This window comes from Bufo gargarizans, chromosome 2 (assembly GCF_014858855.1).
Source record: "Bufo gargarizans isolate SCDJY-AF-19 chromosome 2, ASM1485885v1, whole genome shotgun sequence".
NCBI lineage: Eukaryota > Metazoa > Chordata > Amphibia > Anura > Bufonidae > Bufo > Bufo gargarizans.
Window position 1 is genome coordinate 709,857,153 of NC_058081.1, and position 133,141 is coordinate 709,990,293.

At 45.5% G+C, this 133,141-nt stretch overlaps 1 protein-coding gene across 1 annotated transcript; it reads left to right on the forward strand.

The window, feature by feature from the left end:
* Positions 1-52,986: 52,986 nt before the first annotated feature.
* On the forward strand, positions 52,987-115,670 carry HPN (hepsin). The gene is made up of 15 exons (XM_044282569.1): positions 52,987-53,118; positions 54,470-54,575; positions 91,614-91,687; positions 93,511-93,597; positions 94,016-94,114; positions 94,402-94,443; positions 106,128-106,257; positions 106,535-106,657; positions 107,323-107,363; positions 109,442-109,607; positions 109,691-109,881; positions 111,274-111,369; positions 111,459-111,601; positions 111,910-112,074; positions 112,584-115,670. Exons 4-15 carry the CDS (start codon positions 93,582-93,584, stop codon positions 112,620-112,622), a joined length of 1,251 nt encoding a protein of 416 aa, XP_044138504.1. The 5' UTR covers positions 52,987-53,118; positions 54,470-54,575; positions 91,614-91,687; positions 93,511-93,581; the 3' UTR covers positions 112,623-115,670.
* The last annotated feature ends 17,471 nt before the right edge of the window (positions 115,671-133,141 follow it).

Here is a 133,141-nt window from a genome sequence, read left to right on the forward strand (position 1 = left end):
CATTCTCTCGATGAGCTTCAAGAGGTAGTCACCTGAAATGGTTTTCACTTCACAGGTGTGCCCTGTCAGGTTTATAAGTGGGATTTCTTGCCTTATAAATGGGGTTGGGACCATCAGTTGCGTTGTGGAGAAGTCAAGTGGATACACAGCTGATAGTCCTACTGAATAGACTGTTAGAATTTGTATTATGGCAAGAAAAAAGCAGCTAAGTAAAGAAAAACGAGTGGCCATCATTACTTTAAGAAATGAAGGTCAGTCAGTCCGAAAAATTGGGAAAACTTTGAAAGTTTCCCCAAGTGCAGTCACAAAAACCATCAAGCTCTACAAAGAAACTGGCTCACATGCAGACATGGAAAGGAAGACCAAGAGTCACCTCTGCTGCGGAGGATAAGTTCATCCGAGTCACCAGCCTCGGAAATCGCAGGTTAACAGCAGCTCAGATTAGAGACCAGGTCAATGCCACACAGAGTTCTAGCAGCAGACACATCTCTAGAACAACAGTAAGGGGAGGCCTTCGTGGTAGAATATCTGCTAGGAAACCACTGCTAAGGACAGGCAACAAGCAGAAGAGACTTGTTTGGGCTAAAGAACACAAGGAATGGACATTAGACCAGTGGAAATCTGTGCTTTGGTCTAATGAGTCCAAATTTGAGATCTTTGGTTCCAACCACCGTGTCTTTGTGCGACGCAGAAAAGGTGAACGGATGGACTCTACATGCCTGGTTCCCACCGTGAAGCATGGAGGAGGTGTGATGGTGTGGGGGTGCTTTGCTGGTGACACTGTTGGGTATTTATTCAAAATTGAAGGCATACTGAACCAGCATGGCTACCACAGAATCTTGCAGAGGCATGCTATTCCATCCGGTTTGCGTTTAGTTGGACCATCATTTATTTTTCAACAGGACAATGACCCCAAACACACCTCCAGGCTGTGTAAGGGCTATTTGACCATGAAGGAGAGTGATGGGGTGCTGCGCCAGATGACCTTGCCTCCACAGTCACCGGACCTGAACCCAATCGAGATGGTTTGGGGTGAGCTGGACCGCAGAGTGAAGGCAAAAGGGCCAACAAGTGCTAAGCATCTCTGGGAACTCCTTCAAGACTGTTGGAAGACCATTTCAGGTGACTACCTCTTGAAGCTCATCAAGAGAATGCCAAGAGTGTGCAAAGCAGTAATCAAAGCAAAAGGTGGCTACTTTGAAGAACCTAGAATATGACATATTTTCAGTTGTTTCATACTTTTTTGATAAGTATATAATTCCACATTTGTTAATTCATAGTTTTGATGCCTTCAGTGTGAATCTACAATTTTTATAGTCATGAATGAGAAGGTGTGTCCAAACTTTTGGTCTGTACTGTACTTTTAGTCTCCAAGTACGGTAAAACCTCTGGAGTTCTTGTTCCAGGGTAAATGTGTTTTAAGCTTGGTGTTGGGCAGAAGATAGTCCTTTCTGTAGATTGCAAGTCTGTGCTGGAGATAGGTTGGTGGAGGAGATACTCCAGATAACTCCAGCATAGCCCTGTAGCCAGATATCTTATGGACACACTTTGTTTCATTTGAGGGTTCAGGGCTAGAGTTGAGCGGACACCTGGATGTTCGGGTTCGACGGGTTCGGCCGAACTTCAAAAAAAAGTTCAAGTTTGGGACCCGGACTTGACTCCGAACCCGAACCCCATTGAAGTCAATAGGGACCTGAACTTTTGAGCACTAAATGGCTCTAAAAATGTCTCTGCAAATAAATGTGGATAGGGAAATGACTTCAAATAACATAAAATACGTTAAAAAAAATAATAATAATCTTGATCTAGGAGGACGAGGTCCATATGGAGTATGAGGTTGAGGAGGCAGTGGATGAGGTGGTGTAGGTGGAAGTGGCGGTGGAGGAGGTAGCCTACACTGGTTTTTTGTTTTACATTTTATTTTTTAAATTAGGGTACACCCCAAAACATTGGGAAATATAACCTGTGATAACCCCCTCCAGCCGTGCTAAACAAACGTTCAGACAATACACTAGCTGCAGGGCAGGTCAGCACCTCCAAGGCGTAAAGGGCAAGCTCAGGCCATGTGACCAATTTGGAGACCCAGAAGTTGCAGGGGGCAGAACCATCACTCAGTTTGTGTAGGCATGTGCACACATACTGCCCCACCATGTCGCACGTCCCCATGATGTTCACGATCCAATTTGATATCTGCTTTCGATGTTCTTTTCTGCGCCTACCATGTTGATCACGGTTATTGGCGAATCAGGGTTCCACGCCTGAGAGGGAGCGTGAGAAAAGGATAACACATCCAAGGGAGATCAATGCATGAAATTTAATTGTGATTGAGTGGAAATGTGGGAGAAGTTATTAAAACGGAAGAATCGAAGGAAAGGAGGGGGAGCGCGGCAATTACCCACCTCCGACTCGGGGAGGTAGTGACGATAAAGAACAATACAGGACTCTTAAGATGCCCTGTTATTGGAATATTTAATAAAAAATAGGGAATGTCACTAGGGTATTTAGCATTTGGAAATGTTAGACAGGAGAGGCCCTGCTGCCGCGTTGTTGACTCTAGACAACTTCTGCCTAATCGCATTTCACCATGACATCCACGATATATTTGGATATCTTCTCTATCAACTTTCAAAGTTCTTTAATGAGCCTACCATGTTGATCACGGTTATCGGTGAATCAGGGTTCCACGCCGGAGAGGGAGCATGAGAAAGAGAGACCTCATCCAAGGGAGGTTAATTTTTTTAAATTAAATATGATCGAGCGGAAAAGTGGGACAAATTATTGAAGCGCAAATGTGGGACAAGTTATTAAAGTTTAGGCATTGAATGAAAGGAGGGGGCGCGCATCAATTAAAGATTTTGTTAAATTTATGTCCCTATCACCTATGCAGAGCAGGGGTTTAATCATGGCCAAAATGGTCAAATTTCACCCAAGAATGTAACAGACAAATATATGAAATTTGTTTACCTGTCTACTAGGTACAGCAGGGGTATATCACACCCAAAAATTGGTGAATTTCACCCGAATATATAACAGACAAATTAGTGAAAAGTTACCTGTCTACTAGATAGAGCAGTGGTATATCACACCCAAAAATTGGTGAATTTCACCTGAAAATGTAACAGACAAATTAGTGAAATGTTTTTACCTGTCTACTAGGTACAGCCTGGGTATATCACACCCAAAAATTAATGAATTTCACCCGAATATATAACAGACAAATTAATGAAATGTTACCTGTCTACTAGGTAGAGCAGGGGTATATCACACCCAAAAATGTGTTAATTTCACCAGAAACTGTAACAGACAATTTAGTGAAATGTTTTTACCTGTCTACTAGGTACAGCCGGGGTATATCACAACCAAAAATTTGTGAATTTCACCCGAATATGTAACAGACAAATTTGTGATTTTTTTTTTTACCAGTCTACTAGGTAGAGCAGGGGCATATCACACCCAGAAATTGGTAAATTTCACCTGAAAAAGTAACAGACAAATTAGTGAAATGACAAAATAAAATACGTACAAATAAAAAAAATTACATTTATTTATGAGGTGGATGTCCATATGAAGTAGGAGTTTGAGTAGGTGGTGGACGTAGCGGTGTAGGTGAAGCGGCGGTGGAGGTGGACGAGGTAGCCAACACTGGTTTCTGGTTTTAATTTTATTTATTTTTTTAAATTAGCGTACACTCCAAAAGAGTGTGAAATATCCAAAATACAAGAATGAGCAATTGCGCTGCAGTATAACAATGGCTAATTAGTGCCGGTATACATGTCTATTCTGCACAAGGTACGGACAAGTCCTGAGCGATCCATGCCTGCTTCATTTTAATGAACGTGAGCTTGTCCACATTGGCTGTCGATAGGCGGCTACGCTTGTCTGTTATAACGCCCCTTGCAGTTCTAAACACACGTTCAGACAATACACTGGCTGCAGGGCAGGCCAGCACCTCCAAGGCGTAAAGGGCAAGCTCAGGCCATGTGCCCAATTTGGAGACCCAGAAGTTGAAGAGGGCAGACCCGTCATTCAGTACGTGTAGGTGTGTGCAAACATACTGCTCCACCATGTTGGTGAAATGCTGCCTCCTGCTAAGACGTTCCATATCAGCTGGTGGTGCTGGTTGTTGTGGCGTGCTGACAAAGCTATTCCACATTTTGGCCATGCTAACCATGCATTCGGAGGTGCTGGTGGTGCCCCAGCTGCGTTGGCGACCTCTTCCTCCTCCTCTGCCTTCGCTTTGTGCTTCCTTCGCCTTGTAATTCCACTGGAATTAAGGACGGTACGTTGTCCTTGTAACGGGGATCCAGCAGCGTGGCCACCCAGTAATCAGCACAAGTTAGAATGTGGGCAACTCGGCAGTCGTTGCGGAGACACTGCAGCATGTAATCGCTCATGTGTGCCAGGCTGCACAGAGGCAACGAAAAGCTGTCCTCTGTGGGAGGTGTATCATCTGTGTCCTCTGTATCCCCCCAGCCACGCACCAGTGATGGCCATGAGCTGGTTTGGGTGCCACCCTGCTGTGAACACGGTTCCTCCTTTTCCATCTCCTCCTCCTCATCCTCGTCCTCCTACAGAACTGTGCCCTGGCTGGACAATTGTGTACCTGGCGTTTGTGGGTGCAGGAACCCACCCTCGGAGACACTTGTGAATGACTGGCCGGAAACCCTATGAAATGATCCCTCTTCCTCCTCCTGTGCCACATCCTCTTCCATCATCGCCAGCAGGCTTTTTTTTTAAAGAAGCATATAAGTGGGATAGTAACGCTGAGAACTGTGTTATCGGCACTGGCCATGTTGGTGGAGTACTCGAAACAGCGCAACAAGGAACAGTCATTGGTGGTGAAGTGGTGCTGTTCCGCAGAGCGACTCACCCGTGCGTCCTGCAGCTGAAACTCCACTATCGCCTGCTGCTGCTCGCACAGTCTGGCCAGCATGTGCAAGGTAGAGTTCCACCTTGTGGGCACGTCGCATATGAGGCGGTGGGTGGGAAGGCCGAAGTTACGCTGCAGTGCTGACAGGCGAGCAGCAGCAGGGTGGGAATGCCGAAAACGCACACAGACAGCCTGCACTTTATATCGGGGTCATTTTTAAGGAACCTCTGCACCACCAAATTCAGCACATGTGCCAAGAAAGGGATGTGCGTCAAACTGGCTAGTCCCAGAGCTGCTATGAGTTTTCGCTCATTATCGCACACCACCAGGCCGGGCTTGAGGCTCACTGGCACCAACCACTCATCGATCTGTTGTTCAAGGCCCGTCCACAGCTCCTGCGTGGTGTGGGGTTTGTCCCCCAAACAGATAAGTTTTAAAACTGCCTGCTGTCGTTTACCCCTGGCTGTGCTGAAGTTTGTGGTGAAGGTGTTACGCTGACCGGATGAGGAGCTGGTAGAGGATGAGGAAGCGGAGGAGGAAGCAACAGGAGGCAAACTGAAGCGCCCTGCAATCCTCGGTGGTGGAAGGACATGCGTCAAACTGCTATCCGCCTCAGGCCCAGCCGCCACTGCATTTACCCAGTGTGCTGTTATGGAGATATAACGTCCCTGCCCATGCTTACTGGTCCACGTATCCGTAGTTATTTGGACCTTGCCACAGATGGCATTGCGCAATGCACACCTGATTTTGTCCCCCACTTGGTTGTGCAGGGAAGGGATGGCACGTCTGGAAAAGTAGTGGCGGCTGGGCACGACGTACTGTGGGACAGCCACCGCCATAAGGCTTTTAAAACTCTCCGTCTCCACCAGACGGAATGACAGCATTTCAAAGGACAGTAATTTTGAAATGCTGGCATTCAGAGCCAGGGATCGTGGGTAGGTAGGGGGGTACTTCCTCTTCCGCTCCAGTCTTTGGGAGATGGAGAGCTGAACGCTTCCGTGGGACATTGTGGAGATGCTTGGTTTGCGGGGTGGCAGGTGGCACTGTCACTCCAGAGGTGGATGAAGAGGCCGAGACGGCAGCAGAAGAGGAAGCAGGAGGAGCCAGAGACCTTTCTTGTTTTTTGAGGTGTCTACTCCACTGCAGCTCGTGCTTTGCACTTAGATGCCTGGTCATACAGGTTGTGCTCAGGTTGAGAACGTTTATGCCTCGCTTCAGGCTCTGATTGCACAGCGTGCAAACCACTCGTGTCTTGTCGTCAGAACATTGTCTGAAGAACTGCCACACCAGGGAACTCCTTGGAGCTGGCTTTGGTGTGCTCGGTCCCTTGCTGCGGTGGGCAGTAGGAGGCGTACTGTCTAGGGGACGGCCGCTCCGTTTTTTCACCCTCTTCTGCTGTGCTGGTGGCTCTGTGCGACCACCGCTTCTTTCTCCGAACTACACAGGTAACTCGCATGACCATGATTCCATGTGGGGTCGAGGACCTTATCGTCCTCCACATCATCTTCCACCCAGTCTTCACCCCTGCCCTCCTAGTCGGTCTACACACTGCAGAAAGTCACATCACAGTGTTTCGTCATCATCCAAGACGTGCTGTGGTGGTCCTCCCATGTACTCATCTTGAAACATAAGTGGTTGGGCATCAGTGAACTCAATTTCTTCCACTTTTGGGGCACGGCTAGGTGGATAGCCCTGGAAAAACCCTGCTAGCAGAGTCATCAGAAAGCAGAAGAGACTGCTGCATGACTTGGGGCTCAGACTGCTTGGCTGATTTGCAAGGGGGTGAGGTGAAAGACTGATGGACATCGGCTGCAGGTGCCAACTCTGACCTTTCAGCAGGAGACTGGGTGGGAGAAAATGTGAAGGAACTGGATACGCTGTCAGCAACCCAATCTACTATCGCCTGTACTTGTTCTGGCCTCACAATTCGTAGAGCCGCATTAGGCCCGACCAAATACCGCTGAGTGTTCTGTCGCCTACTCGCACCTAAGGAAGGTGTTTCACTTGTGCGTGTAGCTGGCACAGATCGACCACATCCTCTCCCTGCAACAGGAGCTCCACCAGCAGCACCACGACCGGGGCCACGTCCCTTATTTGACACGCTCCTCATATATTTCAAATTTAGGATCTTGCCCAAAATGGTTTTTTAATAACAGAATATAACAACAGTATCTAAAGCGTGTATCTCACAATGACAGATGCAGCAAAGGCTTCAAAATTAAGATTTTTGCCCTAAATGTTTTTTTTTATAGCAGAATAGAACAACAGTATCTAAAGCGTGTATCTCACACGTACAGAGGCAGACAAGGCTGCAAATAAGATTTTTGCCCAAAATGGGTGTTTTTTAAATAGCAGAATAGCACAGCAGTATCTAAAGCGTGTATCTCACATGTAAAGATGTAGACAAGGCGCAAATTAAGTATTTTGCCGAAAAAGGGTGTTTTTTAAACCCAGAAAATTATAGCTGTATTTCCAGCTTAAATTGCACACTAACTAATGCGGCAGAGGCCCAAGATGGAGGGTATTGCCAAAAATGGGTGTTTTTTAAAACCCATAAATTTTTGAAGCATTTCAAGCTTGTTTTTAACAATCACAGATGTAGCAAGGGCTGCAATATTAAGTACTTTGCCCAAAATGGGTGTTTATTTACTAACAGAATATGACAGCAGTATCTAAAGCGTGTATCTCACACGAACAAATGCAGCAAGGGCTGTAAAATTGAGTATTTTGCCCAAAAAGGGTGTTTTTTAAAACCCAGAAAATTATTGCTGTTTTTCTAGCTTAAATTGCACACTGACAAATGCTGTAAAGGCACCAGATGTAAGATATTGCCAAAAATTTGTGTTTTTTTAAACCCAGATTATTATTGCAGTATTTCAAGCTTGGATTTGAATGTCACAAAAGCACAGATGCAGTGCTGGTGCACAAAATGGTGCATAAAATGGCCGCCGCCGCCAACCTAATAGATGGATAAAAGTTTTTTTTTTCTGTCACTGGGCTCAGGGCAGGATAAAAGGATTGTGCACTGCACCGACACAACTAAATCTATGTAGATTGCAGAGTTAACAAGTTCTGATTAAAGATTCTCTCCTATTCTCTCCCTCACAGCAGCAGCATCCTTCCCCTACACTAGTAACAGCAGAGTGACGTGCGGCGCTACGTGACTCCAGCTTATATAGAGGCTGGGTCACATGCTGCACTGGCCAATCACAGCCATACCATTAGTAGGCATGGCTGTGATGGCTTCTAAGGGCACAGAGTTAAACGCTTGTTGATTGGCTGCTCTGCAGACTTTCAAAAAGCGCCAATAAATTGCCAAACACCGAAACCGAGCCCGAACTTTTACTGAAATGTTCGGGTCCGGGGTCCAAAAATCCTAAAGTTTGGTACGAACCCGAACTTTACAGTTTGGGTTCACTCAACCCTAACCTTGTTCCCCCAAAAAAATTGAATAACAGTGATCAAAAAGTCGTACATACCACAAAAATGGTACCAATAAAAACTACAGTTGGTTACGCAAAACAAAAGCCCTCATACCACTGTGTAGACCAAAATATAAAAAAAGTTATGGCTGTCAGAATATGGCGAAGCAAAGAAAATTTTTATTTTTTTAAAGGTTTTTATTTCTTAAAAGTAATTAAATTAAATAAAAACTATACAAGTTTGGTATCGCTGTGATCCTATTGAGTTGCAGAATAACGGGGGCATGTCGCATCAATACGAGACATGGTTAATGAAATGGTGACATTGAAAAAAGCATCTTGTCCCACAAAAAATAGGTCCTCATATAGCTATGTGAACACAAAGAAGCAAAAATGAAAATAGGCCCGGTCTTTAACCACTTCCCATCTGGGCCATTTGCCCCCTTCCTGACCAGGCCTAATTTTGCAAAACTGACATGTCTCACTTTATGTGGTAATAACTTTGGAACGCCTTTATTTATCCAAGTCATTCAGAGATTGTTTTCTCGTGACACATTGTACTTCATGATAGTCATAAATTTGAGTCAAAATATTTCACCTTTATTTATGAAAAAATCCCAAATTTACCCCAAAATTAGAAAAATTCGCAATTTTCTAAATTTCTATTTCTCTGCTTTTAAAACAGAAAGTGATACCTCATAAAATATTTATTACTTAACATTCCCCATATGTCTACTTTATGTTGGCATCATTTTAGAAATGTCATTTTATTTTTTTAGGACGTTAGAAGACTTAGAAGTTTAGAAGAAATTCTTAAAATGTTTAAGAAAATTGCCAAAACCCACTTTATAAGGATCAGTTCAGGTCTGAAGTCACTTTGTGGGGCTTACATAGTGGATACCCCCATAAATGACCCCATTGTAGAAACTACACCCCTCAAGGTATTCAAAACAGATTTTACAAACTTTGTTAACCCTTTAGGCGTTCCACAAGAATTAAAGGAAAATGGAGATCAAATTTTTAAATTTCACTTTTTTGGCAGATTTTCTATTTTAATCCAATTTTTTCTTTAACACATCGATGGTTAACAGCCAAACAAAACTCAATATTTATTACCCAGATTCTGCGGTTTACAGAAACACCCCACATGTGGTCATAAACTGCTGTATGGGCACACGGCAGGGCGCAGAAGAAAAGGAACTCCACATGGTTTTTAGATGCCATGTTCCATTTGAATCCCCCTGATGCACCCTTACAGTAGAAACTCCCAAGAAGTGACCCCATTTTGGAAACTAGGGATAAGGTGCCAGTTTTATTAGTACTATTTTTGGGTACATATGATTTTTTGATCATTCATTATAACACTTTATGGGGCAAGGTGACCAAAAAATTGGTTGTTTTAGCACAGTTTCTATTTATTTATTTTTACAGCGTTCACCTCAGGGGTTCAGTCAAGTGACATTTTTATAGAGCAGATTGTTACGGACGTGGCGATACCTAATATGTATACTTTTTCTCATTTATTAAAGTTTTACACAATAATAGCATTTTTGAAACAAAAAAATTATGTTTTAATGTGTCCATGTTCTGAGAGCTATAGTATTATTTTTTTTTTGAGAGATTTTCTTATGTAGGGGCTCATTTTTTGCGGGATGAGGTGACGGTTTTATTGGTACCATTTTGTGGGACATACGCGTTTTTGATCACTTGGTGTTGCACCTTTTGTGATGCAAGGTGACAAAAATTGCTTGTTTTGACACTGTTTTTTTTTGTTTTTTTTTACGGTGTTAATTTTAGGGGTTAGCTCATGTGATATTTTTATAGAGCTGGTTTTTACGGACGCGGCAATACCTAATATGTATACTTTTTTTTATTTGTTTCACTTTAACACAATAATAGCATTTTTGAAACCAAAAAATTATGTTTTAGTGTCTCCATGTTCTAAGAGCTATAGTTTTTTTATTTTTTGAGAGATTTTCTTATGTAGGGGCTCATTTTTTGTGGGATGAGGTGACGGTTTTATTGGTACCATTTTGTGGGACATACGCGTTTTTGATCACTTGGTGTTGCACCTTTTGTGATGCAAGGTGACAAAAATTGCTTGTTTTGACACAGTTTTTTTTTTTTTTTTTTACGGTGTTCATCTGAGGGGTTAGCTCATGTGATATTTTTATAGAGCTGGTTTTTACGGACGCGGCATCACCAAATATGTCTATTTTATTTTATTTTTTCTATTTTTAAATTTATATTTATTCCTTACTTGGGGACCTTTTTTTTTTTACATGTGAAACTTTTTTTTATTTTATTTTTTCAACCCTTTATTTTTTTTTATTTTATTTTACACTTTTCGTCCCCCATAAGGTCATACAAGACCTCTTGGGGACATTTGCTTCACTTTTTCTTTTTTTTTTCACTGTTGATTTCTCCTGTAACTGGGGCTGACATAGTCGCCCCAGTTACAGAAGAAATGCACCCCCAGAGAGGCTGTACAGCGTGATTCTGCGCTGTACAGCCTCAGAGCAGGGCTGATCGAGGTCTGTGAGAGACCTCACAGAGCTCCTGCACTCTCCGGTCCCGGCGGTCACATGACCGCCGGGCCGGAACAGGAAGCGCATAGCGCTTCCTGCTCTGCATACACAGCGCTCGGCGAGCGCTGTGTCTGCAGCGATCTAGAAGGCAGGGACACCTGGGAACTGTCCCTGCCTTATCTCTGGGTTGCCCTGCTGTCACTGACAGCGGGCAACCCGATCAGCAGCTGCACGATTAGCGTGCAGCTGCTATTTCTGAAAGGACGTTTTAAAACGTGCTTTCAGAAATAGAGGTCCACCCATAGGACGTTTATATCCTATGGGCGGACGTAAAGTGGTTAACCGCCTCCGGACCGCCTAATGCAGGATCGCGTTCCGGATGCGGCTCATTCAGGCACAGTCATGCATTTATGCGTCATCTCACGAGACGCAAAATTTCCTGTGAACGCGGGCACACAGGCGCGCGCGTTCGCAGGAACTGCAGGTAAGCGAGTGGATCTACAGCCTGCCAGTGGCGATCGTTCGCTGGCAGGCTGGAGATGCGATTTTTTTAACCCCTAACAGGTACAGTCATGTGAAAAAATTAGGACACCCTTTGAAAGCATGTGGTTTTTTGTAACATTTTTAATAAAAGGTTATTTCATCTCCGTTTCAACAATACAGAGAGATTAACGTAATCCAACTAAACAAAGAAAACTGAAGAAAAGTCTTTTCAAGATCTTCTGTAAATGTCATTCTACAAAAATGCCTATTCTAACTGAGGAAAAAGATAGGACACCCTCACATGTATTCCCTCTTAAATTGGCTCAGATCTCACACAGGTATATCACACCAGGTGCACATAATTAGTAGATCGTTACTCTGCATGTTGAATGAGGCTTGCCCTATTTAAACCTCAGACATTTAGTTTGGTGTGCTCCTGACTGTTGAAGTGAGAGTGAGCACCATGGTGAGAGCAAAAGAGCTGTCAGAGGACTTCAGAAAAAATATTGTAGCAGCCTATGAGTCTGGGAAGGGATTTAAAAAGATCTCAAAAGATTTTGAAATCAGCCATTCCACTGTCCGGAAGATAGTCTACAAGTGGAGGGCTTTCAAAACAACTGCCAACATGCCCAGGACTGGTCGCCCCAGCAAGTTCACCCCAAGAGCAGACCGCAAGATGCTAAAAGAGGTCTCCAAAAACCCTAAAGTGTCATCTCGAGAACTACAGCAGGCTCTGGCTACTGTTGATGTAGAAGTACATGCCTCTACAATCAGAAAGAGACTGTACAAGTTTAACTTGCATGGGAGGTGTGCAAGGAGGAAACCTTTGCTTTCCAAGAGAAACATCGAGGCCAGACTGACATTTGCCAAAGATAAAGTTGACAAAGACCAGGACTTCTGGAATAATGTTCTTTGGACAGATGAGTCCAAAATTGAATTATTTGGACACAACAGCAGAGGACATGTTTGGCGTAAACCAAACACAGCATTCCAAGAAAAGAACCTCATACCAACTGTGAAGCATGGAGGTGGAAGTGTCATGGTTTGGGGCTGCTTTGCTGCAGCAGGACCTGGTCAGCTCACCATCATAGAATCCACAATGAATTCTACTGTGTATCAGAAGGTGCTTGAAGAACATGTGAGACCATCAGTTAGAAAATTAAAGCTGAAGCGGAACTGGACCATGCAACATGACAATGACCCAAAACATACTAGTAAATCAACCAAAGATTGGCTGAAAAAGAAGAAATGGAGAGTCCTGGAATGGCCAAGTCAAAGTCCAGATTTGAATCCCATTGAGATGCTGTGGGGTGACTTGAAAAGGGCTGTACGTGCAAGAAACCCCTCAAACATCTCACAGCTGAAAAAGTTCTGCATTGAGGAGTGGGGTAAAATTTCCTCCTTTGGCAGTTATTTCAGCCAAAGGAGGTAACACTCGCTATTAGGGGCAAGGGTGTCCTATCTTTTTCCTCAGTTAGAATAGGCATTTTTGTAGAATGACATTTACAGAAGATCTTGAAAAGACTTTTCTTCAGTTTTCTTTGTTTAGTCGGATTACTTTAATCTCTCTGTATTGTTGAAACGGAGATGAAATAACCTTTTATTAAAAATGTTACAAAAAACCACATGCTTTCAAAGGGTGTCCTAATTTTTTCACATGACTGTATATTAGACGCTGTTTTGATAACAGCGTCTAATATACCTGCTACCTGGTCCTCTGGTGGTCCCTTTTGCTTGGATCGACCACCAGAGCACACAGGCAGCTCTGTAATAAGTAGCACCACACTACACTACACCCCCCATGTCACTTATTAACCCCTTATTAACCCATGATCACCCCATATAGACTCCCTGATCACCCCCCTGTCATTGATCACCCCCCTGTCATTGATCAACCCCCTGTAAGGCTCCATTCAGACGTTCGTATGTGTTTTACGGATCCACGGATCCATGGATCGGATCCGCAAAACACATACGGACATCTGAATGGAGCCTTACAGGGGGGTGATCAATGACAGGAGGGTGATCACCCATATAGACTCCCTGATCACCCCCCTGTCATTGATCACCCCCCTGTCATTGATCACCCCCCTGTAAGGCTCCATTCAGACGTCAGTATGTGTTTTACGGATCCACGGATCCATAGATCGGATCCGCAAAACACATATGGACCTCTGAATGGAGCCTTACAGGGGGGGTGATCACCCCATATAGACTCCCTGATCACCCCCCTGTCATTGATCACCATACGGATGTCTGGTTCCATTCAGACATCCGTATGTGTTTTGCGGATCCGATCTATGGATCCGTGGATCCGCAAAACACATACGGACCTCTGAATGGAGCCTTACAGGGGGGTGATCAGGGAGTCTATATGGGTAGATTACCCCCCTGTCATTGATCACCCCCCTGTAAGGCTCCATTCAGACGTCCGTATGTGTTTTGCGAATCCGCGGATCCGTGGATCCGCAAAACACGGACACTGCGGATCCGCAAAACACATACGGACGTCTGAATGGAGCTTTACAGGGGGGTGATCACCCCATATAGACTCCCTGATCACCCCCCTGTCATTGATCACCCCCCTGTCTCCATTCAGACATTCTTTTGGCACAAGTTAGCGGAAATTGTTTTTTTTTTTTTTTTTTTCTTACAAAGTCTCATATTCCACTAACTTGGGCATTTTTTACACATTTTGATTTCAAACTACTTCTCACGCATTAGGGCCCCTAAAATGCCAGGGCAGTATAACTACCCCACAAGTGACCCCATTTTGGAAAGAAGACACCCCAAGGTATTTCGTGATGAGGATAGTGAGTTCATGGAAGTTTTTATTTTTTGTCACAAGTTAGTGGAATATGAGACTTTGTAAGAAAAAAATAATCATCATTTTCCGCTAACTTGTGACAAAAAATAAAAAGTTCTATGAACTCACTATGCCCATCAGCGAATACCTTAGGGTGTCTACTTTCCGAAATGGGATAATTTGTGGGGTTTTTCTACTGTCTGGGCATTGTAGAACCTCAGGAAACATGACAGGTACTCAGAAAGTCAGAGCTGCTTCAAAAAGCGGAAATTCACATTTTTGTACCATAGTTTGTAAACGCTATGGGCCAGATTTATCACGACTCTGACAGCTCACTCCACTTTAACATATGGCTAAAGTCAGTTTTAGCCAAGTCAGATTTATGATCGGCCCTTTAAGACTGTAATAAATGTGGTTTGACGGTAGCAGTTTATCCGTCAGTAAGCAGCTTTACAAAAGTCGCAAATCTTTACAAAAAATTAGCACTTTTTTATGAAAAAGTCGCATGTTCTATTAAAAAGTCTCATAAGATAAGCATGGTCCTCACTGGAGTGAAATTGCGACTTTTTTGCGACTTTTTAAATAGTCCCAATAGTAAATCTGTCTAGAGATTCATTTACATAAGAAAACACGCCCACTTTCAGAAAACTGGCGAGCATAGTGCAGAGCAGAAAAAAAGTCACAAATTTTTGCGCAGTTTAAGCGATTGCGCAAAAATTTGCGACTTTTTCACTCCATTATTCTGACTTGAGCTAATGATAAATCTGGCCCTAAAACTTTTACCCAAACCAATAAATATACACTTATTTTTATTTTTTTATCAAAGACATGTAGAACAATAAATTTAGAGAAAAATTTATATAGAAATGTAGTTTTATTTGAAAAATTTTACAACTGAAAGTGAAAAATGTAATTTTTTGGCAAAAATTTCTGGAAATTTCGATTAATAACAAAAAAAGTAAAAATGCCAGCAGCAATGAAATACCACCAAATGAAAGCTCTATTAGTGAGAAGAAAAGGAGGTAAAATTCATTTGGGTGGTAAGTTGCATGACCGAGCGATAAACGGTGAAAGTAGTGTAGTGCAGAAGTGTAAAAAGTGGCCTGGTCATTAAGGGTGTTTAAGCTAGGGGGGCTAAAGTGGTTAAGACCCCTTTCACAATAGTGAGTTTTCTGTGCGGATGCGATGCGTGAAGGGAACACATAGCACCCACACTGAATCCTGAGCTTGACTCATTCATTTCAATAGGTCGGTGTACAAGAGCGTTTTTTTTCACGCTTCAGTTCTGCGTTGCGCGAGAATCGCAGCATGTTCTATATTTTGGGTTTTTCACGCAGCCCTGGCCCCATAGAAGTGAATGGGACTTTGGTGAAAAACACATTGCATCCAGAAGCAAGTGCGGAAGCGATGCGTTTTTCACTGATGGTTGCTAAGAGATGTTTGTAAACCTTTAGTTTTTTATCACGCGCGTGAAAAATGCATCAAAATGCATTGCACTCGCACGGAAAAAAATGAACGCAATCGCAGACAAAACTGACTGAACTTGCTTGCTAAATGGTGCGAGTTTCATTGAACGCATCCGGAGCCAATCCGTCAAGCTCGCGTGAAAGAGGCCTAAGGGTTTAGCTAAGCCATCTCCCTTCTTGCCTCTGTGTCAGCCATTGCTGCAGGCATCACTGACATTGTTCTTTTGGGGATGGGGGTGCTCTGCTTGTGTCGGAGTGACAGCCGAAGGTACATTACAAAACCACGACACCGAAATCTGAATATCCATAAAGATTTCACAATTAAAGGGAACATGCCACATAAAAAGGGCAGTGCTATCTGCAGGCAGCAGGTAACAGAATGTATAGTTTTGTGGGAAAATATTCAGTATAACTGGTGTTGTATTCCTTGGAAACAAACAAACTGTTTTAGTGTCATCGGACAACTCCTTTAAGTAATTCCTTAAAGGGGTTGTCTACCCTCATCATGTCCCATTTATCATGTGAATAACGTAGTCGCGCTTGCGTATTACAGTCAGTAACACAGACGGCCTTTCTGGTGGCCGGGAATCATGGGAGCGAGCGCGCATAGGGGCAGGCTCGTGCGTATTATCTCCTGTCCCCAGCCACCTCGTATTTCTTCCTGCCACGGGAGCGCCCACGCCTGTGCAGTCAAACAAAGGAAGAGGCGCCGCCCTCGCCAGCTCTGAAAAAGTGCCCAGAGACCAGCAGGTAATCGATCAAAAGGGGAATGTGAGACAACCACTTTAAGGTCCTTTCACAGTAACCCATAGTCAGGCCAACTACCAGGGATGAGCATTTGTATAATGCTCCTGATAATTCATCTGTATATAAGGTGCCATCAACCACTCGAAGAACGAGCAAACACTCGCGTTGTTCTGCCTGCACCAAAAATCATAGTTCCTGTGCCATTTAAAAAGTTCGCCAGGAATGATTTAAAATGGCCACAGGACTGGTTCTCACCACTTGCAGAGCTGCCTAGGAGAGAAAGAGGGTTGAGAGGGCAGGGCCTTACTACAGATTACACTCTGCCACTTGGTGAATTTTCCTGTCAGGCCTCTCATCCATGATGGCATATCGTAGGCAGGATGGCATCATCACCGTCTATTGCAGAGCAGTGTAGAGTGAAGTGCAGGCTCCGTCCCCTCAACCCCCCAGGGACGCAACCAGTCCTGCTTACATTCTATCACAGGTTGCCAGGGGGCCATTTTAAATCATTTCCGGAGAACACCTTTAGACATGGATCTACTGTCCAGGCAGGAACAATAATTTTCTATGGGGACAAGCGATCGCGGTAACATGGCCGGCCCTTGTACGGTGAATGCTGCATCTATGATAAATGACACAAAGCTATTCTAAAGAAAAAAAATTAAAAAACAACTCTCGTGCTACAATACTAACATAAAAAAATACACAAACAGTCCGTATCATTACAGAATACATGCCAACTCATAAAACTGATTGAAAAATATCAATAAAAATAGACAAATGGTCTCACCAGGTATGTGGTATGTCTGGTCAGACGGACACGCTCCCCTGACTTCTTGCCCCACCCCCCAACATCCAACATATAATCGGTCATTCAACCAATCAACATTGTAAAACTACACACCATTCAGGAAGGAGACTTTTGATTGGATGTAATTTATCTTCCTCCCACTGTGTGCTGTGCTTTCGGTGTCTGCTGTTTTTTTTTTTAGCTATTTTTAGCTATTTTTGCAGCCATTTTAATATCTTTCATAGTTACGCGGTACTTTTAAGACACACCCTACGGGTGAGAGAACTGATGGAAATTGTCCTTGGTGAACACTTAGTTTGTCCGGCAGCTTTCTATGAAATAAAAATATATAATAGAATTAACTAAAAAAAATCCTTAAAGCTCCAGGGTCTCTAGAAGCTTGGTGACCACACCGAATGTAATGGCGGTCATTGGTGGTTTCCCATGAGATCCAGTACATCACCCCTTTGCGCCTGTATGAGGTCACCAAGCCACTGAGTAAGCCTAGTATCAGAGGCTATACAGGGTGGAGCACTTACCTATACTGCCAGCGCCGCTGCGTCAGGAAGACTGACACTGAAGAAGAGTGCTAGTTGAAGTAGAAGAAAGCAGCTCGGAGGACAAGTCCTTGAATACCTACAAGTGTTCTCATTCTACCAGTAGTACCAGTCCTTCAACTGCAACGCCATCTCGGTTATTTCACAATGAATTTTATCCTGCTCACTTAAAGGAAAACTGTCACCAGGATAATCACTACTGAAGCAAAGCCATGGCCTGATAGCACTTAGTACTTTATTTCCAGATGTGCCTTTGTTTCAGCAATAGATGTTTTCTATCTTCTGAAATCCAGTTTATTTGGTATGAAAATGAGCCGGTAAGGTGCCCAGAGGGGGCGCTATTCTTGCAGGAAGGAGCCAAGGCATGCCTCCTACTAGTGCCCAAGCCCGCTCCCTGCTACAATGTGTCTATAAGTGCTATTAGGCTATGGCTTTACTTCCATAGCGATTATCCAGGTGACCGATTTTCTTTAAGAAAATACTGTGCACACTTCTGCAGTATATAAAAGCTAGACAGAAGATTGAGAAGATGGGAATCAGGGTCTTTTTGTGAAATCAAGCATTATACAGCACCGACTGAATCAAAGGTCTTATACTGGATGTTCTCCAGATCATGAATCAGGGACCACATCTTTCAAAAGGTCCTCTAATGCAGAAAAAACCCTTCAAACCTAATCTCACCTTGTGTACACAACATTTCCATATGAAGAACAGAGAGGCTTCGTGAATACAGTGCTTCACCTGTTCATAAACGTCACCAAGGACTGTTGGGCTCTTACCTATAAGATCTTCATCAGTCCTTCAAGAATTTGGAGGCAAAAACATCTTCAATGTGAAATCATTATGATTCAAGTCCATCCCCTCAACCCCACCACTTATAGTCCACTGTAAAGGCCATGTTGAGTAGATCCAGGTCATGGCTTTCATTCCAGATGCTAGAAGCTAATAGACAAAAAGCAGTAAGAAAGAAAATAAAATCTCCAAATCAATTGAGCTCCTACAAATGGAATCCACTCCAGCTGTCAAAAATCTTATTCAACTTGATTTGAACATTCAAAATCTAAACAGTTAGAAACTGTTCGCAATGGTATGCTCCACCAGAAGAAAGTTCTGCAGAAGACAAGCGTTAATGTGCTGGAGGTTTATACTATACCACATTTCCGCTTACTCATTTCTAAACTTCTAAACTTCCTGCTAAGCCTTGCGTGTTATTTCCTCTCAAGTTTCTGTCATGAGAAATAACGTTATGTAGCTGACTGACATTAGCGATGTGCTAATATTACATAACAGTGTGCTTTATAACTCCCTGCCTGCCACCGTTCTCTTAAAATAAAGGCTAATGAGCCACTAGGTGCTACTGGGGCGCTGCTTCAGCACCTAGAGGCTCGGTCTCCTCACCCTTTGGCACACCGTTGATTGTCGAATTCTCCTCATCATCACGTAAATCCCCCGCCTGCGTCGTCCCGTTTAGTATTCGGCGCAGGCGCAGTGAATGAAGGACGTGCCCCGCTGCCAGCTTCCTCACTCCGCCTGCGCTGAAGGAAGGAAGCCGGCATCGGAGTGCGTCCTTCAGGTGGTTGAGACAAAATGTCGTCCTATATCTTGCCAGGTTAAAGTGTGTAAATATGACTTTATATTGGCCCGGTATAGGCCAAGTATGAGCCAAGCGAACCAATGGATGTTCTGGTACAATGGGTTCGGGTAGCTGAACTTGACCCAGAACCCGAACCCCATAGAACTCAATGGGGACCCGAACTTTGGGGCTGTAAAATGACTGTAAAATAGTTGCAGTTAGGGCTAGAGGGCTGCAAAAAGAAGCAAAATGTAGTGCAGGACAATTGCTCTGCAAACAAATGTGGATAGGGAAATGACTTAAAATAACATAGAATAGAAAAAAAAAAAAAAAGTTTTGAACCAGGAGGTGGAGGTCCAAGTGGAGTAGGAGGTTGAGGAGGTGGTGGACGTGGTGGTGTAGATGGAAGAGGTGGAGGAGGAGATAGCCAACACATTTATTTTTATTTTTTTTGTATTTATTATATATTCTTTTTTATTTAGGGAGGCCCCAAAACATTGGGAAATGGCAAACAGAACTAACAAACTGCGCTGGAGTATAACAATGGCTGGGTGTGGCCAGTATACTTTTCTACTAAGCCAAAGGTACGGACAAGTTCTGTGGGATCCATGCCTGGTTCATTTTAATGAACGTGAACTTGTCCACGTTGGCTGTGGACAGGCGGATACGCCTGTCCGTGATCACCCCCACTGCTGTTCTAAACACACGTTCAGACAATACACTTGCTGCAGGGCAGGCCAGCACCTCCAAGGCGTAAAGGGCAAGCACAGGCCATGTGACCAATTTGGAAACCCAGAAGTTAAACGGGGCTGACCCAAAAGTCAGTAGGTGCAGACATGTGGACACATTCTGCTCTACCATGTTGCTGAAAAGCTGCCCCCCGCTAAGACGGTCCGTATCAGATGGTGGTGCTGGATGTCATGGCTTGCTGACGAAGGTTTTTCACATTTCGGCCATGCTAACCCTGCCTTCTAAGGTGCTGATGGTGCCCCTGCTGCATTGGTGACTTCTTCCTCCTCCTTCGCCTCATTTTTCTACTGAACCCCCGCTGTCAGGTGGGAATGCCATCAGTAGTGTGTCTACCAGCGTGCGCTTGTACTCACGTATCTTCTGATCACACTCCAGTGACAGAAGTAAGGATGGCACGTTTTCCTTGTAGCGGGGATCCAGCAGGGTGGCCACCCAGTAATCAGCACTGGTAACAATCAGGGCAACTCGGCGGACATTGCGCATGCACTGCAGCATGTATTCGCTCATGTGTGCCAGGTAGTGTTGATCGCAAATATTCTAATTGCGAATATCGTCACTTAGAGAATTCACAAAGATGTAGAATATAGTAACATAGTACATAAGGCCGAAAAAACACATCTGGCCATCCAGTTCGGCCTGTCATCCTGCAAGTTAATTCAGAGGAAGGCAAAAAAAAAAACTGTGAGGTAGAAGCCAATTTTCCCCACTTAAGGAGGGAAAAATTCCTTCCTGACTCCAATCAGGCATCAGAATAACTCCCTGGATCAACAACCCCTCTCTAGTAGCTATAGCCTGTAATATTATTACACTCCAGAAATACATCCAGGCCCCTCCTGAATTCCATTATTGTACTCCCCATCACCACCTCCTCAGGCAGAGAGCTCCATAGTCTCACTGCTCTTACCGTAAAGAATCCTCTTCTATGTTTGTGTACAAACCTTCTTTCCTCCAGACGCAGAGGATGTCCCCTCGTCACAGTCACAGTCCTGGGGATAAATAGATGATGGGAGAGATCCCTGTACTGACCCCTGATATATTTATACATAGTTATCAGATCTCCTCTATAGTGCTATATATTCGTAATCGTGAATATTCTAGATTTTTTTCTCCATCAGTAACCTCCCTTCTTGCTTGTGGGCCAATGAGAAGGCTGCAATGTCTGTGTCTGAGCTTGGTAACATCCCTAGCAAAGAATAGGAAAGTTGCCGACCCCTTACTATATAAGAACCTCCCCAGCAGCCATTTTTGCAGTTTTTTTTGCAGTTCTGAGACAGAGAGCAGTGACATTACTGAGCTCTGTGCTTTCATCTGGATCCTTTTCCTTATCCAATTACATCAGATAGTTAGTTAGCTGATATATATGTATACTTGTAGAGAGTTCAGGGCAGCACACCCAGTAACGCAGCTGTGTAGCAATGGGTGCCAGCGGTATTGCACTTTACCAAAGTGATAATCAATAAAAATAAATGAATACACTGCAGCACTTCCAGTAGGTGAAAAACAGTGGGATCCTTTATTTACCCATGCAACGTTTCGATCCGCTTGCTGGGATCATTTTCAAGCTTGAAAATGGTCCCAGCAAGCGGATCGAAACGTTGCATGGGTGAATAAAGGATCGCACTGTTTTTCACCTACTGGAAGTGCTGCAGTGTATTCATTTTATTATATATATATATATATATATATATATATATATGCACAGTACAGACCAAAAGTTTGGACACACCTTCTCATTCTAAGAGTTTTCTTTATTTTCATGACTATGAAAATTGTAGATTCACACTGAAGGCATCAAAACTATGAATTAACACATGTGGAATTATATACATAACAAAAAAGTGTGAAACAACTGAAAATATGTCATATTCTAGGTTCTTCAATGTAGCCACCTTTTGCCTTGATTACTGCTTTGCACACTCTTGGCATTCTCTTGATGAGCTTCAAGAGGTAGTCACCTGAAATGGTTTTCACTTCACAGGTGTGCCCTGTCAGGTTTAATAAGTGGGATTTTTTGCCTTATAAATGGGGTTGGGACCGTCAGTTGCGTTGTGGAGAAGTCAGGTGGATACACAGCTGATAGTCCTACTGAATAGACTGTTAGAATTTGTATTATGGCAGGAAAAAAGCAGCTAAGTAAAGAAAAACGAGTGGCCATCATTACTTTAAGAAATGAAGGTCAGTCAGTCCGAAAAATTGGGAAAACTTTGAAAGTAATGGCTATTTAACCATGAAGGAGAGTGATGGGGTGCTGCGCCAGATGACCTGGCCTCCACAGTCACCGGACCTGAACCCAATCGAGATGGTTTGGGGTGAGCTGGACCGCAGAGTGAAGGCAAAAGGGCCAACAAGTGCTGAGCATCTCTGGGAACTCCTTCAAGACTGTTGGAAGACCATTTCAGGTGACTACCTCTTGAAGCTCATGAAGAGAATGCCAAGAGTGTGCAAAGCAGTAATCAAAGCAAAAGGTGGCTACTTTGAAGAACCTAGAATATGACATATTTTCAGTTGTTTCACACTTTTTTGTTATGTATATAATTCCACATGTGTTAATTCATAGTTTTGATGCCTTCAGTGTGAATCTACAATTTTCATAGTCATGAAAATAAAGAAAACTCTTTGAATGAGAAGGTGTGTCCAAACTTTTGGTCTGTACTGTATATATTACAGATAGTTAGTGGGAGATAGTCAGTGTAGGTCAGATAGTGATATAGTGTAGCTGATAGGTTCCAGTGCAGGGTGTTAGGTAGTGTGATAGGGATTACTGTTTCTCTGCTGTCCATACATACTGTACATGCTACAGACATAGTGCTGTGATGTTACAACAATACTTAGTGCACCCATCAGTATTATACACTCAGACCTGATAAAATGTGAAGTTGCATGTATTGCACAACAAATATGGGCATAATTAGTAACGATTTCCGCAATTGCAAAAATAATGACTGGAGATCACGAATTCTAGAATTTATTGTGAATATTATGTGAAATATTGCTAAAAAAAATAATGCCTATGCCGCTCATCACTAGTGCTAGGCTTCTCAGAGGCAACAACAAGCTGTCCTTGGTCGGAGGTGTATTGTCTATGTCCTCTGTATCCCCCCAGCCATGCTCCAGTGATGCCCATGAGCTGATTTGGGTGCCACCCGGCTGTAAACAAGGTTTCTCCTCCTTATCATCACCCTCCAAAACTGTGCCCTGGCTGGACAGTTGTGTACCTGGCAGCTGTTGGTGCAGGAACCCACCCTCCGAGCCACGTGTGGACGACTGGCCAAATAACCGTGTGAATGATCACCGTTACTTCTCCTCTTCCTTCTATGCTCCACTTCATCCTTCATTGCATGAAGCGTTTTTTCAAGGAGGCATAGAAGTGGGATAGTAGGCATCACCAGCTGCTGCTCACACCGTCTCTCCAGCACATGTGTTCTGCCCAGCAGGGTTAGAAAATCATTGTAGTCTACTTCTGCCACTGTCAGGGTATTCCAGAATGTTCAGTGTGGTTATAGCACCATCTAGCGGTGTTAAATTGTATTACACTTTGTTTTCTTGTTACAAAGACTACTGAATAGTGGGTAATGCAATGCATTGTGGGTTATTGCATGGCATTATAGGAAAGAGAAGTCTCCAGTCTCCAGGATCTCAGAGCTGTCCTTTTCATGTCTCCTTTTCAAACTCCACTATCCTTGCAAAAGCATATCTGGTAAGAGATCTACCTCTGTTATGCAGAGCTGTTCAGTCAGTTGTAATTGTTACTCAGGGAGTTGTTATTACTGTTAGCTAGGCATACAATTCTATGTATAGGCAGCCATTTTACCATGTGCCTTTACTGTTAATGTAATGTTATAGTGCATGCTATCTTATATTTAATACTTATACATGTTATTTGTATTCTTGTAGTTTTTACCAATCAATCGTATACAATGACATATTTATTTACAACCTGTTGACCAATAAACAAGTTAGACTACAAAGAACAGTCCTCTTATTTGGAAGACAGGAATGGTTTATGCTGTATGTCAGACTGCACACTGTGTGAACGTGTGAGAAGACAGAACAGTAAAACATATGCTAGTCACCAGCCATAGTGGATCTGACTATACGGATATGAAACTATATGACTATGAAACCAATGACACTGTTCATGAGTCCTTACAAGCAGGGCAATAGTCCTCAGATACACCCTAGCAAGCTTATATTACCGCAGATAAAGTGCTAGAAGATATACACCTCAGTGATATAATCCGATATACACCTCAGTGTTAGCGCAGGCTATTATAGTCTGAGTGCTTTACAGTGTGTGGACTCTGTTGAGTAGTGTGCCCCACTTACTAGCACCCCAACAAGATGAACAGCGCCATCTATTGGTTTTATAGTCTTATGACAAGAGTAATAGTCTTGTCATAAGACTATGAAACCAATAGATGGTGCTGTTCATGAGTAGTGTAGATCGCGAATATTCTAATTGCAAATTTTTATCGCAAGTTTTCCATGCAAAAGGCTACACTAATAGTCTTGTCATAAGACTATGAAACCAATAGATGGCGCTCTTCATGACTCATGAACAGCGCCATCTATTGGTTTCATAGTCTTATGACAAGACAATGAAACCAATAGTTGGTGCTGTTCATGAGTAGTGTAGATCGCAAATTTTCCATGCAAATGTATTTCCCATATGCCCATGTTTATCCAAATGAGTTTTTACACCACAAAACTGTATAGAAAGGTTATTGAATATTATGTTAGAACAATCAGAAAACTTTTTGTCTCCCTAATGATATTATTCTAGGTGCGCAGGTCCACCCAAGCCATCCAACAGACCTGAAGAAACTTTGAGGCTTACTGGCTCTTAGTCAGATGAGCGCTGGTTTGGAATGTCTCATAGTGCACAAGGCTGCCATTGTAAGGTATGCTGACTAAGCCTGTCATCTGTCTCATTGATAGATTGATGGCTTGCATATACGCAGCTTTTGGCATATAGCCTTTGTGTGGTTGTCTATTGTATGTCGTAGATACAAACCATTTTGATGGGGTTTCCACCAATTTCTAACCTTTTTTTGTGAACCAGACACCCTCTTATCTTCAGAGCAGGGGGTGCATGGTTTGATGCTCGCGTCTCCCATTGACTTTCATTGTATTCAATTCTACTCGAGCACCCGGATGTGCCAAGCATAGCGATGCTCGAGCCGAACAGCAGTTTAGCCTAGCATGCTCGCTCAACACTAGTGAGTCAATGGGAATTACACTAAGTTCCTATGGAGGACTGAGGCTGCTGCACACTACATCCATCTCCCATAATCCTCACTAGGGGAGCCGGTGCACAGCCGGGAACGTGCACTCCCTTTTTTCAACCTCACAGATGCCATGTTCACATTTGAGCCACAGCATCTGAGGGGTTAAATGTCTCAGATCAATGTCATTGTCGATGGCATACATTAGCCCCGGGTGCCTGCTTTTTAAAACAGCAAGCACTTGGTGGCTATGGTACTCGCTGCCCTTACGAGTGGGCACCACATTTAAAGTCCTGATCTCTGACACATATATTTGTAAGGTAATCGGGAACAGGTTAATATGTTGATGCCTTGTAATGTACCAGAAAATCTCTGTATGGATCAGTTGGGGTTAATAATCCTGACGCTCCCCCTGTAGGAAGTTAGACACATGTGCTCCATTCCTTAAAGGGGTTCTGCACTTTGTTTAAACAGATGATCTATCCTCTGGATAGATCATCAGCATCTGATCGGCGGGGGTCCGACACCCAGGACTCCCATGATCAGCTGTTTGAGAAGGCACCGGCACTCCAGCAGCGCCGCGGCCTTCTCACTGTTTACCGCCGGCCCAGTGACATCACGACTAGTATCAACTTGCCTGAGCGGGGCTAAGCTCTGTTCACTTGAATGCCGCCCAGGCATGTTGATACTAGTCGTGATGTCACTAGGCCGGCGGTAAACAGTGAGAAGGCCACGCCGCTGCTCCCTGCCAATCAGATGCTGATGATCTATCCAGAGGATAGATCATCAGTATAAACAAAGTGCAGAACCCTTTTAAAGGACTAAGCCAAAGTTCCAAAGAATCACTTTCTCTGAGAAATGTAACATCTCAACTTCACTGCACTCCAGGAAAAGAGAGAGAAAGAGCTAGAAGGTCCAGAATCTGGAGGGCTGAGCACTGGAGTCAGTCAGTAAGGTATTTGCTGTTTAAGGCTGATAGGGACGTTACTCCAGTGAGAGGGACATTGCTAATCTAATGCACCCTTTACACTTGGACACAGTCTGGCCCACCGTATCTTAAAAGGGTTTTGTCCCATGAAAAATAGTCTACAGTTTTCAAATAAACAGTGGCGGATTGACCATAGACCTTACAGGGAAATTTCCCAATGGGCCGATGCCCTGGGGCCCACCCACGTCCTCCTCACTGTGGATGCCCTCTCAGCAGTAATTAACGCTGTGAGAATCAGGGACTCATGTACCCGGATAGTGACCACACATGCCCTCCTGAATTCAACCGCTCTGGCCCACATGTCACCTCACCTTAAGCCTCCTGCTCCATATCTTAATCAGAGACAAGAGGATAGAAATTGCAGCTACTGGTGGCCACCATAGAGGGACAACATTTGGGGCAGTATATATACTGTAGTATATGGATATGATGAGATGGTATTTTGCGTTACGGTATTGCTAACCCCACCCAGTGGCGTAGTGTGGGGGGGCCATTGCCCAGGGCACAAAATTGCAGGGGGCGCCAGCAGGACCGCACCGCCAATTAGATGAAGTAAGGCGATTGCCTCAGGCGGCGCAGCCCTGGTAACAAGTAGGAGGCGGCGGCAGGGCACAGGGAGATTAGCTTATCCTATAGTCATCTGTATCACCGTCCTCAGGACAGTGAAACAAACGGATGCTGCGGGGCAGGAGAGAGGCATCTCCCTTCCCTGTTCCTCTGATAGGCCTGCTGCCTATCAGAGGTCGGGGCAGGCGTCATCCCACCACCTGAGCCAGACATCGCAGGGAATAGGCCTGCATCGCATCGCTGCCAGCCTGATGGAGGTAAGTATAAGTGTTTATTTTTTTTTATATGGTACAATACAGGAGAGGAGCGCTTTCTTACTGGCACATGATGGGGGGCACTTCTTACTGGCACATGATTGGGGGGGGCATATCTTACAGGCACATTATTGGGGGCATCTATGGGGGCACTTTTTACTGGAACATTATTGGTTGGCACTAGGGGGCACTTTTTACCGGCACATTATTGCCACAAAGAAGGGGTATTTTATATTGGGGCCACTATGGGGGAAGGGGGGAGAGGAACACTATGGGGGCTTCTACTGAGTCCACAAAAAAAGGGCTATTTTATATGGGGGCTCTGTATAGCGGCATTTTATACTGGGACACATTATGGTGGGTACTATGGGGAAGGGGGGAGAGGAGTACTATGGGGTCATCTACGGGGGCACTAAGAAGGGGTATTTTATACTGGCAAATTATGGGGGACACTGAGGGCCTCTACTAGGGAACTATATATGGGGCATTTTATACTGGTACATTATGGGGGCACTAGGAGGAAGGGGCAGAGGAGCACTATGGGGGCATTTACTGGAGGCACTATATGGGGTATTTAATACTGGCACATTATGGGGGCACTATGGGGACATGAGCTCAACTGGGGGCATTAAAAAGGGGTATTTTTGCACTGGCACACATTATAAGGTGGCGTTTTTTGTACTGTCACATTATAAGGAGAATTATTACTGCTGGGGGGCATTATGGTGGGCTTTATTACTACTGGGGGTCTATGGGGAACATGATTACTAGTATGGGCACTATGGGAACATTATTACTTCTTGGGCACAGTGGGGGCATGTTGGGGGCACTGTAGGCGCACTATTACCACCATGTGTGCTCTAGCAGAGAATTATTACTATTGATGGGACTTTTGGGAGCACTATTACTGTGGGGGCGCCTTGGCACAGTATCAGCTTACCACAATTATTTTTGGGGGATGTTATGTTTACACTATTAGTGTTAGGGGCACTATTTACTGGGCGCAGTTATTTTAGGGCAGTGTGCCAATAATTATTTGCGGGGGCGCTATCTGTGTGGTACTAGTATTATCGGGGGTTTATCTGTTCCTGCAGTATAGTATTGGGGAGCACAGCGGCACCGTATTGGGGGTGGTAGGATGATTTGTCCAGAAGATAAGAGGATGATGGAAAAGTAGTAAACTAAGATTTTCTTTTGTCAAACTGCAGAGACGAGAAATGGCTGAAAAATGGTGGTCTGGTCTGAAAGGAGAAGATGAGGAAAGAGAACATTTACATCAAAGGATAGGTCACTGGATGTAAGAGGCAGGGGCATTGCTAGGTCAAAACATTCTTGGCCTGGGCCCCTGATGTTTTGTCCAAGGCACCAAATGTCCTGCCTGCCTGTTAGATATGACTGTATTGCCGTCCTCAGGACAGCGATACAATTTAATCTAATGCACTGCAAGAGCTGAAGGACCTATGATGACATCATAGCTCATGTGATCAGCTCTAAATGCAGTAGCTGAAAAGGACCTGATGCAGCCAGCCAGTCGCAGGGGTGTAGTGTCCCACTAGGTAAATGTGGGCACTACACAAGGGTCTATTGGGCCACGTTGTTCTACACCTCCTGTGGAACAGTGGCATTGTATTTTACAGTCCATTTTAATGTATTTTATATGTTTTTTATGTGCATTTCCCCTGTTATCTGTGTATCAGGCCTGTTAGGGTGTAGTTCCTCCTCCTAGACACTAGAGGGAGCTAGGGAACCCCTAATACATATAGTTAGGCCCAGACAGGGAGGAGACAGTCTGTGTGCAGAGTCTGAAGCAAGAAGACACTTTAGCCAGAGAGGAGCTGAGGTGTAGGCTCTGACATGCAGTTAGATAGCCCAGGCTTTGTAGTGTCCCACTAGGTAGGAGTGGGCACTACACAAGGGTCAATTGGGTAACGTGTTACTCCTGCTCACAAGGGACAGTGATATTATATTGATCTATGCATTGTAATGTATTTTCTGTGTGTTTTTACATTTGTATGTTTCCACTGTAATGCTTAGCAGGCCTAGTTGGGTGTAATTAGACATCCCAGACACTAGGGGGAGATAGGGAGCCCCTAGTATAAATGTCCAGGCCCAGACAGGGAGGGGTTAGGTCATAGTCAGGAGTCTGTGGAGACAGAAGTGAGAAGGCACCAGCCAGAGAAATGCTGAGGGCCTCCTCCTGACATGCAGCTAGATAGTCCTGGTTTCTAGTTGCACCAGGAGGCTAGAAGGAGTACAGCCTGCCTGGAGACCAGTAATCCAGCAAACACAGATGAGACACCCCAGTAGTAGGAGCGGACCTCCTGGGAGAAACCTGCAGCCACCTTCCAACCCAGCAGAGAAGTAAGCTGAGAGGCAGAGGTACTGTAATATATAAAGCAAGTGTCAATACTGGAGGAGGATTGATATACCAAGGATTCAAGCCAGCAATTAGGCATCCGGGCCTTGGGATCCAGCCAGCTAGAATAGCTGTGGGGATAGAGCAGCATTGTACTGCAAAGCATTAACTGTTTACCCTCCAAGTATCTTGCAAGATTTAAACCTGCCGTATTGTAAAGTGAACCTGCTGTGCGTTTGTGCTCTAAAGAACATCACCATCATCTACTGTAAATGCCTGTACAAAGTTGGACTGTTTCCCAAAGTAAAGCAACGTTTGGTTTACCATCTGTGTACTCTCATAATCCTCCTGCAAATCGGTGTGCCACCGTTACAGGCACTGGCGTCACGATTCTTAAAGGGACTTTGCCTCAGGCACTCAAAATACCTGCAACATCCAGGGCACCTCATCCACCATCAGGCCTGGTCCCTATTTACAGAGTGTGCCCCAGAGGAACTCGTGTCTACCTCTCCTTCACTGCCGCATGCCTGCCCAGGGTTCTCCTCAGAAAAGTGAGTAACCCTCGATTGCCCATAACCGTGACCTCACTATCGCAATACCCTGCAGGTCTGGCGTGCTGCATTCTAATTTCCACCAGGAGAAGGGTTTGCCTCCTGAGAAACCAAGTTCCCGTAACAAAGCAGAGCAGAGCCAGTATCCCAGCCAGACAAGAGAGCTGAAGGGCAGAAGGATTATTTGGAAAAGCAAGGATATATACCTGAGGAAGTTTTCTACCAAGGATAAAGCCAGCATTTGGGCATACGGGCCTTGGGATTAAGACAGACAGGAGTTCTGAGGAATAGTGCACAGGATTTCTGAGGAAGAGTGCAACCTGTTCTGTAAGTGTTTTTACCCTCTGAGTATCTTGCAAGAACATTGTGCCTGCCATTTGTGAAAGCCTGCTTATAATTGCTATTGCCATCTGGAACTGAACCTAGACTGTACAAAGTTAACTGTTTCCAGTAAAGGAGGTTTTGGTTCACCACATCAACGTGTTCCTCAATTATTCCTATCATTCCAAATCGGTGTGCCACCGTTACAGGCACTGGCGTCACGAATCTTAAAGGGACCTTGCCCCCGGCACATTAAACACCTGCAACATCCAGGGCACCTCATCTACCATCAGGCCTGGTCCCTATACACAGAGAGTGCCCCAGAGGTCCCCTGTGCCAGCCTCTCCATCACTGCTATACACCTGCCCAGGGTCTTCCAAGAAACAGTGAGTAACCCAGAGCAACCCTCATTTGCCTAAGTAACCGTGACCTCACCATCGCAATACCCTGCAGGGCTGCGTACTGCAGGGGCAACATGTGAGGTGCACGGTGGACCGATGAGGGGCTAAATCATATAACACGCAGTTCATCAGTTTACTCACGGTTAGCAGATAGCCTCCCTGGGCTGGCAGCACAGTGTAGAGGTGGACAGCACAAAATCCTCCGGGGCACGCTCTGTGGTAGGAAGCATCAGCCAAGATGGTGGTTGAGGTGCCCTTGATGTTAGGGGTGCTTAGGGTGCTTTTTTCGGCTGAGTCCCTTGATAGTTTTTGTTGTGATGCCAGTACCGTTAATGGTGGTACAACCATAGGTAGTAATAATGAGGTAGACAGTGGTAAGATGCAACTCACAACTTTTACTTTGGATGTCTCTTAGTTGCAGTAGTACAAATATGCAGTCTCTAGATGGTACAGAGTTAATTCTGCAAATCCACCTTGTCAGGTTTCTTTTTTTTTTTTTTGGAGCAGTGGGTTAGGTGTACCTGGTTCCCTTAGATGCTTTGGATCCTATTCCTTGTCTTTCCCTACAAGCTGAATATCTTGGACAGGAAAACTCAACTGTCTCTTAGAAGTTTGGTGTGGCTGCCAGAAGCTATAAAACCTCCAAGGTGTCTGTGGCCCTCAAATATGTCTCTTATCACTGATGAATTCCTAGGAATGCTTGTTTCTTTTCCAGGGAGGCAAACTCTTCTCTTACTGGTCAGGGATGCAAGTCTATAGTCCGGCCACAGAAGGAAAACGCTCTTCTGCGCCTAACATCTGAGTATCACCTCCTAGAAAAGTTGGCTCCACTCACTAATCTGTGTTGCGAAGTCTTCACTCTATCTTTTCTCCCACTAATCTGATCTCACTACCTCAGATCTGCTCTCTTCTGAACTACATCTTTCCAACTGACTAACTAGGCCTGACCTAGGTATATATATAGGACCTGAACTTTCTAGTGGTGGGATGTATGAATTTTACCTAATCTGCCTGGTAACAGGGATTTTGCAGATATACAAATGCAAAGTTATACATTACAACCTAGTGCTTTTAATAATGTAAAAAGTGCTTTTAAGCAGTGCCCACACACATGTAGTGGGACGCTACACTGGGACAATGTCACCATCATGTGACCAGTGCAGGAGAGGACGGCTCATCAGTGAAGAGGAAGTCCTGGGAAGAGGCTGAGGTGAGATCTGCTAGATGAAGAGAGGTAAGATTACTTTCACACTTGCGGCAGAGGATTCTGGCAGGCAGTTCCAATGAGAGTCTGGATTCTGGTTGAAGGTATTTTGGACCATTCCTCTTTACAAAACATCTTTAGTTCATTCAGGTTTGATGGCTTCCGAGCATGGACAGCTCTCTTTAAGTCACACCACAGATTTTCAATTATATTCAGGTCTGGGGACTGAGATGGCCATTCCAGAACGTTGTACTTGTTCCAATGCATAAATGCCTTAGTGGATTTTGAGCAGTGTTTAGGGTCGTTGTCTTGTTGAAAGATCCAGCCCCGGCGCAGCTTCAGCTTTGTCACTGATTCCTGGACATTGGTCTCCAGAATCTGCTGATACTGAGTGGAATCCATGCGTCCCTCAACTTTGACAAGATTCCCAGTCCCTGCACTGGCCACACAGCCCCACAGCATGATGGAACCACCACCATATTTTACTGTAGGTAGCAGGTGTTTTTCTTGGAATGCTGTGTTCTTTTTCCTCCATGCATAACGCCCCTTGTTATGGCCAAATAACTCAATTTTAGTTTCATCAGTCCACAGCACCTTATTCCAAAATGAAGCTGGCTTGTCCAAATGTGCTTTAGCCGACCTCAAGCGGCACTTTTTGTGCTGTGGGCGGAGAAAAGGCTCCTCTGCATCACTCTCGCATACAGCATCTCCTTGTGTAAAGTGCGCCGAATGGTTGAACGATGCACAGTGACTCCATCTGCAGCAAGATGATGATGTAGGTCTTTGGTGCTGTTCTGTGGGTTGACTCTGACTGTTCTCACTCTTTGTCGCTTCTGTCTATCCGAGATTTTTCTTGGTCTGCCACTTCGAGCCTTAACTTGAACTGAGCCTGTGGTCTTCCATTTCCTCAATATGTTCCCAACTGTGGAAACAGCTGAAATCTCTGAGACAGCTTTCTGTATCCTTCCCCGAAACCATGATGGTGAACAATCTTTGTCTTCAGGTCATTTGAGAGTTGTTTTGAGACCCCCATGTTGCTACTCTTCAGAGACAATTAAAAGACGAGGGAAACTTACAATTGACCCCCTTAAATACTCTTTATCATAATTGGATTCACCTGTGTATGTAGGTCAGGGGTCACTGAGCTTACCAAGCCAATTTGAGTTCCAATATTTAGTTCTAAAGGTTTTGGAATCAATAAAATGACAACAACAGGGCCCAAATGTATGCACCTGCCTAATTTTGTTTAAAGAGGACCTTTCACTTGTATAAACTATGTGAACTGAGTATGCTGCCATATAGAGCGGCGCCCGGGGATCTCACTGCACTTACTATTATCCCCGGGCGCCGCTCCGTTCTCCCGTTATAGGCTCCGGTACCTTTGCTCCTTAAGTTATAGTAGGCGGGTCTTCCCTTGTCCTGTGGGCGTCTCCTTCTCCTAGGCTGCAGCGCTGGGCAATCGCAGCGCACAGCTCACAGCCTGGGAGAAAAAACCTCCCAGGCTGTGAGCTGTGCGCTGCGATTGGCCAGCGCTGCAGCCTAGGAGAAGGAGACGCCCACAGGACAAGGGAAGACCCACCTACTGTGTGTGTCTCCTATATGATATATTTAACTGACATTTTTTATCATAACAACCAACGATTTATACAGGAAAATCATGACGATTAACAAGGTTGCACAAACTTTCGCATCCCACTGTAGATATATATGGAGTCAGAGCAGGGACTCACACTAGGGGATTTCTTCACTGTACAGTGATCCTGTGCATAGACCTCAGTGGGACCCGGCACCCTCCCCTCTTCAGAGCAGGGGGTGTCTGGTTTAATGCTTAGGTTCTCCCATTGACTTCCATTGTGCTCGGGTGCTCTGTAGAGCACCCGAGCATCCCAAAGTGTCCTACCAGAGCACCCGAGCACTTTAGTGCTCGATCAACACTACACTGTAAGTGTTCTGAATTCTGGAGGCATCTACTACATTAGCTGTACTCAGAGAGTTATCACTATGTTATCTGTTGTGTTACGTATGACTGCAAGTGATATCTACTACATTATCTGTAAAAAAGAGGCGTGGCCGCAGGTTGGGGGGGCGCAATACTTGGCTTGCCCCGGGTACTGGCTACCCATGCTACGCCACTGACCCAACCTATCTGTGTTGTTCATGCTTTCTGTCAATTTGGACACGCCTATAATATGGGGCACTTTTAGTATTTTTTTTTTCAGGGTCACTTTAAGGTCCCAGTCTGATATTAATCTAGCAGAGCAATTAATGGGGCGATCTCTGGATCCATATATATCAATTCTGTAAGCACATGGTAATTATAGGCCATACATACAGCCACCACTAGATGGGGGCTGATGTCGCCCTCTCATTGTAGAGCCAGTTTGAGGGCTTATGCACATTTTGTGTGGATTGGATGCAAACCCGTTTACTTCAATGGGGCTGCAAACGATGCGGGCAGCACACGGTAAGTCCGTTCTGTTGCACCCGCAAAAAAATGGAACATATCTTTTTCTTTTCCATTTTACGGACCAGGATAGGACTGAGGGCATGACGTTCCCTTCCTCAATTTGCGGACTGCAAAACATTCCAAAGGTCGTATGCATGAGGTCTAAGTCAGTCAGTCTAAGGGCTCATTCACACGACGGTCGTATGCATGAGGTCTAAGTCAGTCAGTCTAAGGGCTCATTCACACGACGGTCGTATGCATGAGGTCTACGTCAGTCAGTCTAAGGGCTCATTCACACGACGGTCGTATGCATGAGGTCTACGTCAGTCAGTCTAAGGGCTCATTCACACGACGGTCGTATGCATGAGGTCTAAGTCAGTCAGTCTAAGGGCTCATTCACACGACGGTCGTATGCATGAGGTCTAAGTCAGTCAGTCTAAGGGCTCATTCACACGACGGTCGTATGCATGAGGTCTAAGTCAGTCAGTCTAAGGGCTCATTCACACGACGGTCGTATGCATGAGGTCTAAGTCAGTCAGTCTAAGGGCTCATTCACATGACGGTCGTATGCATGAGGTCTAAGTCAGTCAGTCTAAGGGCTCATTCACACGACGGTCGTATGCATGAGGTCTAAGTCAGTCATTCTAAGGGCTCATTCACACGACCGTATGAATGGGTTTGCATTTGTTCTGCCATCTTGAGTAACGGCTGCTGACCTATTCATTTCAATGGGTCCACAAAAGATACATACAGAATACCGTGTGCTGTCCACATCCATAGTTCCGTTCCACGGCCCCGCAAAAACGATAGAGCATGTCCTATTCTTGTTCACAATTGCGGACAAGAATATGCATTTTCTATCACAGTGATGGCCATGTGCAGCACATAAATTGTGGAACGCACACTGGCCGGTATCCATATTTTGCTGACTGCAAAACACTACGGTCATCTGAATAAGCCCTAAACCATTCTATTCCAGTGAGAGAGTCTAAGTCTAGCCTTGGACCAAAGAATGGAAGCACAAAGTTGTGAGGCTGCTAGACCAGCTCTTCCTGGACCTGGATCCACCCAGGATGGAGCCATAACATGCCAGAAAGCGATCCAGATGCAAGAGAAGTCTAGAGAAAAACCTGTAGAGGTGAACAGCCTAAAAGGGACATATTTGATTTTATGGCACTGGTGTTCAGGAGAAGCTTCCGGTGCCTGAGCACACACCACACAGTTTGGCGCCGCTGTATGCACCTCCACATCCTACTGTGAAAAAGTGGATTAGCAACCTGTCAAAGAATGTAGCATAGGAGTTTGCCTACCCCGTTTGGTTGTAAGATTTTGGTTAAAGTGAAGTATAACACCCCACATCTGGAAGCTAAGGTACAAGTCAGTAAAGTGCAGAGTAAGGAAGATTGCTTAAACCATCTAAGAGACATCTCTTGGTCTATGGTTATCTGTCCAGCTGTGAGGCCTGTAACATCTGAGGAGACTGCAGGTGTGCATAACATCAGCCGGTCCATAGCAAGTAAGACCTTGTCATGGCCTTTGCTGTGTGCGCCGTGACACTTGTGCCATGCTTGCGATTGCCGGTGGCAACGTGTTGCTGTTATGGCATGTGGTGGCAGTGTCTTGGCTTTGACTGTGTGCGCCGTGACATGATTGCCACGCATGCTGTTTCCAGTGGCAACCTGGTGGCTGGTGTATGCACTTCCCCTTTAAGTTGTAGCCAAAAGTTTTAACTCTTGCACTGCTGACGCTCGGTATGGCTTCAGGTGACACGTTCTTAGTACATGGCGACATGGTCTGCTGATGTACGGGGATCATTTTCACATCAGTTTCCTGAGACTTCTCATAATCCTGTCATGCAACAGTGATGGATGTCCAAGCACATGGTTGTCTACTTTCTGGCATTGGCCACGGATTCTAGTGTATTCCCCTTTTGCACCAAACAATGTGTTCTGTCTTCATACACGTTCACACAGTGTGCAGCCTGACATTCAGCATAAACCATTCCTGTCTTCCAAATTTCCAAAACTTGTTTATTGGTCAACAGGATTGTGAATTGGTAAAACTGCAAGAATACAAATGGCTTGTATAAGTAAAACATATAGAATGGCATGTACAGTAATACATTAACAGAGAAAGCAAATGTCCAAAATGGCTGCCTATACATGGATTGCATGTCTAACAACTGTTACAACCTCTTCCCTGAGTAACACTACAACTACTTGGACAGTCTGCATAACACAATGTCCCTGAAACAAAGGTAGATGTCTTACCAGATATGCTTGCAAAAAGATGGTGGAGTTTAACCCCTTAGGCCCTTTCACACGGGCGAGATTTCCGTGCGGGTGCGATGCGTGAGGTGAACGCATTGCACCCGCACTGAATCCTGACCCATTCATTTCTATGGGGCTGTGCACATGAGAAGTGATTTTCACGCATCACTTGTGCGTTGAGTGAAAATCGCAGCATGCTCTATATCAAGGGTGAACAACCTTTTCTGGTTGGGGGCCACCTCGTCAGCCTGAACCATTTCCAAGGGCCGAAAATAAAACTTAAAGTGGTATTACCAACTGAAATACTATGTTTACAGCATATTGAACACACAGTATATATCAGAAATGTCTACTTACACTTCCAGGATTCCCATCTGATGGAAGAATACATGAAAGATACATGTGAGCAGCCACAAGACCTAGACATACATTTCTGTTACCAGAGGGTTGAGGGCCGCACACCATGTTATCGGGGGCCGCATGTGGCCCCAGGGCCGCAGGTTGTGCACTCCTGCTCTATATTGTGTGATTTTCACGTGACGCAGGCCCCATAGAAGTGAATGGGGTGCGTTAAAATCGCATAGCATCCGCAAGCAAGTGCGGATGTGGTGCGATTTTCACGCACGGTTGCTAGGAGAATATCAGGATGGAGACCCGATCATTATTATTTTCCCTTATAACATGGTTATAAGGGAAAATAATAGCATTCTGAATACAGAATGCATAGTAAAACAGCGCTGGAGGGGTTAAAAAATAATTTAACTCACCTTAGTCCACTTGATCGCGAAGCCCGGCATCTCCTTCTGTATCCTTTGTTGAGCAGGACCTGGGGTGAGCATTAAATACAGGTAAAGGACCTTTGATGACGTCAGATCACATGCTCCATCACCATGGTGATGGACCATGTGATTGGAGCATGTGATCTGACGTTACCACAGGTCATTTAGCCCACAGCTCATCATTCAAGAAGTAAAGAGACCGGGAACTACGCGATCAAGAGGAGAAGGTGAGTTAACTTTTTTTTTTTTTTTTTTTTAACCCCTCCAGCCCTATTGTACTATGCATTTTGTATTCAGAATGCTATTATTTTCCCTTATAACCATGTTATAAGGGAAAATAATACAATCTTCAGAACATCAATCCCAAGCCCGAACTTCTGTGAAGAAGTTCGGGTTTGGGTACCAAACATGCACGATTTTTCTCACACGAGTGCAAAACGCATTACAATGTTTTGCACTCGCGCGGAAAAATCGCGCATTTTCCCGCAACGCACCCGCCTCTTATCCGGGCAAAAAAACTGACGCCCGTGTGAAAGAAGCCTTAAGGACTTATGACGTACCGTTACGGCATGTTTCCCGAGTCCTTAAGGACCCATGACGTACCACTACGTCATAACTTTAAAGGAATTCTGTCATCAGAATTTAGGCCTATAAGCTAAACATATGGCGAGGTCCCTACTAATACACAGAATCCTAAAGTGACCATATCAAATGCGCCTGTGGCTCTATAATGATATAAAACAGGTTTATATCACCTGTCACTCACGTCAGAAATGTGTCCAAGGGGACGTCTCATGATGCAGGGTGCCCGGCTGCAGCCATCTCCTTTCGGTGCCCAGCACCGCCCTCTGAATTGAAATCGCCGTCCTCCCTTTGTGCATGTGCGCACTTCGCATAACGAGGCCGCTGCCAGGAGTCCCCGCGCGTGCGCACTAGGTAGAACCTGATGCGCCCATGCGATCTGGCTGAGGGGGCGGCTCTAATGAAAGGGAGGGCGGCGATTTCAATTCAGAGGGCGGCGCTGAGCACCAAAAGGAGATGGCTGCAGCCGGGCACCCTGCATCATGAGACGTCCCCTTGGACACATTTCTGACGTGAGTGACAGGTTATATAAACATGTTTTATATAATTATAGAGCCACAGGCGCATTTGATAAGGTCACTTTAGGATTCTGTGTATTAGTAGGGACCTCGCCATATGTTTAGCTTATAGGCCTAAATTCTGATGACAGAATCCCTTTAAAACTAGATTGCTGCGCGGCGGGGGTTAATAGGAACAGGATGTCCTCTGAAATCATTCAGCGGGCATCCTGTCACAACGCCGGGGGGGGCATGTGACCCCCCGTATCGGCAATCGCCGCAAACCGCAGGTCAATTCAGACCTGCGGTTTGCGGCTTTACCTGAGGTTTGCGGCGGCTGGCGGCGGTGCCATCGGGTAACCATGAGGCTGTAGAGGGGACCCGATGGCATGGAAGGCAGCGCGATGCCTTCCTGAGGCATCGCCGCTGCCTTCCTGTGACGTGCATGTGAGATCCAGCCCCCTGGATCTCACAGGCCGGAAGCTGTATGAGTAATACACACAGTATTACTCATACAGCCAATGTATTCCAATACAGAAGTAATGGAATGCATTGTAAAGGGGATTAGACCCCCAAAAGTTCAAGTCCCAAAGTGGGACAAAAAATAAAGTGAAAAAAAGTTGAAAAAATAACGTTTTCCCCAAATTTTTTTAAAGTTTTAAGTAAAAATAAAATATAATTCCCAAAATGATCCAAACATGAAGTAGACATATGGGGAATGTAAAGTAATAACTATTTTTGGAGGTATTACTATGTATTATAGAAGTAGAGAAATTGAAACTTGGAAATTTGCAATTTTTTACAAATTTTTGGTAAATTTGGTATTTTTTTATAAATAAAAATTAATTTTTATGACTTCATTTTACCAGTGTCATGAAGTACAATATGTGATGAAAAAACAACCTCAGAATGGCCTGGATAAGTCAAAGCGTTTTAAAGTTATCACCACATAAAGTGACACTGGTCAGATTTGCAAAAAATGGCCAAGTCCTTAAGGTGAAATAGGGCTGAATCCTCAAGAGGTTAAGAAGAAGATATGCAGAAGCACAGCTCTGCTGGTGTGTCCTTGATGACTGTAGACTGGAGACTGGGCTTCTCTTTCCTAGAATGCATTATACTCCCACAATACAATAATCTTTATTAACAGAAAACAAAGTTTAGTACATTTTTAACACTGCTAGATGGCGCTGTAACCTCACTAATAACTATTGAAATACAAGAACTGCAGCAGAATGAGTTAGAAATGAAATAGACGTGATCTGAAATGAATCTCCCTGAGCTGGGGCAGAACACCGTCTATACTGCTTTTTGTTGGAACTGGAAGGGGCAGAAATTGCATTTCTGCGAATGACTCTACCTGTACATCGGCCCCCTCTATCACAGTTCTTTGTTGAATTGAATACGGCATGTTGGATGCACTCAAGCACAGCACAACAAGCCTCCATAAAACAGACCGACCACCCGACTGAAAGGGAGGGATACCATAATATGAAAGCTGAGCTCTGATTGGTTGTTAGGAAAGCTGAGCTGTGATTGGTTGCTATGGGCATTAAGACAGGTTGCTATGGACATTAAGACAGTTTTGATATTGAGGCCCGATGAGTATAATCCTGTACAAACCTCACAAGAGGAACGTGGCTCTATGTTCTGTGGTCCACCTTGGACTTTCCCCCCATCCTTACTAGTGTTGATCACGAATATTCGAATTTTGAATTTTTATTGCTAATATAGGTACTTCGAAAATTCGCGAAAATTTCGAATATAGTTATATATATCCGTAATTTTGAATATTCAATTTTTTTTCCTTTTTTTAAAATTTTTTAATTCGATTTTTTTTAAATCAGTACACATGATCCCTCCCTGCTTCTAGCTTGTGGGCCAATAAGAAGGCTGCAATATACTTGACTTTAGGAGTAGTAGTGTTTGCAAATTTTGCTCTATATTCGTTTTTTTGAATATTCGCTATATTGCTATATATTCTTGTTTTAGAATATTACGAATATTCGAAAAAACTAAGTTATAGCGAATATTCGAAAAAAATGAATATAGAGCAATTTAGCTAATATAGTGCTATAATCTTTTTTTTATAGTTGTAATTTTTTTCCAATCTGAGCTTCAGATGAGAAAAAAATTACAACTATTAGACAAAGAAGATTATATTCGCTATATTGCTATATATTCCTGTTTTAGAATATTACGAATATTCGAAAAAACTAAGTTATAGCAATATAGTGAATATTCGAAAAAAATAACGAATATAGAGCAATTTAGCCAATATAGTGCTATAATCTTCTTTGTCTAATAATTGTAATTTTTTTCTGATCTGAAGTTCAGATTGGAAAAAAATTACAACTATAAAAAAAAACATTATAGCACTATATTAGCTAAATTGCTCTATATTAGTTTTTTCGAATATTCGCTATATTGCTATATATTCTTGTTTGAGAATATTACGACTATTCGAAAAAACTAAGTTATAGCAATATACAGTGCTCCAGACTAAAAAAAATACCTAGTAGCCATTGGCTCCTGAACTGAAAAATTTAGGAGCCAAATCAAATTTTTAGTCGCCAAATCGAAACCGAATCAAAATTTTGGTATCGTGACAACGCTACGCCGATCAGATCGGCATAGGGTTGTTTTGATACCCAAATTTTGATTCGCTTTCGTCACCATAAAAAAGTATTGCGGGGCGTGGCTTGGCCGCTGAGAGGAATGGCCGCTTGATCTCTCGGCTCCTGCACCTCAGCGATTACAGAGGAGCTTCCCAGCGCTTCGGTTACCGCCATCTCCACGCTCTTACCAGCGACAGGACGGGATACCTCCCAGGACACTATGGGAAAGTCTAAAAGGCAGCTTCCGAGGCTGCAGAGCGGTAGTTTGGACGGCTTCTTTGAGCGGGGCCCGGCTAAAGATGGCGCAGGTTCCCGCGGCGCACTTACCTCGTCTCCTGTGGGCAGCGCATCGCCGAACAGCGTCTCCAGGTCTCCGTCACCTCCACCGGGGCCTGACGCCTTCTCATTGACAGAAGCTGAATTCCCCTCACTCCCGCCGACCCCAAGTGATCTGGGGACCCCGGACAACGCGGCTACACAAAATGGCGTTGCAGCTAGCCGCGCTGCGATCTCGCCTTCCGGCAGCCCTCAGAAGCAGAGGCCGCGCCTGGAGCCGTCATGTTCTCCTGAGGTTAGTGAGGGGCCATGGAAGCAGACGGTGGAGAACCCCGCAGTTATCCCTATAATTGCATACCAGACCTCTGATAAGCCTCTGTGTGAGGACTCCATTAAAAACATGCTCCTGGCTTTACACCAGTCCTTGCGTTCGGACATGGAGGGGCTCATTAACCCTTTAGCGGCCAAGGTTAAAGAATCTGCAGAAAAGATTCAACATGTGGAGAGTAAGATGGCTGATTTTGCTGTTTCACAGAATAACATTATTGATGCCCACAATGACATGGCGGACGAAATGGAGGCCATGAAGAGCAAATTGGCAGATCTGGAGGATCGCTCCAGAAGGAACAATGTTAAATTCAGAGGTATTCCAGAAGACGTAGCACCTCGTGATTTACAGCCCTATCTTAAGGGCCTCATTAAAGCGCTGCTTCCGAAAATCCCTGTCCCGGACATGATAATTGACAGGGCTCATAGGATCCCGAAACCGCCGCATCTCGGGGCGGATGTCCCAAGAGACACGCTAGCCAGGATCCATTTCTTCCATACTAAAGAGGCCTTAATGATGGCGGCTAGGAACTGCGACAAACTTCCTGCTCCTTTCCAGACAGTCAGGCTTTTTGCGGATCTTTCTATGGCGACGCTGAGACAAAGGAGGGAATTACAGCCAATCACCCTTGCACTTAGGGATAATGATATCCAGTATAAATGGGGCTATCCGCAGAAACTGCTGATCCGGAAAGATGGGAAAACTCATGTGGTGAAAGCGGTTGATGAGGGAAAGGAGCTGCTACGGTCTTGGGACATCTCTCTTCAGCTGGAGAGGAGAGGGACTCGCAATTGAGACACTTGATTGTCTGCGGGGTAGCGCAGAATTGCTGATCTTCTTTTGGGTCCGATGCAGACTCAGATTCCACCTACAGGAACTATTTGCCATTCCTGCCCTGGATTATCTGCGGCTAGGAAGAGTGGAGCTACCTCTTGCACTGTTCATATGGGATCTGATTACTAATCCTTTCTGTTTAGGTGCTGTCTAGCTGTTTGCGCACTTAACATAGTTCAAAAACCTCTCAGCCTCACCAGTGGACTTACGCCGCCTATATTGCACGGACGGATTGACCGTCTGGAGTTGAGTTATTTATCCCCTCCCGGTTGTTTTTATTACCCCTTTGGACTCCTCACTGACTCGCTGCTCAGAGTATATGCTTGCGGCCACTTTACATCTTGCTTACTTTCAGGCGATTGTTCTTTGTTGTTGTAGTTGATTTGATAATACTTATTAGTCTGTCTGGTCGCACAAGACTTGGTTCCTCTCCTCACTCACATGGGCCTCAAAATCCTATCACTTAATGCTAAGGGACTTAACTGTCCACAGAAAAGATCCTATGTTTGGAGAGAGGCAACCAATGCTGGAGCGGACCTTGTTTGCATCCAGGAGACCCACCTACTGCAGGAAGATGCTAAACGTATTCATAATCGATTTTTCCCTCATATATTGCATTCTCATTTTAGTAGGAAATCCAGGGGAGTGTTCATAGCTGTCAAGAGTTCAGTGGCCTTTACTACCATTTCCTCGAAAGTGGACTCCAATGGCCGTTACATCATTCTGGTATGTTCTATTAATAACATCACATATACCATAGTCAATGTTTATGCACCTAATGATCGCCAGACATCCTTCCTGCGAAAACTGCTGAAACAGTTGAATTCCGTGAAACGAGGGAAGGTAATTGTCTGTGGAGATTTTAATTTGGTGATGGATCGGTCGTTGGACTCCACTAGCTTGACCCGGCGTTCAGGGAGCGATGTTGCCTCTCTGTTGCACACGGAAGGCCTCATTGATGCGTGGAGGGCTCAGCATAGTATGGAGAGGGATTACACCTTCTTTTCCGCTCCTCACCTCTCTTACTCACGCATTGATATGTTTTTTGTAGATCAAGCTACCTTAATGCATACCATATCTACGGATATTAGACTTATCCGGTGGTCGGACCATGCCCCCATAACTTTGACTCTGGAGGACTTGTTCCAATTCCCGAGCGCTCCCATATGGCGTAATGACACGTTTCTATTCTCTAATCCAGAAACTATTAAGGAGCTGTCTGATGAACTGCGAGAGTTTTTCTCCATCAATGACGGTTCTGTTACGGATAAATACATTCTGTGGCAGACGCATAAGGCGTTCATTAGGGGCTCCTTGATTAGACTGAAATGCAAGCTGAGGAAAATTAAGGAGAAGGAAATTTCTCAGCTGCTCCAATCAGTCGCAGAGCTAGAGAGCCGGAATAAGGCATCCCCTACGGCCCATATAACTTCCCTACTGAAGATAGAGAGGGATAAACTGTGTAGTTTGATGTCATGTGATTATTCGAGATCTCTGCTTAGACTGAAGTCGAGATATTATGCCCAGGGAAACAGAGCTGGCAAGCTGTTGGCGAATCAACTTAAGGCTCAGCAAACTAAGTCAAAAATCCCGTTTCTTATCCACCCATGCTCTAAAGCAAAATTATTGGATCCTAGAGATATTGCGGAACAGTTTCGCTCTTACTACCATAGCCTATACAATCTCAGAGATACGGTTGTCTTGCCTGACAGTTACCCAGAGTTGGTGGATAGTTTCCTAACTCAGTCTGAATTGCCTACCCTCTCCCCTGACCAGCTTCACTCATTGAATGCCCCTCTTACATCCATAGAACTCCAGAAGATTATAGGGAATCTCCCATTAGGCAAGTCCCCTGGCCCGGATGGCTTGTCGAATGAATACTACAAGCATTTCCTCCCTGTGCTGTCCCCTCATTTCCTCGATATTTTTAACCGTGCTCTTGAAGGGACCCCGTTCCCGTCAGAGATGCTTACAGCCCTTATAGTCACACTGCCAAAGCCTGGGAAATCCCCTGATATCCCTCAAAACTTTAGACCGATTTCGCTATTGAATTCGGACATCAAAATCTTCGCCAAGTTGATAGCCAGCAGATTGTCAGCCATACTCCCTTCCCTGATTAGGGATGACCAAACAGGGTTTGTTAAGGGCCGTATATCTTCGGACAACACTAGAAGGTTGATTAACCTATTTGATTATGCTGAACAAAATACCCTTCCAATGGTGGCGGTGACTCTAGACGCTGAGAAGGCGTTCGACCGGCTACATTGGTCGTTCGCATTCTCGGTTCTTGGTAAAATGGGTTTTCAAGGTAGCATATTGAACGCTTTCTACAGTTTATACGCATCCCCAATGGCTAAGGTGTGGGTTAATGGGGTGCTGTCTGCCCCTTTCAAGATTACCAATGGGTCGCGCCAGGGATGCCCTTTATCACCCCTCCTGTTCATCTTGGCTTTGGAACCCTTAGCTCAACACATTAGGAAATCTACCCTCATTAGTGGCATGGATGTTGGAGGAAGAGATCATAGAATTTCGCTATATGCTGATGACATTATCCTCACCCTGTCAAGTCCCCTTCAGTCACTAAGCTCAGCCTTTGACATAATAGCACATTTTGGCACACTCTCTTACTATAAGATTAATAATTCTAAGTCCCAAGCCCTGTTACTCAATATCCCCCAACGGGAGGCTGTGGTGTTAAAGTCCCGATTTCCCCTGGACTGGCAGGAGGTGGAACTTCCGTACTTGGGAATCAAGCTGACATACCCCTGCTCTCATTTACTTAAGCGGAACTATGAGCCCCTCCTTGATACTATGTCGTCTGATTTCTCTCAATATTCCATGAAGGAGGTATCATGGGTCGGTAGGGTGGCTGCTTTTCAGATGATGACACTGCCTAAATTGATCTATGTATTCAGAGCCCTCCCGATTCCGGTCCCCGATGCATTCTTTCGAAAGGCACAGGCAATAGTGTCCAAATACATTTGGAAGTCGTCCAAACCCAGAATTGCCCAAAAACAGCTTTTCTTACGGAAAAAGGCCGGGGGGTTGGGACTGCCGTGCATTAGGGATTACCATAGCGCTATCAGTCTGTCACTTGCTAGGGAATGGTGGGACAAACAATGTAGTAAAGCTTGGCACCAAATTGAGTCTCACTCACTCAAAAAGGGTTCTTTGAGAGACCTGTTGATCGGCATATTGTGGAATGGGAAGGTTCCTGAAGCCTCTTTACAGACGGTGTGACATGTAGGAAGGGTCTGGTCACACTTTCACACTGTGAACGCTGACTCTACTGATGCCCTCCTCCCTCACTTGGACATTCATTCCTTGGAATGGATTTTGGGAGATATTAGTCTCCGTGGTTGGCATGCTCAAGGGATTGAGAGGGTATCTCAGCTCCTAGGTTCTGGAAAGGTTCTCCCGTTCACCTCTATCCAACAAATGTTCCAACTTCCGGCTAGGAAGGTCTTCAATTTTCTCAGGGCTAAACATTTATTAGCATCCATCATCGCGAAGCCCCCTCCCACTCATACGGGGATCCTACAACTTTATTGCTCCCGGGGTTTGCTGAAAAAAGGGGCAACAGGACGTATATATGAGTATATGGGGGAAAAGTCAACATTTGTAAAATCCAATCCATTCCAGAAATGGGAGCGAGAGTTGGGCACCACATACTCTGGAGAAGATTGGTCCTCTGCACTGGGATTCTTGACTTCTAATTTTAGATGTGTCACCCATTATGAGGCTGGCGTTAAAACTTTATTGAACTGGTACTTCACACCCCAAAGGTTGCATATCATATATCCTACATCCTCTCCCTTGTGTTGGAGGGGTTGTGGAAATGTGGGTTCTCTGTTACATGTTCTGTGGGCATGCCCGGTTATCAATGACTTCTGGAAGCAGGTATTTGCATTGCTGGGGGAAATATCGGGTCAAGACGTCCTCCCCTCCCCGGAACTTGCTCTTTTGTTCATGGGCATTCGGCGCTTGTGCCCGACGTATAGACCCATAGTGGGGCACATCTTACTCAGCGCTAAACTGGTTATAACCCGCCATTGGAAGAAAGTGAGTCCTCCAGATATCCTGGAGGTGGTGACTGAGCTGAACACTACATGCCGGTATGAGAGGATGATTCCATCTTCGATGCTCTCCCCTGTGAAGTTCAAACATACCTGGAGCCCCTGGATGGCTCACTCGAGGTTCTCTAGGTAATTGGCCCTCAAACCTGTGGCCCTTGAGTGGGGAATGGTCATAATTAAATACAATGCCTTTGGTCAGGTCCCTCCTGCAGTTGAGCCTTCTGAGCAGACAGACGTGTGTTCAATATCTGTTATTTTTGCTTTGTATGTTCTATTGCTGATTTAAACTTAATGTAAGATACGTGTATTCCATAATAATGGAAACTTTCTTTATGGCACTATCAATGTCTCTGGTGGCTGCGTCCACCTCGAATGGTTTATGCAATGACGTGTACTGCTGACCATATTTTGAAAAATTTCTCAATAAAAATGTTGAACTTTAAAAAAGTATTGCGATACTCAATACCGCGCAAATAAACAAAAAAAAAACAACACACACACACCAAAAAAAGCTGCGTGCATTTCGCATTTTATGAAACATTCGGTCCATAATAGAACAGTCCTATGCTATTTTTTGGGGTGACAAGGTGACTAAAAGATGGCGAATTCTCACCGCATAGGAGATATTTTTTTATAATTTAATAGTTTGGACAGCGCTATGTAATGTTTATTTATTGTTTATATATTTTATATGTAAAATTGGGAAAGGGGGGATTTAATCTTAATATTTTAGGGTACTTTCACACTAGCGTTTTTCTTTTCCGGCATAGAGTTCCGTCACATGGTTATAAGGGAAAATAATAGCATTCTTTAATACAGAATGTATAGTAGAAGGTCAATATAATAAACAGTGCAGTGCGCCCCCCCAACACCCCAGTATGATAAACATTGGTGGCGCAGTGTGCCCCCCAATATAATAAACATTGGTGGTGTAGTGCGCCCCCCAACACCCCAGTATAATAAACATTGGTGGCGCAGTGTGCCCCCCCAATATAATAAACATTGGTGGAGTAGTGCGCCCCCCCAACACCCCAGTATGATAAACATTGGTGGCGCAGTGCACCCCCCAATATAAGAAACATTGGTGGCGCAGTGCGCCCCCAACACCCCAGTATAATAAACATTGGTGGTACAGTGCGCACCCCCCAACACCCTAGTATAATAAACATTGGTGGGGCAGTGTGCCCCCCCTCAATATAATAAACATTGGTGGCGCAGTGTGTCCCCCCTCAATATAATAGACATTGGTGGCGCAGTGCGCCCCCCCTCAATATAATAAATATATTGGTGGTGCAGTGGGCAGTGCCAATGAGGGTTAAAAAATAAAATTTACTCACCTCCTCCAATTGATCATCTCCTGTTCTTTCTTCAGGACCTGTCAAAGGACCTGTGATGACATCACTGTGCTCATCACATGATTCATCACCATGGTAATGGACCATGTGATGAACTCAGTGACGTCACCACAGGTCCTGAAGAAAAAACAGGAGACCAGCAGCTACGTGATCAACTGGAGGAGGTGAGTTAATTTTTTACAATTATTTTTTAACCCTCATTGGCACTTCCCACTGAGCCACCAATGTTTCTTATACTGGGGTGTTGGGGGGGGGGGGCACACTGTGCCACCAATGTTTCTTATACTGGGGTGTTGGGGGGGGCACACTGTGCCACCAATGTTTCTTATACTGGGGTGTTGGGGGGGCACACTGTACAGGGAGTCTAAGAAAGAATCGAATGAGTCTCTAACTAAGGCCCCATGCACACGGCCGTGTTTCACAGCCGTGTGCGGGCCGTGGAACCGCGGCCTGGATCCCTCCTGAGAGCAGGAGCGCACAGCGTCACTGGTTGCTATGACGCCGCGCGCTCCCTGCTGCCGCCGCAATACGGTAATACACTGGTATGATCTATACCAGTGTATTACTGTACTGTGGAAAATTTCAGCCCGCACAACCCCTAGCAGGTGCAGATTGCTATGGCGAAATAGAAATATAAATGTAAAAACACAAAATGCAATCGCACACTGCAACCAGCACTCTGCCTTGCCTTTATGCTGGATGTTGAATAAGGCATTGGTGTACATTTTGGCCAAAGCGTAATAAGCCACTCACCGCGTCAAGGTTGCCTTCATGAGTGGTCCCTAACACTAGTTCCTACCTTATTATGGGCCATGACAGCCACATAAAGTCCAGGGAGCGCAGGTACAGCATGCATGCCAAGCACAATCTGCTTTTAACCCCGTCCGGTGCCATTACAGCTTTCATCGGATCCAGGGATGCAAGTACTCACATGCATGCTGAGCCCACTTTATACTTCTCCTGGAACCTAATGGTTACTGGTAGGTGCTGTATAAGCAGACTCAGTTTTATACTGACTTTAAAACCAGCCTCCAGGGGGCAGATTCTGGACAGGTGTGCTTGACTGCTTGGAGATCGCCACGCCTCCAATACGTACTACAAAGAGAAAAATATGGAAAATTTCAGCCCGCACAACCCCTAGCAGGTGCAGATTGCTATGGCGAAATAGAAATATAAATGTAAAAACACAAAATGCAATCGCACACTGCAACCAGCACTCTGCCTTGCCTTTATGCTGGATGTTGAATAAGGCATTGGTGTACATTTTGGCCAAAGCGTAATAAGCCACTCACCGCGTCAAGGTTGCCTTCATGAGTGGTCCCTAACACTAGTTCCTACCTTTTTATGGGCCATGACAGCCACATAAAGTCCAGAGAGCGCAGGTACAGCATGCATGCCAAGCACAATCTGCTTTTAACCCCGTCCGGTGCCATTACAGCTTTCATCGGATCCAGGGATGCAAGTACTCACATGCATGCTGAGCCCACTATATACTTCTCCTGGAACCTAATGGTTACTGGTAGGTGCTGTATAAGCAGACTCAGTTTTATACTGACTTTAAAACCAGCCTCCAGGGGGCAGATTCTGGACAGGTGTGCTTGACTGCTTGGAGATCGCCACGCCTCCAATACGTACTACAAAGAGAAAAATATGGAAAATTTCAGCCCGCACAACCCCTAGCAGGTGCAGATTGCTATGGCGAAATAGAAATATAAATGTAAAAACACAAAATGCAATCGCACACTGCAACCAGCACTCTGCCCTGCCTTTATGCTGGATGTTGAATAAGGCATTGGTGTACATTTTGGCCAAAGCGTAATAAGCCACTCACCGCGTCAAGGTTGCCTTCATGAGTGGTCCCTAACACTAGTTCCTACCTTTTTATGGGCCATGACAGCCACATAAAGTCCAGGAACCCATAAGCAGACTCAGTTTTATACTGACTTTAAAACCAGCCTCCAGGGGGCAGATTCTGGACAGGTGTGCTTGACTGCTTGGAGATCGCCACGCCTCCAATACGTACTACAATACGGTTTTAAAGTCAGTATAAAACTGAGTCTGCTTATACAGCACCTACCAGTAACCATTAGGTTCCAGGAGAAGTATAAAGTGGGCTCAGCATGCATGTGAGTACTTGCATCCCTGGATCCGATGAAAGCTGTAATGGCACCGGACGGGGTTAAAAGCAGATTGTGCTTGGCATGCATGCTGTACCTGCGCTCCCTGGACTTTATGTGGCTGTCATGGCCCATAAAAAGGTAGGAACTAGTGTTAGGGACCACTCATGAAGGCAACCTTGACGCGGTGAGTGGCTTATTACGCTTTGGCCAAAATGTACACCAATGCCTTATTCAACATCCAGCATAAAGGCAAGGCAGAGTGCTGGTTGCAGTGTGCGATTGCATTTTGTGTTTTTACATTTATATTACTGTACTGTGCCGGCAGCAGGGAGCGCACGGCGTCATAGCAACCAATGATGCCATACGCTTGTGCACTCAGCAGGACTGCATGCCTGGTTTTCATGGACCATGGTCCATGAAAAGTCACGTATATGTGTGAATGAGGTCTAAGAGAAAGTTCAAGCCCCCATAAATATCTCTTATGTATATAAAAATGAGTTTTTGTCTGTCTGGACATCTGTCTGTCTGTTCTTTATGCACAACCAAACGACTGGACCGATCTTCCCCAAATTAGGTTTCCGGGAAGGTTTTAGATTGGTTTGCAGCTCTCTAGGACGTAATGTTCCTGAGATATTCCCCAAAAAATGACCTGCATTAGACAATACAAGGCCCCAACTGCCATGCACATGGTCACGTGTCCCTTATCAGCCAATAGAAGCTCGCAAGCTTTTAGTCTTCACATACACACAGTATTACTCCAGGTTTCCATAACAACCCAGCCATTTTTTTTTCCACTTCTATAAGTCAGCTTTAGGCTAGGGCTACACGACGACAAGCACATCCCAGCAGACAGTATCACACAATAGACTTAGATACACAGCTGACAGTATCAGACTTGATAGGATTAGATACATAGCTCAGCAGGCGGTATCACACAGGATAGGATTAGATACACAGCTCAACAGACCGTATCACAAATGACATGATTAGATACACAGCTCAGCAGGCGGTATCACACAGGATAGGATTAGATACACAGCTCAGCAGACAGTATCACCCAGTATACGATTAGATACACAGCTCAGCAAGGATTAGATACACAGCTCAGCAGGCAGTATCACACAGCATAGGATTAGATACACAGCTCAGCAGACAGTATCACACATGATAGGATTAGATACACAGCTCAGCAGGCAGTATCACACAGGATAGGATTAGATACACAGCTCAGCAGGCAGTATCACACAGGATGGGATTAGATACACAGCTCAGCAGGCAGTATCACACAGGATAGGATAAGATACATAGCTCATAAGACAGTATCACACAGGATAGGATTAGATACACAGCTCAGCAGGCAGTATCACACAGGATAGGATTAGATACACAGCTCAGCAGGCAGTATCACACAGGATAGGATTAGATACACAGCTCTGCAGACAGTATCACACAGGACAGGATTAGATACACAGCTCAGCAGGCAGTATCACACATGATAGGATTAGATACACAGCTCAGCAGACAGTGGGGCGGGGTTCTGTAGAGGTCACAGTTATGGGGGATACTGTCAATATCTTTTAACGACACACAGAAACATTAAATGAAATAGATGAAATATACCCGTACGAAGCCGGGTCCTTCTGCTAGTATATATATATATATAAAAATGAATTTCTGTCTGTCTGTCTATATGTCTGTCTGTCTGTCTAAACGTTCTTTGTGCGCGACCAAACGACTGGACCGATCTTCACCAAATTTAGCACACAGGTACATCAGGTGTCCGGGAAGATTTTAGACCGGGTCTCAGCTCTCTAGGACGTACCGTTCCTGAGATATTCCCCAAAAATGACCCACATTAGCCAATACAAGCCTGCAAGTCTTTCTCTTCAAATCCCAACTGCCATAAACACAGTTTTATTTTAGGTTTCCATAACAACCCAGCCATTTCTCTTTACTGCTTAAAGGGGCTGGCACAGTAGAAGTCACTGTAAAAGTCACTGTTAAAGGGGCGGTCACTGTGAAAGTCACTGTTGAAGGGGTAGTCACTGTGAAAGTCACTGTTAAAGGGGCGGCCACTGTGAAAGTCACTGTTAAAGGGGTGGTGATTGTTAAAGGGGCGGTCACTGTGAAAGTCACAGTTAATGGGGGGCACTGTGAAAGTCACTGTCAAAGGGTGCGGTCACTGTGAAAGTCACAGTTAAAGGGGCGGTCACTGTTAAAGGGGCAGTCACTGTGAAAGTCACTGTAAAAGGGGCTCTCACTGTAAAAAGTCACTGTTAAAGGGGCGGTCACTGTGAAAGTCACTGTTAAAGGGGCGGGCACTGTGGAGCTCTCTGTAGTGCTCCCAGTATAAAACATGGCCTTTCCCTGTAGTGCCCCTAGTATTCACCTATAATCCCTCTTTGTTGTGCCCCTAGTATTTTGCATGGCCTCTCTCTGTAGTGCCCCCAGTATTAAGCATAGCCCCTCTCTGTAGAGCCCTCAGTATATAGCATGGTCTCCTCTGTAGTGCACTTGATAGTTATCATGGCCCCCCACTTTAGTGCACCCTGTTTATCATAGCCCCTCTCATTAGTGTCCCCAGTAGTGCTGTGAAAAAAAAAAATACTCACCTGACTCCAGCTTCATGCCGCTGTCTGCAATGCAAGCCACAGGCCTCTTCTGGCCTGCAGCCTTAGTTGCCTGTATCACAGTGCAGGTCGTGGTCAGAATGCAGGCAGACACAATTGTGTCATCGCACCTCCTCAGACCCGCCACAGTCAGTACAACAGAGACAAATTACATTATATTTAAAAACATTACCACTCAAAATATCAACTTTTTTCCTTAAAGGCATCTCTTTGAAGTTTTCCATGCAGGTTACATGATCCTTTAAAGGTTAGCCATAAAATCAGGAGGAACACAGAACACTAACTGTACCTCTGGCTGGTTAATTAGTGACAGAGTCCAGTTGAAGGGTCATTTTTCATTTCCCTTCTGATACACGGAGCCCTCTCATAAGGGGAAGAATAGCTGCGTACTATTTGCCCGAATATTCCTGATCCACCCTACGGCTGGCTAGATTGACTGAAGAAAAGCACGGTAAGTGGTAGTAATTGAAATTTTGGCTTTTTGATATGTAGACTGATAATATTGATCAGTCGACGCAAAGATTGCTGAGTTGGGTATATGTGACGTCATAGATTTTGAAGGCATTAGAGATCTTATCGCCATAAACGATCAGAGGGGGCTGTTTATGTCTCGAATTGTCTCATGAATCGTATATGGGCATGAAATATTTGATAATTTATTGATTTATGTTTCTCTGAGTGCTCGTTGAGTCGCTTTTTTTGCACTGGATGATACTATTATGTTTATAGAACTATTAGATGTTGACCTACTGTACATGTGGAACAATGCAAAAAAAAGTGTTAGATCCAGATGGTAACTAGAAGGTCCAATGCAAGAAACTGTTCATTTCTAAGACCCGTGATCTAATTTTTACCATTGGTTGTAATTATGACGCCTTTACCAGTCCCTTCCACCCAGAATCAGCTCTTGGTTAACCCACCCACTCACAGTGTAAGAGTCATGTATGAAAAAAGTCAGATAAACCAGTCCAGGTGACAATTTGTCTTAATGGTTAGGTTATAGTAACTCAGGGACCATGATAGAAAACAACCCAAAAACTTAGACAGTAGATGTAAATCTCTAAATACATTGGCTACTTGGCATCTCAAATCTGTCCATCTCTGACTACACTGCTTGGGGAGGGGGACAGAAGACTGTGGTAAGTGGATTTGACTGAGCTTTGATTTGGTCTATAACTTTCTCAGAAGATGCTCAAAAGATTTTTAGTGCCATAAAACACGTGTTGACCATGGAGCAATGAGAGTCTCCCCCGAAGCACACTGGACCAAATTTAAGCTATCCTCAACCATGTTTACCCCACTGTCAAAGCCGCCATTACATAACTATCTATGTTAATGCTTTTTACAGCAGTGTCTAAATTCTGAATTTCTTTGGTATCCATAGATAGTCATTCTCGTCAAGAAGATCAGGACATATAGGCGCTTTTGGGATGAAGATGTTGACAATGAAATATTTGTGCATGCTATTTGGATTGGTGGGAAATCTTCACATCTATAGTCAGTTATATTTTAGGAAGCTCATAGGAAAGTGATGTTGAGACTAAGATCAAAAATATTCCAAAATTACTGGGTCTTGTAGTTTTCAACTAGATTCCCCAACATGTTGGCTGGAACTATGTTCTGCCTATAGTCTTCTTCCAGGTCCAAATCTGAAAAGCAGACCATGATTTAATGTTTTGAAGTGCTGGAAAGGTAGCATCACTTAGAATGTAGACCACATTTGAATACATTCAGCGCCGATATTTTGTCGGTACTTATGGCATTTTGGTTCTCTACCTCACTGAAGACCCTTTTTCACACAGACCATTGACAATCCTGGAGCCAAAGTACATAGAAGTGATCTGAAATGAAGCAGTGTGGTGCAAGATGACATTGGGCCCTCTGGATTTCATCAACACCAGATCCCAGGTAGGACATGACTTAGAAATAGAGAACTTTACACAGGACTTTATTTATGGCAATTATCAACAGAGATAAGTCCGTTAATATGGCGTCCTTGCCTGACACTCTCTGGCATACAGCAGGTATAGTTGGGGATAAACGCAACCAAACAGACATTTCACCTTGAGCCATGCCATGGACTATTACATGGTGGCCATTAAGATGAATAGCCATCAATGTAATACATGAATGGTAGGGATCAGCAAATCTTAGAAAATTTGTTTCAGTTCTGATTCGATCAGTTTGGCTGTTGGATTCGATTTGACCTGGTTCAACCAGAAAGTTCCCTAATTGCCCTGAAAAGTCATGTATGACACTCGGAAGTCTCTTAGGACTGTGTCCAACCCTTTTCAAGCTCTTTGGTGCCAAGACAGCATTAGTTAATGTCAGAGTGACATACATGGCTATGGGTAAACGCATGGTCTGTTTAACCACCTCAGCCCCGCTAGGTGAAACCCCCTTCATGACCAGAGCACTTTTTACACTTCGGCACTACACTCCTTTCACCGTTTATCGCTCGGTCATGCAACTTACCACCCAAATGAATTTTACCTCCTTTTCTTCTCACTAATGGAGCTTTCATTTGGTGGTATTTTATTGCTGCTGACATTTTTACTTTTTTTGTTATTAATCAAAATGTAACGATTTTTTTGCAAAAAAATGACATTTTTCACTTTCAGCTGTAAAATTTTGCAAAAAAAACGACATCCATATATAAATTTTTCGCCAAATTTATTGTTCTACATGTCTTTGATAAAAAAAAAAATGTTTGGGCAAAAAAAAAAAATGGTTTGGGTAAAAGTTATAGCGTTTACAAACTATGGTACAAAAATGTGAATTTCCGCTTTTTGAAACAGCTCTGACTTTCTGAGCACCTGTCATGATTCCTGAGGTTCTACAATGCCCAGACAGTAGAAAAACCCCACAAATGACCCCATTTCGGAAAGTAGACACCCTAAGGTATTCGCTGATGGGCATAGTGAGTTCATAGAACTTTTTATTTTTTGTCACAAGTTAGCGGAAAATGATGATGATTTTTTATTTTATTTTTTCTTACAAAGTCTCATATTCCACTAACTTGCGACAAAAAATAAAAAATTCTAGGAACTCACCATGCCCCTCACAGAATACCTTGGGGTGTCTTCTTTCCAAAATGGGGTCACTTGTGGGGTAGTTATACTGCCCTGGCAATTTAGGGGCCCAAATGTGTGAGAAGAACTTTGCAATCAAAATGTGTAAAAAATGACCGGTGAAATCCGAAAGGTGCACTTTGGAATATGTGCCCCTTTGCCCACCTTGGCATCAAAAAAGTGTCACACATCTGGTATCGCCGTACTCAGGAGAAGTTGGGGAATGTGTTTTGGGGTGTCATTTTACATATACCCATGCTGGGTGAGAGAAATATCCTGGCAAAAGACAACTTTTCCAATTTTTTTATACAAAGTTGGCATTTGATCAAGATGTTTATCTCACCCAGCATGGGTATATGTAAAATGACACCCCAAAACACATTGCCCAACTTCTCCTGAGTACGGCGATACCAGATGTGTGACACTTTTTTGCAGCCTAGATGCGCAAAGGTGCCCAAATTCCTTTTAGGAGGGCATTTTTAGACATTTGGATCCCAGACTTCTTCTCATGCTTTAGGGCCCCTAAAAAACCAGGGCAGTATAAATACCCCACATGTGACCCCACTTTGGAAAGAAGACACCCCGAGGTATCCAATGAGGGGCCTGGCAAGTTCATCGAAATTATTTTTTTTTGCATAAGTTAGCGGAAATTGATTTTTTTTTTGTTTTTTCTCACAAAGTCTCACTTTCCGCTAACTTAGGACAAAAATTTAAATCTTTCATGGACTCAATATGCCCCTCAGCAAATACCTTGGGGTGTCTTCTTTCCAAAATGGGGTCAGTTGTGGGGTGTTTGTACTGCCCTGGCATTTGAGGGTCTCCGCAATCATTACATGTATGGCCAGCATTAGGAGTTTCTGCTATTCTCCTTATATTGAGCATACAGGTAATGAGATTTTTTTTTCCGTTCAGCCTCTGGGCTGAAAGAAAAAAATGAACGGCACAGATTTCTTCATTCGCATCGATCAATGTGGATGAAAAAATCTCTGCCAAAAAAAAAAAAAAAAAGGAGGGGAAAGGCGTCTGCCAGGACATAGGAGCTCCGCCCTACATCCATACCCACTTAGCTCGTATGCCCTGGCAAACCAGATTTCTCCATTCACATCAATCGATGTGGATGAATAAATCATTGCCGGGATTATTTTATTTTTTTTTATATATATATACAAAGTGTTTGCCAAAGCATAGGAACGCCGCCTCCTCCTCAGCTCGTATGCCTTGGCAAACGTATCTGTTACTGCAGAGGAGAAAATCCCGTCTTGCAGCGCCGCATACACCGACTTGCGTGTAATCTGACAGCAGCGCAATGCTTCTGTCAGAATGCACATCGGTGCTGCAGCTGGTCAATCGGTTGGTCCACCTGGAAGGTAAAAAAAAAAAAAGAAAAAACCAGGCCGCAACGCAATAATTTTATTAACTTTGCAACAGAACATATAAACTTTTACTTTTTTAACTGAACATTAACGTGTTTGCTTACTGGTGTTTTTTTTTTTTTTTTTTTGTTTTTTTACCTTTATAGAACAAACCTCTCCTTCCCCATGGGTCAATGTGCAAAGCGCAAATCGCCCAAAGATGTGGCGAAGTGCGTTATGCACTTTGTCCCATGTGAAAGGAGACGTTTGCAGCAGCAGTGAGTGAATGGGCCCTAATAGCCCTGTGTGCCTGTCCTGGTGAGATGATCCCTATGCTAATAGTGTACCTGTGAGTGGTACTTCCGGAAACACTCTCCAAAGCATAGGGAAGGGTGGTCAGGACAGTCAGGACAGAAATAGCGGGTGTCACGCCTTATTCCACTCCTGCTACAGACACAACATCTTTTTCGGGGTGACTGTTGGGTTGAGGTACCAGGAACGACATTGGGGAAATGTCGCTCGTATAGACGACTAACTACACTGGTGGTTGGGGCCACGGAACCTCCTGGATACAGGAGGTTCTCGATGATCTCTTCCTGAAATTTGAGGAAGGATGCAGTTCTCCCAGCCTTACTGTAGAGAACAAAACTATTGTACAGAGCCAATTGAATTAAATATACAGACACCTTCTTATACCAGCGTCTGGTGCGTCGGGAAACTAAATACGGAGACAACATCTGGTCATTGAAGTCCACCCCTCCCATGAGCAAATTATAGTCGTGGACTGAGAGGGGCTTTTCAATGACACGGGTTGCTCGCTCAATTTGTATTGTCGTGTCTGCGTGAATGGAGGAGAGCATGTAAACGTCACGCTTGTCTCTCCATTTCACCGCGAGCAGTTCTTCGTTACACAGTGCGGCCCTCTGCCCCCTTGCAAGACGGGTGGTAACGAGCCGTTGGGGGAAGCCCGCGCGACTAGTTCGCGCGGTACCACAGGCGCCAATCCGTTCTAGAAACAAATGCCTAAAGAGGGCCACACTTGTGTAGAAATTGTCCACATAAAGATGGTACCCCTTGCCGAATAAGGGTGACACCAAGTCCCAAACTGTCTTCCCACTGCTCCCCAGGTAGTCAGGGCAACCGACCGGCTCCAGGGTCTGATCTTTTCCCTCATAGACACGAAATTTGTGGGTATAGCCTGTGGCCCTTTCACAGAGCTTATACAATTTGACCCCATACCGGGCGCGCTTGCTTGGGATGTATTGTTTGAAGCCAAGGCGCCCGGTAAAATGTATCAGGGACTCGTCTATGCAGATGTTTTGCTCTGGGGTATAAATATCTGCAAATTTCTGGTTGAAATGGTCTATGAGGGGCCGAATTTTGTGGAGCCGGTCAAAAGCAGGGTGGCCCCTGGGACGGGAGGCGGTGTTGTCACTAAAGTGCAGGAACCGCAGGATGGCCTCAAAGCGTGCCCTGGACATGGCAGCAGAGAACATGGGCATGTGATGAATCGGGTTCGTGGACCAATATGACCGCAATTCATGCTTTTTTGTCAGGCCCATGTTGAGGAGGAGGCCCAGAAAAGTTTTAAGTTCGGAAACTTGGACTGGTTTCCACCGGAAAGGCTGGGCATAAAAGCTTCCCGGGTTAGCGGTGATAAATTGTGTGGCATACCTGTTTGTTTCGGCCACAACTATGTCTAAAAGCTCCGCAGTCAAGAACAGCTCAAAAAATCCCAGGGCCGAACCGATCTGAGCTGTCTCAACCCGAACTCCAGACTGGGCGGTGAAAGGGGAAACTACAGGTGCGGCTGAAGTTGGGGACTGCCAATCAGGGTTTGCCAGCACCTCAGGGATTCTAGGGGCTCTACGGGCACGTCTTTGCGGTGGCTGCGACGGGGTCACTACTGCACGTGCCACCGTACCAGCTTCAACTGCCCTTCTGGTGCTCGCTACTTCACCAGGTTGTACGGCAGTGCTGGTACTAGGTCCAGGGAGGGCTGGGCTGCTGGTGTATGCCTCACCACGTAATCCGACAGCACCAGCCCCACTCTGCTGCTCTTGAAGCGGATCCTGCGCAACCTGTGGTCTAGCGACACGGGGCCGGGTACGCCTGGTGCTATCAGGGACCTCAGCCTCCTCGTCCGAACTTTGGTTCAGAGAGCCACTGCTTTCTACAGGTTCGTATTCTGACCCGCTAGATTCATCAGATGAGGGTTCCCACTCCTCATCCGACTGGGTCAGAAGTCTGTAGGCCTCTTCAGAGGAATACCCCCTGTTAGACATGTGGGCAACTAAATTTAGGGGTATTCCCTGAGACTACCCAAGAAAAAAAAAGCAAGCCTGTCTTACAAATGGGAGGCTAGCGAAGTACCGGAGGCCGCTGCGGTTGATAAAAAATATCAAAACTGATTTTTTTATCGCCGCAGTGCGTGTAAAGTGAATGTGCAGTGATCAAAATTACTATTATAGATCTGACCGTGATCAGTTCTGATCACTTACAGATACTATAAAAGTACAAATGCTGATTAGCGATACGCTAATCAGCGAATAACGGACTGCGGTGCGGTGGGCTGGGCGCTAACCGATCCCTAAACTACCTAACCAAGGGGCCTAAACTATGCCTAAAACCTAACGGTCAATACCAGTGAAAAAAAAAAGTGACAGTTTGCACTGATCACTTTTTTCTTTTCACTTGTGATTGACAGGGGTGATCAAAGGGGTGATCAAAGGGTTAATTGGGGTTCAGGGGGGTGATCAGGGGCTAAAGTGTAGTGTTTGGTGCTACTCACTGTGAAGCCTGCTCCTCTGCTGGATCCAACCGACGAAAAGAACCAGCAGAGGAGCAGGCAGCCATATAATCAGATCATATTTACTAATATGATCTGATATATGGCTCTGTGATTGGCTTTTTTAAAAATCAGCAACCTGCCAGCCACGATCATTGGCTGGCAGGTTGCTGACGAAATGGTCCTGAACGAAATGCCGGCGCGAACTGCGCACGCGCGGGCGCATACTCGCGTCATCTCGCGTCTCGCGAGATGACGCGTATATGCGTGACTGTGCGCAGCGCTGCCACCTCCGGACCGCACATCTGCGTTAGGCGGTCCGGAGGTGGTTAATAACACACTGTCTTAAAACAACAAAGAATTATCTCTTTGTGGTGGCCAAAAATTAACCCTTTGTGATTAACCAAATTTGTTTAATAAACTTTGAAATTCTTAAAAAAACAAAGATCAGTTGGACAGGTTCCACCACAATATATGATTTGGTGACACACACCAATGCATCAGGCAGGACACTATTAGCACCACAATTAAGATTGAGAAAGATTTGCAGTGATTGTGAATTATGTAATGAAGATTGGGGTGATTCACATTGATAAGCAAAAGCAGTCTAGCGAATGGTTGCCATTACCTGGTTATCATTACCAAAGAGGTGTGAATAAGGCACTTAAAGGGGTATTCCTATATTAAAAAAACATTGCCGCAGGGCTCTCTCCAGGCTTCTTCATCCCAATTTGGGGACACTGGGAGGCCGGAGAAAGCCAAAGCGGAAGAGTTATGCAATTTGGTAACCCCCATTGACTTGACTTGGAGTTGCGCAAATGGCGTAGCCCCGGACACTATGCTGTTTACATAACTCTCAACGGTCTCCTGGCATCCCCAGGTTGGAACGAAGAGGCCAGTTAGAGCCCTGCAGCAATGTTTTTCAAAATGGGAATACCCCTTTAAGTGCCCCGGCCCAACGCCTCTCTCGGCTCTGCTATATCACCCTCTCCCTTCATGGTTGATAGACAGAGCTCTCCGAGCACTGCTGAAAACCTGTGCGTGCACCATCAGTAACTGAGAGATACAGCTTACTAGTCAGTGACTGTGCGCAGTAAGAGCGGGTCTCTCTGTCACTGACGGCGCATGCGCAGGTTTTCAGCAGGGCTCAGAGAGCGGAGAGAGGCAGTGCCTTAGTCAAGCCTCTTTGACCCTTCACAGTGACAATAAAAAGCATTTTTTTAGAAGGTTGAGCCATTGACATAGTATAATAAAGGAATGGAGAGACTCACTGCTTCATGTCGCCATGTCACCAGTTTTGTACGTCTTTTCGAGGTGAAAGTTTCCCTTTAAATTCCTGTAAGTAAATATGCAATAACTGGAAAACTTTGTAATGCTTTTAATAACAAGAAATCTATGAATTTGTCCTCAGAAAAACCATTGCCTAAGGGCTCATTCAGACAGCCGTATGATTTTTGCGGTCTGCAAAAGTGTGGCTCAGTTTTTTTTGCAGTCAGTTCAGCATGTCCGCAAAAATAAAAATGGATTGCATTCCGTATTTTTTCTGACCCATAGACTTCAATGGGGCCACAAGTATAGGACATGTTTTATTTGTTTTGAGGGGCCGTGGAACGGAAAAAAAAATGCAGAAAGCACATGGAGTGTTGTCCGCATCTTTTGGGACCCGATAGAAGTGAATGGGGCTGCATTTAATCCGCTAAATTGCGGATCAGGTGCAGAAGGCAAAATACCTATGGCATTAGATTCTATTCACACGTTCGCAAGTTTGGTCCGGATCCATTCCGCAATTTTGCGGAACCGGTGCGGACCCATTCATTTTCAATGGGGCCGGAAAAGATGATGTCCGCATCCGCACTTCCATCCCCGCAAAAAAGATAGGGCATGTCCTATTCTTGCCTGCAATTGCTGACAAGAATAGGCATTTCTATCATGGTGCCGGCCATGTGCGGTCCGCAAAATGCGGAATGCACATGTCCGGTGTCCGTGTTTTGCGGATCCGCAAAACACTTGCGGACGTGTGAATGGACCCTAAGTCAGATCCTCCTTCATGGATGCCCTGAGAGCTGAGAACAACTGCTCCTTTGGTGGCAAAGCAGTGACCACACGGGCAACATCTCTGACAATACAATAAGGGCCTTATTTGGAAAGAACATAAATATATTTTATTATTAACATTTCTAAATTTCCTAAGAAAGTTAAATTAATTATACAATATTAATAAGATTTTTTTCCGACTCCGGCAAAAATAGCTCAGACTCCAACTCCACAGCCCTGCTCCTCACTGCGAGGGAACCTCTCTGACCCTAGCTGTATTCTGTGTTTTAAGATCTCTTCATCTAACAGACATCCTATACAAGCCCAGAAAAACATGGCTGGGATCTTACGTAGTGCATAGGACACCTCCACTGACACCGTAGCTATAGTCCCTCATGACTGGCTGAGAATGACTGCAAGGAACTATGGGAAAGCCCACCTTGAAGGGGTCGTGTGATCCTCCTTTTTCATCTTCTTGTTCAAACAAATTGTATTGAATTTGCACAATACAGTAAACATCTCCACCATAGACACTGGTGTTATAGAATCATTGCAAAGAACATGTCATGTACACGTAACAATGGGATTTGCAGTGAAAATAAAACAATAACTACTGAGGGTGCACTGGCTGAACTAGAAATGACTGGGCCCCACAGCAAATTTTTGAACGGGGCCCCACCACAGCAATTTCTTCGCAACCCCCTCCTCCCCTGCAACGCCCACTCCTGTGGCTAGTCAAGATGACTCTCCATCCATTTTCTACAGTGTCTCTGTATATAATGTAATTTTATAATACTGTTGAGTGGACCCTGACAATAAAATCTTTTAGTCCTCCTCCTGCGTGGGCCATTTCTGAGTTTGGGCCTCAAAGCAGACGCTACCCTTGTTTCTCCTATAGCTACGCACCTGTGTTGGTGTTATGCCCTAATGGACAGAGGCAGACTTGTAATTTCTAGGGCCACAAGCAAAGTTATGGTTATGCCCGGCGGCTCTAATCAGGAAAGCTATTCCCGACAGCAGTTCCCTTTCTGTCCACAACTGTATCTGTGTCCTTAGGATGCAGATACAGTTGAACGTTTTGGCTTAGGCAAATTCTACCTCTTCCGTACTGCCTGATTTGAAAACCGAAATGGCTCGCCCACCTCATTACCAAATTCTCAATCTAACCCATACACAGTGTCGGACTAGGGTGCCTAGGGCCCACCAATAAAATTAATTCTGGGGGCCCACTGTACAGCTACATGCAAATGCCACCTGTTCACACAGCGGTAAGCAGCAGCAACATGCTCAAAATGATTGATTATTGGTGTCCCTGCTGCGATTTTGAGAAGGCAAGTCAAGGAGAAAAAGTATACTGGCTGACCAGCCTCTGTGCCTAGAAGTCAGTGCTTCTACTGTGCCTCTTGTGTAGGGGTGGGGGACTAGGGGCTCACCTTGCACAAGGGCCCACCGAGGGTTTCACCTGGTCCCCTGTGGGCTAGTCCGAGCCTGCCCATACCCCCAGCCTTGCTGCTAATGGCATATTTGAATTTGTCCCCCAGCAGTGCCCTTTTTATTTATAGTGCTCCCTGTATTTTTATAACAGCCCCCCAGTAGTGTCCCCTGTGTTTTTATAATGACCCCCAGTAGGTGCCCCTATATTATTATAATGCCCCTCCAGTAGTTCCCCTGTATTTTTATAATGCAGCAGTGCCCCCTTTATGCCCTCCCCTTCTGTACTGCGAACAGTATATGGTAGAATAAAAAAGTACTTACCGCATTCTCGTCCATGTTACGGCACAGGCAGCTCAATGATGTTGTCATGGCCACCTGCGTCGAGATGCAGGAGGACATGACAACATAGTTGTGCCACCTAAAGACTGAAAGTCATGTTGATTGCAACCGCCTGCGCCGTTGTACTTCCCCATAGGCTTCAGAAGCAAAATGTGGTGCTGTCTGACTCGACTGAAAGAGGGCACGGGGGCCAATGCAATTGCATGGTACAGTATGTGTAGTGTGGGACTCAATTCCTCCAGCCATGAAGGCAGAAAAGCTGGTTTGCTCATGGTAATCAGGCCTAAGAGGACTTAATTATACAAGTGCACAATTTTCCTAGATTGTTTCGATTTTGCTACAATGATCAAAATCTGTAAGGCTTCTCTGAGATGCACAGCACATCAGAAATTCAGAGAACATATGTTTGAAGTCTTGTTAATCAAGGAAGGACTGTGAGAAATGGGGAAGCCATTGGTCAAAAAGGATCTTGAGGAGATCTGGAGTGGTTGGTGGGATTTTGTGTATTATGCGCTATTTGAGGGCTACCCATAGGTAAAGCTTCTGCTTGAGCAAATGGGGAATAGGACTGATGGGCATACATGGCGATGGGCCCCGTAAGATACTGGAGATACTTTGCCAGACCTCACAGATACTTCCCAATAACGGACTAAAAGATGTGTCTTTTATATACTTTCGGGTTAGGGAACCACAGATCATGTACATATGTAGGTCCTAGTTCCATCTCCATCAGCCCAGTCCAGTATTATTGGAGTGTGAAGAAATTAAGTTGAGTCATCTCTTGAAATGAATTGCTCTATAATACTGAGCCATATCTGGCAAACCCTAACCCTCCAAGCAACTTATTTTTGATAAATGTGATATGAGGGAGTGGGGTCCTATTTCACTTCTACATGAATCTGCTGAAAGCTTGTCTGAGGGATTCAAAAAAGGAAGGTAGAAGTGCAATTGGGACCATCTGAAGTACATCAATTGGTTTTGGAACAATATATGTTTTTAAGCGTTTTTCCTTCCACGAGGTTTCCCATCCACGAGGTTTTCCCTAACCTTTCCCATCCACAAGGTTAGTGGGATATCCTGAGATAATAGTTTTTGAATTTCCCCTAAAAGTGGTTTGAATTTAGGGTTGAAGAGCTCTGAACTACGACATAATAGATATGTACCATATGTACATAAATATTTTAAAGAGGATTTATCCCAGGTGAAAGGAGTTACTTTTTCAACTCTGTGATTTCTGACTCAGGTAGTGTGACAGACAGGATTTCTGATTTACCTATATTTACTTTAAAGTTGGCCAATACCCCATATTGATTTAATAAGTCTGTTAACCGTTGCAAACTCTCTCCAGGCTTTGTGACTAAAATCAGAGGATCATCTGAAAAGACAACTGCCTGGCGCTCCATTGAACCCACTTTGAGGCCTCGAATACCCTCTTTGTGTCTAATCTTTTGAAGCAATGTTTCCTACACTTATATAAATAGGATGGGCTAGAGTCATTCTTGTTTTGAATGGAAGTGAAAGGATCCCATTGACTTCTATTTTAGTGTAGGGTTTAGAATATAAAAAAAAATTACAATAATGACTATGGGGGGAGTCCAAATTTTGCAAGAGTGAGCCTCATATACAAGCAATGAACTCGATCGAAGACCTTCTAGGCATCTAAGCAGAGAAGGACCAAAGGTTGTTTTTTGGTTGGTTGCCAGATGAATAGAATATAGAAGAGTAGAGGAGTTGTCTCTACCTTCTCTGCCCATTATGAACCCTGATTGTTCTGGATTGATAAGTGTGGGGATATGAGGTTTCAATCTTGATACGAAGGCTGGATTTTAAATTAGACACATAGGGACACTGCCTAGCATGGGTAAGAGGATAATCTGGTCACCGGAGGGGGAGTAGTGGGGTTGCTGTGGCTCTCTTCTAATAGCTGAGAACACTCCAGACACAACAGCAGTGACTAGGGACCAGAACCTGGTCTGTATCTACTACACTACACTACAAGAGCTGAAGGACCTGTGATGATATCACTGTCATATAATCAGTGCAGGAGGAGGCAGAGATCAGCCGTTGACAGAAGTGGTGGTGAAGGACCTGTGATGACATCAAGTGACATGAGGAGAAGAAAGTTTAGAAGAGATGGATCAATGTTAGAGCCAGATAAATGCTGGGAATTCTAGTTCTCTCTGATTATACCCCCTTCTTGCCAGGAGTGAGGGGAGTAATGGTTTTTACATAGGACTGTATGTTGGAGGGGGCTAAAGGGAGAGATTTTATTTACCTGGGACTATATGTTGGAAGCGGCTGACGGGAGGGGAAGAGATGTTATTTACATGGGACTTACTGTATTTTAGATGGGGCTGAAGAGAGCGGGGTGATGTTTCATGCATAGGACTGTATGAATTATGTTATTCACATGGGTCTGTATGTTGGAAGGGCTGGGGCCCTAAAATTTCTAGGGGGACTACAGGGAGGATTATAACTACAGGGGCACTGCAGGGCAGGTACATGGCTAAATGATCAAGGGCCCTGGTGCAAGAGTTCTGCTTGGGCCCCCTTTCCTCAGTGCTTTGTGGCCAGGGGCAGGGAAGCACATAGCCTTCATGCTGCCTGATGTAAAAATGAAAAAGCACCCCCACCATGCCAAATTCTTAACCTAACCCCTTCCCTCCAGCCAGAACTTGACCTGCATGCACTTTCTATAATACCAGTGTCTATGCGGCACAAGGGTCTTTGGGCCCCCTCAAGCTCTTGGGCCTGGTAGCGACTGCTACCTCTGCACCCTCTATAGCTACGCCCCCTGCTGAAGGGTGTATTATATATACTGGAGGCACCACAGGGGGGCATCATAAACACTGGAGGCAATACGGAGGGAGCATTATAATAGTAGAGGGCATTATAAATACTGAGGACACTTCAAGGTGCATTATAAATACTGGGGGCACTACGGGGGGTATAACTACTAGGGCTAATACAGGGAGCATTATAAATACTATGGGATAAAGGTGTGCCTTATAAAGGGACCTTATAACTGCTGAGAGCACTATAGGAGGATGCTATAGGGAGCCTTACTACCACTGGGGGCATTATGGGGGCATCGCCTTATTTCTACTGGGGGTTCTTTGGGGGAATTATTACTACTGGGTATACTGTGGGGGCATTATTATTATTGGGCACAATATGGGAGGCACTCTTGGAGAGCATTATAACTATTGGGGACAGTGTAGGGGGCTATATTACTAATGAATGCACTCTGAGAGGAAATTACTATTGGTGGGACTGGAATGGAGAAGATGAGGAAAGAGAATGTAAGTTTATTGGTGGCGGAGCAGTGAGCGTGATCTACTACTCCACCTATCAGTTCGGTCATACTCAGTGGCAGACACCAGCACCGCCAAGGAGGAATCGGGAGAGGAAATGCAAAGTGCCTCTCTCTGTGAAGTAGTTCTATAGGTTCAACAGAGGCGTAATGTTGTCTAATGAGGGATAATACTGTTGAAAAGTTTGAGCTATAGGTCTGGTGGGGGTTGAAGTGGACCTAGTCTCTGTTTTATATTAGAGATGAGTAAAGTTTTCAAAAAATGTATTTGGTCACTTTGACTACTTTTCCAAAGAGATTAGCTTATGTTGAAGAGCGAGTCAACCATTCCAGTACAGCTGGATTGTTGGTCAAACCACGACCGCTGGATGACTGTGGCAGCTCTGGCCTGTTGTTGCGGCTGCTGCTACCACCACCCCTTCTTCTGTTGTGCCTGCTACAGCAACATTTTTGCCACTGCTTAGTCCGTTTAAAGGCCCAGTCAACTAACTGTCTGTTGGCCAAAGTGTACAGTAACTGAATCAGTAATGTAACAGATGAAGTATGAATGGCGCAGATAGACTAGAAAAACGCACCTATGTAATGAGTCTGATGCCCAGTAACTCTAACTGGACAGTTTAAGTATTAATGGTTCAGCAGATTAACTAGGTACACGAGCCTATATATTAGACCGGCTGTTAAGACTAATTCTGACACACTGTAAGTCTGTGTATAACAGAACAGAATAAAAATGAATGGCACGAGATGCACAGGGCGATTACACTGTACCTGCAGTCTCCCTATGCTCTCCCTACAGTGTCTGAACACTCTCCCTACAATCTACCTACACTGTCCCTATCCAAGATTCTACAATTAAAGCTTTGTTACACACTGTCCCTAGCTCTTGGCACATCTCTCCTTATGCTCAGTTCACCATAAATGGGCGGAGACCGGGCAGGATTAGGATTTTTATAGGGCTGTGACATCAGAGGGGATGGCTATATACTAATTGGCTGGCTGGGTCATATGGCATTCCCGGGCTTCGTACTTTCACTTTGTTACATATGTAGCTGCCATTTTAGGAGAAAAGACAATTCGTTACTACAAAGCGAGAGGAAATTCAGATTTGTGGCAAATCAACGTTTTCCTGAAATTCGGATTGAAGTCAATTAGTTTCACTTTGATTCACTCAACACTACCTGTGATGTGTGTTCTTTCTTTAAATTTTTTGATATGATGAAACATTAGCTCACCATCTTTGTTACCATAAAAGCTTATGTTAGTAATGTAGATAATCTTTAGACGCTTTAGCATTCAGTTTCTACAAAAGTTGCTCTCTCATGATGACCAATGCGTCCTGAATCTGAACTGAATGAAAGTATCTTCTAGAGCGTTCTAGAGAGAAGGTTTTCATTGACAAAGTAGCAATATCTCTTTGTCTTTTTTTCTTAACTCTTGTACCTAGCACAACAAGGATTCCCCATATATATATATATATATATATATATATATGCTTTAAGTACAGGGGAGTCTTCAACACTGGTGTCGAAAATTTTAAGATCTTATTGAACATGTCCACAATTTGCGACCTGATCCAACGCTTCAAATTTCATTCTTTATGTTGCAATATGGAGAATATGATATTTGCCGTGATGGAGGCATGGTCACAAACAGTGATGCTACCTATGCTATTGGATTTGACACCAGAAAGTAGATTGTTTGATATCAGAATCTAATTTAACCGTCGGTTGGAATGATTTGTCAGTGAATTAGAGGTACTGTCTTTTATTTCTGGGTTCTGTAGCATCCAAAGGTCTAATAAATGAAGCTCCTGCAATTTATGGTGGGTTTATCTTAATATTCCCTGAGAAAACTCCAATTTCTCAGAAGAGGAATCGAGAAGCTGGTTTAGCGTAAGATTTTAATCTCCATCCAATATGACTAAACCTTCTGAAAACACTTTTAGTTCCTCCAGTACTCCTAGGAACCATGTGTGCTGTTGGGTGTTGGGTTCATAGATGTTTATGAAGGTAAACCTTGAAGACGTAATGGTTCCTTTAAGGAAAAGCACCCTTCCTTCTGCATCTATTGAAGAACTCGAAAGGCAGAGATTTATGAATTGCTGCAGGAACCCATGGGTGAAAATATGTCTCTTTCTCGATTTAGTGAGTGTAGATATGAGGGGTGCCCTCAAGGACAAGTAATGTCCTCAGACTGTGCAATGACTTGAAAAAAAAAGTTCCACTCATATTTGGTGCCATAATTAAGATAAATTTTCTGATTGAAACGCGTTGAAATTGAATGCTCTCCATGGAGATGTATTTTTATTGATTTATGAAATAAAGTTCCCAAGGTTTTATCCTCTTTGTGCTGGACAATTTCTACATCCAGGCCAAAGGGATATAGCCATACGTATTGCAGGTTGTGCACCCGTAGAGTCTCTAGGAGCGGTTTAAGAATTCTGCACTTAGCCAGAGTTGATGTTGCAATGTCATGTAGAAATGAAAGTTCTGCTCCCTCCTACTGAACTGTTCCCCGTTCTTTGTCAGCTTTAGGGCTCTTGCACACGACCGTATGTATTTTGTGGTCCACAATCAACAAAATACAGATACTGGCCTTATGCATCCCACAATTTCCGTGGGCCCCATGGTCAAAAATGCTATTCTTGTCCACAAAAAGGACATGAATTGGACATGTTCCTTTTTTTTTTCTGGACGGACATGCTGGCATAAACAAAATTGAAATAAATGGATACGCATCCAATATGCAAAAAAATGTGGCTCAAATGAGGAAAAAAATTTCAGTCATATGCATGAGGCCTTTAAGGATGTGTGTGGTGTCAACAAAGGAGAGGATGCCTCATATTGCATCTCTGGGCTGTTCAGCTGGTTTGGGCTTAGGACGCAGAGTCCTGTGATGGCATCTGCCTGTTCTTGGCCTCAGTAGAGGCAAAATTGGTGATAGACCTTACAGAAATTTCTCGGCGACAAATGTGTCTGGAAGAAAAACGGGAAAAGAGGGCTAACGGATCGAGAAATTGAAGGGACTGTCAAGGTCGGTGGAGCAAGCCTGATGATATGGGGTTGTTTCACAGGCAAAGGCATTGGATACTTGACCAGGATCGATGGTGGTCTCAATGCTGAGCTATATGTGAGTATCCTGCAAGACGGGTTACTTCGTACTCTCAAGTATTATGGGTATGAAAAGGATGACATAGTATTCCAGCAGGACAACGACCCGAAGCATACGTCAAGATTGGTGAAGAAATGATTCAATGACAATTAAGTAGAGGTGCTGGATTGGCCCCCAAATACCGCAGACCTCAACCCAATCGAATACTTGTGGGTAGAGTTGAAGAAAAGTCTGTATTTGTACCCAAGCAAGCTGACCAGTATGCACCAAGATTGGGAACGTGTAGAAGAGACCTGGGAACAGATTTTGGCTGAGACATGCTTGAATCTGATGGAGAGCATGCCCAAAGGTGGAATTACAAAATACTAACAAAATAATAAAAAATTGAATTTTAGGAGCAAAACAGTAACAATGCAGTTACATGACAAGAACAGGCATAACTAATCCGATGCTAAATAGCTGCAAGTCAAATTTATGTATGAGATGGCCAAGATGATGGTCTATAAAATGATGGTAGTCTCACGTTCGAAGCCGTAGTGGATGGTAAGATATGGAGCCAGAAAGTCAAAAGTTAAAAAAGCATTGTTACCCTTTTGTATCTTAATCAGAGACAACTGAGGGAGGAGAGAAAATGGCCGCTATTGATGGCCAACCCAGAGGGACAGCTTTTGAGGCAATATATGGTATTACTGACCACTCCTTTTGTTGCCCCACCTCAACTGTCAATTTAGACCCTCCTACAACACGGGGCCACTTTTAGGTATTTTTTTCCAGGGCCACTTTAGGTTCCCAATCTGCTCCTGCATTCACCACTTTATGTAGCCCAAGAGTCTGGCCACTCTTTGATCCTCACCTTCCTCCTCCAGCTGATCCTTGGCAGGCTCTTAAAGGGATAGGCAAACGACAGGCATACAGAGAAATAAAGAAATGAAGTTTGTATATATAGTCGAGATCTTTCTTGGTTTCCAGCTATTGAATTGTGGTTTGGTTTGATCTTGTATCGTCGGACAATGCTTCTACCTTGTAATCTGTACGTCAGTGATAATACAGGGAGAAAATTGTCAACCCGACCCCTAGGCCTATACAGTGAGCCCTAAGCAAAACAACCAAAGCATCCGGCATTATGTAAAGATGAGGAATTCTATAAAAAGTCTCTGTATTAGGGCTCGTGCACATGACAGTATGTATTTTGTGGTCCACAAAAAAACGGATCCGCAATAAAATACGGATGATGTCCGTGTGCATTCCGTATTTTGTGGAACGGAACAGCTGGCCCCTAATAGAACAGTCCTATCCTTGTCCGTAATGCGGACATTAATAGGACATGCAGAAACGGAATGCACATGGAGTAACTTAAAAAAAATTGGAACGGACATGGAAAGAAAATACGTTCGTGTGCATGATCCCTAAGTGAGTATAGAAATAGAACTTTAATGTGTCATTCATTAGGGTTATTCATAGCCCTAACCATATTATGAGGGTCAAAGCCAACCACTGCCCTAAGCAAAACCTTAACATTTCATACTTTTATTAAATACAGTATTTTAGACATAAGAATTAGTGCAGCTCTGAAGTATAATACACGATGTAAGGGTACTTTCACTCTTGCATTGAAATAACAGATCCATGTCTCCGGTGTCATCTGGAAAAAAGGATCCGGTAATTTTTTTTTTTACAGATTCCAGCATTCCGGCAAGTGTTCTGGAATTTTGGCCGGAGAAAATAACGCAGCATGCTTAGGTATTTTCTCCGGCCAAATGCCATAAGAGTGACTGAACTGATGCATCCTGATGCATACTGAACGGAATGCTTTCCATTCAGAATGCATTAGGATAAAACTAAAGCGTTTTTTCTGGTATTAAGCCCTTGTGATGGAACTCAATAGCGGAAAACTTTAACACTAGTGTGAAAGTACCCTAACTCAGGATCAGTACAGGATAAGTAATGTAATGTATGTACACAGTGACTGCACCAGCAGAATAGTGAGTGCAGCTCTGGAGTATAATACAGGATGTAACTCAGGATCAGTACAGGATAAGTAATGTAATGTATGTACACAGTGACTGCACAAGCAGAATAGTGAGTGCAGCTCTGGAGTATAATACAGGATGTAACTCAGGATCAGTACAGGATAAGTAATGTCATGTATGTACACAGTGACTGCACCAGCAGAATAGTGAGTGCAGCTCTGGAGTATAATACAGGATGTAACTTAATGATTTTCCTATTTTTCTCCTTCTTTACTGACCACCAATAGCAGCAAAGAGAAAAAATTAACATACAGGAAACCATAGCAACCAATGTCCCTCCCCTATGGCCCCTATAATAGGCTGCTCCTCCTATGGCTCTTCCTCTTTCTTTGGGAACCTGGTGCCAATATCCCGGACAATCCAACGAAACTCTGAACTTTGACCGGAACGAAGAAATCCAATCTCGACAAAACGGGAACCAGCAGTCGCCAACCTGGCCAACCAACGAAGAACATCAAACTGGAACACGGCATCCTATCCTGGAAGAAGCTTCATCCTGAAAGAAAGAACAGACCATGGGCCTAGGTGAAACCGGCATGTCAGAACAAGAGCGTCCGAAAGCCATCTGCTCAAACAGACCCGTAGGGGTCGAATGACCAAAGGCAATAAAGTGCATTATACAAACACAACAATGGCAATGAAATAACCAAAAAGGACAATAAATACAAAGGCATTGAATAAATAACAGGGCAATAAACACAGCAAACAATAAACCTAAACGAGCCCTGAAAGAAAACAACCCACCAGAAGACCCAAGGGAGGGAACCCAGGGGGGGCAATACTCGCCTCCGTGTCTTTAATAAAACATATTGGCTCCATTCGATCAGGTAGAGGCAGTCCACGCCTCATCGAACATATTCGCACGGCCCACGACGCACATCCGCGCTGCCTCTCTTTTGCAGGCGTAGAACATGTCCGTCCCATCCCACGGGGTGGTGACCGACACCGCCTGCTCCTGCAGAGGGAGGCAAGGTGGATTATGCGAACGGAGGCCATGCACGCGGTGGGAATGAATGACAGAAATGATATGTCGGTGTTCCTGTGAGTCGCATGCGCTCGATATAGAGGAGCCTATTGTTGCGCATATGCCCTAAATATAAGCGCATCTCCCCCTTCCCCACATTGGTTATCTATCTATAAAGGTAATTTTACCATTACAACCTTAATATATATGTGGTGCCGCTGCACTTTGTATACCCTTTGATGTCCGCTTCCTTTTTATATGTTTTCAATGTTGGTGTTTTCTTTGTTCCTGTATGCATGTACTATGATTGAACCCGCTGGTTGCATGTATTTTAGCTACGTCATATCCGTGGGAGCGAGATAGTTGCTGATGGCGTCGGCCGTCCCCCTATCCACCTGCATAAAGCGCACGTATGCGCGATGACGCATTCAGTGGCCTGAGGAAGCGCGATCTTCCGAAGAAGGCGAGACACAGAAGGATGTTGACCGGCCGCGACCCCCGCGTATCCCTCGTGGGTAGAAGAAATAGCGGACCTGAAAAGATTAATGGTCCGATACGCCTTCCCCGCCTCAAAGAGAGAGGTGAGGAACTGCAGCAGTTCAGCTACAGGTGCCGAAACGGGATCCAAGTCCCGTTCCACGCACTAGTTAGCCCAAGTTCTCCAGGCTGCCCGGTAAGACTTTCTGGTGCCGGGAGCCCATGCGCTGTCCAATAGTTGTCGAGTCGCAGCCGAAATTCCCTCGAAAGATCCAGGTGACCGGAGATCCGGCACGCCAGCAGCCGCAGGGATCCGTCGAGGAGCAGGGGATGGTGTAGACCCTGAGGGTTGCGTAGGAGATCCAACCGGCTCGGGAGAAGAACAGGGATCTCCACCAGAATCCTCAACAATGAAGGGAACCAGACCTGGGACCCCCAGAACGGGGCCACCAGAACCAGGTCCGCCCGATGGCGGAGAACCTGCAGGAGTGTCCTCGGGATCATTGAGAAAGGAGGAAACGCGTACAGGCGGGACACCGACCAGTCCTGGAGGAACGCATCCACCGCCATCGCCTCCGGGTCCGGACGCCAACTGAAGAACCGGGAGAGCTGTCTGTTGAGCCGAGAGGCGAAGAGATCGACGGACATCGGACCCCATAAGTCCGAAATTGCCGCAAACACCTGCGGATCCAGCTGCCAATCGCTGCCATCCGATAGGTAGCGAGAGTTCCAGTCCGCCTGAACGTTGCTCAACCCCGGTAAATACTCCGCCTGTACCATGATGTCCCTGGACAGGCAAAACGACCAAAAATCCTTGGCCAAGCGAGCCAGGGTGGCCGAGCGAGTACCCCCCAAATGGTTGACATACCGGACCGCCGACATGTTGTCCATCCGCAGCCTGATACACGCGTTGGCGATCCCGTTGGAGAAACTCTTCACAGCGAAAGATCCCGCCAGGAGTTCCAACGCATTGATGTGTAGGAGGGATTCCTCCGCCGACCAGGGACCCCCAGTGGAGACCCCGTTGCAATGGGCACCCCAGCCCTGGAGGCTCGCGTCCGATTCGATTGTCAACTCCGGTAGGGATCCAAAGATCGCTCTCCCGTTCCACGCCTCTAGGTTGGCTATCCACCAACTCAACTCCTCCCGGGCTTCCGAATCCAGAACCACCGCGTCCGCAAAGGAGGCACCGGTCCAAAGATGGGCGATCTTCAGTCGCTGGAGCGCCCGGTAATGCAGTGGGGCTGGGAACACCGCCTGAATTGATGAGGCCAACAGGCCGATAATGCGGGCCAGGTGACGTAACGAGAGATGGGGAGCGAGGAGCGCATGTCTCAACTCCTTGCGGATCGCCCGCAACTTCGCCGCTGGCAGACTGAGGGACTCCGAGAGTGAATCCACCGTGAATCCTAAGAACTCCATCCTCTGGGTCGGAGCAAGGCAGGACTTCTCCCAGTTGAGGAGGAAACCGAGACCCGACAGTAGGTCCGCCGTCCAGCGTAGATGTTCCAGTAATCCCGCTCTGGACTCGTGCATCAGAAGGATGTCGTCCAGGTAGATGATGAGGCGCACACCCCGAGTCCTCAACCACGACACGACCGGACGTAGCAACTTGGTGAAAGACCAGGGAGCTGAAGACAGCCCGAACGGCAGACAGGTGAACCTCCAGACCTCTCCTTCCCACCTGAAACGAAGCAGGTCCCTGGAACGAGTGGCTACCGGGACCGTCAGGTAGGCATCCTTCAGGTCCAGTTTCACCATCCAGTCCCCAGGGACTAACAAGTCCCGAAGGAGATGGATCCCTTCCATTTTGAAATGACGGTATCGTACTACCGCATTCAACGAGCGAAGGTTGATGACCGGTCTCATCTGCCCACCTTTCTTCTGCACGAGAAAGATATTGCTGATCACACCCGCCAATGCCGGGGGCGCCGGCTCTATCGCCAACTTTTGTCTGAGGGACTGCAGTTCCGCGTCCACCAACGCACGATCCGTGCGCGATAGAGGGACGAGCGGTGGGGAAGGAATCAGATAAGGGGACCCCGTGAGCTCTATGTGAAATCCCCTGACCGTGGCAAGCACCCACGGATCAGCGGTAATGAGGCTCCAAGCGTGGGAAAAAAGCCGGAGTCTGCCCCCTACACAAGGTACCATAGAATCCCCAATCTGGGGAGCACTTACCCAAGGGTCTGCGATGGTTCGGGTTGCCCCGGAAGGAGCGAGAACGCCATTGATTTCCTCTTGTGGCGAAGAACGGAGATGCGTTGCGTTGGTCCTGGAACTGAGGATGATGTCCACCGGAACCTCTGTTCGCTCCACGGGCCTGGAAATTTGCACGGTGGGACAGGCGGCCCCTACCACTGCCGGCCCGATGAGAGACCCGTCCCTGGAAGACCCTGCGCATAGAGGCTTGGGCCTTGTCCAGCGCAGTAAAAGTGCCCACGAACCGGCTCATGTCCTTGATGAAGGACTCGCCGAAGTGGAGGCCCTGCGCTTCCTCCTTGCCTCAGTGAGCGCCAAATTGCCCAATTTGATGTCTATCTTAAACAAGATAGCTTTGCGCCTCTCAATCGCCACGGCCGTATTGGCGTTGCCGGTAAGGCATATGGCCCTCTGGGCCCAGCCCCTCAATTCCACCGGGTCAATTGGGGTACCCTCAATTCTAGCCGCCTCGGCCATCTCCAAGATCCTGGTCAATGGACCAAACACGTCTAAAATCTTGTCCTGGCAGCTGCGGAGCGCTGAATCCAGGCCCTTTTTAGGGTTCTACCCGTTTTGGCTAAAAACTGCGACATCTTGGGGTCCACCAACGGGGTGTCACAAACCTTATTGGGGACCACTGGCCGGGGACACTCGGCCCTAAGTTTATTGCGCGACTCGCGGCTAAGCGAGTGACGCACCCAGTGCTCCAAATACGCCCCCACATGAGGGGAGGGAAGCCATTCCGCCGAACGAGGGTGATGTAACGACTCGGGGTCGAACATCGGTTCGCCCGAATCATCCAACACGACCTCAGAACGGGTAGCAGTGGAAGTCGACGCCACTTCCTTGGCAGAGGAGGCCGCTGCAGCGGAGGTCGAGGGGCCCTGAACTGGGGGGGCGAGATCCTCCTCTGTGCCGTAATCAAAATCCGCTAACGCCTCCTCGTCTGAAGCTCTATCCGAGTCAGACAGGTCCGGTGATTGCGCTCTAGCGCATTTCCATGTCCGCGCCCGTTCTGCCTGGCGGGAAGAGGCCCTTTTCCGTGAACTAAGCACGGTTTCTGGGGTGGCAAGATGCGCACCAGTTAAAGTCCCCTGTGATACAGGGGGATCAATAGAGGTAGGCTGCGGTGCGGCAATGAGGTCTTGCAAGGGAGCACTAGCGGGATGTGCGGACAGAGCCTGGGCAATAGTCTGTGACAAAACTGACGACATGGAGCCCATGGCTGCCATAATCGCGTCAGACACCGAGTGCTGTAGAGCCAGCGCATGCGCATCTGTATCAGTGGGGTTAAGTCCCTCAGGGGAGGAGGGGGGGCGACTGGCAGTAGGAGGTGGAGTAGGAGCCGACATGTCTAAGCTGATGCCTAAATGGGGGCAGCGCTGGGACTAAAAGAATAAACCAAAGGACAAGGCCGAGGTCACCTGAGACGCTAGGAGCAGGGGAGCAGGAGCCGTCGACCGTGCAGGGAGCCGGAACGAGTGACCGGAAGCAGGAAAAGCTGAGGGTCCACCCCCAGAAGCCCGCGAAATGCGGCCGTCCTCACTAAGATGGCCGCCGAGATCTCGCGAGATCTCGCGGCCGGCCGATCACAGAGGGCTTCCAAGATGGCCGCCGAGATCTCGCGAGATCTCGCGGCCACCCGGATCAGAGAAGCGCCGGGAATGGCGCCGCCGAAAATCGAGAGGGAGGACCCGCCCCCCAACCCCCGGGCAGCGCGGACGCAAGCGAAAGGTAAAATATGCCAAGGGGGGGCGGGAGGAAGGCCAGCGAAGAGCCAGGTCAGAGCCAAGGCAAGCACAGAAGGAACCTGCAAAAAAGGGGTGGGGGGAGCCCTAATGGCGCCGACTGAATATCCCCAAAGCGCAGGGATAAGCGCAGCGATCAAACCCCCCACCTGCACCGCAAGAGGTAGGGAGGCAAACGCAAGGGGAGCGCTGTACAGCAAACAGGGTTAGTCACCCAGTGTACGCAGCGCAAACCAAAAGAGACACCTAACACAAAGCTTAGGCCTCTTTCACACTTGCGTTGTCCGGATCCGGCGTGTACTCCACTTGCCGGAATTACACGCCGGATCCGGAAAAACGCAAGTGTACTGAAAGCATTTGAAGACGGATCCGTCTTCAAAATGCTTTCAGTGTTACTATGGCACCCAGGACGCTATTAAAGTCCTGGTTGCCATAGTAGTAGTGGGGAGCGGGGGAGCGGTATACTTACAGTCCGTGCGGCTCCCGGGGCGCTCCAGAATGACGTCAGAGCGCCCCATGCGCATGGATCATGTGATCCATGCGATCACGTCATCCATGCGCCTGGGGTGCCCTGACGTCACTCTGGAGCGCCCCGGGAGCCGCACGGATGGTAAGTATGCTGCTCCCCGCTCCCCACTACAGTTTACCATGGCTGCCAGGACTTTAGCGTCCCGGCAGCCATGGTAACCATTGAGAAAAAGCTAAACGTCGCATCCGGCAATGCGCCGAAACGACGTTTAGCTTAAGGCCGGATCCGGATCAATGCCTTTCAATGGGCATTCATTCCGGATCCGGCCTTGCGGCAAGTGTTCCGGATTTTTGGCCGGAGCAAAAAGCGCAGCATGCTGCGCTATTTGCTGCGGCCAAAAAACGTTCCGTTCCGGAACGGAAGACATCCTGATGCATCCTGAAGGACGGACTGTCCATTCAGAATGCATTAGGATAATCCTGATCAGTATTCTTCCGGCATAGAGCCCCGACGACGGAACTCTATGCCGGAAGACTATAACGCAGGTGTGAAAGGGCCCTAAAACAGCCGAGAATAAAAGGTGTACTTAGCTTGGCAGCAGCAAAGAAAGAGGGAGAGCCATAGGAGGAGCGGCCTATTATAGGGGCCATAGGGGAGGGACATTGGTTGCTATGGTTTCCTGTATGTTAATTTTTTCTCTTTGCTGCTATTGGTGGTCAGTAAAGAAGGAGAAAGCAATATGAGCCTCCGTGTCTTGCTGTAAAACTCAGGATCAGTACAGGATAAGTAATGTAATGTATGTACACAGTGACTGCACCAGCAGAATAGTGAGTACAGCTCTGGAAAATAATACAGTATGTAACTCAGGATCAGTACAGGATAAGTAATGTAATGTATGTACACAGTGACTGCACCAGCCGAATAGTGAGTGCAGCTCTGGAGTATAATACAGTATGTAACTCAGGATCAGTACAGGATAAGTAATAGAATGTATGTACACAGTGACTGCACCAGCAGAATAGTGAGTGCAGCTCTGGAGTATATTACAGGATAAGTAATGTATGTACACAGTGACTCCCCCAGCAGAATAGCGAGTACAGCTCTGGAGTATAATACAGGATGTAACGCAGGATCAGTACAAGATAAGTAATGTAATGTATGTACACAGTGACTGCACCAGCAGAATAGTGAGTGCAGCTCTGGAGTATAATGCAGGATGTAACTCAGGACCAGTACAGGATAAGTAATGTAATGTATGCACACAGTGACTGCACCAGCAGAATAGTGAGTGCAGCTCTGGAGTATAGAACAGGATGTAACTCAGGATCAGTACAGGATAAGTAATGTATGTACACAGTGACTGCACCAGCAGAATAGTGAGTACAGCTCTGGAGTATAATACAGGATGTAACTCAGGATCAGTACAGGATAAGTAATGTAATGTATGTACACAGTGACTGCACCAGCAGAATAGTGAGTGCAGCTCTGGAGTATATTACAGGATAAGTAATGTATGTACACAGTGACTCCCCCAGCAGAATAGCGAGTACAGCTCTGGAGTATAATACAGGATGTAACTCAGGATCAGTACAAGATAAGTAATGTAATGTATGTACACAGTGACTGCACCAGCAGAATAGTGAGTACAGCTCTGGAGTATAATACAGGATGTAACTCAGGATCAGTACAGGATAAGTAATGTAATGTATGCACACAGTGACTGCACCAGCAGAATAGTGAGTGCAGCTCTGGAGTATAATACAGGATGTAACTCAGGATCAGTACAGGATAAGTAATGTATGTACACAGTGACTCCACCAGCAGAATAGTGAGTGCAGCTCTGGAGTATAATACAGGATGTAACTCAGGATCAGTACAGGATAAGTAATGTATGTACACAGTGACTGCACCAGCAGAATAGTGAGTGCAGCTCTGGAGTATAATGCAGGATGTAACTCAGGATCAGTACAGGATAAGTAATGTAATGTATGTACACAGTGACTCCACCAGCAGAATAGTGAGTGCAGCTCTGGAGTATAATACAGAATATAACTCAGGATCAGTACAGGATAAGTAATGTATGTACACAGTGACTGCACCAGCAGAATAGTGAGTGCAGCTCTGGAGTATAATACATGATGTAACTCAGGATCAGTACAGGATAAGTAATGTATGTACACAGTGACTCCACCAGCAGAATAGTGAGTGCAGCTCTGGAGTATAATGCAGGATGTAACTCAGGATCAGTACAGGATAAGTGATGTATGTACACAGTGACTGCACCAGCAGAATAGTGTGCGGTTATGTGATATAAGGTAGTTATCTGTGTCAGGGAGGTTTCTGCACATCCTATTGCTCATCCCAGTGATGGACACTACAGTCAGCCTCTGGGTAGAAGATAGACTGCAGGGTCACTTCTATGTAAGTGATATGTCTGCCATGTGCGCTATTGTGTCACACTACATTTAGCTTTACTATATGAGCTGCTCTTGTGCCTCGCGGCTCGGGGAGGCTCCAGATCTGCGTGATGTGACACATTGTGAGTTCATGGAGATATGGCAGAGTGACCGCTCACAGCACAGGGTAAAGTCCTGCTAGAAACTCCTCACTTTAAGCTAATTATTACCCAATGAAAGAACTGGACAACACGGCCCGGACGTCGGTGTGGGCTCAGCTGACACTGAGAATATAATGCTGGCCCCTGAGAAGTCCATTACCCCATCAGTGGACTCCAGACGGTGACATCACCCCAAGTGTCAGAGAGAACAAAGACAAAGGAAACAGAGAGACATGTAAGGAACAAATGACAGATCATCACTGATAAAAAGTGTTACTTATAGAGATGAGGAAGGAGATCCTGAAATAATCAGATTTCATTTTCTCAAAAATTTGAATTTAAAGCAATCCCAAACTTTGGAATCCATTTTACACTAAATGCTCACAATGGCTGCTCGGTGAGCTTGCCCATAAATTCTTATCTCACTTCAGTAAGTGGCATTTATCATGTAGAGAAAGTTAATACAAGCCACTTACTAATGTATTGTGATTGTCCATATTGCCTCCTTTGCTGGCTGGATTCGTTTTTCCATCACACTATACACTACTCGTTTCCATGTTTACGACCACCTGCAATCCAGCAGCGGTGGTCGTGCTTCCACACTATAGGAGAAAGCGCCGGTCTGTGCATACTCCCACTGTCCCACAGTCTCAGCCACCAAGGAGGCTGGTGCTTTTTCCGATAGACTACATTCACGACCACCGATGCTGGATTGCAGGGTGGTCATAACCATGGAAACGGGCAGTGTATAATGTGATGAATCCAGCCAGCAAAGGAGGCAATGTGGACAATCACAATACATTAGTAAGTGTCTTGTATTAATTTTATCTACATGATAAATGCCACTTGCTATAGTGAGACAACCCCTTTAAGGGAGCATCAGCCAATCAGGAGGGATGATCCGAACGTGTGTCGTAGGTCCTATGTATGTTCTCAAACAGGACAGCCACGTGTATTCTGTGCGTGTACATTAATATGACAGGACAAGAAAGCTTATCTTCGGACACACAATGCATCTAGTCAGCTAGATTTCATTAATTGATAGAGGTGTTAATCTGGGACAGGACAGGCTCAGTGTGTTGGTTGTCTTACTGAACTCTATATGCAGTGAATGACACACTTCCATGACAATATTTAAAGTTATAGTACTCAATTTATATTAATGTGTATCAGCCCAATCTATAGCGCATAATTCATAATCACAGGCAGAAATCTTCCACAATATTCTACCAAATTGTCTATCATGTTCTGTACTGTGCTGCTGATGCTACTACTACCCCTACACTGCCGCACAACTCCTGTCATTTCCATCATCTTCCATGCTGTGCTGCTGATGCTACTACTACCCCTACACTGCCGCACAACTCCTGCCTTGTCCTTCATCTTCAATGCTGTGCTGCCGATACTACCACTACCCCTACACTGCTGCACAACTCCTGCCATTTCCATCATCTTCCATGCTGTGCTGCTGATACTACTACTACCCCTACACTGCCGCACAACTCCTGCCTTGTCCATCATCTTCAATGCTGTGCTGCCGATACTACCACTACCCCTACACTGCCGCACAACTCCTGCCATTTCCATCATCTTCCATGCTGTGCTGCTGATACTACTACTACCCCTACACAGCCGCACAACTCCTGCCTTGTCCTTCATCTTCCATGCTGTGCTGCTGATACTACTACTACCCCTACACTGCCGCACAACTCCTGCCTTGTCCATCATCTTCCATGCTGTGCTGCCGATACTACCACTACCCCTACACTGCCGCACAACTCCTGCCTTGTCCTTCATCTTCCATGCTGTGCTGCCGATACTACTACTACCCCTACACTGCCGCACAACTCCTGCCATTTCCATCATCTTCAATGCTGTGCTGCTGATACTACTACTACCCCTACACTGCCGCACAACTCCTGCCTTGTCCTTCATCTTCCATGCTGTGCTGCCGATACTACTACTACCCCTATACTGCCACCCAACTCCTGCCTTGTCCTTCATCTTCCATGCTGTGCTGCTGATACTACTACTACCCCTACACTGTCGCCCAACTCCTGCCTTGTCCTTCATCTTCCATGCTGTGCTGCCGATACTACTACTACCCCTATACTGCCACCCAACTCCTGCCTTGTCCTTCATCTTCCATGCTGTGCTGCTGATACTACTACTACCCCTACACAGCCGCACAACTCCTGCCTTGTCCTTCATCTTCCATGCTGTGCTGCCGATACTACTACTACCCCTACACTGCCGCACAACTCCTGCCATTTCCTTCATCTTTCATGCTGTGCTGCTGATGCTACTACTACCCCTACACTGTCGCCCAACTCCTGCCTTGTCCTTCATCTTCCATGCTGTGCTGCTGATACTACTACTACCCCTACACAGCCGCACAACTCCTGCCTTGTCCATCATCTTCCATGCTGTGCTGCTGATGCTACTACTACCCCTACACTGCCGCACAACTCCTGCCATTTCTATCATCTTCCATGCTGTGCTGCTGATACTACTACTACCCCTACACTGTCGCCCAACTCCTGCCTTGTCCTTCATCTTCCATGCTGTGCTGCCGATACTACTACTACCCCTATACTGCCACCCAACTCCTGCCTTGTCTTTCATCTTCCATGCTGTGCTGCTGATACTACTACTACCCCTACACAGCCGCACAACTCCTCCCTTGTCCTTCATCTTCCATGCTGTGCTGCTGATACTACTACTACCCCTACACAGCCGCACAACTCCTGCCTTGTCCATCATCTTCCATGCTGTGCTGCTGATGCTACTACTACCCCTACACTGCCGCACAACTCCTGCCATTTCTATCATCTTCCATGCTGTGCTGCTGATACTACTACTACCCCTACACTGTCGCCCAACTCCTGCCTTGTCCTTCATCTTCCATGCTGTGCTGCCGATACTACTACTACCCCTACACTGCCGCACAACTCCTGCCTTGTCCTTCATCTTCCATGCTGTGCTGCTGATAGTAATACTACCCCTACACTGCGCCCAACTCCTGCCTTGTCCTTCATCTTCCATGCTGTGCTGCTGATACTACTACTACCCCTACACTGCGCCCAACTCCTGCCTTGTCCATCATCTCCCATGCTGTGCTGCTGATACTACTACTACCCCTACAGTGCCGCCCAACTCCTGCCTTGTCCTTCATCTTCCATGCTGTGCTGCTGATACTACCACTACCCCTACACAGCCACACAACTCCTGCCTTGTCCTTCATCTTCCATGCTGTGCTGCTGATACTACTACTACCCCTACACTGCGCCCAACTCTTGCCTTGTCCTTCATCTTCCATGCTGTGCTGCTGATACTACTACTACCCCTACACTGCGCCCAACTCCTGCCTTGTCCTTCATCTTCCATGCTGTGCTGCTGATACTACTACTACCCCTACACTGCCGCACAACTCCTGCCTTGTCCTTCATCTTCCATGCTGTGCTGCTGATACTACTACTACCCCTACACTGTGCCCAACTCCTGCCTTGTCCTTCATCTTCCATGCTGTGCTGCTGATACTACTACTACCCCTACACAGCCGCACAACTCCTGCCTTGTCCATCATCTTCCATGCTGTGCTGCTGATACTACTACTACCCCTACACTGCCGCCCAACTCCTGCCTTGTCCATACTGTACCGCTACCACCGGGATCACTACCTTAGTCTTCTTGCACGCAGCCATTGCTCGGCCTTGCCCGTATCGCCGCCCGCAAACAGTGGGTTTGCAGTATGCGGCACCGGCCGTGTGCTCACCGCATCATGGATGTGGAGCCATTCACTTGAATGGGTCCGCAATCCGGAAGGTGCGGAACGGAGGCAAAGAAGCACTACGGAGTGATTCCGTGGGGTTTCCCTCCATGCCTCCACACACCATACAATTTTTTTAACATGTTCTACCTTTTTGCAGTGTGGACGGATCACGGATCCATTCAAGTTGAATGAGTCTGGATCCTTCTGCGGCAACTGCACGGATGGTGCTCGTGCATTGGGGGACTGAAAGCTGCAACCCCCAATGCATAGAACGACCGTGTGCATGAGCCTTAAACAGCATAATAAACCTAAGACTGATGCCAAAAAAGGATACATTTTAAACAGCTTTTGTAAACAACCATTGCTTTTTCAAAAAAAATAATACAAAACCTGTAATTACTACCCAGAAAAGGTTAACATTTGGGCAATTTTTTTAAAACAACCAGACACTGCGCCTTCCGATAATACCATGTGTATATAAAAACTGGCATCCCTCTGTCCGCTAAGGGGATCTTTTCTGGACTGTTTTGATTATTTTTAAAACGCATTATTAATAGATTCACCTATATTGTGCAGAATTCAGAGCTGAAATCTCCCAGCATTTCCTGCTTGTTCAGTGTCTAAACTGAGATTTCTTTGTTTCCTGCGAAAAAGGCATCTTTAGGCCCCTTGCAGACGAGCGTGTGTCACACTGCGAGTCCGCAGAGCAGCTCCCAGCCTGACCTCCCAGCACTAGCCGGGTCACATAGCCTTGTAATGATTTATGATGCTATGTAACCCTTACAGTTCTGGAATGTATTGGATAACACTGGCAGCATTATGTCAGCGTTATCCAATACGTTTCAGAACTGTAAGGGTTACATAGCATCATACATCAATATAATGCTATGCGACCCCGGCAGTGCTAGGAGGTCAAGCCGGGAGCTGCGCTGTGGACTCGCAGTGTGACACACGCTCGTCTGCAAGGGGCCTTATAGTAAGCGTTCTACAGTCACCAAGTGTATGAGAAAATAACTGACCAACACCAGAGGAGTGCAGTTCAGCTGTTAGGGGGTGCCTGAATAGACTATTGCTGACAGTTTTCATTAACCAGCAGAATAGTGAGCGCAGCTCTGGAGTATAATAGAGGATGTAACTCTGGATCAGTACAGGATAAGTAATGTAATGTATGTACACAGTGACTGCACCAGCAGAATAGTGAGTGCAGCTCTGGAGTATAATTCAGGATGTAACTCAGGATCAGTACAGGATAAGTAATGTATGTACACAGTGACTCCATAAGCAGAATAGTGAGTGCAGCTCAGGAGTATAATTCAGGAAGTAACTAGATGATGAGATATGGGTTTAACAGGTTGCTGATCTAGGATGAGAATGCTTGTCCTAGCTGGCCAGTACTTAACTTCTTAGGACGAGCATTCTTGTCCTAGGGTTAACCAGCTGCCCCACACGCACTGCCGCAATCAACAACTGGGGCCCAGCTGTCTCTGCCAGCATTAGTGAAAACACTGATGCCAGCTGATTAACCCCCTGTATGCCACGGTCTTGCTGACTGCGGGATACAGGGGGTTTACAGCAGCTTGTACATCCCCATTGGGTCCCCGTGCTGCGGTGACGAGGACCTGATGGTTGCTATGGCAGCCCCGATGCCTTGCACAGACATCGGGACTGCCAGCTATGGAAGCCCAAGAGATCGAGCCCCAGGGCTGGGTCTCCTAGGCAACTGTAAGCATCTTACAGTATAAGGCACTGACAGTTCAATAGAGCACAATACAGATGTATTGTGCTGTATTGAAACAGGGATCAGACCCTGAAATGTTGAAGTTCCATAGTGGGACAAAAATAAAAAATAATAAAAGTGAAAAAAATATATTTTTAACAATAAAAAAAAATTAAGTTTCAATTTAAAAAAAGTCCCTTCCCCATAAAAGAGACATGTCAAATTATCATTGTAAAAAATATAACAAATATAAAACACAAACATATTAGGTATCGCCGCGTCCGTAACAACCTGCTCTATAAAAAATCCCATGATCCAACCCGTCCGGTTAACATTGTAAATACAAATAAATAAAAACTGTGCTAAAAAAGCCATTTTTGGTAGCCTTTTATCACAAAAAGTGCAATACCAAGCGATCAAAAAGTCATATGTACCCCAAAATAATACCAATCAAACTGTCATGTCATCCTGCAAAAAATGAGTCCTCTCATAAGACAATCAGCCAAAAAATAAAAAAACATATGGCTTTCAGAAAATGGAGACATAAAATCATCATTGTTTTTGTTTCAAAAATGCTTTTATTGTTTAAAACCAAAATATATATATATATATATCTAAAAAAACATATTAGGTATCGCCGCATCTGTAACCACTTGCTCTATAAAAATATCACATGAGCTAACCCGTCTGGTGAACACCGTAAAAATTTATTATTTTGTTACCATACATCACAAAAAGTGTAATACCAAACGATCAAAAAGTAGTATGTACCCCAAAATAGTACTAATCAAACCCTCATCTGATCTCGCAAAAAATGAGACCCTAATTAAGATAATCGCCCAGAAAATTAAAAAGATTTTGCTTTCTGAAAATGGAGACATGAAAACATGATTGTTTTTCTTTCACAAATTGTGCGCCCTGCCGTATTCCTGTACAGCAGTTTATGACCACATGTGGGATGTTTCTGTAAATTGCATAATCAGGGTAATAAATATTGTGTTTTATTTGGCTGGTAACCCTCAATGTGTTAATGAATTAAAATAGAGAATCTGCCAAAAAAGTTAAATTTAAAAAATGTCATCTCCTTTTCCTTTAATTATTGTGGAACACCTAACACAGGAACAAATCCTAAAAAATAAAATTACATTTATAAAATGATGCAAACATAAAAGTGGACATATGGGGAATGTAAGGTAATAACTCTCTTATCAATTATCACTATCTGCCTTAGGCCTCTTTCACACTACCGTTTTTTTTTTCCGTTTTGCGGTCCGTTTTTTGCGTTCCGTATACGGTCCGTATACGGAACCATTCATTTCAATGGTTCCGCAAAAAAAACTGAATGTGTTCCGTATGCATTCCGTTTCCGTATTTCCGTTTTTCCGTTCCGTTGAAAGATAGAACATGTCCTATATTTGGCCGCAAATCACGGTCCGTGGCTCCATTCAAGTCAATGGGTCCGCAAAAAAAACGGAACACATACGGAAATGCATCCGTATGTCTTCCGTTTCCGTTCCGTTTTTTCTGAACCATCTATTGAAAATGTTATGCCCAGCCCAATTTTTTCTATGTAATTACTGTATACTGTATATGCCATACGGAAAAACGGAACGGAACAACGGAACGGAAACGGAACCACAACGGAAGCAAAAAACGGAACAACGGATGCGTGAAAAACGGACCGCAAAACACTGAAATGGACATACTGTAGTGTGAAAGAGGCCTTAAAAGCAGAGAAATAAAAATTTTGACAATTGCTAATTTTTCTAAATTTTCGGTAAATTTGGGATTTTTTTTTATAAATAAAGGTGATATAAAGTACAGACCAAAAGTTTGGACACACCTTCTCATTCAAAGAGTTTTCTTTATTTTCATGACTATGAAAATTGTAGATTCACACTGAAGGCATCAAAACTATGAATTAACACATGTGGAATTATATACATAACAAAAAAGTGTGAAACAACTGAAAATATGTCATATTCTAGGTTCTTCAAAGTAGCCACCTTTTGCTTTGATTACTGCTTTGCACACTCTTGGCATTCTCTTGATGAGCTTCAAGAGGTAGTCACCTGAAATGGTCTTCCAACAGTCTTGAAGGAGTTCCCAGAGATGCTTAGCACTTGTTGGCCCTTTTGCCTTCACTCTGCGGTCCAGCTCACCCCAAACCATCTCGATTGGGTTCAGGTCCGGTGACTGTGGAGGCCAGGTCATCTGGCGCAGTACCCCATCACTCTCCTTCATGGTCAAATAGCCCTTACACAGCCTGGAGGTGTGTTTGGGGTCATTGTCCTGTTGAAAAATAAATGATGGTCCAACTAAACGCAAACTGGATGGAATAGCATGCCACTGCAAGATGCTGTGGTAGCCATGCTGGTTCAGTATGCCTTCAATTTTGAATAAATCCCCAACAGTGTCACCAGCAAAGCACCCCCACACCATCACACCTCCTCCTCCATGCTTCACGGTGGGAACCAGGCATGTAGAGTCCATCCGTTCACCTTTTCTGCGTCGCACAAAGACACGGTGGTTGGAACCAAAGATCTCAAATTTGGACTCATCAGACCAAAGCACAGATTTCCACTGGTCTAATGTCCATTCCTTGTGTTCTTTAGCCCAAACAAGTCTCTTCTGCTTGTTGCCTGTCCTTAGCAGTGGTTTCCTAGCAGATATTCTACCATGAAGGCCTGATTCACACAGTCTCCTCTTAACAGTTGTTCTAGAGATGTGTCTGCTGCTAGAACTCTGTGTGGCATTGACCTGGTCTCTAATCTGTGCTGCTGTTAACCTGCGATTTCTGAGGATGGTGACTCGGATTAACTTATCCTCCACAGCAGAGGTGACTCTTGGTCTTCCTTTCCTGGGGCGGTCCGCATGTGAGCCAGTTTCTTTGTAGCGCTTGATGGTTTTTGTGACTGCACTTGGGGACACTTTCAAAGTTCTCCCAATTTTTCGGACTGACTGACCTTCATTTCTTAAAGTAATGTTGGCCACTCAGTTTTTCTTTACTTAGCTGCTTTTTTCTTGCCATAATACAAATTCTAACAGTCTATTCAGTAGGACTATCAGCTGTGTATCCACAAGGCAACTGATGGTCCCAACCCCATTTATAAGGGAAGAAATCCCACTTATTAAACCTGACAGGGCACACTTGTGAAGTGAAAACCATTTCAGGTGACTACCTCTTGAAGCTCATCAAGAGAATGCCAAGAGTGTGCAAAGCAGTAATCAAAACAAAAGGTGGCTACTTTGAAGAACCTAGAATATGACATATTTTCAGTTGTTTCACACTTTTTTGTTATGTATATAATTCCACATGTGTTAATTCATAGTTTTGATGCCTTCAGTGTGAATCTACAATTTTCATAGTCATGAAAATAAAGAAAATTCTTTGAATGAGAAGGTGTGTCCAAACTTTTGGTCTGTACTGTATATCGACTAAAATTTTCACTATCGTGAAGTACAATGTGACGCGAGAAAACATTCTCAGAATTGCTTGGATAAGTAAAAGCATTCCGAAGTTAGCACCACATAAAGTGACACATGTCAAGTTTCCAAAATACGGCCTGGTCCTTAAGGGGAAAAATGGCAGGGTCCTGAAGGTGTTAAACATTGAACAACCTGGATATCATTCTTATTCTTGAAGTCTCAAAATGTTGTTGATGGGGAAGCTGTAGCTTGTTCTTTTGAGGAGCTCTGACTGTTATGGTTGATGGTGGAAGTAAGGCTAGCACTCTCTAAGGGCATTTTTGGCTTGCACTGTTTACTTGCCAACAATTATTGACCTATCTTCTTAGCATTTCTTGCTGACAACTTTTCTTTGGTGTACTCTAACTGTATGCATCACCTTGGGTCACTGTTGTACTGGGGACCTTGTTATCAGTAGCAGGTTGCCAGAGAGGTAAGAAAAAGAATTTCCTTTGTATTGATTTGCAAAATGCACATTATATACAGTGAGTTTATATGCAATACAACCTTCGGTCTTCATCAAAACAGCTAAACAATAAGTTAAAAATTTGACAGGATTCTGTATATACAGTATTTATGGCACTGCCTCAAAGTGTCTTCTAAGTATAAGATCACCTTCTACCACAGGAGGGCAGCAGAACACCACATTACACATAACTACTGGACTTTATTATGAGAGTAATATTTCAAGTCAGTTTTCTTTGTGTCTGAGCGGGGTACCTTGCACTAAATATTGGACCTTGTTTGATAAATTTGGCGAATCTTTAAACCTAACACTAATGTCTAGAAATGTTATTCCAGTTTTCTATACCCCTCTGCTGGAGTGAGTGTACGACTTTTGAAAAGTCTCAGTGATAAATCTGGAATGAAACTCATTAACATAGCTAACCATGCCCAATTCCCCACCCGCTTTTCAAAATGGGACTGAGTGATGTAAAAATGTCATAAAAAGTCTCCGAATTCTTTTGAGCAAGGGACCCATAAAGTCGCAAAGCCCTTTTTTTTGCAACTTTTTGAAGCCAGAATTCCGGAGTGCTGGATGTGATAAAATCCCCATGTGCTAGTTGTACTTAGTTCATAAAAGAGCTTATGGTAGAGACCTGTCATGGTCGGAGTCCTCCTTCTAAGACTCCCTGATTTGCCCTAATCTACTTTGTAACTTTATTATGAAATCATATTTTATTTTTTATTATGTTGATGTGTCAGTAAGTATTGATTGTCAGTAAGTGCAGACCTCCAATGATTGCCTTCCTCTGCCCTGTGAAATCTGAGTGCGGGAGCTGACCTGTATTCCTATTGTGTGTTCCCATTCCCAAACACAAGGGGCAATCTCCGATCTGTTCTACTAGAAGAATGTCTCCATCCTGTACAATAAACTATTGTCCCAATATGCTGGCTTTAAGGAGCTGTATCTCCTTAAAACTGCAAGTCCCAGCAAAGCCTTATGTAAAGAGATAACCAACCCCCCATCTGTGGTAGCACTACTGATTCCACGAAGGTCCAATCATATCTATATCAGAATTGATAGACTACAAGTATCAGCCATACTCCTCCATCTAGCACTAGGCAGTTAGAGACACTGCAATCATCAAGGAATTAATGGTACTACAAGTGCAAGCATGCAAGATCAGAGTAGAGGAGGGGGCCCATGTGTAGTCAGTGTCCTATGAACTAAATGGAAACGTTCCTGGCAGAGGACGGGTGGGTGGTCAGCAGGTGGCAACCACAGAACCTCCGCCTTTTGTGATAACTGATAACCGGGAAGTGAATCCCCTCTGAGTGAGTGAGGGGGTTGGGATGAAGGTGTTGTCAGACGTGGTGTGTTCTCCCCTCCCCTCCTGTCGTCCTGCCTCTCATCACCCCCCTCCATTGACTGCATACCTGCTTCACCTGATCCCTCCAGGACACAAACTTGCTTCTCTGTCTTATTACTCTGTTTGCCTCTTCCTCCAAGTTCAAGACTTTCTTTCGTCTCAAAGTTTGGGAACGTTTCTTCTTCTTCGATTGTCCCCTTCTTTCTCCATCTCCACTACGGAAGGTCACTTCCCTACAGACTCCTCGCATCAGCCATTGCTTAATGTCCTTCTTCTGTCTTCCCAGTGGAATGGTCTCCTCAGACCCCCGACCTCCTCGCCTGAGATTTGAGGGGGAACAGGCAGCAGAGATCCAGTAAGGTAAGACAGCATCCTCCTAAGACACCCCCAAAACTGATACACTATTTATAAAAGAGGTCACCTGCCAACAAAGAACAGTCGTTACTATGTAGCTATCTTGGTGCCAAAGGCGTATTCATTATTAGTAACCGTATTAGCCTCAGGTTATAGATATACACACTGCACGGCCATAACATTAAAACCTCCGACAGGTGGACGGAATTACATTGGTTGTCGAATGACAATGGTGGGAGATATTATGCAGAAAGGGATCAAGTCACTTCATGAAGATGGAGTTTGAGAACAGAAAAAATAGGCATGTATAAATTTCAGAGGGACTTTGACGAGGGCTAAATTCAAATGTCTAGACGAATGGGTCTGAAAATCACAACCGGGCCAGACTTGTGGGGGAGGGGGGGGGGTTCATGTAGTGGTTAGTACCTACCAAAAGAGATTCAAGAAAAGCCAATCTGAGATACGGACATCCAATGCTCATTGATATGACTGAAGTGAACGTTAGCCCATCTGGTCCAATAACCCAGAAGAGATACTGTAGTGCAAATTGCTGACAACAATACTGCTGGCGATGATAGGAAGGTGTCAGGACACACAGAACATCACAGCTTGTTGTGTATGGGGTTGCGTACCCACAGACTGGGCAGACCATCCATGATGACACCTGTCCACTGCAAAGAGTGCCTACAATGGACCAGTGAGCATCAGAAGCATGGACCATGGATCAATGGAATGAGACACCCTAGTCTGATGAAGCACATTACATCATGTGGACGGCCAGGTGGGTGTACGTCACTTCCCTCGAGAATAGATGGCAGCAGGTGCACTATAGGAAAGAAGATGGCCATGTTACATTATTTGGACCTTTGGGTGGGTGTCTGTCACTTACCTAGAGAAGAGGTGGCAGCAGGTGCACCATGGGAAGAAAATGGCCATGTTACATCATGTGGATGGCCAGGTGGGTGTACGTCACTTACCTTGAGAAGAGATGGTAGCAGGTGCACTACGGGAAGAAGGCGACCTGGTCATATAAGTTACATGTGGACGGCTGAGAGCGTGTGCGTCACTTTCCTAAAGAACAGATGGCAGCAGATGCAGTATGCTGGAGGCAGTATGAGGCTCTGGGCAATGTTCTACTGGAAACTTTAGCTCCTGGCATCGTGTGGAGGTGACACATATCACCTGCCTATCCATTTTACTCCCTTCATGGCAGTGGTGTCCCCAAATAGCAGTGCCCTCTTTCAGCAGGATATAGCGCCGGCCACAAATGGTTTGAGAAATATGACGAAGAGATCAAGGTGATGACTTGTTTCGAGATTCTCCAAATATCAATCCGATCTTCTGGGGGATGTGCTGAAAACACAAGTGTTATCTATTGAGGCGTCAACTTAAAGGATCTGCCGCAGGGTAACACGGGATTACCTTGGAACTCTGGTGAGTCTATGTCTTGATGGGTCAGAGAGGGGGACCTACGTAATATTAGGCAGATGGTTTTAATGTTATTGCTGTTCAATAACTTGATCCCCCTGGGCTCCAGAGCAAAATTTGTACAAGGGCCTTCACCTACCATTTATGTTTCTGGTGTCTGCTTGGCAGAGGTTCCTCTAGAGTCTAGACCCTCCGATCTCTTTCATAGCTTCAAATTTCCTTACAGAAAAGTCAAACCTTTGCTTTAAATTGGCTGCATCTTTGTCTTTTGTGTTTAATTTTTGGCTGGAGGATGAATAATCGGAGGACTATGTCATTAATTTGTGCTGGGCAGAAGACAAAGAGTCTTTTATATTTGATTTGCAGGTGGACAGCCACAACACTGCTAACTCCTGTCTTAGTTTCAGGGTGTCTGGACATCTAGGAGGACGTATTATACATTCTTGTGATCTTACTTGACCAATCCTCAGAAATGATAAAGAAGGACGGTGAGTTCATGGCAACACTATTTTCTCTATTTGTATGACAGACAATATGAACTATGAACTGTTGCAGTTATAATTCAGCACAATGCACTCCTTTCCCAAAAAAGCTGTCTTGCTCTACAACAATGCTGTAAAGATTATTGTTATGAGCTGTCATCGTATTATTTCTGGTTAGTGAGGTCCTTCAAAAATGCAGAGAAGTGCAACTAGATGAGCACTGACTTGGCCTTCAGCACCCAAAAAAGTCTTCATCCTTATTAGATAGTCTTGACTTCTCCATTCTTTAACCCTATCCCTAACACTGGCCAAAGAACTAAAGTTACCCCTTCTGAGCATTTAGGGTCTATGTCTCCATTTGGTCTCTTTAATTTTTTTGTAAACTTTTTTCACATTTTACTAACCATTGTCTTCTTGGCTGCAGTGGGTAAAGGCTGTCTCTGGACCCCCCTGAGGATTTTTGGAGTGACTATATTTATTTTCATCTCCCTGGCTGGAATCGGGGTCACCATTTGGGCCGTAGGTAAGAAGCGTGGGGGTTGTTATAACCTTAAGGTCTCTAAAGGCCTCGTATGAAGCCCTCATTGTCAGGGGACTTGGACTATCTTAGCTTTTGATGGTAGTCCTAAAAGTGAGTTGTTATGGGCGTCTGAAGGTCATTTGTATTTTTTTTCCCTGTTGGATGCATTACAAAATAGGATTAATATGGGAACCTCCTGAGGTAGAAGTCCTGGGTTATAAAATAACCACTTACCCCACTGAGAGTTTCGTCTGACCCCAGTGTCCACCTGTTGTGTTCTGTTTTCGCAGTGACGTATGTACTGAAGAACGAGAACTCTAATCTGTATGCAGGTAATTAATCTTCCTACAGGTTGAATGGAATTCATGGAAACTATTTGGTATAAACAGCATTTCTGGCCTATTTTCAGCTACCCTGTTAGGGCATTCTGAATGAAAAGTCCTTGGTTCGGCATCCAGGCATTAGTCAGGGCAGAGAGCAGATATAAAAGAGCATCTCCGGAGGACCCAGCATGTACACATTAGTGTTGGGCGCGAATATTCAAATAGCGAATATTAATCGCAAATATCGGCACTTCGAGAATTCACTAATATTTAGAATATATTGATATATGTTCGTACTTTCAAATATTGTAGATTTTGTTTTCATCAGTAACCTCCCTTCTTGCTTGTGGGCCAATGAGAAGGCAGCAATGTCTTTGTCTGAGCTTAGCAACATCCCTAGCAACCAATAGAAAGCTGCCTCCCCCTTACTATATAAGAACCTCCCCAGCAGCACTTGTTTGCAGTATTTTGCAGGATCTGAGAGAGACAGCAGTGTTATTGCCATGCTCTCTGCTTTCTTGTGTTATTACATTGGTTATATTGGAGCACTCTATCTGCATATAAAGCTTGTTGTAATGTTTTGCCGTGCCAACCTTTTTCTCCAATCTCAGGAAACTTCTAGCAGCTTGAAAAATGTAGCTACAGTGACCCACGCCTGTATTTCGCAAATATTTTTTGATTTTTCGCGATCAAGAAACTAATCTTAAATTCACGAATATATGACAAATATTCTACCAAATATTAGCAAAATATCGCAAATTCGAATATTGCCCCTGCCGCTCATCACTAGTACACAATCCCTAGTACACAATGCGAAGGGAACTCAAGGGATTGGGACTGAACAGCTGTGTAGCCGTAAGAAAACCACTAATCAGTGAGGCAAACCAGAAAAAAAAGGCTTTAATTTGCTAGGGAGCATAAAGATTGGACTCTGGAGCAATGGAAGAAGGTCATGTGGTCTGATGAGTCCAGATTTACCCTGTTCCAGAGTGATGGGCGCATCAGGGTAAGAAGAGAGGCAGATGAAGTGATGCCCCCATCATGCCTAGTGCCTACTGTACAAGCCTGTGGGGGCAGTGCTATGATCTGGGGTTGCTGCAGTTGGTCAGGTCTAGGTTTAGCAACAGTGTGTGCTCCAAGAATGAGGTCAGCTGACTACCTGAACATACTGAATGACCAGGTTATTCCATCAATGGATTTTTTCTTCCCCGATGTCACGGGCATATTCCAAGATGACAATGCCAGGATTCATCGGGCCCAAATTGTGAAAGAGTGGTTCAGGGAGCATGAGACATCATTTTCACACATGGATTGGCCACCACAGTGTCCAGACCTTAACCCCAATGAGAATCTTTGGGATGTGCTGGAGAAGGCTTTGCGCAGCGGTCAGACTCTACCATCATCAATGCAAGATCTTGGTGAAAAATTAATGCAACACTGGATGAAAATAAATCTTGTGACATTGCAGAAGCTTATCGAAACAATGCCACAGCGAATGCGTGCCGTAATCAAAGCTAAAGGTGGTCCAACTAAATATTACAGTGTGTGACCTTTTTTTTTGGTGGCAGTGTATATAGAGGGTTCAGTCTGTTATTGCCCTATTAGAAATACGCTATTCTTAATAGGGCAATGAGGGGTAAAGACTGAATTCCCTGCATTTAATCATGTGTCTGTGAGTGGTAGGAAGCATATGGAGTCTGATGTGTAGATATATACACACAGTGCTGCCCATAATTATTCATACCCCTGGCAAATTTTGACTTAAAGTTACTTTTATTCAACCAGCAAGTAATTTTTTTTACGGGAAATGACGTAGGTGTCTCCCAAAAGATAATAAGACGATGTACAAGAGGTATTATTGTGGGAAAAAAACATTTCTCAGCTTTTATTTACATTTGAGCAAAAAATACAAGATGTTCCGCACTGTGGGAAATTTCAGAGGACTTGGTCGGAAGCCAAAAGTGACACCTGTGCTGGCCAGGAGGATAGTTAGAGAGGTGAAAAAGAATCCAAGGATCACCACCAAGGCCGTCCTGGGGAATCTGGACTCTGCTGGTGGCAATGTCTCAAGGCAGACAATCCAACGGACACTGCACAATGCAGACCAAGGAGGACGCCACTTCTCCAGATAAGGCACACAAAAGCTCGCTTGGCCTTTGAAAAAGCTCATCTGGACAAAGAAGAAGACTTCTGGTCTTCTGTGTTATGGTCAGATGAAACAAAAATGTAATTGTTTGGTCACAATGATGTTTCCTTCATTTGGTGTAAAAAAGGAGAAGCCTTCAACCCAAAGAACACCATCCCCACTGTCAAACATGGTGGTGGGAACCTAATGATTTGGGGGTGTTTTTCAGCCAATGGACCAGGGAACCTAATCAGCAATACAAAAGAGCAATACATGAGGATTCTCAACGACAATATCAGGCAGTCTGCAGAGAAACTTGGCCTTGGGCACCAGTGGACATTTCAGCATGACAATGACCCAAAACACACAGCAAAAGTGGTGAAGAAATGGTTAGCAGACAACAACATTAACGTTTTGGAGAGGCCCAGCCAGAGTCCAGACATGAATCCAATTGAGAATCTGTGGAGGGAGCTAAAGATCAGGGTGATGGCAAGAAGACCCTCCAACCTGAAAGATTTGCAGCTCATTGCTAAAGATGAATGGGCAAAAATACCTGTGGAGACCTGCAAAAAGCTGGTCTGCAATTATAGGAAGCGTCTGATTGCTGTAATATCCAATAAAGGCTTTTCTATTGATTATTGAGAAGGGTATGAATAATTTTGGACTGGACTCTTTTTGCTCAAATGTAAATAAAAGCTGAGAAATGTATTTTTTTCCCCACAATAATGCCTCTTGTACATCGTCTTATTATCTTTTGGGAGACACCGATGTAATTTCCCGTCCAAAAATGACTTGCTGGTTGAATAAAAGTAACTTTAAAGGGAACCTGTCACCTGGATTTTGTGTATAGAGCTGAGGACATGGGTTGCTAGATGGCCGCTAGCACATCCGCAATACCCAGTCCCCATAGCTCTGTGTGCTTTTATTGTGTAAAAAAAAAAGATTTGATTCATATGCAAATTAACATAAAAGAGTCATATCTTACTTGTGTGACCAGAGAATAGTCATATTTTCAAGCTCTGACTCATCTCAGGTTAATTTGCATATGTATCAAATCGTTTTTTATATACAATAAAAGCACACAGAGCTATGGGGACTAGGTATTATGGATGTGCTAGCGGCCATCTAGCAACCCATGTTCTCAGCTCTATACCCAAAATCCTGGTGACAGGTTCCCTTTAAGTCAAAATTTGCCTGGGGTATGAATAATTATGGGCAGCACTGTATATATATATACAGGTCCTTCTCAAAAAATTAGCATACTGTGATAAAGTTCATTATTTTCTGTAATGTACAGATAAACATTAGACTTTCATATATTTTAGATTCATTACACACAACTGAAGTAGTTCAAGCCTTTTATTGTTTTAATATTGATGATTTTGGCATACAGCTCATGAAAACCCCAAATTCCTATCTAAAAAAATTAGCATATTTCATCCGACCAATAAAAGAAAAGTGTTTTTAATACAAAAAAAGTCAACCTTCAAATAATTATGTTCAGTTCTGCACTCAATACTTGGTCGGGAATCCTTTTGCAGAAATGACTGCTTCAATGCGGCGTGGCATGGAGGCAATCAGCCTGTGGCACTGCTGAGGTGTTATGGAGGCCCAGGATGCTTCAATGCGGCGTGGCATGGAGGCAATCAGCCTGTGGCACTGCTGAGGTGTTATGGAGGCCCAGGATGCTTCGATAGCGGCCTTAAGCTCATCCAGAGTGTTGGGTCTTGCGTCTCTCAACTTTCTCTTCCCAATATCCCACAGATTCTCTATGGGGTTCAGGTCAGGAGAGTTGGCAGGCCAGTTGAGCCCAGTAATACAATGGTCAGTAAACCATTTACCAGTGGTGTTGGCGCTGTGAGCAGGTGCCAGGTCGTGCTGAAAAATTAAATCTTCATCTCCATAAAGCTTTTCAGCAGATGGAAGCATGAAGTGCTCCAAAATCTCCTGATAGCGGCTGCATTGACCCTGCCCTTGATAAAACACAGTGGACCAACACCAGCAGCTGACATGGCACCCCAGACCATCACTGACTGTGGGGACTTGACACTGGAGTTCAGGCATTTTGGCATTTCCCTCTCCCCAGTCTTCCTCCAGACTCTGGCACCTTGATTTCCGAATGACATGCAACAGTCCAGTGCTGCTTCTCTGTAGCCCAGGTCAGGTGCTTCTGCCGCTGTTTCTGGGGAATGCGGCACCTGTAGCCCATTTCCTGCACACGCCTGTACACGGTGGCTCTGGATGTTTCTACTCCAGACTCAGTCCACTGCTTCCGCAGGTCCCCCAAGGTCTGGAATCGGTCCTTCTCCACAATCTTCCTCAGGGTCCAGTCACCTCTTCTCGTTGTGCAGCGTTTTCTGCCACACTTTTTCCTTCCCACAGACTTCCCACTGAGGTGCCTTGATACAGCACTCTGGGAACAGCCTATTCCTTCAGAAATTTCTTTCTGTGTCTGACCCTCTTGCTTGAGGGGGTCAGTGATGGCCTTCTGGACAGCAGTCAGGTCGGCAGTCTTACCCATGATTGCGGTTTTGAGTAATGAACCAGGCTGGGAATTTTTAAAAGCCTCAGGAATCTTTTGCAGGTGTTTAGAGTTAATTAGTTGATTCAGATGATTAGGTTAATAGCTCATTTAGAGAACCTTTTCATGATATGCTAATTTTTTTAGATAGGAATTTGGGGTTTTCATGAGCTGTATGCCAAAATCATCAATATTAAAACAATAAAAGGCTTGAACTACTTCAGTTGGTGTGTAATGAATCTAAAATATATGAAAGTCTAATGTTTATCAGTACATTACAGAAAATAATGAACTTTATCACAATATGCTAATTTTTTTAGAAGGACCTGTATATACACACACAGTATATAAACACACACAGGACTCCTACTAAACCTGTCCCTGCTACACATATATGACACACCATGTCTCAGCCAGCAGACACAGCAGTCACTTATGATTATTGTAGTGATCTCACTGTCTGCTGGGTCTGTACCACCTCAGTTTGGTCCCTGGAAGTGTTAGGGCTGTTTCACACGAGCAGATGCCGTGCGTGACATCCGCTGCGTGAATGACAGCCAAGACCCGATGTGGACAGCAGAAGCACGGAGCAGTAACATGACTGATAATGCTCCGTGCCTCTCTGTGACCTCTTTACCACGAAATCACAGTGACAACTTTATCTCACTATGATTTCGTAGTAAAGAGATCACAGAGAGGCACGGAGCATTATCAGTCATGTTACTGCTCCGTGCTTCTGCAGTTCGCATCGGGTCTTGGCTGTCATTCACGGAGCGGATGTCACGCACGGCATCTGCTCGTGTGAAACAGCCCTTAATCCCTACCTCTGCAGGTCACTGGTCGGGAGGAGGACAGTGCAGTGAAGCTCTGCTGAAGTTGCTGGGGCCCCCTCTCTGTAAGGGAGCTCTGCTGCTGTAATGATGCTAGACGTATCAGGCAGTGAAGCAGCAGAGTGAAGACTGGAGGACAGGTCAGGTCATGGCCCTAAAAATTCGGCTGGTCAATAAGCAGAGCAGGGAACACAGCATCTTCCTGCTTATTGACCAGCTCGGTATCCTGGGCAGATGGCAGCAGCTGCAGGGGCCAGGAGGAAGGGAGCTATGCATTTAGGTCGGTAAGGCGACGGGGCCATTCAACCTGGCCGGGCGCTTCACACTCACGGGCCTCATAGCAACTGCCTATATGGGCAGTACGCCAGTGGTTGGCACCTGCAGCCCATGGGCACCTGTCTTTCACCTTACCCCCTTGCAAATCAGCCAAGCAGTCTGAGCCCCAAGTCATGCAGCATTCTCTTCTGCTTTTTGATGACTCTGTTAGCAGGGTTTCCCAGGGCCATCCACCTAGCCCTGCCCCAGAAGTGGAAGCGATTGAATGCACCGATGTCCAACCACTTATGTTTCAGGATGTGGACATGGGAGGACCACCGCAGCACATCTCGGATGATGACAAAACACAGGTGCCAACTGCTGTGGTTTTCTGCCGTGTGCAGACCGACAAGGAGGGCACGGGTGAGAAGTGGGTGGAAGATGATGTGGAGGATGATGAGGTCCTATACCCCACGTGGAATCAAGGTCATACGAGTGACATGTGCAGTTCGGTGGTGGTGGTCACACAGCGCCACCAGCACAGCAAAAGCGGAGCGGCCGTCCCCTAGACAGTAAGCCTGCTACTACCCACCCAGGGACTGAACACACCAAAGAGAACTCCAAGGAGTTCCCTGGCGTGGCAGTTCTTCAGACAATGTGCTGACGACAAGACACGAGTGGTTTGCACGCTGTGCAATCAGAGCCTGAAGCGAGGCATTAACGTTCTCAACCTGAGCACAACCTGCATGACCAGGCATCTAAGTGCAAAGCACGAGCTGCAGTGGAGTAGACACCTCAAAAACCAAGAAAGGTCTCTGGCTCCTCCTGCTTCCTCTTCTGCTGCAGTCTCGGCCTCTTCATCCACCTCTGGAGTGACAGTGCCACCTGCCACCCCACAAACAGAGGATCTGCCAGCAACACCACCATGTCCGTCACCAAGCATCTCCACAATGTCCCACGGAAGCGTTCAGCTCTCCATCCCCCAAACGCTGGAGAGAAAGAGGAAGTGCCCCCCTACCCACCCGCGATCCCTGGCCCTGAATGCCAGCATTTTAAAATCCCTAGCTTTTGAAATGCTGTCATTCCGTCTGGTGGAGATGGATAGTTTTAAAGGCCTTATGGTGGTGGCTGTCCCACAGTACATCGTGCCCAGCCGCCACTACTTTTCCAGGCATGCCATCCTTTCCCTGCACAACTAAGTGGGGGATAAAATCAGGTGTGCACTGCACAACGCCATCTGTGGCAAGGTGCACCTGACTACGGATACGTGGACCAGTAGTAACGGTCAGGGCCGTTATATCTCCATAACAGCACACTGGGTAAATGCAGTGGCGGCTGGGCCTGAGGCGGATAGCAGTTTGGCGCATGTCCTTCCACCACCGAGGATTGCAGGGCGCTTCAGTTTGCCTCCTGTTGCTTCCTCCTCCTACTCCGCTTCCTCATCCTCTACCAGCTCCTCATCCGGTCAGCGCAACACCTTCACCACCAACTTCAGCACAGCCAGGGGTAAACGACAGCAGGCAGTTTTAAAACTTATCTGTTTGGGGGACAAACCCCACACCGCTCAGGAGCTGTGGACGGGCCTTGAACAACAGACTGATGAGTGGTTTGTGCCAGTGAGCCTCAAGCCCGGCCTGGTGGTGTGCGATAATGGGCGAAATCTCGTAGCAGCTCTGGGACTAGACGGTTTGACGCACATCCCTTGCCTGGTGCATGTGCTGAATTTGGTGGTCAGAGGTTTCTGAAAAATTACCCCGACATGTCAGAACTGCTACAGAAAGTGCAGGTTGTCTGTGCGCGCTTCCGGCGTTCACATCCTGCTGCTGCTCGCCTGTCTGCGCTGCAGTGTAACTTCGCCTTCCCGCTCACCGCCTCATATGCGACGTGCCCACCAGGTGGAACTCCACCTTGCACATGCTGGACAGACTGTGCGAGCAGCAGCAGACGATAGTGGAGTTTCAGCTGCAGCACGCATGGGTGAGTCGCTTCGCGGAACAGCACCACTTCACCACCAATGACTGGGCCTCCACAGTTCTGGAGGATGAGGATGATGATGATGATGATGAGGAGAAACCGTGTTCACAACAGGATGGCACCCAAAGCAGCTCATGGGCATCACTGGTGAGTGGCTGGGGGGATACAGAGGACACACCTCTCACAGAGGACAGCTTGTCATTGCCTCTGGGCAGCCTGGCACACATGAGCGATTACATGCTGCTGCTGGAGCACCGCCAGCACCTCAGAAGGCAGGGTTAGCATGGCCAAAATGTCATGGCCAGCTTTGTCAGCACTCCACAACAACCAGCACCACCAGCTGATATGGAACGTCTTAGCAGGAGGCAGCATTTCAGCAACATGGTGGAGCAGTATGTGTGCACACGCCTACACGTACTGAATGACGGGTCTGCCCCCTTCAACTTCTGAGTCTACAAATTGGGCACATGGCCTGAGCTTGCCCTTTAGGCTAGGTCTACACGACGACATTTGTCGCGCGACATTTTGTTGCACTAATGTCGCGCGTCAATTTTTATAATGGCAGTCTATGGTGTCGCACTGCAACATGCGACATGCTGCGACTGCGACGCAACAGTCGTAGAAAATCCATTCGAGATGGATTTTTCTGCGACTGTCGCGTCGCAGTCGCAGCATGTCGCATGTCGCAGTGCGACACCATAGACTGCCATTATAAAAATTGTCGCGCGACATTAGTACAGCAAAATGTTGCGCGACAAATGTTGCGCCCTATTTGTCGCGCAACTTTTTGTCGCGCAACAAATGTCGTCGTGTAGACCTAGCCTTACGCCTTGAAGGTGCTGGCCTGCCCGGCGGGCCAGCGTTTTGTCTGAACGTGTATTCAGCACGGCAGGGGGCGTCATCACAGACAAACGCAGCCGCCTGTCTACAGCCAATGTGGACAAGCTGACGTTCATAAAAATGAACCAGGCATGGATCCCACAGGACCTGTCCGTACCGTGTGCAGAATTGACATTTATACCGGCACTAACCAGCCATTGTTAGACTCCAGCACACTTTCTCTTTGCATTCTCTTTTCTATTTCCCAATGTTTTGGGGTCTTCCCAAATTAAAAAACAATAAAATAAAAATAAAAAAATAAAAAAAATAAAGGAAAAAAATGAAATAAAAAAAACAACAAAAACTGTGTTTGCTACCTCCTCCTCCTCCACCGCCTCCTCAACTAGTTCAAGATTATTTTATATTTTTTTTATATTCTATGTTATTTTAAGTCATTTCCCTATCCACATTTCTTTGCAGGGCAATTGTCCTGCTCTTACCCCCATTTTGCTTCCTTTTGCAGCCCTCTAGCCCTTACTGTGGGCTACTTTCACACTAGCGTTCGGGTTTCCGTTCGTGAGCTCCGTTTGAAGGAGCTCACGAGCGGACCCGAACGCAGCCGTCCAGCCCTGATGCAGTCTGAATGGAGGCGGATCCGCTCAGACTGCATCAGTCTGGCGGCGTTCAGCCTCCGCTCCGCTCGCCTCCGCACGGACAGGCGGACAGCTGAACGCTGCTTGCAGCGTTCGGGTGTCCGCCTGGCCGTGCGGAGGCGTGCGGATCCGTGCGGATCCGTCCAGACTTTCAATGTAAGTCAATGGGGACGGATCCGTTTGAAGATGCCACAATGTGGCTCAATCTTCAAGCGGATCCGTCCCCCATTGACTTTACATTGAAAGTCTGGACGGATCCGTACTAGGCTATTTTCACACTTAGCTGTTCTATGCTAAAAATAATGCAGACGGATCCGTTCTGAACGGAGCCTCCGTCTGCATTATTATGATCGGATCCGTTCAGAACGGATCCGCCCGAACGCTAGTGTGAAAGTAGCCTTACTGTTACTATTTTACAGCCATTTTAGTGCACCAAAGTTCGGGTCCCCATTGACTTCAAAGGGGTTCGAGTTCGGGTCCCGAACCCGAACTTTTACCCAAAGTTCGGCCGAACCGGAACATCCACGGGTCCGCTCATCCCCATCCTCTGGCTTAAAAAAAAAAAAAACGGAACATCAAGCTGTTTGGAGATGGTCTTGTAGCCTTTACCTTTAACATTTTTGTTTCTTTCTAATCTCCTGAGACAACTCTCTCCGTTGCTTTCTTTAGTCCCTGTGTCATGCACAACATGACACCAAACAGCACAGAGACTACTTTTCACCCTTTAAATAGAAAGACCGAGTAATGCTTATTACAGGACACACCTAAGGCTACTTTGACACTAGCGGCAGGGGACTCCGGCAGGCTGTTCCGGCGGGTGAACAGCCTGCCGTATCCGTGCTGCCGCTATTGCACTCGTGCCGCCGGAGGTACGCTCCGTCCCAATTGACTATAATGGGGGCGGGGCGGAGTTCCGGCTGCGCACGCCGAGAGGGGGCCGGGATAAAACTACGACATGTCACTTTGGCTACATTTTTCAAGCTGGTATAAGTTTCCTGAGACTGGAGAAAATGGTTGGCACGGCAGAACATTACAATAGCTTTATATGCAGATAGAGTCAAGTGCTCCAATATATTCGCGATTGCGCTAATCGGCAGTGATTAGAATATTTTTTCACTTCACATTTTAGCAGGTCTGACTACAGATTACTGATTGGTGCACTAAGTATTGCTGTGAACTTGACATTGCTTCCTTCTTATTGGCCCACAAGCAAGAAGCAGAGAGGAATCATGTGTTCAGATGGAAAAAAATGCCGAATATTCGATATAACGAATACATAGCACTATATTCTAAATATTCGTGAATTCTCGAAGTGGCGATAATCGCTATAAAAATTCGCTATTCGAATATTCCTGCTCAACACTACTAGCAACCATCAGTGAAAAACGCATTGCATCCGCACTTGCATTTTTCACTCTAGTCCCATTCACTTCTATGGGACCAGGGCTGCGTGAAAAACGCAAAATATAAAACATGCTGCGTCTTTCACGCAACGCAGAACTGATGCATGAAAAACAAAAACGCTCATGTAACACAGCTCCATTAAAATGAATGGGTCAGGATTCCGTGCGGGTGCTATGCGTTCACGTCACGCAGTGCACCAGCGCGGAAAACTTGCTATTGTGAAAGGGGCCGAAGAGAGAGAGAGAAAAAAATACAGGATCCTGTAAAAAAAAACTGATCCTGTTGTCATCCGTTTGAGCCATTTCTGTCCTGCACGCAGTACTTTTGTTTCCGTCTAAAAAAACGTATCAAACGGATGACAACCCCTCCAAGAAAGAGTTAATAAAAGTTAATCTGTAAGTTATGTGCACCCCAAAATTGCACCATTACAAACTACAACTTGTCCCGCAGAAAAACAAGCCCTCATATACTTACATAGATGAAAAAAAAAAGAAAACTATCAAAAAACATTTGGTTAGTAAGGGCCAAAACAGGCTAGTCAATAAGGGGTTAATATATGCTGATGAGCCTCTAGGAGCAACAGGGGCGTCACCATTACACCTACAGACTCTGCTGCTGCCGCGCCCTCTGCACTTTGATTGACAGGGCCTGGCAGGCATGATCACGATTTCACTGCCCAGTCCTGTCAATCAATGTGCAGAGGGTGCGGCAGTTGCAGAGAAAACTGAGCCTCTAGGTGTAATGGTAACGCCCCTATTGCTCCTAGAGGCTCATTTGCATATAGTAGAACATCATTTTTCTCAGCAATGCGGGCACATATGAACATGGGACCAACACGGATGCCTTTAGCTGCCAAGCGCACATGTAAGAGGTCATCCAGTGTCATAGGTACAAAACTGCCACTCATTATGGGCAATCACCTTGTTTTATCCTTGAATCCCTGGTTTACCGCTGCAGGATTTCCCATCCTCCAAAGCTCCTCCCTGTTCAGTCACCAATAAGAATATTTAATTTTTTGCCATAGAAACGAATATTTGGTAGTCGCAGCCCCGCCCCAACATTGAATTCCTATAGCTTCTCATCAAGGCCATTGTTCTCGTTTAATATTTCAGTCCAGGTGAACCCTCCAGATCACCGGCTCACCGTATACGATGAACAAGAAAAAACATGGCGGCTGGTTTGCTCTTCTTTAGCCAACGCAGAAGTGGGGATGCTAAGCTGTGAAGAGATGGGCTTTATCAGGTACCATGGGCTTCTCCTCAAGAGTCTTCTTCTCAAGAGTTTACCCTGAGTACATACATAGATACCGAGTAGGAAGTCAAGGATGCCGTTAAGGTCCTATATCCATGGGAAGGATGGGATGCGATGGAGTTCACATAGACCATGAAGGGACCCCATTTTTAGGTGCTGGAAGGGGCCTTCGTATCTTTGATCTGTGGCCCTGTTTGGTATTGTTGAACTCATATATCAAGTGTATATAAGTACCAGTTGTGTATCAGTCACCATATTGTCTTCTTAGGTCCATGAGCCACCAGGTGCTTTCAGTGGAGATCGCAGGAGCGAACGGCACATCAGGGTATTATTGCATTCAGAAATCTCTGTTAGGCAGCGCCAAAAGACTTCATGATGTGCTGACCGTCTGGTAAGTGTCTGGTCTGGTATCTGTGGGCCTCAATGCTATGGCTGTAGACACAAAACCCTTTTGGTCCGAAAGTCTTCTCATCTGGGAGAGACCGGTTGCTATGGATAAACTCCATTGGAAAGACAGTGTGCCCCTAGCAACCAATGTGGCATGCATCATTCACTGATCTAGGGTGTGGCTACTGGTAAAGTGCCTAAGGTGATTAGTACCAAGTGGGTGCCAACAAAAAACTTTAGGCTTTGCCAACTGGGGTGAAGGAAAGCCTAGCTAAGGTTTTGCTGATATAAAAAAGAATTAATTCATTACATAATGGCCAATATTTTTATCGTTGAAACCAAAGTACCTTAGCCAATCCCCCCAGACAACCAGGTGAGGGAAGCAAAAAATTCTGTAACTCCTGGGGAAATGGGGTGAGTTGATATGTCTACTTGCTAAACAATCCAATTCTGGCTGCCTTCGGCCAACATTAGAGGGAGCTAATTGAATGTGGATTTACCTATATTAATCTGTATGCAGTCAGCTCCCTCTAGAGGTGGTTGCAGGTAGATACAGTGACAGTGTCAGACCTCCATGACAGTTGTACAGGAGTCCTCTATCATAATGATCTTGTCTGCAGAATATATGATGCATGGATAATAACTCTGCTTCCCTGTTTTCCTCCACAGCGAGTGTCCGAGTGGTCATTTTCTCTCCGTTCAGTGTCAAGGTAAGGTCACAATGCGTCACCTTTAGGTCAGGCTGGGTACGCAGAGGCTCCAACCAGATGGACACCCAGATAAAGATCAGGACATTTTTAATGTAGATGTGAATCCTTTATTAGGATAGAAGAGAATGGAGAATGTACTAAGCTAAATGAGCCAGAATTCTGCCACAATTTGCTCCAAAAATCAGACATACCTGCTTTGCACCATATTTATTAAAAGGGGTTGTCCGGGTTCAGAGCTGCACCCGGACATATCCCCATCTTCACCCCTCCGGCCCCCCTGATATGAGCATTTTATGTGTAAGCTGTGTACCGGGGTGGGCTCCACAGGATACAGTGAAGTCACAAACGAGGAAAGCCACTCCAACACCAGCTTTGGCCAAAACAGAATTTTGCTTAAATGTGGCAAAAAAACCAAAAATGGAGTAATGGATGCAGGAGGGAAGTGGAGTAATTTGCCTACTGGCGGGCACAACTAAACTGCCACATCTAACCTGTTATTACCCTAAAAGAACAAAAAACACTGTATGGGTGTGTGCTACGGGCTAGCCTGCGGTGCAGCACAATAGCTTACAATCTTACCAAGCTCTACAGTATTCCCCCTCCCATAACTGGTCCTGTAGCCCGTGCCTGAGTATTCCTCCTGAGCAAAACGGCAGCCTGGCTTGAGTTTGTGGGAAGTTTATCAGCTCTCCAGTGTGAAATGTCCCTTAAGTTATGGAGTCCTTGCAATGGACAGTAGTAACACTTGTGGCCTGACACAAACAGAAACCCTAACTAACTAACTGCAGGCCTGGTCTCAGTCTCTATGCGCCAACACTGTAATGAGGTGCGTGCACGATCTTACCGACCCGGGTCTGCTCTGCATCAGCTGGTGACTCTGAACAGAACAAATGCCTCTCCAACAAGCATGCAGTATCACAGTGTATGTTGCTTTGCTCCTCACTCAGCTCTCATTAGCTTTCCTGGAAGCAATCCTCATTCCTCTGGACAGGATCAGGGTCTTGAACATGATCAGCCTCACTTAGCTGCAACTCTGGTCACTGATGTATGGTCCCACACCTTGATGCCGTCAAATCCTCTGCTCACACAGTTCCTCGGTCTCAGTTTCCTCTAAAATGGCTGCTTCCTTTTATTCTCCAGGCTCTGAAACTCCACCTCTCATGAATATGAAAATATATGCAGTCTGTTAGCTGTGTTTTAGAAACAGCGACATCTTGTGGCCAAACAGCTGAATGTCAGTCCAGATCATTTAATTTAATCTATACAAACAGTGTTCAGACAATGAGAGCTGTTTCCCCATCTCACACATGCTCCGATGCTCTCCCTTCCCCTGCCCTGTATAGCGCAGTGCTAGGGCTTTTTTGTTTATATTTTTTACATTGCTAGATGGAGGCTTCCGCCTAGCAGTATTCCTGGTGACGTCACCGGCACCGATGGGCAGGCTTTAGCTAAAGCCTGCCCATTAGTCCCGGTGACGTCACCAGGCTTACTGCTAGGCTGAAGCCTCTGCCTAGCAGAGACCCGGTACATCAGCGGATCTAATGAAAAAGCCCTTTTCCTATGCGATTCAGGGCAGGGCAAGGGAGAGCATCGGAGCATGAAATGGGGGGGCTGCCTGGTTGAAGAAGGGGATATCTCTGGGTTCAGCTCTGAAGCCAGTCAACTCCTTTAAGTGTTTTGTGCCCTTTTTTAGCCTCATCTGACAATAAGGGAGATTTACTAATCAAAATGCGCCATGTGTTTGTTACAATGTATCCGCTTTCCAGATTGTTTTGCCCATGGACAATTGTCTAGACTGTATAACATTGTAACAAACCATCAGCTGTGTGACATTAGAGCAGGACACCTTTTCAGCTCCTGGTTGTGAGTAAGAATCAATTTACTGGCGGAAAGCAGAGATTTTGAAAACAGTGGGGAATGGAAACACAGAAGTGTATTACAAATTTGCAGAAATTGTATATTCCTGGGGCTTGTTGGGTGGTAAACCTGCCTGAGGAAGGGGGATCCAAGGGCCACAACTGATATAATGGGGGGTACGTTCACACGCATGACTTCTTCTCTTTCCTGTGACTCCACAGATTGCGGACGGAGGAAGATGGCCGTGGACAGGATTGTGGGGGGGCAAGATGCCGCACTTGGTCAGTGGCCATGGCAGGTCAGCTTACGGTACGACGGGACCCATCTCTGTGGTGGCTCCTTGATATCCAGTGAGTGGGTCCTCACCTCGGCCCACTGTTTTCCAGAGTAAGTGACTAGATGGCGGATGAACAGTCTATTCGGCGCTCTATGCTTGGGTGGTCATTCATTTACTTCTGCTGTATAATCAGGAGGAACCGCGTGGTGAGTCTTTGGAGCGCGTTTGCTGGGGGCGTATCGCATGTCTCCTCCCGCGGATACGTGCATAGTGTGAAGAGTGTTATATACCACGCCGGATACTTACCCTTTATATACACAGACAGTGAAGAAAACAGCAACGACATAGCCCTGGTGCATCTGCTCACCCCGCTCACACTCACAGGTAAACATACCTTACGTATCAACTGTCTGAGAAAACGGTCACAATTATGTATGGTTAGAAAAACCTTCAAGGAAAGTGTAATACTTTAAATTAATGTGTAGTACCAAGGACATTGTTTGATGTGTATTGTAATTTGTAATCTCCACTGAGATTGCACCAGCAGCAGAATAGTGAGTGCAGCTCTGGAGTATAATACGGGATGTAACTCAGGATCAGTACAGGATGAGTAATGTAATGTATGTACACAGTGACTGCACCAGCAGAATAGTGAGTGCAGCTCTGGAGTATAATGCAGGATGTAACTCAGGATCAGTACAGGATAAGTAATGTATGTACACAGTGACTCCATAAGCAGAATAGTGAGTACAGCTCTGGAGTATAATACAGGATGTAACTCAGGATCAGTACAGGATAAGTAATGTAATGTATGTACACAGTGACTGCTCCAGCAGAATAGTGAGTGCAGCTCTGGAGTATAATACAGGATGTAACTCAGGATCAGTACAGGATGAGTAATGTAATGTATGTACACAGTGACTGCTCCAGCAGAATACTGAGTGCAGCTCTGGAGTATAATACAGGATGTAACTCAGGATCAGTACAGGATAAGTAATGTAATGTATGTACACAGTGACTGCACCAGCAGAATACTGAGTGCAGCTCTGGAGTATAATACAGGATGTAACTCAGGATCAGTACAGGATGAGTAATGTAATGTATGTACACAGTGACTGCACCAGCAGAATAGTGAGTGCAGCTCTGGAGTATAATACAGGATGTGACTCAGGATCAGTACAGGATAAGTAATGCAATGTATGTACACAGTGACTGCACCAGCAGAATAGTGAGTGCAGCTCTGGAGTATAATACATTATATAACTCAGGATCAGTACAGGATAAGTAATGTAATGTATGTACACAGTGACTGCACCAGCAGAATAGTGAGTGCAGCTCTGGAGTATAATACATTATATAACTCAGGATCAGTACAGGATAAGTAATGTAATGTATGTACACAGTCACTCCACCAGCAGAATAGTGAGTGCAGCTCTGGAGTATAATACAGGATGTAACTCAGGATCAGTACAGGATAAGTAATGTAATGTATGTACACAGTGACTGCACCAGCAGAATAGTGAGTGCAGCTCTGGAGTATAATACAGGATGTAACTCAGGATCAGTACAGGATAAGTAATGTATGTACACAGTGACTGCACCAGCAGAATAGTGAGTGCAGCTCTGGAGTATAATACAGGATGTAACTCAGGATCAGTACAGGCTAAGTAATGTATGTACACAGTGACTGCACCAGCAGAATAGTGAGTGCAGCTCTGGAGTATAATACAGGATGTATTTCAATGTATAAAAGTATAAGTATCTGTGTTTTTCTAGAGTACGTTCAGCCGGTTTGCCTTCCTGCGCTGGGTCAGCAGATGGTGGATGGAAAGGTGTGCACAGTTACCGGGTGGGGTAACACTCAGTATTATGGTGAGTGATGTCTGCGGAGTTCATATGTGTTTATTATGCTGCGTGTTCATCCACAGACTATAGAATCGATGATACATCTTTATGTTTAGGTCAACAGTCGGACATCCTGCAGGAAGCATCGGTGCCTATAATAAGCAGTGCTGTCTGTAATCAACCAGATTATTATAACAATCAGATCACTGGGAAGATGTTCTGCGCTGGATATCCCGAGGGTGGGACTGACGCTTGTCAGGTAGATGGCCTTTTTTGATTGAGTTCTCCACTAGATTTATAACCTTTGTAAGCTATACTGTAGTCAAGCCAGATGTATTGTGCATGGTTCCTCCTGTTGTGATGTCAGATCTGTGCTGTGTTCTCTGAGCCAATCATATGTCAGATCTTTTCCATCTTCCATCTCATAGGAGAGATAGACTGCAGCTGCATCTCCCTCCTCCCCACCCGGTCTTAAAGTGCTAATTCAAGTAGCTATAAGTAAAGAGAATATTAGATTCCCTCTGTTTCTAATTTTTCTCCTGTACTTCATATGCATCTTGTATACAGGGAGACAGTGGAGGCCCTTTCGTTTGTGAAGATACCATCTCCCGCACTTCAAGATGGCGCCTGTGTGGAATTGTCAGCTGGGGGATAGGCTGCGCTATGCCAAACAAACCTGGGGTATATGCCAAGGTGGATCAATACCAACACTGGATTTACAGAGCCATGAAGGTTAGTACCCTGGGTGTAAAGAAGATGGTGATGGTAGGAGAGGTGGTGCATGTGTCTGGGGGTTATTAAATGACTATAGAAGACTTATGTATGGATATTTTTGGAATAAAGGTGGCAGAAATAGGCCAAGAGGTCATAGGTATTTTTTATTTTATGATTGTTTTATATTTTTGGGATTGCTTTTAAAAGACTGATGCCCAGCAGATATCTGCCACAAAGTCAAGGGTTATCTGGGGTTTATGATTAGTAAATTGATTATCTTCTGTTTTTGGGCCTATAAGACAACTATAGACCATCATTCGAGGTCAGAAGTAATTTATTTGCAAGGCCCATTTCGATAAACAAGTTTATTGGCCGGTTGCAGGCAATGGCTGAGCAACTAGTTGGCCTTTACATATGATAAATTTGGACAAGTCTACTAGAAATACCAGACAGGTTAGTTTATAAAAAAATTGGTCCTCATGTGTTGACCCATGAACATTTTATTTATTTGATTCCCCAACTTTCAGACCAAATCTGAAGAGACTGGAATTCTTGAGATGCAGTGAAGAAAGATCAAGCTCTACAGTCTGTCGAGACAAGACAATTCTGGACTCACGTCTGATACAAGACGACCATTTTTTGTTGTTTTTGTTTTTGTTTTGCAGCATCTGAAGAACTTTTAGTAAGCGCTATGAGAGACTAAACCCTAGCCCTTGATGTCTGTTCTCTTTCTTATGCCATGATAAGATGTCACTTCATAAGCTGCTACAATGTTACAACATTAGTTACAAAGAACTCAGGTGTATGATTAAATGTCCATCCGCAGCCATCGTCAAATTGAGTATCAGCTTGCGGTAAAAGCACGCATACACTTTACCTATAGTGATAAAAATACTTTGGTACTATTATAGTGTTACTTTCAATAAGGTTTGATACTTTATACAAATTTAGTCATCCTTATTGGACTTTCTTCAAGGACTTTGTGTTTTATAGGAGAACTTTGTCCTTTGTGTAGAGGAGGGGAACTACAGAAATGAAAATAATTGCATCAAGTCAAGACAAGTCTTGATGAAAGCTTGTCTCCTCTTGACTTGGTTGAGTGAGCTTAGTGGTTGGATCTCAAAAAACCCTGAACTAGAAAATACCATGGACTGATGGGTGGTCTTTTAATTTGTTTTGGTTAAGTGAACTGATTGGTTGGACCACTTGAGAGAGAAAATAAAGTAGGGTGATTTAGCATGGTCCAAGAGACCAACCCTTTGAGAAGACTGCTCCCGGCCTTTTTCTATGAGAGGATTGTCTTCCACTTTTGGAGGGTGGTTTCAATGGTAAATGGCTGAATGAGCTGATTAGTTGGCTCAAATGAAAGAGACTTGTTTGTGTCACAGTTGACTAGGGCTATCCAAAGTCAGAAACTGACTAGTTGACCTGAAATTCCTTCTAGCTTGTTTAGAGGTGTGCAGTTGACCAAAATCTCTCCAAAAGATCACATCATGAGAAGACCACCTATGGCCTTCTCCTTTGGATGTCCCTTCCAATTGATCCTTTCTTGAAAAAAAAACTGTGGTTGACGATGAACATTTTTAGCAAGACTAATATTTTAAGCTTTTGGTGCTCTTGAATGTATCTGATATGACCGTAAATGCATAAAATGGTCAACGGTAATTTTTCTAGGTGTTTGCTCGGCACCAATGAAAATATTAGGTCCACTGGTTATTGTCTATTGGGAACATCATGGAAATGGCTGGTTTATCATAGGAAACTTCAAACATGGAGACATAGATATGGAATGACTATTTTCTAATAGGTGGTCTTGACATCGGTTGGCCATGGGTAGTCCTGCTTATGGTTGGACATAATTGTGTAGGAGTAAAGCTCTGATTAGATGAGAGGGTCACCAGCTTTTTTTTGTCTTGATATGGTCTTCTGGTCAATGATATGTTAGAGACGGAAATGGCTCTTTCTATGTAGCCCTCCGTTGTCTCCTGCTCGAACACCATTAGGGTCCTCTATGGCTCGAAACTATTAAAGGGACCTCCAGTGCATTATAGAATTCCCAGGTAACAGCTATTAGATCAGCGTTGCAAGAATGGACTTCAAGCACTTTATGGAAAAGAAAGAATATCTTCTTCTAATCAAGGCATTGTGGAATACCAGTAACATACACGAATACCAAAGATAGTTGTTTGTATTGCTACGTTTGGACAAAAGAGGCCTGAAGATTGTGGAGCCTCATTATTTTACCAAAGATTTGTACAGAAGAAGTTATAGGGGATCGCCAGGACTACAAAATTGCTGGGCTGTCCTTAAGAGAGGCCATCAGTATTACATTGAGGGGGTCTCGATCAGCTGATTGAAGGGGTCATGTCGTACATTTGTCTGTTCCTGGTATTATAGCTCAGTGCCATTCCCTGAAATAGAATTGAGCTGCTCTGAGGCTCAGCTGATCAGAGGAAGTGCCGAGAGTCAGACCCCCCCTCACTGATCTGATGGTCAGGCCAGGTCATCAGTTTGTAGTTCTGGAGAGCCCCTTTAAACTTTTGACATTCAATGTGTTGCCTGCACCAGATCTACATAAGTCACAAGTTTTATGCTCTCCACACTGTATAGTGATTTTTCCATGTACTCTTATTATAGTGTCATTTCATCTCTAAATGCAGTTTTACAGTTTGCGATCTACATGTAACATCAGATTGTTTTACTTCATACTCCAGCCACATCCAGAGCTGCATTCAAAATTGTCCTACATCTCTCTGCTGCCACCTTCTGGTTTAACAGCTGCACTGACTTTTCTCCTCTGTGGTTATAAAACATCCGGTGTCGGGGCGAGGACGAGCCTCCCCAGCATCGCGGGTGACGCTAGAGAGTCTCGTTCCCGTCATCGCCTGCCGTTGGCTGCTTCCCCCGCGCACAGGGAGAAGCAGCTGCGGCGTTGAGGGGACCAGGAGCAGCGCAGGTAACGGGGAGCCAGGTAAGTAGATTCAGCGTGAGGGGCCCGGGCATATGGGGGACATTTGATAGTCTCGGATAACTCCTTTGCTCATAGTAGGTGTGGATTTCATGTTCTGCCTTTAGGACAGCCCAAAGTTATTAAGGGCGGGTTCACATCAGCGTTATGAATTCCGTTATAACGGAAAATAATGGTATTCGTAAGACGGAATCCAAAGCGCAAACCCTTAGAGGCATTCCGTTTTGATCCGTCATAAGACAGGTCTAGGGGCAGCACAACGGATCCGTCCGGTTCCCGTAGCGTCCGGCAGTAGGCGTAGAAGATGCAGCGTGTCCCAGAATGGCGTGAGGCAGAGAGCAGAGCATCACTGGAGCTCATGTAAGCTGATAGGGATACGTCTGTGGATGTAATGTAACCTGCAACTGTGAGTGCAGCTTTGGATGTGACTAGAGTATAAGACATAATATAACTCATGTTAATGCAGTAGAAAGTTACTCAATGTTCTGTGTCGGTATACACTGAAAAATGATTTTCCTAAGTGACCCAGACAGCAATAATGTCTCCTAATGTACATGTAATTCCAACTGTCAATACTTGTGAGCGATGTATGTCCCGAGCCTCGAATAAATGTACAGTTTAAAATAATACAGAATATCATATCAGATCATTGCCACATCTTCTATTTACTTGAATTCTATTCATTTAGTCTAGTGATGGACTCACGGTAATCTCGAAAGGCGTCACTTGCCAGGATCTAGTGGCGATTATGTTCTTATATTGTATGTTGTTTCTTATTTCTTATGTCAATGTGCAGCCTTCCGAACAGCTCTGTGTCCATACACTGAATACTGCAGCTCTGCCTGTCTCTCATAGCAGGAAATCCCAGCACCAGTCAGGAGCTCAGCTCCTGTGCAATGCAGAACGCGGCACCTAAAAATTACATTGGAGCTTAAAGGAAATGTCCCCGAAAATGTTATCTGACAGTTAAAACCAGATAGTAACAAATCTCCTTTCTGTCTTTTTTTTTAATTCAATATCCTGAACATGATTACAGGGGCGGCCATCTTGTCTAAGCATTTAGAAAATTACTTTACGGCAGCCCATTGGGCCATAGACACAATGGTCTGGAGGGGACCTCATTGACTTCTATGGTGGAGTTTTCTGGGCATGATCTGTGACCCGTGCAGAGGTCATTGTACAAGGAATAAATAGATCAGCTCTAACAATGATCTACTGTGAATGGTGGATCCTGTCTTATCTATACACAGAGGTGGTATCAGTACAGGCAGGCTTAGAATGACAGATAAGCAGATAACTGCAGTACAGAGATCATTACAGACCAAGAAGTGGTGCTGATTATTAGGCTTAGTGGCCAGAGTTTAAGCTGCAGGAATTTATGTTGTTTTTTTTTTTTAGATATTGATATGGAAAATTAAAAAGAACATCATCAAAAACTCTTTAAAAATATGTTAAACATAAAAATGTGATTTAAACAATAGGTCATTTTCCGGCGACATATTCCCTTTAAAGACGTTTTAAATAGGGACCCTTGTGGCCCTACTGAATGGAACAGAACCATAAGGACCTCGGGTTCACTTCACTAGAACCGCAGGGACAAGGGTGTAGCTAAGGCTACTTTCACATCTGCGTTTTTGCCCGATCCGTTATAGATCAGCAAAAAAACGTTTCCGTCATGATAATGCAACCGCCTGCATCCGTTATGAACGGATCCGGTTGTATTATCTCTAAAATGGTTCTTGAGAGGGCATAGAAGACACCGGTATTGCTAATTGCACATGGGAGGTGGGGGCCACCTACAGATTGGGGCCCAGGCGTTTCATGTGTTGCCTCCAGATGCTATAGTGCCGCCAGCATACAGAACATTAAACATGGACACAGTACCCCTGCCTGATTGGGGCCTAACAAAGCATTTTGTCAGGTTGATACTTGCACTTGCGGCTCATGGACACAAGGTGGCAGCATAAGAGAGAAAGTGACATGAAGAGTTACATTGTATGTATTATAAACAGAGAAAATCAACTAGAATCTTTATCTCGCGGCAAAAGATACAATTTAATAAACAATTAAGAGGAAAGACGTAGAAACAACATTCCTCCGCGCTGCTGGCGGGCAGCCGATGCAGTACACAGGTGCGGTATGTTAGATGTGACTGGTGTAGATGTATAGATCAGGATCTTATATAGATCGCAGCAGTAAGGCCTCATGCACACGACCGTTGTTGTGTTCCGTTCCGCAAAATGGGGTTCCGTTGTTCCGTGATCCGTTTCCGTTTTTGTTTCCGTGTGTCTTCCCTTACTTTTGGAGGATCTCCAGACATAAAGGAAAGTAAAAAAAAAAGTCTAAGACAGGTTTGCCATGCAAATGATAGCAAAAAAACGGACGGGGACGCGCGGATGCGGATGACAATCTTGTGTGCCTCCGCGTTTTTTAGCGGTCCCATTGACCTTAAATGGGTCTGCGAATCGTTTTTTGCGAAAATAATAGGACAGGTTATATTTTTTGGACGGACTGGAACCACGGACGCGGATGGCAAACGGTGCATTAGTCCAGTTTTCAACGGACCCATTGAAAATAGAAAAAAACGACGCAACGGACACGGAATAAAACAACAGTTGTGTGCACGAGGCCTACTCCTGATGATATAACACATGATCAGTCTCTGCAGTCACTCTTCATTGGCCCGAGGTCAACATCAGAACGATGCTGTGCTAAGTCTCTGCACCCCAGGGGCCCTTTTCTAGGAATGCTGGCCCCAGGATGCGACTTGCTTATGTTCTCCAGCAGGTCTGACTGGCCACCAGTCGCTCCAGTATCCGGCTGCCTCTGACTTTCGGCTGCCAATTCTCTAGACAAGGACAAGGGGTGTACACAGATATCCTAGGGCCCCTTATAGCAAAACTTGCTATGGGCTCCCTGCCCCACCCAGTTTCCCAGTACGCGTGCGACAATCAAATCCAGACAATGCAGATTTCTGACAAAGGCCTCATGCACACGACCGTTGTTCTGGTCCGCATTCACTTCAATGGGGCCGCAAAAGATGTGGACAGCATTCCGTGTGCTGTCCGCATCCGCTTCGTTCCGTGGCCCCGCAAAAAAAATATAACATGTCCTATTCTTGTCCATTTTGCGGACAAGAATAGGCATTTCTACAATTGGCCGCCCGTTACGTTCTGCAAATTGCGGAACGCACACGGACGCCATCCGTGGTTTGCGGACACACAACGGTCGTGTGCATGGGACCTAATTTGGATATTTGGAAGAAATTTTAATACATTTTAAAAAAGTTACCCTCCACCTGACCCACTTTATCCAACTTCTATGTCGGAAAAAGTGGAATAGGGGCTTAATAAATATGAGGCTCATTCTGAGATCGATAATGTATAAATCTGCTTCACCGCACATATCACAAAGCTGTCTGCCTGCAGCCATCACTAGGGGGAGCTCAATGCATGGGAATTTATACAGTTACCACTTACTGGAATGGAAGCTGTAATGATGTTTGCATTAGGCTCCCCCTAGTGGCAGCTAGCGTGAAAATGAAGAGTTCTTGCAGTGGAAAAAAGTAGTTCAGCTCCAGGGCCCGTAGCAGTTGCATGCTCTCCCTTCATTGAATGTACGTCACTGACCAGGACTATGAGGACATGACATCTGGTCTTGTGGCTCCGGTTCTCTGCCGTGGCTGCTCTGGTACCTCTACTTTCTCATGGAGCCTGCTGACATCCCCCGGAGGGCCGAGGTGGACCTAGACCTGCAGACCAGGCAGGTTTATGATCTCAATCACTCCCCTTTTATAAATCAGTTGGTCAGAGTCAGGGCTGTATTTATGCAGTGCGTCCAGGCATGAGAGGAAGGCATAGGATCTGGAGAGGATGAGAGTGGTGGTGGTAGCAATGAGGGTGGTTGTATTCCTCACAATGGCTAATCCTTTTCCCTTTAGTACTCCCCAGGCCGTGTGTGCAGTGTTGGGAGGATGCACACTTTCTATCCTTGGGGCACACCCTGAACTGCATGATGGTGGCTGGGGTGCCCTTTATGCTAGGTAGATGGGTGCCAGGGTGCTGCCTGACGCAAAAACTGAAGCTGCACCCCCCCCCCCACACACCATGCCAATTTCTTAACCTATCCCTTTCCTCCGGCACTTTTGTTAAAGACATATTTGGAAAACGTTACATACAGCACCACATACCTCTCACATCCAGTGACGTCTCCTCTGATGTAGATGTTCTTTCTTTATCTTCTCCATTCAGACCAGACCGCCATGATTATATCTTTCAGCCATCTCCTGTCTCTGCAGAGTTTGACAAACAGACATCTTAGTCCCCTTTCACACGAGCGAGTTTTCCGCGCGGGTGCAATAAGTGAAGTGAACGCATTGCACCCGCACTGAATCCTGACCCATTCATTTTAATGGGTCTGTGCAGATGAGCGTTGTTTTTCACGCATCAGTTCTGCGTTGCGTGAAAATCGCAGCATGTTCTATATTCATGCGTTTTTCACGCAGCCCTGGCCCCATAGAAGTGAATGGGGCTGTGTGAATAACGCATTGCATCCGGAAGCAAGTGCGGGTGCGATGCGTTTTTCACTGATGGTTGCTAGGAGATGTTTGTAAACCTTCCGTTTTTTATCACGCGCATGAAAAACGCATCAAAACACATTGCACCCGCGTGGAAAAAACTAAACAACTGAACGCAATTGCAGACAAAACTGACTGAACTTGCTTGCAAAATGGTGCGAGTTTCACTCAACGCACTCGGACCTAATCTGTCACGCTCGTGTGAAAGAGGACTTAGGCTGGGTTCACACGGACGAGATTTCCACGCGGGTGCAATGCGTGAGGTGAACGCATTGCACTCGCACTGAATCCGGACCCATTCACTCCAATGGGGCTGTGCACATGAGCGGTGATTTTCACGCATCACTTGTGTGTTGCGTGAAAATGGCAGCATGCTCTATATTGTGCATGGGGCTGCGTGAAAATCGCAAGGATCCGCCAGCAAGTGCGGATGCGGTGCGATTTTCACCCATGGTTGCTAAGATGACAGTCTATTAACTGTATTATATTCCTTTATAACATGGTTATAAGGGAAAATAATAGTATTCTTTAATACAGAATGCTTAGTAGAAGGTCAATTCAGGGTTAAAAAATAATAAAAATTAACTCACCTCCTCCTCTTGATTGCGTAGTTGCCGATCTCTTCTTTCTTCTTTAATCATGAGCTGCCGGCTAAAGGACCTGTGGTGACGTCACATCACATGGTCCAATCACATGGCCCATCACCGTGATGACGGACCATGTGATTGGACCATGTGATGAGCTCAGTGACATCGCCACAGGTCCTTTGACAGGTCCTGAAGAAAGAACAGAAGACCGGCAGCTACGTGATCAATTGGAGGAGGTGAGTTATTTTTATTTGTTTTTTTAACCCTCAATTGACCTTGTACTAAGCATTCTGTATTAAAGAATGCTATTATTTTCCCTTATAACCATGTTCAGTGAAGAAGTTCAGGTCTGGGTACCACATTCAGTTTTTTATCACACGCGTGCAAAACGCATTGCACCCGCGCCATAAAAACTGAACAACGGAAAGCAATCGCAGTCAAAACTGACTGCAATTGCGTACCTACTCATGCGGGTTTGCCGCAATGCACCCGGGATGCATCCGGAGCCAAAACGTGACGCCCGTGTGAACCCAGCCTAAGTTTCCTACTTTTCCATCATCCTCTCACCTTCTTAACACCCCATCCTGCCACCTCTAAAACTGTGCCCGCTGCGCTCCCCAATACTGTACTGCAGAAACAGATAATCCCCCTGAAAATACTAGTACCACACAGATAGTTCCCCTTCAATAATTATTGGCACACAGTGCCCTAAAAAATAACGGTGCCCAGCAAATAGTGTCCCTGAAACCTATAGTGCCCTAAACACAGTGTCAAACTCTGGAGCTTGCAGGAAAGGGCGTCTGCTTGTTAGCTCTATAACTGTGGCAGGAATTTAGCTTCTGCCCTTCTCTTTATCTTCTGCTTTATGGGGACTGACTAGCTGAGGAGGAATATGGCTTCTCCTAGGTCTCTGGACTTTACTAACAGAGCTTACAGGAAATGCTTTCGTCCTGGAACTCTGGAGATTGTCTGCTTTCTTCATCCAGCCGAGGCTGAGGGTTCTAAGGCTGGGGAGGTGATCAATGTCTCAGCCGAGACAAGATCCTGGCTTTCTTCCCTATGCAGGCGCACTTCTGAACTCTATCACACAGCCTTCCCCAACAGGGGTGGCTGGCACACACTGATCTAACTTCCTTCTCCTCCCAAGGTGTAGGCTGTGGGAACAGGGTTGGCAACCATATGGGAATGACCCGGACAGTCCGGGTTTGTAATCCTGTGCCCGGGTACAAGCCTTTCTCAGACCCGGGCACAGGATTCAAACTGCAGACTTGCACACCTGACAGCTGGTGATGAGTGGTGGTGTCAGGTGTCAGTCAGCGGCGGCGGCCGATGAGGTGTCAGCAGCGGAGACGATCAGCCGTCACTGCGGGCGATCAGCTGTGATGCTAGCGCAGGGTGGCGCTGTCTTCAGACACTCCCTTACTCCCTCCTTTAAATGTTTTCTTTTACTATTGTTTCTCCTTGTGTTTCCTTTTACCTTATTGTCCTCTCTGATATCCTGTCTGCTTGGCCCGTTCCTCAGTTACAGCTTGCGCTCCACAGCTGGACCCACTTCCGGCCTGTGGAACGCAACTTCCGGTCCCGATACGTTCCACCCGTGTTCGGGTTTGGCTTGAAGAAAAGGTGGCAACCCTAGTCTACACCAGGGCCGGCCTTTGGGGTGTGCGGGCTGTGCGGCCGCACAGGGCGCCATAGCAACAGGGGCGCCGGGCGGCCGACAGCCCGCCGCAAACTAAGTCTACTTACTATTTTGTTGCGGCCGCCCGCAGGCCAACTAGCGGCACGGACTATAGAAAGAGGAGGGGGCGGGGCCCGGGGCCACTCTCAGCTCCGCTCTGCTGCCTGGCCTCCTGTCTCTTTAAGAGAGCAGACCAGTGGCTGCTGGAGCGTAACGCAGCTGCTGCACAGCTTTTGATGTTGCCACTGAGCTCCGCCCCCAGGGCCCAGAGAGAAGAAGGAAGGAGTGAGCCTGAGCGCCAGCCAGCAGCCACAGCCTGAGCCAAGTTCCACCATAAGTTACAGGTATTTGGTAGTACAATTTTGTACAAAGATAACAACTGGATGGATCCCATCTGCCACTGGCCCATCATGGAGTGGGAGAAATGTGCCATGGGGGGGGGGGCTCATAGAGGACAGGGGGACAGTGTGCTTTCCTGCTACTACATCAACCCCCCCCCCCCCCCAGGGATTTTGGGGGCCATTAAAGGGCTTCTGTCACCCCACTAAACTGTTTTTTTTTTTTTTTTGTGGACTTATAATCCCTATACTGCGATTTATCCATACATAATGTGATTAATCATTTTGGTTCAGTAGATTTTGCTAAAAACGTACTGTTATCATATGTACATTACCTGTCTACCAGCAAGTAGGGCGTCTACTCGCTGGTAGCAGCCGCATCCTCCTATCATAATGACACCCCCTCCGCATGTTGATTGACAGGGCCAGCGAACGGGATCGTTCTCTGCTGGCCCTGTTTGCATTCAAAATCTGGCGCCTGCGCCGTACCTGTCTTCAATCAGCGCAGGCGCACTGAGAGGCGAACGCTCGCTCAGCCGCTCCATCCTCAATGCGCCTGCGCCGATGACGTCACATCTACACCCAGCGCAGGCGCATTGAGGATGGAGCAAGCGAGCGTCCGCCTCTCAGTGCGCTTGCGCTGATTGAAGACAGGTACGGCGCAGGCGCCAGATTTTGAATGCAAACAGGGCCAGCAGAGAACGATCCCGTTCGCTGGCCCTGTCAATCAACATGCGGAGGGGGCGTCATTATGATAGGAGGATGCGGCTGCTACCAGCAAGTAGCCGCCCTACTTGCTGGTAGACAGGTAATTTACATATTATAACAGTACGTTTTTAGCAAAATCTACTGAACCAAAATGATTAATCACATTATGTATGGATAAATCGCAGTATAGGGATTATAAGTACACAAAAAAAAAAAAAAAACAGTTTAGTGGGGTGACAGAAGCAGCCCTTTAAGGGTTGGACTTTAACTCCTTGCTGCTGATGTTGAGTGTGCCAGTGCCACCAATCATATTCCCCTCCCCCCAGCACATCAGTTACCTTTAGGAGGGGGGGATATGATTGGTGGCTATGTGCACACTCCGCATCATCCAACCCCTAATGCCCCCCAAAATGCCCAGTGGGGGGGGGGGGGTATGACAGGCAGGAGGGGCGATGTGTATGCGGGCCCTTGCCCTGCATTCGCTCAGCTGTGCTCGCATACATATTCATGCCCTGTGTCCACTGTCCTGTGCCCACTCTGCTAAAGCCTGGCATAGCCAAGCTATGCCCTGCTTTACCAAAGCAGACAGGCAGGAGCCGTGTGGTGATCATATTTATTGTATGTATGTGTGTCCGTCCCTGTGTGTGTGTGTCCGTCCCTGTGTGTGTGTGTCCGTCCCTGTGTGTGTGTGTCTCTCCCTGTGTGTCACCATCACCATGCCCACAGTGTTCCTATGTCTTGACGCAGCTGCTTCAGAACGTTCTGTGCGGGGCAAGAAGAAGAAGATGGAAGAGGAGGCAGCGCCAGCATGGAGTCCGTGCGATAGACACAGGGAGGCACACTAAGGACGAAGGTAACACTTCCACATGATCTACACTAGTGTTATCTGTGGTTTTACATAGGACTGCAGGTAACACTACCACATTATTCAGCACTAGTGTAAGGAGGAGGGGGGGGGCACAAGGTTAGCTCGCATAGGGCGCCTGAACACCTAAGGCCGGCCCTGGTCTACACCTCCACAGAGGTGGAGCTAAGCTGGAATAAACCATTCCAGCTTAGATAAACTAAACTGAAACTAGTTCCTTGCCAATCCATTGCTGCAAACATGGAAAATTACAAGAAAATTTACATTTAACATAGTTTTACATGCACAGTTCTGAAGACATGAGCAAAATCATATCAGATGACAAGGTAAAGGCTCTTAACAGATAGTAGTGCGGTAGAGGCGTGTAGTAACACAACTCTGGGGTGTTACAATACTGTGCCAGGGTACCTCCCAATGTAATAGGCCTCCCAAAAGTCCCACCAATAGTAATAATTCTCTGCCAGAGTGCACTATGTGGTATCAGTGCACCCAATAGTAATAATGTCCCGCATTTTGCCTCTAGAAGTAATAATGCCCCCATTCTGCCCCCCAGTAGTAATGCTTCCCCCTGTAATGTGTGCCTGTACAGAAAATACACCCTTTTAATATGTGCCAGTACAAAACTATGACCCCTTATAATGTTTAGAAACCTATATATAGCCCAGGACCCACACCTAACTATATCATGAAAACCAACCAAAGATAATGGGTCAATAAAGTACAAAAACACATGTAAAACTAGAGTAATCACAAAATAGCATAATTTTATAATGTTTGCCAGTAAAATAATTCCCCCTTGCAATGTGCGCCAATACAATAAATGCTCCCTTATAACGTGTACCAGTACAAAAAATAAATGAAATGTCTCCATAGTCCATGGCCACAATGTCCCCATAGTCCTTTCTCCAGTTACTAAATAATGGCCCCCACCCCATTGTGGCCGAACACCTAGTGGCCAAATTAAAATAATAAACTCAAATCCTTACCTCCAGTCTGGTGTCAGCGATGCAGTGCAAGACACGGACTTCTAGTCTGCGCCCGGAGCTCTATGCAGCCCGAGTCAGGCAGAGCGATAATGATGACACCGGCCTCTGATAGGCTTTAGTCCTAGTTCCTGTAGCCTATCAGAGGAAATGGTGGGGCAGGGAGACATCGCTCCCGGCATTCAACTATATTGCTGTCCTGAGTACAGCGATGCAGTTGAGTATGTAGAGATGTGCGTTTCCACAATGGAAGCGCTCGTTGCCCATGGCCCTTCCGCTGCCCTCCTCTTGCCCATACCTGGGGGCCTCACCTCGCCTCATAGGCGGTGCACCCCTGGGATGAAAGATGGAGGGGTTGGTGAATAAAGACCAGGCTCCTTTAGTTATAATAAATAAAGTCTACCTTTACTGAGGAGATGATGGGAGTTGTAGTACATAGGCTAGCAGTAGGCCCAGTTCTTAGGGTATATTACACAGCATGTCTCTCCCAAAGGTTGTATATAGGAGGTGGTAATAGACACTTTGCAAACCTCCCAAATCATCAAAGGTATGCAACTCCATTTTCATTAACTCTTTCTTCAATTTCCAGTCTGCAGGGTGCACTCCTTAGGCCCCTTTCACACGGGCGAGTATTCCGCGCGGATGCGATGCGTGAGTTGAACGCATTGCACCCGCACTGAATCCGGACCCATTCATTTCTATGGGGCTGTGCACATGAGCGGTGATTTTCACGCATCACTTGTGCGTTGAGTGAAAATCGCAGCATGCTCTATATTGTCCGATTTTCACGCGACGCAGGCCCCATAGAAGTGAATGGGGTGCGTGAAAATCGCATAGCATCCGCAAGCAAGTCCGGATGCGGTGCGATTTTCACGCACGGTTGCTAGGAGACGATGGGGATGGAGACGCGATCATTATTATTTTCCTTTATAACATGGTTATAAGGGAAAATAATAGCATTCTGAATACAGAATGCATAGTAAAACAGCGCTGGAGGGGTTAAAAAAAATAATAATAATAATTTAACTCACCTTAGTCCACTTGATCGCAAGCCCGGCATCTCCTTGTGTCTCCTTTGTTGAATAGGACCTGTGGTGAGCATTAAATACAGGTAAAGGAACTTTGATGACGTCACTCCGGTCATCACATGGTCTTTTACCATGGTGAATCACTATGGTAAAAGAACATGTGACGTACCATGTGATGACCGGAGTGACGTCATCAAAGGTCCTTTACCTGTAATTAATGCTCACCCAAGGTCCTATTCAACAAAGGAGACACAAGGAGATGCCAGGCTTCGCGATCAAGTGGACTAAGGTGAGTTAAATTATTATTATTATTATTTTTTTAACCCCTCCAGCGCTGTTTTACTGTGCATTCTGTATTCAGAATGCTATTATTTTCCCTTATAACCATGTTATAAGGGAAAATAATACAATCTACAGAACACTGATCCCATACCCGAACTTCTGTGAAGAAGTTCGGGTTTGGGTACCAAACATGCGCAATTTTTTTCACGCGAGTGCAAAACGCAATACAATGTTTTGCACTCGCGCAGAAAAATCGTGGGTGTTCCCGCAACACACCCGCTTCTTATCCGGGCCAAAAATATGACGCCCGTGTGAAAGAGGCCTTAGGGCTGTATTCCACCGGCAGATGAGCATTACGATTGTCGGGAGGGAAGTGTTCCTTGCTAACAAGCACCTGCTCATCAGTGGAGGAGATGCAGCTATTACATGCAGCGATCTCCTCCTCAGTATAGGGAGCAGTGATCGCTAATGTCATCGCTCGTCCCCATACAGAATCACGATTGGCCATCTTTGTGCCTGCATAAAAGATGCGATTACCTGATGAACGAGTGTTTGCTATTTCATCAGATAATCTGTGGCACTGTTAGGCTAGGGCTACACGACGACATTTTGTCGCACCAATGTCGTGTGACAATTTTTATAATGATAGTCTATGGTGGCGCACTGCGACATGCGACATGCTGCGACTGCAACACGACAGTCGCAAAAAACATCCAAAATTGATTTTTCTGCGACTGCGACACCATAGACAATCATTATAAAAATTGTCGCTCAACACATGTTGCAGTGTAGTTGTGCCCTATGTGTCGTGCGACATGTCGCCGTGTAGCCCGAGCCTTACACAGGCAGATCACCGCTAATGAGCGTTCCTAGGAACTCTTGTTAGTGCTGATCTGGCCGACCCTCGACCTGTGTTATACAGTCCTTAGATCAGCAGTGTAGATGGCACCAAGGCAATTAACCCTTATCACAAGCAGTAAAGTCTTTTGCAAAAAACATGCGTTTACCTTACTGTCTCATAAACCAAAGTACATAATGATTACACGGCGCGCAGCAGAAGAACACAATGAAAAGGATGGCGCACACTTAATTAAGGGAATCACAAAAATCTACCGTGGAGGGTTGTAATGGACATCCAGAGCCGGCCTTGGTTTAGGTAGCGCCCCCTATGTGAAAGTTTATTTTGTACCCCCATCACATTTCCTTTTCTCTGCAGAACTTGTGCAACCCTTTATTCCACTACAACCATCTGAAGCCCCTTCTGTGTCCCCTATTCCCTGCCAGCCTTTAGGATACCACCTACTCCATTGGCACCTTCTGACCAAGCACGGTGCACATATAGATGTATGACCAGGCATGGTGCACGTATAGATGTATGACCAGGCATGGTGCACGTATAGATGTATGACCAGGCATGGTGCACATATAGATGTATGACCAGGCATGGTGCACATATAGATGTATGACCAGGCATGGTGCACGTATAGATGTATGACCAGGCATGGTGCACGTATAGATGTATGACCAGGCATGGTGCACGTATAGATGTATGACCAGGCATGGTGCACGTATAGATGTATGACCAGGCATGGTGCACGTATAGATGTATGACCAGGCATGGTGCACATATAGATATATGACCAGGCATGGTGCACATATAGATATATGACCAGGCATGGTGCACATATAGATGTATGACCAGGCACGGTGCACGTATAGATGTATGACCAGGCACGGTGCACGTATAGATGTATGACCAGGCATGGTGCACGTATAGATGTATGACCAGGCACGGTGCACGTATAGATGTATGACCAGGCATGGTGCACGTATAGATGTATGACCAGGCATGGTGCACGTATAGATGTATGACCAGGCATGGTGCACGTATAGATGTATGACCAGTCATCGTGCACATATAGATGTATGATCAGTCATCGTCCACATATAGATGTATGACCAGGCATGGTGCACATATAGATGTATGACCAGGCATGGTGCACATATAGATGTATGACCAGGCATGGTGCACATATAGATGTATGACCAGGCATGGTGCACATATAGATGTATGACCAGTCATCGTGCACATATAGATGTATGACCAGGCAGGGTGCACATATAGATGTATGACCAGGCATGGTGCACATATAGATGTATGACCTGGCAGGGTGCACATATAGATGTATGACCAGGCACGGTGCACATATAGATGTATGACCAGGCATGGTGCACATATAGATGTATGACCCGGCAGGGTGCACATATAGATGTATGACCAGACATGGTGCACATATAGATGTATGACCAGGCAGGGTGCACATATAGATGTATGACCAGGCATGGTACACATATAGATGTATGACCAGGCATGGTGCACATATAGATGTATGACCAGACATGGTGCACATATAGATGTATGACCAGGCAGGGTGCACATATAGATGTATGACCAGGCATGGTGCACATATAGATGTATGACCAGGCAGGGTGCACATATAGATGTATGACCAGGCATGGTGCACATATAGATGTATGACCAGACATGGTGCACATATAGATGTATGACCAGGCAGGGTGCACATATAGATGTATGACCAGGCATGGTGCACATATAGATGTATGACCAGGCATGGTGCACATATAGATATATGACAAGGCATGGTGCACATATAGATGTATGACCAGGCACGGTGCACGTATAGATGTATGACCAGGCATGGTGCACGTATAGATGTATGACCAGGCATGGTGCACATATAGATGTATGACCAGGCACGGTGCACGTATAGATGTATGACCAGGCATGGTGCACATATAGATGTATGACCCCGCAGGGTGCACATATAGATGTATGACCAGACATGGTGCACATATAGATGTATGACCAGGCAGGGTGCACATATAGATGTATGACCAGGCATGGTGCACATATAGATGTATGACCAGGCATGGTGCACATATAGATGTATGACCAGGCATGGTGCACATATAGATGTATGACCAGGCATGGTGCACATATAGATGTATGACCAGTCACCGTGCACATATAGATGTATGACCAGTCATCGTGCACATATAGATGTATGACCAGGCATGGTGCACATATAGATGTATGACCAGGCATGGTGCACGTATAGATGTATGACCAGGCATGGTGCATGTATAGATGTATGACCAGGCATGGTGCACATATAGATGTATGACCAGGCATGGTGCACGTATAGATGTATGACCAGGCATGGTGCACGTATAGATGTATGACCAGGCAAAATGACGGCCGGATTTCCCTCACCAAACACTGCTCCTCAGACCGGAACTAACGGCATCGTAATGATAAGGGTACTTTCACACTAGCGTTTTTCTTTTCCGGTGTTCAGTTCCGTCCTAGGGGCTCATTCTGAATGGAGAGCATTACGTTCAGGATGCATCAGATTCATCAGTTCAGTCCCTCTTACGTTTTTTGGATGGAGAAAATACCCCAGCATGCTGCAGTTTTCTCTCCGGCAAAAAATCCTGGACACTTCCCGGAATGCCGGATCAAGCATTAATTTACATTGAAATGTCCGGCCCCAAGTGTTTCAGAAAAACGGATCCGGATTTCCGGTCTAGACCTTTAAAAATGCAAAAAAAGTAATTACCGGATCCGTTTTTCCAGATGACACCAGAGAGATGGATCCGGTATTTCAATGCATTTGTCAGATGATTCTGCATCCGGATCCGTCTGACAAAGGCCATCTGTTTGCGTCCGGATTGACGAGTCCTCTGCCGCAAGTGCGAAAGTACCAATGCTGTCAGTTTCTGCCTGACTGCAGATCAACTGTACGGTATGACGGCATTATGTCAGCACAGTGCAGTTGTTCTGCAGTCAGGCAGGAACGCAGCATTATAAATCATCATGATGCTATTACTTCAGGGCAGAGGAGCAGTGTTTGGTAAGGGAAATCCGGCCGTCACACGGAGCGCTCTTCTTCCCAGACCGAATTCTCTTGTGTTGAAACTGGCCATGGCTCTCACCCCCTGCCCTCACCCGTCCTCCTTTCATTCACATAGGGCCCCTCAGCCCTGGCAACACACAGAACATATAATACAATTCACCCCCCTCCCCCACTCACTACACATAGGACCTCTCACATGCCTCCCAACATGCAGAAGCCCACCATTCCTCTCCCAACTCTCGTGCACAGCTTCCCACTCAGCAATACAGAGCATCCCACCATCTGCACTTTCTTCAGGTGCATTGGAAGAAAGGGGGCCGTGATGTCCGACTTCCTCAAGTATCATGTATTTCCTGACAATCTCTTTCTAAAAAAGCTAGAACCAGCCCTGCACCTCACATGGATCCAGAGATCTCCACATGCATTGCTCCAGTTGGTCTCCTAGTTTTATTTCAGGCAGTGTAGTTTACTTTTGTCCTTTCAATGTACTGACGCTCTTCTGAGCTTCTGCTTATACACAGCAGCTTATCTGAACATGCAGAGCTGCAGTGTAAAGAATGGGGGAGGCACAGGGCACAGCCTGACTCAATGTGTTGATGGTTATAGCTGTGTGAGTGTCACCCATTCAGGCAGCGGCTTATATATTACATTTTCGGACTAGACCCAATCACCAGGAGGACTGGTGGAGAATGGTGCTGGGGAGTATCACTTGCAATCCTTTCTGGGATACCCCACGTAAACCGGCCATTGTTCCTCAGGTGACAGCTGTCATCCACAGATAACCCCCCCTCAGTGTCATCCACAGATCCTCCATAACAATGTCATCCACAGATCCCCCATAACAGTGTGTCATCCACAGATCCTCCATAACAATGTCATCTACGGATCCCCATAACAGTGTCATCCACAGATCCCCTATACCAGTGTCATCCACAGATCCCCTATACCAGTATCATCCACAGATCCCCCATAACAGTGTCATCCACAGATCCCCTATACCAGTATCATCCACAGATCCCCCATAACAGTGTCATCCACAGATCCTCCATAACAATGTCATCTACGGATCCCCATAACAGTGTCATCCACAGATCCCCTATACCAGTGTCATCCACAGATCCCCCATAACAGTGTCATCCACAGATCCTCCATAACAATGTCATCCACAGATCCCCCATAACAGTGTCATCCACAGATCCCCCATAACAGTGTGTCATCCACAGATCCTCCATAACAATGTCATCTACGGATCCCCATAACAGTGTCATCCACAGATCCTCCATAACAGTGTCATCCACAGATCCCCTATACCAGTGTCATCCACAGATCCCCTATACCAGTGTCATCCACAGATCCCCCATAACAGTGTCATCCACAGATCCTCCATAACAGTGTCATCCACAGATCCCCCATAACAGTGTCATCCACAGATCCTCCATAACAGTGTCATCCACAGATCTCCCATAACAGTGTGTCATCCACAGATCCTCCATAACAATGTCATCTACGGATCCCCATAACAGTGTCATCCACAGATCCCCTATACCAGTGTCATCCACAGATCCCCCATAACAGTGTTATCCACAGATCCTCCATAACAGTGTCATCCACAGATCCCCCATAACAGTGTCATGTGCTGGCGCTCCAGGTCCTCCCCTAGTGCTATAATCGCAGGTGCGATATATACAGTTTTGGCATCCGAATATTCCAATGAAGTACTTCTATTCGGCGCTTTCTATGAGTTTACAGGGGGGGGGGGCACCGCTTAGTGGCAAATCGTTGTTTTTATGGGGGTGATGTTTAATTTGGCATTTAAACACATTAAATGTGCCACATTAAACAGCCATAAGCATGTCACTTAGGCTGACCTCTTAATTTACACCATCCCTAAATCTCCATCGGTAATATAGACCCCTCCAAATTTATGAAACAGCAAGACAGTGACAGGACGAATTTATTTCAAGGTTATAGCTATTCTGATCAGTTGATACGTTCAATTGGTCAACGCAATCACCTGATCAGAAAAAATAACTATTATTTAGATAATTAGAGGATAATTTAACCGGGGGTGGCCTGATATAGCTCAGACCCTTTTGATATAATATGTTGAGTAAATTATGTACACATGACCAGTTAGAGACTTTTTTTATAAATATTCGGGAAAATTAGAGGCAGATATGGAGAAAAGAGACTCCCGAATTTTCGAATGTCTCTTTTAAGGTTGTGAGGTTTAAAGAAACTTTACAAAAAACAGGTAAAGGTCAATCGTTCGTTAAGGCCAGCCGGTGCTTGCGAACGGCACCTGTAGATCCACTCTGCTTCTTTGCGCAGAATCTTGTTGTCCCAGTCCCCTTTTCTCGGAGACATGGGTACAAGTTCCAATGCCGAGAAGCTGAGTGAGCGGGGGTCCCCTGAGTGATATTCATGTACATGACTTGCCACTGGTGTGATCCTATTATATCATTTACATGCTCGCCCACCCTTTTCCTTAATTCCCTAAAGGTCTTTCCAATATAGTCCTTGGGACAGGGGCAGCGACATATATAGATTACCCCTTTGCTTTTGCAATTAATAAAGTCCCGGATGATAAATACCTTTTGGGTGGCCGAGCATGTAATTGACTTGCCTGTAGAGATGAAAGGGCAGATTTTGCAAGTCCCACATTTAAACATACCAGTGGGACGACGATCAAGCCACGTTCCCGGTGGAGATGGGGGCATGTAGTGGCTGTGTACCAGTCTATCTCTGAGGCTCTGGCCTCTTCGATAAGTTACGCTTGGGTAAGTTGAGATGTTCTTGGCGACACTTGTGTCCATCTGCAAGATTGGCCAATATTTATTTAAGATGGTCCTGATCTCAGTATTGGCCATGTCAAATGTGGAGATAAGATGTGTCTCTGCCCCACTCTCATCCCCACGTGTTTTGGGGATAAGTAGGGTTTCTCTATCCGTTGCCAGGGCCTGCTGAAATGCGTCTTAGTGTACTCCTAGGGTACCCCCTGTCGGTCATTCTTTTGTAGAGTTTCCTTGATTCGCAATGAAAGTCGTTTAGATCCGAACAATTCCTGCGAATCCTCAAATATTGTCCCCTTGGGATACCTTTTTTTTGTGGAGTGGGGTGGTGGCTTCCCCAAT

Bases quoted from the DNA above. Each gene is read 5' to 3' on its own strand.
- HPN (XM_044282569.1), top strand. The intron at 94,115-94,401 runs GTAAGAAGCGTG...CTGTTTTCGCAG, and splicing joins GGTCACCATTTGGGCCGTAG to TGACGTATGTACTGAAGAAC. The intron at 106,258-106,534 runs GTACCATGGGCT...TTGTCTTCTTAG, and splicing joins GAAGAGATGGGCTTTATCAG to GTCCATGAGCCACCAGGTGC.